The following is a 144,179-nucleotide window of genomic DNA, read 5'->3' on the forward strand; positions in this document are numbered from 1 at the left end:
ATTAACTTTCGAAAGTAGATTTTTTTTACAACTACAAGCTCTAACTCCAAGCTTAATTTCCCAGCAATTCTTATGAGTCCAATAGAATATGTGCACAGGATATAGTTCTACAACAGGCATTTAAAGATTTAAAATTTAAAGCAGAAATCTTATGCATTTTATAATACATTTTTTTTTTTTAATTATACATTTTCAGGTGCATAAATCTGGTGTAAAATTCCTGGGATTCACATAAATGCTTGTTTATAGCTCAACAAGAAAAATATTGAATATAAACTACAATGTGAATTCAAGATTAAATGCTATTATGATAGCTGTACATTGTACAAAAGCTGTACATTTTATTCAAACTAGTTTTTGATTTTGAATTACAAAACTTTATCATTTTTATCGTTGAAAATTTTTGTTTTTATTATATCTAATATACGTCTAACGGAGCTGAAACTTTAGTCAGTAGGAGAGTTCTAACAGTTCCATTATGTCAAAAAAATAATTAAAATTTAACAACTTGAATTTCAGAAAATTTGGCTTTGTAATCAAAATTATGGTATAAATTAATTAATCCAAGCAGTGTTTACCAGTAATGAGGACAGCCCTTGAGCACGAGCAGAAGGAACCAGTGTAAGGAACTAAGATGAGTGTCTCTCCCTGGCAGCTGGGGCGACTCATCACACTCATGGACCACTTCCCAGGCTTCGACATGGCAGGAATCTTCATTGTTGACAAGTCCAAACTTGTTGGAGTAAGTCTCAAGGTCTTGGCGCACGTCTGACCAAAGTCTGCCTCACCAGCATTCCACATGAACTGGTCTTATTAAGCATTTCTGTTTGAATTTAATAAAAAAATATATATATTTTATTGACATAGCCAGATAATAGTAAGAGTGTTGAAGGAACTCATAAACCAACTGATAGAACAGTAAAGCAAGCGTTTGCAGGAGAATTGCATCATTGAAGGATGAGAGAATTGACAGGAACGTGGACATTGTCAGGAAGTGAGGTAACGTCTTGATCTTGTTCGAGGCTAATGGGTGGTAGAGTCGTGTAGTGGGAGGTGCGTGGTAAGACCAGTCGTGTAGTGGGATGTGCTTAATAATACCAGTAGTGAGTGGGAGGTGATTGGTAGGACCATTAGGGAGTGGGAGAGTAGTGAAATATGTGACTAGAACCATGCGCGCACCTGAGCAGGTGAGGCAGTTAGGCCCGCGTGCTCAGGTGGTGCGCAGGTGTCTAGTCACAAAGAGATCTGGGGGTTCCCCGGGGCGGGTGCGCGTGCTGTCTGGCCGCGCGGCACTAGTCACCTGGTAGAATCGTGTTGGACTGGGATAGCGGCATGTGGGACGTTGTGGGTCATGTAGGATAAAGTGTAAGTATAGGAACAGGTGTGGTGAATAGGTGAGCAATAGTAGTAGATGAATATGTATGAGTGTGTGCTGTAGAGTTAATCGTGTGTAGATATATAGTTAAATAACAGTATGTAGGATATGTTGAGGGGGGGGGGCCCTACCCCAGACATGGTAGGACAAACACACACCGAAACTACGACGTTGGTACAACGTTCGAACAGGCTTTAACACCTCCTAACCAGTTATAACAACCAATATAGCAAGTTGTTACAACGTTCTAATACGTCATAAACACGTTAAGCCAAGATGTAACAACTTTATTACAAGTTGTAACAAGCGGAAAATAGAGACAGTTTCGGTTTGTGTTTCCAGGGAGCTTTTAAGATGGGTGATTAGGGGTAAGGCACATAAAGGAGGTTAAGGGGAGAGGGTATGGGTGGGGAGTGGGCGGTAGCTTTGACTGATAGCACAGGTCTCTGTTTTATGTAGAGAAGTGTATATATATTTTACTAATTCTTTGCCTGTGGTGGGGGTCTCCAATATCTTCATGTCAGAGTCGAGAGGTGTACACGGTAGGAGGTCATAGTAACAAATGAGAGTGTGAATTTACCCGTAGTGTTTTTGTAAACAGAGTGGGTTGGGCATCCCTCTCCCTCCCTTCCCTTACCTTGCTTAAGACATAGGGCCACATACTGCCACATAGAACTGAGGAGTGTCACCACATGGCACAAGGATGTGTGCAGTAGTGAGTGTTTTGAACCGCTCTCCTATTGAAGGGTGAGACTCAACTGCTGGGATTGACAGCAAAACAGCATACCATACTGCTACGGACCCGAATCCAGCGTCAGAGCACGGAGCCATGAAATCAGCGCCATCTGTGAATCGCCAGCCGAAAACCCCACAACATGGACAACGCCATTTAACAAGGACGGATATACCGGCCACAGGGGCTGGTTTCGCGTCTTAATCAGCTCGTAACGTAGCCGCTGCTGACCTCTGGTGAGGTGGCGCTTAGACAGCAACGCCATCTATGGAGTGGATAGGTGGACGTTTGTGTCTAAGCCTGTAAATGAGGTGCCCTAGAGCGTCCCTAGTACTAATGACGTGTCTGATTACAGAGTCGACCTGGGACTGCTGTATTGGATGACGGATCAGTCTACCCAAGGCAGCCAAGGTCTCTCCACAAGTTTGCTGAAGAAGCTGTCAGTCACCCCCGGACGAACACTGCTGAGAGTCTTAGCCTGCCTGTGACGTGGCAGTATCAGGAATCGCCTTATCCGGGGCTGGCTGGTGGAAGAGACTAGCCACTGGGGTGTTGAGAGAGGAGAGTGATCAGCGGAATCACACGAGGCTCCTGCCTAGGGCTCGCAACCCTAGTATTGGTTGTGGAGTGGCCTACACAGCGGAGCTGATCGGAACCTGCCAGCTACAGGCTGGATTGTGGTTGAAGGCCTCCACGACGGAGCACCCAGTGGGACTGTGATTTGGCTGGCCTGTGGCCAGGGTAGATTCGCCGAGAGAATCCAAGAGGATTCATCGTGGGCCGAAGAAGAGAACCAGGGCTACTCATCGTGAGCAACGTGGAGCATCCTGTGTCTTCAGAGGAAGACAATTCTGCACATTAGAGTGTATTTATAACCCCGTGTGACTGATTGTTATTTATTTATGGTGGTGGTGAAATAATATATATAAATTAGAGCATTTGTATCCCTCCCCCTTTAATTTAACTTGCGTTACGGAACACATCCCTTGAAAGCCTCTACTAACTTGGGGCCGGATTCCCAAATTCTACTAACACCAGAAAAGAACCCGGTTACGCCCCAGCAGGGCCGTAACACATATTCACTCCTGTCACAGCTCACACCGCCACATAGCAGCAGCGGCACGTAGGCCATGAGGCAGCCCACATACCGCGATGTAGGAGAACTGTACCGGTGTGTGGGGTCTTTGACGGCCCGTGCATGAGTGGACTGTGTTCGCGTTAAGGTGGTGTCATATGTCGCACCCTCCCCTCACTCCCCTCCCATGCAGGTGACAGTTATCAATTCCCCACTTCACATTCCCCAGTCCTCCATAAATGAGGCAAAAAAATAGTAAACACATTATATATATATATAATATATATATATATATATATATATATCGTTTATATATATATATATATATATATATATATCGATATATATATATATATATATATATATATATATCGATATATATATATATATATATATATATATATATATATATATATATATATATCATAAGTTTGACACATAACTGGACTAAATGATTCGATACCACACCATACCCAGCAGGTCCTCCATCCCCACCCCCCTACACCTAGCACTCAAGTCTGTTTACATCTTTCCCTCCGAGGTTGAGGGGGGCTTACATGTGTCTCTATATTCCCAACAAATAGTGACTATAGCCCGAGGTATAGATCTTTTAATTTTGCATGGACTCTGAGTAATGAGCCTCATCGCAGTCTTCAATTTTCTTCTTTCTAATCAAATTACTGCCCCGCATTTCAATAGCATTTAGCATAACCCAGTAAACTCTGTCAAAATCAGAAAGTAAGTGTTTACTGAATGAGGGAAACATTTTTTACATCTTAAAAGGTGTCTACCAGTCTTCAATTTTTTTATATCAAATCAAATCAGTGCCAGCATCGCTCAGTAAACTCAGTCAAAGTCAGTAAGTAAGCGTTTACTGAATGAGGGAAACATTTTTTTACATCTTAAAAGGTGTCTACCAGTCTTCAATTTTTTTCTTTCTATCAAATCAAATTAGTGGTAGTAAGATGGTCTTCAATATTTTTCGTTTGTTTTTAAAAAGTAGAGTTTACACTTTCAAGCTAACTAGGTAGACTAGTTTTAAGGTTCTACATACGTACATTCCAAGTCGAGGCAGATCACTTCAGCAAATGCGTCATTCATTATTTTAAAGTTTTTTTTTTTTTTTTTTTGCCTGGATGCCTAGGTTAAAGACCTCATTCTCTCTCTTTCCCCATAGGCAACCTTTATTCCCCACATACAAATTTATCTGTATGCATGTCTACTCAATCTCCGTCGCCTCTACATCCAACACTAACACCAAATATTACTGTGCAGTCCTTGTAACACACAAAGGCATTAGTGCTGCCTGTCTGCCTCTCTCTGTCAACCCCCGGCGGTGTTTAACTCCCAGCTGTGGTCGACGCAGGCCTGCTCTCATCTCAGCTAACCTACCCTCACATCTAACGACACATGCCCTCTCGTCCATCACACGTCATTTCCTTAACCCTGTAGTCTGTCTACATTTCTCCTGGCTTCTACCATCACTCAGTAACTCAGTAAAGGCAATCGGTCAATCAGTCAAACAGCAACAGTGGACTGAAGACTCTAATATGCTATATGGATAGACCGCTTCTCTCGCGTGCTGAGCCATTAGTGAAATACCCGGCTTCAATTTGCTAGGACATAGGATCTACAGTTCCATCAGGTTGACCCTATGCCATTAGCACTGAGTGACACTGACCCGCCTTAGCAAGGTGATTGCGCGCAACATAAGCCCAGCGAAAACATAGACTTTTAATATCATAGCAACATAATGACACAGAATGTACAGCACTCTTAATATTTTTATTCAAGCACTGATAATATAGCATAATGTAAGATTTTTTTCACATTTCATATTCATTTCAATTTAAAACAAAAGGTGAAACACAAGAACATGAACTAATAGGGTTGAGATTGGAGGAAAAGCTTTGCAGAAGATTAAAGAGCTGAGGAGACACGTTGGCTACCTACAATTCTAATATTTCTTGCAGACCTGCAGACCTGACCAGAAAAGCAGTCAGTCAGTCAGCCAAACATTTTTATAGTTTAAAGTTTTTACATCTTAAAAAAGGAGACTACCAGTCTTCAATTTTTCTTCTATCAAATCAAATAGACATGAAGACCACTACCACATGACAGCGGGGGAGTGAGCATTCGAGCGGTGCACCTCTTGGTGTCTGTCTGTCGCGTGACTGGGTTAATGACCACAATATCCCACACCATACCTGCTCTGGCATACCTCTCCCTCCTACACTTAGTAATGTAACGTGGAAATCAACTTTCTGTCTGATGACCAAATAACATTATTGAAAATGTGAAGCATGTTTAGCCCTAGCTCTATTACATCCAAACACCAAACAAATATTATTGCACGCCTGTTTAGTTCTTGTAACACATTATATAGTTACGTAACGTAACGTGGAAATCAACTTTCTGTCTGATGACCAAATAACATTTTTGAAAATGTGAAGCATATTTATGGGGCGTCAGCGTTGTCTGTCCGTCATTCTGTCTCGTTAGGGTCAAGCCTTCTTTAGAGCTCGGTCGTGTCTCCTTATCGTTGAGTTTGTCACTCAGCACCACCCTTCTCTCATCCCCCCATTAGTGCTCGCTCCAGCAGGTGTCTAATCTTTCTGTTTGTTCTTTCAAAATTGTTTGTTGACAAACAGTAATGACATTGATAATACGAGGTCTTGAATTAGATACCCCCCTCCCCATCCGGCCCGTGGCGTTCGTGAGGGGCTTGGTGGACGGCTGCCGGAGTGTGATGCTCCGTTGGGCAGTTCCTCTGTCCTTTTCTGGCCTTGCACTCCTGCTGCTGTCTCTCCAATTGTGCCGGATCGCTTTTTCTTTCCTTATGTTTCGTTTTTCTCCCCCTCTTCTCCTATCTGCTTGTCGTTTCCTGCCGACCTTTTTGCTTGTTTTGGATTATTTCTTTGGACTACTTCTATTTTGACGCCCGGGTGCTTGAGGAGGCATACTCTTGCACCCGTAGAACTGTAGTACCCAACGTCTCGAGCGAGGGGAACCTTTTATTGTCAATCCCCCTTTCGTCGCTGAACCCGATCTCGACGGACTGACGGTTCTTAAGGTGGGTATGTGGGGCGTATACTCACGACGCACCCTAGGGGGCCCCGGCATGATCGGCGATAGCTTCCTGTTGGGTGTCTTGCCTCTAATTGTGGCTCCATGGTGGGTATGGGAGCACATTCGTGGATGAATTTGTCACTTTTCGTCTCTATGTCGTTGAATGTTTCCGTTGTACCCTCTCAGGCTCGTGGGGTGGGCGACCAAGCCCCCGAGTCGGCCTGTATTGGAAGACCAGGCTCTGTAGCTCCCGCTGCGTTGGGCCCCGACCTTGCTCCTCCTTTGACCGTCCTGACTTCTTCCCCCAGCTCCCCTCCCTCCTCTGTGGTTGGGTCGAGCCTCCAGCCCCCAGTGGTGACCACTTCGTCCCCTGGTGTGGCTAAGTCTTTCGTTGTGACTACTGTGCCTTTTGACCCCTCTCTCTCTAGGGGTTCGCGCCCCAACCGCACTCGCTCGATTCCTTCCCGTGCTGAAGCGCATCAGGCCTTGTTTGGTCCTGCTTCATGGGCCAAATACTTTGATCTCCTCCCTCTTGATTCTGAGCCTCCTGACGATTTCTCCCTCCATCGGCATCTTGTAGATTCCGTGGATGCGTCTGTTACTTTCAACCCCACTCGTCTCGGTACACGTGTCGTTGCTGCTCCTTCTCAGGATGCGGCTTCCCGCTTGGCTGCCTTATCTTGCCTTGGCGAGATCCCTGTTCGGGTCTCCAAGAACGTTCAGATGAATGCCAGTGTTGGCACTATTCTCCTCCCACCCCATGTTGCAACCGGTGTTCGGAATCTGCAGGATTGCCACGATGATATTCGGCATATCCTTGATGCCTAAGGCCATTCTGTCCTCCAGGTTGACTCGTTTACTCGTCCCCCTCGTGGTCGTCGCCGACAACCCCTTCGCGTTGTGAAGACCACCTTTGATGGTCGGACCCTTCCATCCTCTGTCATTCTTGCTGGTGCTAGGTGCTCTGTCCAGGAGTATATTCCTTCTCCTCGACTTTTTAACAAGTGCTGGAGGTTTGGGCACGGTGCCCTCCGCTGCTCTGGGACTGTCTCTCTCTGTCCTTTGTGTGGGAGTGAAGGTCACTCTAAGTCGGAGTGCACTTCTCCCCAAGCTCGCTGCCTCAACTGCGGTGAGGCCCATCCTACCTTCTCCCGTGCCTGTGTCCATTACAAGCTTGAGGCAGCCGTCCTCAACTTGAAGCACCGGGAGCGTTTATCTTTTCCTGAGGCGAGACGCCAGGTTCGCCGGCTCCCGCCTTATACTAACATCTCTTATGCTCGCGTGTTGCGCTCTTCCTCTCCTCGTCCTTCCCCCCTTCCTCAGACTCTCAACTGTTTCCGGGCCTTGGACCCTGATACGCCCACTGCCCCCTCCTCTGTTCCTTTGAGTTCTCTCCCGAGGGGTCCCCCTCCTGGTCCCCTGTCTGGGGTTCCCCTTCTTTCAACCCGGTCTGTCATGTCTCCTGTGTCTTCTTCCTCGTCCCCCTCCGATCCTCCTTCCCATCCTCTTCCTCCATCTATCGGATCTCCCCACCGCCTGTCGGTGCGGGCGGATGTCCATCGCTCTCCTAACGGCCGTCGTGTGTGCTCTCGTTCGGCTTCTCCTGTTGAGACACTGGAATCCGTTGCCCGGTACGTAGTTGCTGGGACACCGGTCTCTTTAAGTCAGAAGCGTAAGCCTGGCTCCTCTCCTTCCTCTTCCCCGGCGGGTAAGAAGGCTTCGCTTTCTTCCTCAGCTCCTACTTCTGGTTCTGTTGCTCCTTCCCCTCCCGTTTCAGTGATTGCGCCCCCTGTTTCTGCTATGGAGGTTTCTTTGGCCCCTGCTTCCCTTTCGGTTGCTGCCCTTGCTGGGGTGTGCTCCCCTCTTTCTACTCCCCCTCTTCCTGCTGCTGTCCTTGACTGCTCCTCTCCGTTGTCTCCTCCTCTTCCTCCTCCTCCTCCTCCTCCGGACCCCGCCCGCCCACCTCTGATCTGTTCTCCCGTTTCCTTCCCTCCGTCTTTGCTCAGTTTACCCATGCCCCCTAACCCTGACTTTGCTGACCCTGATCCCGACCCTGATATTCTTTAACGTGCTCTGTTGCTCTTTCGCCTTTGTTTCTTCCTTGTTCTCTGTTTTTGTCTCTTCTCGTTGTTGTCCATTCTTCAATGGAACGTTCGAGGTTATTACGCCAATTTCCTCGAACTCAAACTTCTGATTTCGCGGTTTTCGCCCCTTTGTGTCTGTCTCCAGGAGCCAATGCTTGGTGCTCGTCGTGGTCGTTTTCGTGGCTATTCCTTTCTCTCCCCCCCCCAGCCATTGCTGGGGCTTCTAATTCTTCTGCTCTCTTGATTCGTGCTGATGTTCCCTTTGTTCCTTTACTTTTTCCTTCGCCTCTCCATTGTTCTGCTGCTCGTATCTTTGTGGGAAAATGGTACACAGTTTGTTCCATTTATCTCCCCCCGAGTGTCCCGCTCTCTCTTCCTGATTTGAAACACCTCCTAGACTCCTTGCCGGAGCCTGTGCTCCTGCTGGGTGACTTCAATTGTCGTCATTCTCTTTGGGGTGACGTTCTGACGAATACCCGGGGTAGCCTCCTTGAGCCGTTCCTCCTCTCTTCTTCCCTGTCTCTTCTGAATTCTGGTGAGCCCACTCATTTGGACTCTCGGACTCGCACCCCTTTCTTGTCTTGATCTTTCTCTCTGCTCTTCTTCTCTTTACTTAGATTTCACGTGGCAGGTTCTTGATGACCTCCATGGAAGTGATCATTTCCCCATCCTTGTTTCCTTTTTCTCTTTTCGCCCTTCCCTCTCTTTCCCTAGGTGGCAGTTTGCTAAGGCAGACTGGACCCTATTTGCCCTCAGTGCTGCTCTCTCTGACCTCTCCCTTCTGCCTCTCTCTGCGCTCTCCTCCTTTTTCATGACACTGTCTCAACGCTGCCCTCCGCTCTATTCCTCGCTCTTCCTCTCGGGGTACACGGAAGTGCGTTCCCTGTGGAATGCGGACTGTGCTCGGGCTGTCCGCTGTAAGCGTGCAGCCTGGAAGAGGCACCGCCGTAGGCAGACGACCGATTCTTTTCTTTTCTTTCGGAAAGCGAGTGCGGTGGCCCGTAGGGCCATCCGTACGGCTAAACGTGAATGTTGGGCATCTTATGTCTCAACAATTACGTCCGAAACCCCTCTGGCCCAGATCTGGAAGCGTATCCGCAAGATAGCGGGTAAGTTTCGTTCCCGATGTTTCACCGGTCCTTCACCTCCCATGATACTCTTGTGGCGGACCCATTGCAGGTCACTTCCGAACTGGGTTCCCACTTTTCTTCTGTTAGCTCTGGTCTTCATCTTCCCCAATCTTTCCTTCTTCGTAAACCTGTCCTTGAGTCTCGTCCTTTAGATTTCTGCACTCATCTTCAGCTTCACTATAATGATCCCTTCTCTCTCTCTGAACTTCGTTCTTTCCTGGCCCTCTGCGGTTCTACGGCGGCGGGCTCCGATGGTATTCATTATGAGATGCTTTGCCATCTCCCTCCGAGCACGTCTCAGTATTTACTGAGTCTGTATAATCGGATCTGGGAGTCGTCGTCAGTCCTTGAGGACTGGCTCGATGCCGTTGTCCTCCCTGTTCGCAAACCGGGGTCTCTGGGTACTTCCCCTAAGGACTTTCGACCTATTGCTCTCACAAGTTGTGTCTGCAAACTCTTTGAACGTATGGTTAACGTTCGTCTGATGTGGTTCCTGGAACACCATCACCTCCTCTCCCCTTCTCAATTTGGTGAACTTGGAGGGTCTATATTCGTACTGCTTTTGTTGTGAAGACCTCCGTTGTTGCCGTCCTTTTTGACCTAGAAAAGGCTTACGACACCACTTGGCGTTATCATATCCTATCTCAACTTCATTCTTTTGGCCTTCGTGGTCATCTCCCTCTCTTTCTCCGCAGCTTCCTCTCTCGTCGTTCCTTTCGGGTGCGCCTTGGTACCGCTCTCTCTCCCTCTTTTCAGCAATACGAAGGTGTGCCCCAGGGTAGTGTTCTGAGCACTACTCTTTTTCTGGTTGCCCTCAATGGTCTTCTTTCCTCTCTTCCTTCTGGTGTCTTCTCCGCTCTCTATGTCGATGATCTTACCCTTTGTTGTCAGGGTGATGATTCGCCTCTCCTTCAACGCCGGCTTCAACTTTGCAATTGATGCCGTGTCGTCTTGGGCTGCAGATCATGGCTTCAAGTTCTCTACTTCTAAGACTTGTGCCATGACTTTTACGCGGAAACGGGTTGTTCTTCGTCCCTCTTTGTCACTTTATGGTCATCCCCTTGAATACAAAGATTCCGCCGAAGCTTTTGGGGTTATTCCTTGACACTCGGTTGTCTTGGTCTCCCCATATCTCTTACCTCCGTGTTGAGTGCTCTAAGGCCCTTACCCTCCTTCGGGTCTTGTCCCATACTTCTTGGGGGGGCAGATAGGCGCACTCTCCTTGCTTTACATTCCTCTCTCGTCCTGTCTAAGCTCGATTATGGTTGTCCTGCTTACTCGTCTGTTTCTCCTTCTACTCTTCGCCGTCTTGCTGCTTTGCACCATACTGGGTTGCGCCTCAGTTCTGGTGCCTTTCGTTCGACTCCCATCCTTAGCTTGTATGTTGACACTGGCTTCCTGTCTCTCCAGGACCGCCGTGATCGCTACTGTCTTCGCAATCTTGCGCGGTCCTTGCAACATCCTTCCTCTCGCCTCTGTCGTGCTTTAACTTTTACCCCTCCTGCGGTTCCTGTTCCTCTTCACCACCTCCCTCTTTCTGTCCGGTTATCTCGCCTACAGGATTCTCTTTCCGTTCGTATTTCTGATGTTTCTCCTCGTGTTGTTCCTTCTTTGCTCCCGTGGACGGTCCCTCTTCCGCGGTTTTGTACATCCTTGACCCGTATCACTAAAGCTTTTACCCCTCCTACGGTTCTAAAACGCCTTTTCCTCGAGCACTTTTCTTCTCACTCCCGCTCCGTTTCTGTCTTCACCGATGGGTCTAAGTTTGCGGACGGTGTTGGCTACTCTGTTGTTTTTCCTGAACGCACTTATATGTATCGCTTGCCTCCGGAGACTAGCATATTTACAGCGGAACTTTATGCTATTCTCTATGCTCTTCGTCTCCTGCTTTCTCGTTGTCAGTCTTCCTTTGTAGTTGTTGTTGACTCTCGTAGTGCCCTCATGCTCTCGGGTCCTTTAATCCGGTTCATCCAGTAGTTGTCGAGATCCAGCATTGGCTGTTTCTTGTTCACAGTAAATTTAAGTCGGTTGAGTTTTGTTGGGTTCCCAGCCATATTGGTGTCTCTTTAAATGAGCGTGCGGATGCTGCCGCCAAGGAAGCTGTCCGCTCTTGTCCCATCTCTCGTAAAGGCATTCCGTATTCCGACTTTTACCCGGTTATCCATTCCTCAGTCCTTACCCGTTGGCAGGCTTCTTGGTTGTCTGTTACTGGTAACAAGCTACGTACTCTTAAATGTTGTGGTTCCTCGTGGCCGTCCTCCTCCCACCGTAACCGGCGGTGGGAAACAGCTCTGGCGAGGTTGTGTATTGGCCATACTCGCTTAACCCATGGTCACTTGATGGAGTGCCGCCCTGCTCCTTATTGTCCTAGTTGCATTGTCCCTCTTACGGTCGTGCATGTCCTTCTTGAATGTCCTGACTTCCAGGACGAGCGTGTGTCTTGCTTTCCGACCGCCCCTCGCGGTCACCTGTCCCTTGATAGAATTCTTGGTGACTCGGATACTTTTGATATCGTTCGCCTTATGCGTTTTTGTTCTCGTATTGGCATCCTTGGTGATATTTAGCGCCCTCTGATTATTTTGCGTATTTGATGGTGCTACATAGCCTTCCCGGTTTGGTGCCTTCTTTTGATAATTACTTACTTACTTGAATTAGATACTGACAGGGGAAAACAACAAAAAGCCATGATATTGAAAAGAAACTGAACTGAAGTTGTAAAGAATTTGAAAGTTGATTAATATATGTAGTAACGATTGAGTATATTTTGAGTAGACACGCATAGAGATAAATTTGTATGTGGGGAATAAGGTTGCCTATGGGGAGAGAGAGAGAATGAGGTCTTTAACCTAGGCATCCAGGCAAAAAAAACAACTTTAAAATAATGAATTACGCATTTGCTGAAGTGATCTGCCTCGACTTGGAATGTACGTATGTAGAACCTTAAAACTAGTCTACCTAGTTAGCTTGAAAATGTAAACTCTACTTTTTAAAAACAAACAAACGTATATTGAAGACCATCTTACGACCAGAGAGCCGGTCGGCCGAGCGGAAAGCACATGGACTTGTGATCCTGTGGTCCTGGGTTCGATCCCAGGCGCCGGCAAGAAACAATGGGCAGAGTTTCTTTCACGCTGTGCCCCTGTTACCTAGCAGTAAAATAGGTACATGGGTGTTAGTCAGCTGTCACAGGCTGCTTTCTGGGGTGGAGGCCTGGTCGAGGACCGGGCCGCGGGGACACTATAAGCTCCGAAATCATCTCAAGATAACCACTGATTTGATTTCATAGAAAGAAAAAAAAATTGAAGACTGGTAGACACCTTTTAAGATGTAAAAAAATGTTTCCCTCATTCAGTAAAAGCTTACGTACTGACTTTGACTGAGTTTACTGAGTGATGCTAAATGCTATTTAAATGCCGGGCCAGTAATTTGATTAGATAGAAGAAAATTGAAGACTGTTATGCGATGAAACTATTACTAAGAGTCCAAGCGAAATTAAAAGATCTATACCTCGGGCTATAGTCATTATTTGTTGAGAATATAGAGACACACGTGTAAGCCCCCCTCAACCTCGGAGGGAAAGATGTAAACAGACTTGAGTGCTAGGTGTAGGGGGGTATGGGGGGGGGGGGGACCTGCTGGGTATGGTGAGTGGTATCGAATCATTTAGTCCAGTTATGTGTCAAACTCCCAAGAGGTGAACCGCCGGCCCCCAAAGGCTTCCTCCTTGGCCAAATTATATTTAACAGAGTTTACGCTTTTAAACTACTTATTGACTGCTGAAAGACATACAAGATCACAGGCTGCCACGTGCTCCATATGAATACAGCGATATATATTTTATGTGTTTACTAATTTTTTTACTCATTTATGGAGGACTGGGGAATGTAAAGTGGGGAATTGATAACTTTCACCTGCATGGGAGGGGAGTGAGGGGAGGGTGCGACATATGACACCACCTTAACGCGAATACAGTCCACTCATGCACGGGCCGTCAAAGACCCCACACACCGGTACAGTTCTCCTACATCGCGGTATGTGGGCTGCCTCATAGCCTATGTGCCACTGCTGCTATGTGACAGGAGTATGGTACGCTGTATTGCTGTCATTCCCAGCAATTGCGTGTCACCCTTCAGGAGGAGAGCGGTTCAAAACATTCGCTCCTGCACACATCCATATGCCATGTGGTGACACTCTTCAGACCTATGTAGCAGTATGTGGCCCTACTCCTAATCCAAGGTAAGGGAGGGGAGGGAGAGAGGTGCCCCACCCACTCTGTTTACAAAAACACTACGGGTAAATTCACACCCTCATTTGTTACTGTGACCTACTTTTTACACCTCTTGACTCCGACATGAAGATATTGGAGACCCCCAACCACAGGCAAACAATTGGTGATATATATATATATATATATATATATATATATATATATATATATATATATATATATATATATATATATATATATATATATATATATATGTCGTACCTAGTAGCCAGAACGCACTTCTCAGCCTACTATGCAAGGCCTGACTTGCCTAATAAGCCAAGTTTTCATGAATTAATGCTTTTTCGACTACCTAACCTACCTAACCTAACCTAACTTTTCTGGCTACCTAACCTAACCTATAAAGATAGGTTAGGTTAGGTTAGGTTAGGTTAGGTAGGGTTGGTTAGGTTCGGTCATATATCTACGTTAATTTTAACTCAAATAAAAAAAAAATTTACCTCATACATAATGAAATGGGTAGCTTTATCATTTCATAAGAAAAAAATTAGAGAAAATATATTAATTCAGGAAAACTTGGCTTAATAGGCAAATCGGGCCTTGCATAGTAGGCTGAGAAGTGCGTTCTGGCTACTAGGTACGACATTATATATATATATATATATATATATATATATATATATATATATATATATATATATATATATATATATATATATACACTTCTCTACATAAAAGAGAGACCTATGCTACCAGTCAAAGCTACCGCCCGCTCCCCACCCTTCCCCTTTCCCCTTAACCTCCTTTATGTGCCCTACCCCTAACCACCCATCTTAAAAGCCCGGTCTCCTACCCTATCAGGGGTAGGAGGCCCCCCATCTACACCTCCTCAGCATATCCTACATACTGTTATTTAACCATATATCTACACACGATTAACTCTACAGCACACACTCATACATATTCATCTACTACTATTGCTCACCAGTTCACCACACCTGTTCCTATACTTACACTTTACCCTACATGACCCACAACGTCCCACATGCCGCTATCCCAGTCCAACACGATTCTACCAGGTGACTAGTGCCGCGCGGCCAGACAGCACGCGCACCCACCCCGGGGAACCCCCAGATCTCTTTGTGACTAGACACCTGCGCACCACCTGAGCACGCGGGCCTAACTGCCTCACCTGCTCAGGTGCGCGCATGGTTCTAGTCACATATTTCACTACTTGGGAGGTGCTTGGTAAGGCCATTAGTGAGTGGGAGGTGCTTGGTAAGACCAGTAGTGAGTGGGAGGTGCTTTGTAAGACCATCAGGGAGTGGGAGGTGCTTGATTCAAATTCAAAGAATTCAAATTCAAATGTTTATTCAGGTAAAGTACATACATACAAGGTGTGATACAAACATTGATGGATTTATTGATAGAGTTAGTACATACAATGCCTAAAACCACTATGACGCAAAGCGTTTCGGACAGGAAAAAACTAAAGGCTAAAACGGAATATTAATTGAGATTAAAGTATAAACTGTGTTGAGAACATATAAAAATATAAAAGGGGGAACATGGCAGAAAAATAGCAAAAATTACAATTTGGTCGACAAACAGCATTGTTTAGAAATAGCAGACATGGATTGACATTTTAGAGGTAAGGTAGGTTACAGGGAGTTAATTAAGTAGGGCTTAGTTTTTATCTTGAACTGGTTGGGAGAGGTACAGTCTTTAACGTGACTAGGAAGGTCATTCCACATTCTGGGTCCCTTGATTTGTAGAGCATTTCTAGTTTGATTAAGTTGTACTCTTGGAATATCAAAAGGTATTTGTTTCTGGTGTGGTGCTCATCGGTTCTGTTACAACCTTCAAGGAAGCTTTTAAGGTCAGGATGGAAATTAGAGTTCAGAAATTAGAGATAGAAATTAGTGTATATATATATATATATATATATATATATATATATATATATATATATATATATATATATATATATATATATATATATGTATATATATATATATGTATATATATATATATGTATATATATATATATATATATATATATATATATATATATATATATATATATATATATGTATATGTATATATATATATATATATACATATATATATATATCTATATATATATATATATATATATATATATATATATATATATATATATATATATATGTATATATATATGTATATATATATAACTGAAAACTCACACCCCAGAAGTGACTCGAACCCATACTCCCAGATGCCACGCAACTGGTATGTACAAGACGCCTTAATCCACTTGACCATCACGACCGGACATAATGAGGTGATAGCCGAGGCTATTTGAACCACCCCACCGCCGGCACTCGGATAGTAATCTTGGGCATAGCATTTTACCAAATCACCTCATTCTTTGGGGCACACGTGAGGAACACAAATGCGAACAAGCCTGAATGGTCCCCAGGACAATATGCAACTGAAAACTCACACCCCAGAAGTGACTCGAACCCATACTCCCAGATGCCACGCAACTGGTATGTACAAGACGCCTTAATCCACTTGACCATCACGACCGGACATAATGAGGTGATAGCCGAGGCTATTTGAACCACCCCACCGCCGGCACTCGGATAGTAATCTTGGGCATAGCATTTTACCAAATCACCTCATTCTTTGGGGCACACGTGAGGAACACAAATGCGAACAAGCCTGAATGGTCCCCAGGACAATATGCAACTGAAAACTCACACCCCAGAAGTGACTCGAACCCATACTCCCAGATGCCACGCAACTGGTATGTACAAGACGCCTTAATCCACTTGACCATCACGACCGGACATAATGAGGTGATAGCCGAGGCTATTTGAACCACCCCACCGCCGGCACTCGGATAGTAATCTTGGGCATAGCATTTTACCAAATCACCTCATTCTTTGGGGCACACGTGAGGAACACAAATGCGAACAAGCCTGAATGGTCCCCAGGACAATATGCAACTGAAAACTCACACCCCAGAAGTGACTCGAACCCATACTCCCAGATGCCACGCAACTGGTATGTACAAGACGCCTTAATCCACTTGACCATCACGACCGGACATAATGAGGTGATAGCCGAGGCTATTTGAACCACCCCACCGCCGGCACTCGGATAGTAATCTTGGGCATAGCATTTTACCAAATCACCTCATTCTTTGGGGCACACGTGAGGAACACAAATGCGAACAAGCCTGAATGGTCCCCAGGACAATATGCAACTGAAAACTCACACCCCAGAAGTGACTCGAACCCATACTCCCAGATGCCACGCAACTGGTATGTACAAGACGCCTTAATCCACTTGACCATCACGACCAGACATAATGAGGTGATAGCCGAGGCTATTTGAACCACCCCACCGCCGGCACTCGGATAGTAATCTTGGGCATAGCATTTTACCAAATCACCTCATTCTTTGGGGCACACGTGAGGAACACAAATGCGAACAAGCCTGAATGGTCCCCAGGACAATATGCAACTGAAAACTCACACCCCAGAAGTGACTCGAACCCATACTCCCAGATGCCACGCAACTGGTATGTACAAGACGCCTTAATCCACTTGACCATCACGACCGGACATAATGAGGTGATAGCCGAGGCTATTTGAACCACCCCACCGCCGGCACTCGGATAGTAATCTTGGGCATAGCATTTTACCAAATCACCTCATTCTTTGGGGCACACGTGAGGAACACAAATGCGAACAAGCCTGAATGGTCCCCAGGACAATATGCAACTGAAAACTCACACCCCAGAAGTGACTCGAACCCATACTCCCAGATGCCACGCAACTGGTATGTACAAGACGCCTTAATCCACTTGACCATCACGACCGGACATAATGAGGTGATAGCCGAGGCTATTTGAACCACCCCACCGCCGGCACTCGGATAGTAATCTTGGGCATAGCATTTTACCAAATCACCTCATTCTTTGGGGCACACGTGAGGAACACAAATGCGAACAAGCCTGAATGGTCCCCAGGACAATATGCAACTGAAAACTCACACCCCAGAAGTGACTCGAACCCATACTCCCAGATGCCACGCAACTGGTATGTACAAGACGCCTTAATCCACTTGACCATCACGACCGGACATAATGAGGTGATAGCCGAGGCTATTTGAACCACCCCACCGCCGGCACTCGGATAGTAATCTTGGGCATAGCATTTTACCAAATCACCTCATTCTTTGGGGCACACGTGAGGAACACAAATGCGAACAAGCCTGAATGGTCCCCAGGACAATATGCAACTGAAAACTCACACCCCAGAAGTGACTCGAACCCATACTCCCAGATGCCACGCAACTGGTATGTACAAGACGCCTTAATCCACTTGACCATCACGACCGGACATAATGAGGTGATAGCCGAGGCTATTTGAACCACCCCACCGCCGGCACTCGGATAGTAATCTTGGGCATAGCATTTTACCAAATCACCTCATTCTTTGGGGCACACGTGAGGAACACAAATGCGAACAAGCCTGAATGGTCCCCAGGACAATATGCAACTGAAAACTCACACCCCAGAAGTGACTCGAACCCATACTCCCAGATGCCACGCAACTGGTATGTACAAGACGCCTTAATCCACTTGACCATCACGACCGGACATAATGAGGTGATAGCCGAGGCTATTTGAACCACCCCACCGCCGGCACTCGGATAGTAATCTTGGGCATAGCATTTTACCAAATCACCTCATTCTTTGGGGCACACGTGAGGAACACAAATGCGAACAAGCCTGAATGGTCCCCAGGACAATATGCAACTGAAAACTCACACCCCAGAAGTGACTCGAACCCATACTCCCAGATGCCACGCAACTGGTATGTACAAGACGCCTTAATCCACTTGACCATCACGACCGGACATAATGAGGTGATAGCCGAGGCTATTTGAACCACCCCACCGCCGGCACTCAGATAGTAATCTTGGGCATAGCATTTTACCAAATCACCTCATTCTTTGGGGCACACGTGAGGAACACAAATGCGAACAAGCCTGAATGGTCCCCAGGACAATATGCAACTGAAAACTCACACCCCAGAAGTGACTCGAACCCATACTCCCAGATGCCACGCAACTGGTATGTACAAGACGCCTTAATCCACTTGACCATCACGACCGGACATAATGAGGTGATAGCCGAGGCTATTTGAACCACCCCACCGCCGGCACTCGGATAGTAATCTTGGGCATAGCATTTTACCAAATCACCTCATTCTTTGGGGCACACGTGAGGAACACAAATGCGAACAAGCCTGAATGGTCCCCAGGACAATATGCAACTGAAAACTCACACCCCAGAAGTGACTCGAACCCATACTCCCAGATGCCACGCAACTGGTATGTACAAGACGCCTTAATCCACTTGACCATCACGACCGGACATAATGAGGTGATAGCCGAGGCTATTTGAACCACCCCACCGTCGGCACTCGGATAGTAATCTTGGGCATAGCATTTTACCAAATCACCTCATTCTTTGGGGCACACGTGAGGAACACAAATGCGAACAAGCCTGAATGGTCCCCAGGACAATATGCAACTGAAAACTCACACCCCAGAAGTGACTCGAACCCATACTCCCAGATGCCACGCAACTGGTATGTACAAGACGCCTTAATCCACTTGACCATCACGACCGGACATAATGAGGTGATAGCCGAGGCTATTTGAACCACCCCACCGCCGGCACTCGGATAGTAATCTTGGGCATAGCATTTTACCAAATCACCTCATTCTTTGGGGCACACGTGAGGAACACAAATGCGAACAAGCCTGAATGGTCCCCAGGACAATATGCAACTGAAAACTCACACCCCAGAAGTGACTCGAACCCATACTCCCAGATGCCACGCAACTGGTATGTACAAGACGCCTTAATCCACTTGACCATCACGACCGGACATAATGAGGTGATAGCCGAGGCTATTTGAACCACCCCACCGCCGGCACTCGGATAGTAATCTTGGGCATAGCATTTTACCAAATCACCTCATTCTTTGGGGCACACGTGAGGAACACAAATGCGAACAAGCCTGAATGGTCCCCAGGACAATATGCAACTGAAAACTCACACCCCAGAAGTGACTCGAACCCATACTCCCAGATGCCACGCAACTGGTATGTACAAGATGCCTTAATCCACTTGACCATCACGACCGGACATAATGAGGTGATAGCCGAGGCTATTTGAACCACCCCACCGCCGGCACTCGGATAGTAATCTTGGGCATAGCATTTTACCAAATCACCTCATTCTTTGGGGCACACGTGAGGAACACAAATGCGAACAAGCCTGAATGGTCCCCAGGACAATATGCAACTGAAAACTCACACCCCAGAAGTGACTCGAACCCATACTCCCAGATGCCACGCAACTGGTATGTACAAGACGCCTTAATCCACTTGACCATCACGACCGGACATAATGAGGTGATAGCCGAGGCTATTTGAACCACCCCACCGCCGGCACTCGGATAGTAATCTTGGGCATAGCATTTTACCAAATCACCTCATTCTTTGGGGCACATGTGAGGAACACAAATGCGAACAAGCCTGAATGGTCCCCAGGACAATATGCAACTGAAAACTCACACCCCAGAAGTGACTCGAACCCATACTCAGTTGCATATTGTCCTGCATATATTGTCAGTTGCATATTGTCCTGGGGACCATTCAGGCTTGTTCGCGTATATATATATGTATATATATATGTATATATATATGTATATATATATATGTATATATTGTGACGGTAACGCGTTGGTGTTCGGCTGTTCAAAGCTAGGGGTATGGCCTCGTCACATAGAATTAAAAAAAATAGAAAATCTGGAACTTCGTCTGTGGTAAGGTAAGGAGAAGACACGCAAAATACAAGTAAATTTTAACAATGGAATTTTAATTACGTTAGATAAACAAAACATGAATAAAATGGACATACAAATTCGTATAATAAAATCAATCAATCAAAATAATAAGAATAATTAAATGAAAAAATGAAAAGTTACGTTAAGACAAATGAGCAATAACAAGCTGTGCAATATACAAGAAAATGAGAGGTGCAGGAATATTGGCTTTAAGCTATCACCTCTCTTAGTACACGTAAGCCAAAGCTCCGTCTACTAGGAAGACGTGTTAACCGTATGAAAGCACTGAATATTCTGAGGACTGAGGTCGTGGCGGCCCCAGACATCAAGTAGTATAGTGGGTGGAGTGCAGTTGCAGCCAGACCGGCGGCCAATCAGCGAGGAGCCGGCAACAAGACAGGTAGTTTGGCGGTTTGAGGTGAGGCAGGTGTTCCTGGCTGCATACGTTTTGCTCTCTGGCAAACCTTGCTGGTGTTGTTGTCGTTGTTGGACATTTCTTCCATAGTAGTTTTATATAGATGTATCGACGTATTTTTGGAGGGAAGAGCAGGCTCAATCTCTTGAAGGAGATTATCGTCACAATATATATATGTATATATATATATATATATATATATATATATATATATATATATATGTATATATATATATATATATATATATATATATATATATATGCGAACAAGCCTGAATGGTCCCCAGGACAATATGCAACTGAAAACTCACACCCCAGAAGTGACTCGAACCCATACTCCCAGGAGCAACGCAACTGGTATGTACAAGACGCCTTAATCCACTTGACCATCACGACCGGACATAATGAGGTGATAGCCGAGGCTATTTGAACCACCCCACCGCCGGCACTCGGATAGTAATCTTGGGCATAGCATTTTACCAAATCACCTCATTCTTTGGGGCACACGTGAGGAACACAAATGCGAACAAGCCTGAATGGTCCCCAGGACAATATGCAACTGAAAACTCACACCCCAGAAGTGACTCGAACTCATACTCCCAGGAGCAACGCAACTGGTATGTACAAGACGCCTTAATCCACTTGACCATCACGACTGGACATAATGAGGTGATAGCCGAGGCTATTTGAACCACCCCATCGCCGGCACTCGGATAGTAATCTTGGGCATAGCATTTTACCAAATCACCTCATTCTTTGGGGCACATGTGAGGAACACAAATGCGAACAAGCCTGAATGGTCCCCAGGACAATATGCAACTGAAAACTCACACCCCAGAAGTGACTCGAACCCATACTCCCAGGAGCAACGCAACTGGTATGTACAAGACGCCTTAATCCACTTGACCATCACGACCGGACATAATGAGGTGATAGCCGAGGCTATTTGAACCACCGCACCGCCGGCACTCGGATAGTAATCTTGAGCATAGCATTTTACCAAATCACCTCATTCTTTGGGGCACACGTGAGGAACACAAATGCGAACAAGCCTGAATGGTCCCCAGGACAATATGCAGGACAATATGCAACTGAGTATGGGTTCGAGTCACTTCTGGGGTATGAGTTTTCAGTTGCATATTGTCCTGGGGACCATTCAGGCTTGTTCGCATTTGTCTTCCTCACATGTGCCCCAAAGAATGAGGTGATTTGGTAAAATGCTATGCCCAAGATTACTATCCGAGTGCCGGCGGTGGGGTGGTTCAAATAGCCTCGGCTATCACCTCATTATGTCCAGTCGTGATGGTCAAGTGGATTAAGGCGTCTTGTACATACCAGTTGCGTTGCTCCTGGGAGTATGAGTTCGAGTCACTTCTGGGGTGTGAGTTTTCAGTTGCATATTGTCCTGGGGACCATTCAGGCTTGTTCGCATTTGTGTTCCTCACGTGTGCCCCAAAGAATGAGGTGATTTGGTAAAATGCTATGCCCAAGATTACTATCCGAGTGCCGGCGGTGGGGTGGTTCAAATAGCTTCGGCTATCACCTCATTATGTCCGGTCGTGATGGTCAAGTGGATTAAGGCGTCTTGTACATACCAGTTGCGTTGCTCCTGGGAGTATGGGTTCGAGTCACTTCTGGGGTGTGAGTTTTCAGTTATATATATATATATATATATATATATATATATATATGTATATATATATATATATATATATATATATATATATATATATATATATATATATATATATATGTGTGTGTGTGTGTGTAAGTGTAATTTCACATGTAAGTGTAATTTCATGGAGATGTGTAAGTTCTATTCAGTTGTGTATGTGTAAACTAAAGTCTTTGAAAATGTAATAAGTTTTACGAAACGCGCTCAAGTGTCGCGTCAGACTAGAAATAAAAAAGGTTACATCCTTCGTGGGGGCAAGTGTACATGTATACAACGCTTGACTGCTGTAGAGAGTTCTCCGTCGGCTTCGGGCTGTTTTTGATAAGGAGTTCGGAAGTCTTCTTGGTTTTGTAGAATATTATCAGGTTTATGTTTTGATTAGGAGTAGTGCTTTTTACTCCTTTACGGATTATTTCTGAAAGAAATAATCTGGTATATTTGTTATTTCTGAAAGGTTATTTCGTCAGGTTATTTCTGAAAGAAATAATCCGTAAAGGAGTAAAAAGCACTACTCCTAACCAAAACATAGCTGATAATATTCTACAAAACCAAGAAGACTTCCGAACTCCTTATCAAAAACAGCCCGAAGCCGACGGAGAACCCTCTACAGCAGTCAAGCGTTGTATACATGTACACTTGCCCCCACGAAGGATGTAACCTTCAATATAAGTACATAGGTATGACGTCGACCAAGCTGACGAGGTGTTTGACATGCCATCTTCAATCTGGTGCCCCTAGGAATCACATGAGACAAGCCCATGACATTAATCTAACAAGAGAAATGTTGAACAAGAATACCTGCATAATAGACAAAACCCAAGATGCAAGAAGATTACAAATTCTTGAGGCAATTCACATAAGAATAGAGCGACCTACCATGAACACCCAAATCACGGAACTATTTACTCTACCCACCATGAGAGTAAGGACAAGACAAGAACATATCGATGCCAACACAGAAGACAATGTCCAACATAATAGGCCACTTACACTGGATTAATCTTTGTGTTTAGATAGGAGCTGCCTCGTATGGGCCAATAAGCCTTCTGCAGCCTCTATGTTTCACCTCACATTTATCCCTTATGTATCCCCCATGTTTTCACCTTTATTGTATTATCACCTGACCCAGTGCGGGTATAAAATCAACTAATATATATATGTATATATATATATATATATATATATATGTATATATGTATATATATGTATATATTAGTATATTTTGGTAGCAGTCTTTCCTGTAGACATATATTATTAAATATGACCGAAAAAGTAAGATTAATAATTCTAACACGAATTTTCTCAATCTTTCGTACATTTCGTTTCACTGTTGGAGGTAAATCAAAAATCAGTTCTCCAAAATTCATTTTTATTTCTAGTCTGACGCGACATGAGCGCGTTTCGTAAAACTTATTACATTTTCAAAGACTTTAATGTCTTAAAAGACTCGGATGCGGAAATGCATCCGAGGTTTTAAAGTCTTTGAAAATGTAATAAGTTTTACGAAACGCGCTCGTGTCACGTCAGACTAGAAATAAAAATGAATTTTGGAGAATTGATTTTTGATTTACCTCCAACAGTGAAACGAAATGTACGAAAGATTGAGAAAATTCGTCATATATATGTATATATGTATGTATATTATATATATATATATATATATATATATATATATATATATATATATATATATATATATATATATATATATATATATATGCGAACAAGCCAGAATGGTCCCCTGGACAATATGCAACTGAAAACTCACACCCCAGAAGTGACTCGAACCCATACTCCCAGAAGCAACGCAACTGGTATGTACAAGACGCCTTAATCCACTTGACCATCACGACCGGACATAATGAGGTGATAGCCGAGGCTATTTGAACCACCCCACCGCCGGCACTCGGATAGTTATCTTGGGCATAGCATTTTACCAAATCACCTCATTCTTAGGGGCACACGTGAGGAACACAAATGCGAACAAGCCAGAATGGTCCCCTGGACAATATGCAACTGAAAACTCACACCCCAGAAGTGACTCGAACCCATACTCCCAGAAGCAACGCAACTGGTATGTACAAGACGCCTTAATCCACTTGACCATCACGACCGGACATAATGAGGTGATAGCCGAGGCTATTTGAACCACCCCACCGCCGGCACTCGGATAGTTATCTTGGGCATAGCATTTTACCAAATCACCTCATTCTTAGGGGCACACGTGAGGAACACAAATGCGAACAAGCCAGAATGGTCCCCTGGACAATATGCAACTGAAAACTCAATGAGGTGATTTGGTAAAATGCTATGCCCAAGATAACTATCCGGGTGCCGGCGGTGGGGTGGTTCAAATAGCCTCGGCTATCACCTCATTATGTCCGGTCGTGATGGTCAAGTGGATTAAGGCGTCTTGTACATACCAGTTGCGTTGCTTCTGGGAGTATGGGTTCGAGTCACTTCTGGGGTGTGAGTTTTCAGTTGCATATTGTCCAGGGGACCATTCTGGCTTGTTCGCATTTGTGTTCCTCACGTGTGCTCCTAAGAATGAGGTGATTTGGTAAAATGCTATGCCCAAGATAACTATCCGAGTGCCGGCGGTGGGGTTGTTCAAATAGCCTCGGCTATCACCTCATTATGTCCGGTCGTGATGGTCAAGTGGATTAAGGCGTCTTGTACATACCAGTTGCGTTGCTTCTGGGAGTATGGGTTCGAGTCACTTCTGGGGTGTGAGTTTTCAGTTATATATATATATATATATATATATATATATATATATATATATATATATATATATATATATATATATATATTATTAAATATATAAAACAAGGATTATCAAGAAACTAACAACGTTATATGGAGGACCTAAGGCAATTCCACGACCAAGAGATGGCTTCCTGAACCTTGCAGGAATTAACCTCACTGAGGACCAAGTCACTCTCCTAAATCTGGGCATAAACTGTCACATTATGTCCAGACCGAGTGAGATGGCCCGGAAAGTGGAGTTGGAAATTCTGTTGGACGACATATTCGACCTCGAGACACAAAAAAGGTCACTACCAAAGATACCTCACAAGCAGAACTTATTGCGGAAGGAGGAAAGAATCGAGGCAATTACAGAAGAACCATACTGTCCCCCGAGCTCAAAGCGGCAGCTAAAAGCCTTCGTGAGAACAAGGAGATAGTTGTCAGGAGAGGTGACAAGTCGCCAATATAAGTCATTCTTAAAAAAGACGAATATCTGGCGAAAATGAACCTCATACTCTCTGACCAAACTAAATTCCAAAGGGTAACGAAGGACACTACAGCCGAATTGAAAGCAAAGGTCAACAACCTAATCGAAACTGTGAACGCCAAGAAATCCGGACTCCACCTGCCAAAGATCATTGGAGAATATAAACCTGGATATGCGTATGGAAATGTCAAGACACACAAGCCTGGAAACCCACTTCGGCCAATCATTAGCCAGATACCCACACCCACGTACATACTAGCGAAGCGACTCAACGGCCTGCTGACTCCTTATGTCCCTTGCGCCTTCAGCCTGAAGTCGCCAAAGGAATTTGTTGACTTACTGCGGGGCACACGGGCCACAGAAATAAGAGCCTCGTTGGACTCATTGGACGTTGAATCGCTGTTCACCAACGTACCAGTGGACGAGACAATCGGGATGATAGCCGACAGAGTGTATCGTGATCCAGCCTGTACTCCTCTTGACATACCAGAAAATATCCTAAGGAAACTACTCCAAGCTTGTACTAAAGAGACACCCTTCTTGAGCCCGGATGGGCACATGTATAAGCAAGTAGATGGGGTCGCCATGGGTTCTCCCCTAGGTGTCCTGTTTGCAAACTTCTACATGGGTACCATCGAGGAAAAAGTCTTAGTCGACATGAACTTGAAATCGGCCATATACTGCAGGTATGTTGACGACATTTTTACACAGGTACCTGATGTCAGACATCTGCAGGAGCTGAAGAAGGCATTTGAGCAGAGTTCCGTGCTGCGTTTCACTTACGAGATGGAAAAGGATGGGAAGCTGCCCTTTCTAGATGTAACAGTCATGGAAAAGAGCGGAGGTTTCCACACTGCAGTCTACACTAAGGAAACGAACATAGGAATGTGCCTAAATGCCAAAAGCGACTGCCCAGATAGGTACAAGAGGAGTGTTGTTAACGCATATGTCGACCGTGCTCTCAGCCACAGCTCAGAATGGAAGCAAGTCGACGAAGAACTCTGTAGGGTAAGGCAGGTCCTAGTCAACAACGGGTTCTCCAATGGTTTCGTCGAAGACATCATAAGAAGGAAAGTGAAACGCCATGCAACCTCTGAAGAGACAACCAACACAACACCTATACCCCCTATTAGACTATTTTACAGGAACTTCTTTTCCACAGCTCATAAAACGGAGGAAAGGGTCCTGAAAGATATTGTTAATAGAAACGTTATCCCTACAGACAAAAATCAGAAGATACAACTGACGATTTACTATAAAACCAGGAAAACGGCCAGCCTACTCATGAGAAACTCTCCAGACACAAAACAGAACGCTTTAAAAGAGACCAACGTCGTCTATGCCTTCAAATGCCCTCTTGGGGACTGTAAGCTCCAAAAAAACCAGTATATAGGCAAGACAACAACATCTCTTTCTAGGCGTTTAACGTTGCATAAGCAACAGGGCTCCATTAAGGAACATATAATCTCTTCCCACAACCAAACCATCGCCAGAGAAATCCTAGTAAACAACACAGAAATCATCGATAGATACAGCGATAGCAGGCGGCTTGACGTTTGCGAGGCACTACACATCAAGAAGTCAACACCAGCAATCAACAGCCAATTAATGCACTACCCACCTCAAGACTCCGCTCCAATATAGAAGCATCAAGAAATATGGACCAATAGGCTTCCTACAATCACTTCTATTCAATACCCATTGTTTCGTGTTCTGTCTTGTGTTGATGAAATTAATACCTTATTAAATACCACCTCACTCCATTCACCTCACTCAAATGTAGATATAAACAAATCGGAGATGTAAGTTCTATTCAGTTGTGTATGTTTAAACTAAAGTCTTTGAAAATGTAATAAGTTTTACGAAACGCGCTCAAGTGTCGCGCCAGACTAGAAATAAAAATAAATTTTGGAGAATTGATTTTTGAATTACCACCAACAGTGAAAAGAAATTGTACGAAAGATTGAGAAAATTCGTGTTAGAATTATTAATCTTACTTTTTCGGTCATATTTAATAATATATATATCCTGTTATATAAAACAGGGTTTTATATAACAGGATATATTATAATATATATAATTCCTGTTATATAAAACAGGAATTTCCTTAAGTACTTTCGTATGTTAATACATCTTCAGAAGGAGTGATTTTACAGGTCAAGTACTGGACATAAATAGGCAGGAGAGAATGGTGGAGTGAGGTGAGATACAATATGTGGACACTGCAGACGGCCTATTGGCCCATCAGATGCAGCAACCACACACAGGCCCACACATGGATAATTATAGCATAAAATAGTAAATATTTACAATGAATTAGTGTGACATTAGTGTCTCACTAATTGAATTAGTGTCTCACTAATTGAGACACTAATCTCATTGAGTTAGGTTCTTGCTGTAGCATGAGTTTACAAACGGGTAGAGGGAAGGAAAAAGGCGATGAACTGCACTGAGTGCTGCATCCCTTCTAACCAGATTGAAAGCATTTTTGAAGTCCAGCTTTATCAGGGCTTTTTCATCTGTAATGTTGGCAATGTAGGCTCTAGCTGCATGAGCCGCTGCCTCACACCCTTGGGGAATGCCAAACCCAAACTGTTTTGGCTTCAGCATGTCGGCTGCTGCCTGACTAACTGCTCTAGCAGCAGCCTAAGCGACGAGACGAATTGCCCACAGCTATCAGTCTGATTCGTCCATCTTTTTTCCTCAGGGCACAGAGGGTAGCGCCAAAAAAGAGAGGCCGTATGGTCTCTGGTATGTTGCCAGCTAGACATTTGTTGGCGAATCTAGTTAGTTCTACCAGGAGGCCTTGTGCAATGTCTCCCAGTGCAGGGTTGAGCAATTGTTTGATGTGGTTTGGTCCTAGTCCTGTGAACCCACCTGTTGATCATGGTGGGAAGGATAAAGCTGCTTTATGCACCATGGATTCGAGCACACACAGGGGTTCTGCTCTGGTGACACCGACTAGGGTCACTGTCGTCACGAGAAGCTCTGGGTGGGTGCTTTTCCCTCAGGGCTTGTGCTGTATTGGCATCCCTGGTGGCAACTGTGTCTTCACTGGCGATGACTCTGATCGCCCCTATTGTGTTGCCTTCTTCTATTTTCTTGCTGACTGTTACTCTGATTTTGGATGCCTCGGTTCTGCTGTTGATACCTTTCCTGCCGTGGGTGTTTTTGGCATGGGTGGGGCGGGGAGGTGACTCTTGGGTTGGGTGACGGTACACACTAGCGGGTATGGGGAGGAGGGGGGGGGGTCAGAGGACACTAAGACGTTTGTATAATTTCGTGATATATCACTGCACAATATAATCTGGTTCACTGTGGACTCGATGCACTTAAAACGCGATACCTGTTTCCCGGGAGCCGAGGTGATTGATTGATTGATAAAGATTAAGCCACCCAAGAGGTGGCACGGGCATGAATAGCCCGTAAGTGGTACAATTTTTTCTTTTTTTTCCCAGTGTTCTGAGGTTGCATTTAACCATCAAGCTGTTATCGTGGGGGAGGATACTGCTTCACAGTCTTTATGAGGGTGTCCAGCTGCTGGACACCTTTGTTGACCAGGAGAGTGGCTGTGTTGATGGCTTCAGGGTGGCCACTGCATGATTCAGGAATTCTTAAAGCTCTTCTAAGGTCATTGGTTGCTTCACATTCCAGAAGATAGTGAAGTAATGGCTTTTCTGTGACAGTTTGGCAGAAGATGCACTCTCTCTGTCGGGGTTCACCAATCTCCCAGTTGCATCTGTAACCTAGACGTAGTCTATATAGCCTAACTGCTATTTCCCTGTGGATTCCTTTTGGGATATTTAACCTTTCTAATTTGGTTGCCTGAAGATACCATGTTGCAGATGGCGAACCTTCAGCTATTCTCTGGTGCAGGTAGGCTTTGTTGAGATGTGAGAGTTTTTTGGTGATGATGTTTTTTATGTTCTCTAGGCTGGGTTGAATTGTTTTATGTATCACTGGATGACGAGTTGCCAATTTAGCAATTTCATCAGCTTTTTCATTTAATGGGATTCCAATATGGGATGGGATCCAGTTTAAAGTTATGTTGAGGCCTTTGCCTTTAGCGACTGCTCCTTGATACAAAATGGTGGTAATTATTATCACATTATCTTTCCACTGTTTTTGTCCTAGTATTTGAAGTGCAGCTTTTGAGTCTGTGTGTATGATTGCATTTTGAGTGTTTTGTGCAATCACACATGCGAATGCCTGTTGTATGGCGAACAGCTCAGTTTGGGTTGATGATACTAGTCCTCCCAGTCTCCAATATGCCTGTACGCTGGTCGTGCAAAGAGCAGCGCCAGCACTCTCATTTTCTGTGTCCACCGATCCGTCTGTGAAGATGTGGGTGGCTCCTGCTACTGCTATGCTATACATTTGCTCTTCTATTATGCGCCTTAGAATTGTCGTATCATAGGCAGCCTTTTTCATTGGGAGACTTTCTATTACTATTTTGAAAGTAGGGTCTTCCCACGGCGCGGAAGGAGTGTAATTTGGGTGTGGATGATCACCCTCTCTATCAAGAATCATGTTTTTTAAATGTAGTCTGCTTAGGACTTTTCCTGCTCTTGCAACCCAAGAGTTTCCATTGTTTTGGCCTAGTCCAACCACCAAAGCCTGCCGTACTGGGATTGGATCAGAAGAAATAATTATCTTACTGATAATTGTAGCTGTCCTTTGTGATATTCTTTCTTGTAGAGAGGGCAAACCCGTCTCCAGTCTAAGAGTTTCAAGCCTGGTCCACATGGGGGCTCCCAGTGCAGCTCTCATAGCATTGTTTTGGGCAACTTCAAGCTTTTTCCACTGTTGGTGTGATAGATTTGTGAGTGCAGGTGCGGCATAATCGATCACTGATCTGACTGCCTGTACATAGTATGTGCGAAGGACTTGCAGATTGGCTCCTCCAGAAAGGGAGGTTAGCGACCTGAGGATTGCCGTCCGGGCCGCAGTTCGCTCTCTCAAGTATGTGACCTCAGCATTAAAATTCATGTGTGTCCAGGATGATTCCTAGATACTGATAGGTGTCGACCCATTCTATTGGTTGACCCTGTACTGTGAGTTGGATGTTGGGCAGACGGATATATGACCGCATATTCTGTATTTATTATTTTCTGGTTTAGGGCTTCTATCCCTCTATTTTCTTAGCATCAGGGCTTAGTTGAAATAGGAGTTCTCCAAAACTCATTTTCGTACTTTTAAGGTGAAGAAAAGAAGTGATTTACTATAGAGTGTATTACACTTATTTATACAATTTGCACAACGTTCATTTGCACAACATGGTTCATTCTCAAGTGAACAGATCTTAAGATTGATGATTGATGAAGATTAAGCCACCCAAGAGGTGGCACGGGCATGAATAGCCCGTAAGTGGTGGCCCTTTCGAGCCATTACCAGTATCAAAAGATGATACTGGAGATCTGTGGAGGCGCAACTGCCCCTGCGTGACGGGAGATGTCTCCCGGACCAAGTGGTGACCAAATGGTGAACAGATCTTACAATGCTGGTTGATTTTATACCCGCACTGGGTCAGGTGATAATAAAGGTGAAAACATGGGGGGATACATAAGGGATAAATGTGAGGTGAAGCATAGAGGTAACTGCAGAAGGCTTATTGGCCCATACGAGGCAGCTCCTATCTAAACACAAAGATTAATCCAGTGTAATTGGCCTGTTATGTTGGACATAACAGGCCAATTACGTCATCAATTTTGGCAACATAACGATGCCAAAATGTGTTGGCATCGTTATGTTCTGGTCTTGTCCTTACTCTCATGGTTGGTAGAGTAAATAGTTCCGTGATTTGGGTGTTCATGGTAGGTTGTTCTATTCTTATGTGAATTGCTTCAAGAATTTGTAATCTTCTTGCATCTTGGGTTTTGTCTATTATGCAGGTATTCATGTTCAACATTTCTCTTGTTAGAGTAATGTCATGGGCTTGTCTCATGTGATTCCTAGGGGCACCGGATTGAAGATGGCATGTCAAACGCCTCGCCAGCTTGGTCGACGTCATACCTATGTACTTAGATTGAAGGTTACATCCTTCGTGGGGCAAGTGTACATGTATACAACGCTTGACTGCTGTAGAGGGTTCTCCGTCGGCTTCGGGTTGTTTTTGATAAGGAGTTCGGAAGTCTTCTTGGTTTTGTAGAATATTATCAGGTTTATGTTTTGGTTAGGAGTAGTGCTTTTTACTCCTTTACGGATTATTTCTTTCATTATTCTTTCCTCTTTTATATGTTCACTGTGCATGGTTGATTTGTAATATAATTTTATTGGAGGTGTTGTGGTTTCTGTTCTAGGTTCTGGATTATACCAAAGGTCCAGGTGTCTTCTTGCCTCAAATGAGGTGATAGCCTCGGCTATCACCTCATTTTGTCCAGTCGTGATGGTCAAGTGGATTAAGGCGTCTTGTACATACCAGTTGCGTTGCTTCTGGGAGTATGGGTTCGAGTCACTTCTGGGGTGTGAGTTTTCAGTTGCATATGTCCTGGGGACCATTCAGGCTTGTTCGCATTTGTGTTCCTCACGTGTGCCCCAAAGAATGAGGTGATTTGGTAAAATGCTATGCCCAAGATAACTATCCGAGTGCCGGCGGTGGGGTGGTTCATATAGCCTCGGCTATCACCTCATTTTGTCCGGTCGTGATGGTCAAGTGGATTAAGGCGTCTTGTACATACCAGTTGCGTTGCTTCTGGGAGTATGGGTTCGAGTCACTTCTGGGGTGTGAGTTTTCAGTTGCATATGTCCTGGGGACCATTCAGGCTTGTTCGCATTTGTGTTCCTCACGTGTGCCCCAAAGAATGAGGTGATTTGGTAAAATGCTATGCCCAAGATAACTATCCGAGTGCCGGCGGTGGGGTGGTTCATATAGCCTCGGCTATCACCTCATTTTGTCCGGTCGTGATGGTCAAGTGGATTAAGGCGTCTTGTACATACCAGTTGCGTTGCTTCTGGGAGTATGGGTTCGAGTCACTTCTGGGGTGTGAGTTTTCAGTTGCATATGTCCTGGGGACCATTCAGGCTTGTTCGCATTTGTGTTCCTCACGTGTGCCCCAAAGAATGAGGTGATTTGGTAAAATGCTATGCCCAAGATAACTATCCGAGTGCCGGCGGTGGGGTGGTTCATATAGCCTCGGCTATCACCTCATTTTGTCCGGTCGTGATGGTCAAGTGGATTAAGGCGTCTTGTACATACCAGTTGCGTTGCTTCTGGGAGTATGGGTTCGAGTCACTTCTGGGGTGTGAGTTTTCAGTTGCATATGTCCTGGGGACCATTCAGGCTTGTTCGCATATATATATATATATATATATATATATATATATATATATATATATATATATATATAAATATATATATATATATATATATATATATATATATATATATAAATATATAATATATATAAATAAATATATATATATATATAAATATATAAATATATATATATATATAAATATATAAATATATGTATACATATATATATATATATATATATATATATATATATATATATATATATATATATATATATATATATATATATATATATATATATATATATATATATAAGCCTATACTTGCATAAACCACAAGTGAAGATTAATAATCTTTGGACAACACCCACCAGTGGGACTCGAACCCAGAAAGCACAACTACCTTCCAGTAGCTGGCATAAATAGTATGCTTTAACCCACTACGCCATCAGACCTTACAAAAGAAGTAGATAGTTCGAGATATATATCTCAAACATCTCCACCTCCCGAAGGCACCAGATGAGTGAGGGGTCAGTCTGCATTTTTCGTCAAGCCACTGTCAATGTGAGAGAACTCGTGTCCAGCTTATAAGCCTATACTTGCATAAACCACAAGTGAAGATTAATAATCTTTGGACAACACCCACCAGTGGGACTCGAACCCAGAAAGCATAACTACCTTCCAGTAGCTGGCATAACTAGTATGCTTTAACCCACTACGCCATCAGACCTTACAAAAGAAGTAGATAGTTCGAGATATATATCTCAAACATCTCCACCTCCCGAAGGCACCAGATGAGTGAGGGGTCAGTCTGCATTTTTCGTCAAGCCACTGTCAATGTGAGAGAACTCGTGTCCAGCTTATAAGCCTATACTTGCATAAACCACAAGTGAAGATTAATAATCTTTGGACAACACCCACCAGTGGGACTCGAACCCAGAAAGCACAACTACCTTCCAGTAGCTGGCATAACTAGTATGCTTTAACCCACTACGCCATCAGACCTTATATATATATATATATATATATATATATATATATATATATATATATATATATATATATATATATATATATATATATATATATATATATGCAATTGACGATCACAAAACACTGATCATTTTATGCGGAAAATCCACAGAGAAATATGAAATGAGGTGAACGTTTCGGCTTTGTTAAAGCCTTTGTCAACACCAGACTGACCAATTTGGTCAGTCTGGTGTTGACAAAGGCTTTAACAAAGCCGAAACGTTCACCTCATTTCATATTTCTCTGTGGATTTTCCGCATATATATATATATATATATATATATATATATATATATATATATATATATATATATATATATATATAAGAACAAAGGCAACTGCAGAAGGCCTATTGGCCCATACGAGGCAGCTCCTATTTGTAACCACCCAATCCCACTCATATACATGTCCAACCCGCGCTCGAAACAATCGAGGGACCCCACCCCCAGCACGTTACGCGGTAATTGGTTCCACAAATCAACAACCCTGTTACTGAACCAGTATTTACCCAAGTCTTTCCTAAATCTAAACTTATCCAATTTATACCCATTGTTTCGTGTTCTGTCTTGTGTTGATACTTTTAATACCCTATTAATATCCCCTTTGTTATGTCCATTCACCCACTTCTAACCTCAATCATGTCACCCCTAACTCTTCGCCTTTCCAGTGAATGCAACTTAAGCTTTGTTAATCTTTCTTCATATGAAAGATTTCTAATTTGGGGAATTAACTTAGTCATCCTACGCTGGACACGTTCAAGTGAATTTATATCCATTCTATAATATGGCGACCAAAACTGAACTGCATAATCTAAATGGGGCCTAACTAGAGCAAGATATAGCTTGAGAACCACACCAGGTGTCTTGTTACTAATGCTGCGATTAATAAATCCAAGTGTCCGATTTGCCTTATTACGAACATTTATGCATTGATCCTTTTGTTTTAAATTCTTACTAATCATAACTCCCAGATCCCTTTCGCAATCCGACTTCGCAATCTCAACACCATCCAGCTCGTATCTTGTAACTCTATCATCATTACCTAACCTCAGAACTTTACATTTATCAGCATTAAACTACATCTGCCAATCCTTTGACCATTTCAAAACCCTATTTAGATCAACTTGAAGTGATAGTGAGTCCTCCTCCGAATTCATTTCCCTACCGATTTTCGTATCATCGGCAAATTTGCAAATGTTGCTACTCAAACCTGAATCCAAATCATTTATATATATTATAAACAACAAAGGTCCCAGGACAGAGCCTTGAGGCACCCCCACTTACAACATTTTCCCACTCTGACTTGATTCCATTTATACTAACTCTTTGTTTCCTTTGGTATAGCTATGCCCTAATCCAGCTTAATATAACACCCCCAATACCATGAGACTCTATCTTTTTAATGTCTTTCATGTGGCACTGTATCAAAAGCTTTGCTAAAGTCAAGGTACACAACATCACAATCCTTACCACTATCAACTGCCTCAACTATGCTAGAATAAAAAGATAACAAATTTGTTAAACATGAACGGCCATTTACAAAACCATGCTGCGACTCAATTATTAATTTATGTTTTTCAAGATGAAGACGAATTTTATTTGCTATTATAGATTCGAGTAACTTTCCCACAATAGACGTTAGGCTAATTGGTCGATAGTTAGACGCAAGTGATCTATCTCCTTTCTTAAAAACTGGTATCACATTAGCAACTTTCCAAAACTCTGGCACTCTGCCTGACTCTATTGATTTATTAAATATGGTAGACAGTGGGTCACAAAGCTCCTCTTTGCATTCTTTAAGCACCCTGGCAAACACTTCATCCGGCCTTGGGGATTTGTTTGGTTTGAGTTTTACTATTTGTTTAAGAACATCCTCCCTGGTAACTTGTAAACTCGTCAACCTGTCCTCGTCCCCACCCACATAGACTTGTTCGGCTGAAGGCATATTGTTAAGTTCCTCTTTAGTAAATACAGATACAAAATATTTATTAAAAATACTACTCATCTCTTCATCACTATCTGTTATTTGACCTGTCTCAGTTTTTAATGGACCTATCCTTTCCCTAGTCTTACTACGATATAACTGAAAAAACCCTTTAGGATTTGTCTTTGCTTGCCCTGCTATGCGAACTTCATAGTTTCTTTTTGCTTTCCTTATCTCTTTTTTAACATTTCTAACCAGTTGTACGAATTCCTGTTCTAAAGTGACCTCCCCATTTTTAATCCTTTTGTACCAAGCTCTCTTTTTACCTATAAGGTTCTTCAAATTCTTTGTTATCCATTTTGGGTCATTAGATTTTGCCAGATTTTCAGTGCCAGATTTTCGAAAAGCTGATTTTAATAGCCTAAGAATTTTTTGGGGTCAAATAGATTGGAAAGTCTTGGGTATAGGGTGTGGGCCGGTCTTAGAGCGAGACATGAACCCAGCGACAGGTGACGTAAAAGGGGATTTCGATGTGGATTTAATATATAACTTATTTAAGAATATTCTAAACAAAGCACAGGAACGTAGTATACCATACAAATTGAATAGATCGAATACTAATGACCCAAAGTGGATAACAAATAATTTAAAGAACCTTATAGGTAAAAAGAGAAATTGGTACAAAAGGATTAAAAATGGGGAAGTCAGGTTAGAACAGGAATTCATACAACTGGTTAGAAATGTTAAAAAAGAGATTAGGAAAGCAAAAAGAAACTATGAAGTTCGCATAGCAGAGCAAGCAACGTCAAATCCTAAAGGGTTTTTTCAGTTATATCGAACTAAGACTAGGGAAAGGATAGGTCCATTAAAATCTGAGACAGGTCAAATAACGGATAATGACAAGGAGATGAGTAGTATTTTTAACAAATATTTTATATCTGTATTTACTAAAGAAGAACTTAACAATATGTCTTCAGCCGAACAAGTCTATGTGGGTGGGGATGAGGAGAGGTTGACTAGTTTAGCAGTTACCAGGGAGGATGTAATTAAACAATTAGAAAAACTAAAACCAAACAAATCCCCAGAGCCGGATGAAGTGTTTGTCAGGGTGCTTAAAGAATGCAAAGAGGAGCTTTCCGAGCCACTGTCTACCATATTTAATAAATCAATAGAGTCAGGCAGAGTGCCAGAGTCATGGAAGGTAGCTAATGTGGTACCAATTTTTAAGAAAGGAGATAGATCACTTGCGTCAAACTATCGGCCAATTAGCCTAACGTCTATTGTGGGAAAGTGACTTGAATCAATAATTGCAAATACAATTCGTCTCCATCTTGAAAAACATAAATTAATAAATGACTCGCAATATGGTTTTACAAATGGCCGTTCATGTTTAACAAATTTGCTAACTTTTTATTCCAGCATAGTTGAGGCAGTTGATAGTGGTAAGGATTGTGATGTTGTGTACCTTGACTTTAGCAAAGCTTTTGATACAGTGCCACATGAAAGACTAATTAAAAAAATAGAAGCTCATGGTATTGGGGGTGCTATATTAACTTGGATTAGGGCATGGCTATTCCAAAGGAAACAGAGAGTTAGTATAAATGGGGTTAAGTCAGAGTGGGATAATGTTGTTAGTGGAGTACCTCAGGGCTCTGTCCTGGGACCTCTGTTGTTTATAATATATATAAATGATTTAGATTCAGGTTTGAGTAGCAACATTTGCAAATTTGCCGATGATACGAAAATCGGCATAAGAACATAAGAACAAAGGTAACTGCAGAAGGCCTATTGGCCCATACGAGGCAGCTCCTATTCTATAACCACCCAATCCCACTCATATACTTGTCCAACCCGTGCTTGAAACAATCGAGGGACCCCACCTCCACAATGTTACGCGGCAATTGGTTCCACAAATCAACAACCCTGTTGGGTTGTTGATTTGGCCCCTCAGAAAGTAAAGGAAGTACCTAAGCAAACATTAGTTGTGGGAGATTCCCAGATAAGGTATTTGGATAGAACGTTTTGTGCTAGAGATAGGGGGAACAGGTTAAGGGTTTGCTATCCCGGAGCTGGCATTGGTGATATTATAAACAACATGAATGATATTATGGCTGGTAATGGGAACAATCCCATTATTTGCATTAGCGTGGGAGGAAATGATGTTGGTCGAGTCAGGAGTGAGGAACTGATTCAGAGGTATAAAACAGCCATAGAGTTGGTTAGGAGCAAGGGAGGAGTCCCGATCATATGTGGCATTCTTCCAAGAAAGGGAGTGGGAAATGAATGGATATCGAGGGCACTTGGTGTCAATTGCCGGCTGGAAAGATATTGCAAATCAAATGCAATATCTTTCATAGACAACTGGGAACACTTCTATGGAAGAAATGAAATGTATGCTCGTGATGGGGTGCATCTATCGAGAGCTGGGGTTGTTGCTGTTGCAAACTCGCTAGAAGAAGTGGTTAGAGGTGTTTGTTTGGGTTTAAACTGTTAGTAGATAGAGGTATGGGAATTGATTTGGAGGAAGGAGGTAATAAAAGTATGTGTTTGTGGGAGAAAGGAATTGGCAAAACGATCAGGGAAAGAGAAGGTCCGCAAAATAACAATTCACTTAGGGTATATTACACTAACAGTAGAAGTCTAAGAAATAAAATTAACGAATTAAATGCTCTTGTCTGCACAGAAAAAATAGATATTATTGCACTTACCGAAACGTGGATGAATGTAGAAAATAGAGAACTATTAGCTGAATATCAAATATATGGATTTAAACTATTTCACACAGATAGATATATTAGACGAGGAGGTGGAGTAGCCATATATGTTAGGGACAATTTGAAATGTAGTCTCAAAGAGGGAATCAAAACAGAGCCACACACAGAAACTATTTGGATTGAATTAAACGAAAAAGCTAATAATATTATAATAGGAGTAATATATAGGCCACCAAATTTAGACAGAATGGAAGCAAAGCATCTATGGGATGAAATATCTAGAGCATCTAGATCTAACAGTATTTATGTCATGGGTGACTTTAATTTTAGCGGAATAAACTGGTTGAACAAAACAGGGAATAGTGAAGCAGAAGATTTTCTAGAATTAATTGACGATTGCTTTCTTACGCAACACATTAAGGAACCAACACGGGAAAATAATATTTTAGATTTAGTGTTAACTAACAGGGAAACGCAAATTAATGACATCGAAATAGGGAGTGAGCTAGGGAGCAGTGATCACAAAGAAATCAGATTTAGCATAGAATGGAATAGACCAGTAGGAGAAAATTCTGTTAAAGTGCCAGATTTTCGAAAAGCTGATTTTAATTGCCTAAGAAATTTTTTGGGTCAAATTGATTGGAATGGCTTGGGTATGGGGTGTGGGCCGGTCTTGGAGCGAGACATGAACCCAGCGATAGGTGACTTAAATGGGGATTTCGATGTGGATTCAATATATAACTTATTTAAGAATATTCTAAACAAAGCACAGGAACGTAGTATACCATACAAATTGAATAGATCGTATACTAATGACCCAAAGTGGATAACAAAGAATTTGAAGAACCTTATAGGTAAAAAGAGAGCTTGGTACAAAAGGATTAAAAATGGGGAGGTCACTTTAGAACAGGAATTCGTACAACTGGTTAGAAATGTTAAAAAAGAGATAAGGAAAGCAAAAAGAAACTATGAAGTTCGCATAGCAGGGCAAGCAAAGACAAATCCTAAAGGGTTTTTTCAGTTATATCGTACTAAGACTAGGGAAAGGATAGGTCCATTAAAAACTGAGACAGGTCAAATAACAGATAGTGATGAAGAGATGAGTAGTATTTTTAATAAATATTTTGTATCTGTATTTACTAAAGAGGAACTTAACAATATGCCTTCAGCCGAACAAGTCTATGTGGGTGGGGACGAGGACAGGTTGACGAGTTTAGCAGTTACCAGGGAGGATGTTCTTAAACAAATAGTAAAACTCAAACCAAACAAATCCCCAGGGCCGGATGAAGTGTTTGCTAGGGTGCTTAAAGAATGCAAAGAGGAGCTTTGTGACCCACTGTCAACCATATTTAATAAATCAATAGAGTCAGGCAGAGTGCCAGAGTTTTGGAAAGTTGCTAATGTGATACCAGTTTTTAAGAAAGGAGATAGATCACTTGCGTCTAACTATCGACCAATTAGCCTAACGTCTATTGTGGGAAAGTTACTCGAATCTATAATAGCAAATAAAATTCGTCTTCATCTTGAAAAACATAAATTAATAATTGAGTCGCAACATGGTTTTATAAATGGCCGTTCATGTTTAACAAATTTGTTATCTTTTTATTCTAGCATTGTTGAGGCAGTTGATAGTGGTAAGGATTGCGATGTTGTATACCTTGACTTTAGCAAAGCTTTTGATACAGTGCCACATGAAAGACTGATTAAAAAAATAGAGTCTCATGGTATTGGGGGTGCTATATTAAGCTGGATTAGGGCATGGCTATACCAAAGGAAACAGAGAGTTAGTATAAATGGAATCAAGTCAGAGTGGGAAAATGTTGTAAGTGGAGTGCCTCAAGGCTCTGTCCTGGGACCTCTGTTGTTTATAATATATATAAATGATTTAGATTCAGGTTTGAGTAGCAACATTTGCAAATTTGCCGATGATACGAAAATCGGTAGGGAAATTAATTCGGAGGAGGACTCACTATCACTTCAAGTTGATCTAGATAGGGTTTTGAAATGGTCTAAGGATTGGCAGATGCAGTTTAATGCTGATAAATGTAAAGTTCTGAGGTTAGGTAATGATGATAGAGTTACAAGATACGAGCTAGATGGTGTTGTGATTGCGAAGTCGGATTGCGAAAGGGATCTGGGAGTTATGATTAGTAAGAATTTAAAACAAAAGGATCAATGCATAAATGTTCGTAATAAGGCAAATCGGACACTTGGATTTATTAATCGCAGCGTTAGTAACAAGACACCTGGTGTGGTTCTCAAGCTATATCTTGCTCTAGTTAGGCCCCATTTAGATTATGCAGTTCAGTTTTGGTCGCCATATTATAGAATGGATATAAATTCACTTGAACGTGTCCAGCGTAGGATGACTAAGTTAATTCCCCAAATTAGAAATCTTTCATATGAAGAAAGATTAACAAAGCTTAAGTTGCATTCACTGGAAAAGCGAAGAGTTAGGGGTGACATGATAGAGGTTTACAAGTGGATGAATGGACATAACCGGGGGGATATTAATAGGGTATTAAAAGTATCAACACAGGACAGAACACGAAACAATGGATATAAATTGGATAAGTTTAGATTTAGGAAAGACTTGGGTAAATACTGGTTCAGTAACAGGGTTGTTAACATAAGAACATAAGAACAAAGGCAACTGCAGAAGGCCTGTTGGCCCATACGAGGCAGCTCCTATTCTATAACCACCCAATCCCACTCATATACTTGTCTAACCCGTGCTTGAAACAATCGAGGGACCCCACCTCCACAATGTTACGCGGCAATTGGTTCCACAAATCAACAACCCTGTTACTGAACCAGTATTTACCCAAGTCTTTCCTAAATCTAAACTTATCCAATTTATATCCATTGTTTCGTGTTCTGTCCTGTGTTGATACTTTTAATACCCTATTAATATCCCCCCGGTTATGTCCATTCATCCACTTGTAAACCTCTATCATGTCACCCCTAACTCTTCGCCTTTCCAGTGAATGCAACTTAAGAACATAAGAACATAAGAACAAAGGTAACTGCAGAAGGCCTATTGGCCCATACGAGGCAGCTCCTATTCTATAACCACCCAATCCCACTCATATACTTGTCCAACCCGTGCTTGAAACAATCGAGGGACCCCACCTCCACAATGTTACGCGGCAATTGGTTCCACAAATCAACAACCCTGTTACTGAACCAGTATTTACCCAAGTCTTTCCTAAATCTAAACTTATCCAATTTATACCCATTGTTTCGTGTTCTGTCCTGTGTTGATACTTTTAATACCCTATTAATATCCCCCCGGTTATGTCCATTCATCCACTTGTAAACCTCTATCATGTCACCCCTAACTCTTCGCCTTTCCAGTGAATGCAACTTAAGCTTTGTTAATCTTTCTTCATATGAAAGATTTCTAATTTGGGGAATTAACTTAGTCATCCTACGCTGGACACGTTCAAGTGAATTTATATCCATTCTATAATATGGCGACCAAAACTGAACTGCATAATCTAAATGGGGCCTAACTAGAGCAAGATATAGCTTGAGAACCACACCAGGTGTCTTGTTACTAACGCTGCGATTAATAAATCCAAGTGTCCGATTTGCCTTATTACGAACATTTATGCATTGATCCTTTTGTTTTAAATTCTTACTAATCATAACTCCCAGATCCCTTTCGCAATCCGACTTCGCAATCACAACACCATCTAGCTCGTATCTTGTAACTCTATCATCATTACCTAACCTCAGAACTTTACATTTATCAGCATTAAACTGCATCTGCCAATCCTTTGACCATTTCAAAACCCTATCTAGATCAACTTGAAGTGATAGTGAGTCCTCCTCCGAATTAATTTCCCAAAAATTAATTAAAAAAAAATTAAAATTGAAACAAAAATTAAAACAAAAAAATAAAACAAATTAAAACAATTCCCAAAAATTAATTAAAAAAAAATTAAAATTGAAACAAAAATTAAAAATTGTTGATTTGTGGAACCAATTGCCGCGTAACATTGTGGAGGTGGGGTCCCTCGATTGTTTCAAGCACAGGTTGGACAAGTATATGAGTGGGATTGGGTGGTTATAGAATAGGAGCTGCCTCGTATGGGCCAATAGGCCTTCTGCAGTTACCTTTGTTCTTATGTTCTTATGTTATGTTCTTATGTTACTGAACCAGTATTTACCCAAGTCTTTCCTAAATCTAAACTTATCCAATTTATATCCATTGTTTCGTGTTCTGTCCTGTGTTGATACTTTTAATACCCTATTAATATCCCCCCGGTTATGTCCATTCATCCACTTGTAAACCTCTATCATGTCACCCCTAACTCTTCGCCTTTCCAGTGAATGCAACTTAAGCTTTGTTAATCTTTCTTCATATGAAAGATTTCTAATTTGGGGAATTAACTTAGTCATCCTACGCTGGACACGTTCAAGTGAATTTATATCCATTCTATAATATGGCGACCAAAACTGAACTGCATAATCTAAATGGGGCCTAACTAGAGCAAGATATAGCTTGAGAACCACATCAGGTGTCTTGTTACTAACGCTGCGATTAATAAATCCAAGTGTCCGATTTGCCTTATTACGAACATTTATGATCGTATACTAATGACCCAAAGTGGATAACAAAGAATTTGAAGAACCTTATAGGTAAAAAGAGAGCTTGGTACAAAAGGATTAAAAATGGGGAGGTCACTTTAGAACAGGAATTCGTACAACTGGTTAGAAATGTTAAAAAAGAGATAAGGAAAGCAAAAAGAAACTATGAAGTTCGCATAGCAGGGCAAGCAAAGACAAATCCTAAAGGGTTTTTTCAGTTATATCGTACCAAGACTAGGGAAAGGATAGGTCCATTAAAAACTGAGACAGGTCAAATAACAGATAGTGATGAAGAGATGAGTAGTATTTTTAATAAATATTTTGTATCTGTATTTACTAAAGAGGAACTTAACAATATGCCTTCAGCCGAACAAGTCTATGTGGGTGGGGACGAGGACAGGTTGACGAGTTTAGCAGTTACCAGGGAGGATGTTCTTAAACAAATAGTAAAACTCAAACCAAACAAATCCCCAGGGCCGGATGAAGTGTTTGCTAGGGTGCTTAAAGAATGCAAAGAGGAGCTTTGTGACCCACTGTCAACCATATTTAATAAATCAATAGAGTCAGGCAGAGTGCCAGAGTTTTGGAAAGTTGCTAATGTGATACCAGTTTTTAAGAAAGGAGATAGATCACTTGCGTCTAACTATCGACCAATTAGCCTAACGTCTATTGTGGGAAAGTTACTCGAATCTATAATAGCAAATAAAATTCGTCTTCATCTTGAAAAACATAAATTAATAATTGAGTCGCAACATGGTTTTATAAATGGCCGTTCATGTTTAACAAATTTGTTATCTTTTTATTCTAGCATTGTTGAGGCAGTTGATAGTGGTAAGGATTGCGATGTTGTATACCTTGACTTTAGCAAAGCTTTTGATACAGTGCCACATGAAAGACTGATTAAAAAAATAGAGTCTCATGGTATTGGGGGTGCTATATTAAGCTGGATTAGGGCATGGCTATACCAAAGGAAACAGAGAGTTAGTATAAATGGAATCAAGTCAGAGTGGGAAAATGTTGTAAGTGGAGTGCCTCAAGGCTCTGTCCTGGGACCTCTGTTGTTTATAATATATATAAATGATTTAGATTCAGGTTTGAGTAGCAACATTTGCAAATTTGCCGATGATACGAAAATCGGTAGGGAAATTAATTCGGAGGAGGACTCACTATCACTTCAAGTTGATCTAGATAGGGTTTTGAAATGGTCAAAGGATTGGCAGATGCAGTTTAATGCTGATAAATGTAAAGTTCTGAGGTTAGGTAATGATGATAGAGTTACAAGATACGAGCTAGATGGTGTTGTGATTGCGAAGTCGGATTGCGAAAGGGATCTGGGAGTTATGATTAGTAAGAATTTAAAACAAAAGGATCAATGCATAAATGTTCGTAATAAGGCAAATCGGACACTTGGATTTATTAATCGCAGCGTTAGTAACAAGACACCTGGTGTGGTTCTCAAGCTATATCTTGCTCTAGTTAGGCCCCATTTAGATTATGCAGTTCAGTTTTGGTCGCCATATTATAGAATGGATATAAATTCACTTGAACGTGTCCAGCGTAGGATGACTAAGTTAATTCCCCAAATTAGAAATCTTTCATATGAAGAAAGATTAACAAAGCTTAAGTTGCATTCACTGGAAAGGCGAAGAGTTAGGGGTGACATGATAGAGGTTTACAAGTGGATGAATGGACATAACCGGGGGGATATTAATAGGGTATTAAAAGTATCAACACAGGACAGAACACGAAACAATGGATATAAATTGGATAAGTTTAGATTTAGGAAAGACTTGGGTAAATACTGGTTCAGTAACAGGGTTGTTGATTTGTGGAACCAATTGCCGCGTAACATTGTGGAGGTGGGGTCCCTCGATTGTTTCAAGCACGGGTTGGACAAGTATATGAGTGGGATTGGGTGGTTATAGAATAGGAGCTGCCTCGTATGGGCCAATAGGCCTTCTGCAGTTACCTTTGTTCTTATGTTCTTATGTTCTATGCATTGATCCTTTTGTTTTAAATTCTTACTAATCATAACTCCCAGATCCCTTTCGCAATCCGACTTCGCAATCACAACACCATCTAGCTCGTATCTTGTAACTCTATCATCATTACCTAACCTCAGAACTTTACATTTATCAGCATTAAACTGCATCTGCCAATCCTTTGACCATTTCAAAACCCTATCTAGATCAACTTGAAGTGATAGTGAGTCCTCCTCCGAATTAATTTCCCTACCGATTTTCGTATCATCGGCAAATTTGCAAATGTTGCTACTCAAACCTGAATCTAAATCATTTATATATATTATAAACAACAGAGGTCCCAGGACAGAGCCTTGAGGCACTCCACTTACAACATTTTCCCACTCTGACTTGATTCCATTTATACTAACTCTCTGTTTCCTTTGGTATAGCCATGCCCTAATCCAGCTTAATATAGCACCCCCAATACCATGAGACTCTATTTTTTTAATCAGTCTTTCATGTGGCACTGTATCAAAAGCTTTGCTAAAGTCAAGGTACACAACATCGCAATCCTTACCACTATCAACTGCCTCAACAATGCTAGAATAAAAAGATAACAAATTTGTTAAACATGAACGGCCATTTATAAAACCATGTTGCGATTCAATTATTAATTTATGTTTTTCAAGATGAAGACGAATTTTATTTGCTATTATAGATTCGAGTAACTTTCCCACAATAGACGTTAGGCTAATTGGTCGATAGTTAGACGCAAGTGATCTATCTCCTTTCTTAAAAACTGGTATCACATTAGCAACTTTCCAAAACTCTGGCACTCTGCCTGACTCTATTGATTTATTAAATATGGTTGACAGTGGGTCACAAAGCTCCTCTTTGCATTCTTTAAGCACCCTAGCAAACACTTCATCCGGCCCTGGGGATTTGTTTGGTTTGAGTTTTACTATTTGTTTAAGAACATCCTCCCTGGTAACTGCTAAACTCGTCAACCTGTCCTCGTCCCCACCCACATAGACTTGTTCGGCTGAAGGCATATTGTTAAGTTCCTCTTTAGTAAATACAGATACAAAATATTTATTAAAAATACTACTCATCTCTTCATCACTATCTGTTATTTGACCTGTCTCAGTTTTTAATGGGCCTATCCTTTCCCTAGTCTTAGTACGATATAACTGAAAAAACCCTTTAGGATTTGTCTTTGCTTGCCCTGCTATGCGAACTTCATAGTTTCTTTTTGCTTTCCTTATCTCTTTTTTAACATTTCTAACCAGTTGTACGAATTCCTGTTCTAAAGTGACCTCCCCATTTTTAATCCTTTTGTACCAAGCTCTCTTTTTACCTATAAGGTTCTTCAAATTCTTTGTTATCCACTTTGGGTCATTAGTATACGATCTATTCAATTTGTATGGTATACTACGTTCCTGTGCTTTGTTTAGAATATTCTTAAATAAGTTATATATTGAATCCACATCGAAATCCCCATTTAAGTCACCTATCGCTGGGTTCATGTCTCGCTCCAAGACCGGCCCACACCCCATACCCAAGCCTTTCCAATCAATTTGACCCAAAAAATTTCTTAGGCTATTAAAATCAGCTTTTCGAAAATCTGGCACTTTAACAGAATTTTCTCCTACTGGTCTATTCCATTCTATGCTAAATCTGATTTCTTTGTGATCACTGCTCCCTAGCTCACTCCCTATTTCGATGTCATTAATTTGCGTTTCCCTGTTAGTTAACACTAAATCTAAAATATTATTTTCCCGTGTTGGTTCCTTAATGTGTTGCGTAAGAAAGCAATCGTCAATTAATTCTAGAAAATCTTCTGCTTCACTATTCCCTGTTTTGTTCAACCAGTTTATTCCGCTAAAATTAAAGTCACCCATGACATAAATACTGTTAGATCTAGATGCTCTAGATATTTCATCCCATAGATGCTTTGCTTCCATTCTGTCTAAATTTGGTGGCCTATATATTACTCCTATTATAATATTATTAGCTTTTTCGTTTAATTCAATCCAAATAGTTTCTGTGTGTGGCTCTGTTTTGATTCCCTCTTTGAGACTACATTTCAAATTATCCCTAACATATATGGCTACTCCACCTCCTCGTCTAATATATCTATCTGTGTGAAATAGTTTAAATCCATATATTTGATATTCAGCTAATAGTTCTCTATTTTCTACATTCATCCACGTTTCGGTAAGTGCAATAATATCTATTTTTTCTGTGCAGACAAGAGCATTTAATTCGTTAATTTTATTTCTTAGACTTCTACTGTTAGTGTAATATACCCTAAGTGAATTGTTATTTTGCGGACCTTCTCTTTCCCTGATCGTTTTGCCAATTCCTTTCTCCCACAAACACATACTTTTATTACCTCCTTCCTCCAAATCAATTCCCATACCTCTATCTACTAACAGTTTAAACCCAAACAAACACCTCTAACCACTTCTTCTAGCGAGTTCGCAACAGCAACAACCCCAGCTCTCGATAGATGCACCCCATCACGAGCATACATTTCATTTCTTCCATAGAAGTGTTCCCAGTTGTCTATGAAAGATATTGCATTTGATTTGCAATATCTTTCCAGCCGGCAATTGACACCAAGTGCCCTCGATATCCATTCATTTCCCACTCCCTTTCTACATAAGAACATAAGAACATAAGAACAAAGGTAACTGCAGAAGGCCTATTGGCCCATACGAGGCAGCTCCTATTCTATAACCACCCAATCCCACTCATATACTTGTCCAACCCGTGCTTGAAACAATCGAGGGACCCCACCTCCACAATGTTACGCGGCAATTGGTTCCACAAATCAACAACCCTGTTACTGAACCAGTATTTACCCAAGTCTTTCCTAAATCTAAACTTATCCAATTTATATCCATTGTTTCGTGTTCTGTCCTGTGTTGATACTTTTAATACCCTATTAATATCCCCCCGGTTATGTCCATTCATCCACTTGTAAACCTCTATCATGTCACCCCTAACTCTTCGCCTTTCCAGTGAATGCAACTTAAGCTTTGTTAATCTTTCTTCATATGAAAGATTTCTAATTTGGGGAATTAACTTAGTCATCCTACGCTGGACACGTTCAAGTGAATTTATATCCATTCTATAATATGGCGACCAAAACTGAACTGCATAATCTAAATGGGGCCTAACTAGAGCAAGATATAGCTTGAGAACCACACCAGGTGTCTTGTTACTAACGCTGCGATTAATAAATCCAAGTGTCCGATTTGCCTTATTACGAACATTTATGCATTGATCCTTTTGTTTTAAATTCTTACTAATCATAACTCCCAGATCCCTTTCGCAATCCGACTTCGCAATCACAACACCATCTAGCTCGTATCTTGTAACTCTATCATCATTACCTAACCTCAGAACTTTACATTTATCAGCATTAAACTGCATCTGCCAATCCTTAGACCATTTCAAAACCCTATCTAGATCAACTTGAAGTGATAGTGAGTCCTCCTCCGAATTAATTTCCCTACCGATTTTCGTATCATAGGCAAATTTGCAAATGTTGCTACTCAAACCTGAATCTAAATCATTTATATATATTATAAACAACAGAGGTCCCAGGACAGAGCCTTGAGGCACTCCACTTACAACATTTTCCCACTCTGACTTGATTCCATTTATACTAACTCTCTGTTTCCTTTGGTATAGCCATGCCCTAATCCAGCTTAATATAGCACCCCCAATACCATGAGACTCTATTTTTTTAATCAGTCTTTCATGTGGCACTGTATCAAAAGCTTTGCTAAAGTCAAGGTATACAACATCGCAATCCTTACCACTATCAACTGCCTCAACAATGCTAGAATAAAAAGATAACAAATTTGTTAAACATGAACGGCCATTTATAAAACCATGTTGCGACTCAATTATTAATTTATGTTTTTCAAGATGAAGACGAATTTTATTTGCTATTATAGATTCGAGTAACTTTCCCACAATAGACGTTAGGCTAATTGGTCGATAGTTAGACGCAAGTGATCTATCTCCTTTCTTAAAAACTGGTATCACATTAGCAACTTTCCAAAACTCTGGCACTCTGCCTGACTCTATTGATTTATTAAATATGGTTGACAGTGGGTCACAAAGCTCCTCTTTGCATTCTTTAAGCACCCTAGCAAACACTTCATCCGGCCCTGGGGATTTGTTTGGTTTGAGTTTTACTATTTGTTTAAGAACATCCTCCCTGGTAACTGCTAAACTCGTCAACCTGTCCTCGTCCCCACCCACATAGACTTGTTCGGCTGAAGGCATATTGTTAAGTTCCTCTTTAGTAAATACAGATACAAAATATTTATTAAAAATACTACTCATCTCTTCATCACTATCTGTTATTTGACCTGTCTCAGTTTTTAATGGACCTATCCTTTCCCTAGTCTTAGTACGATATAACTGAAAAAACCCTTTAGGATTTGTCTTTGCTTGCCCTGCTATGCGAACTTCATAGTTTCTTTTTGCTTTCCTTATCTCTTTTTTAACATTTCTAACCAGTTGTACGAATTCCTGTTCTAAAGTGACCTCCCCATTTTTAATCCTTTTGTACCAAGCTCTCTTTTTACCTATAAGGTTCTTCAAATTCTTTGTTATCCACTTTGGGTCATTAGTATACGATCTATTCAATTTGTATGGTATACTACGTTCCTGTGCTTTGTTTAGAATATTCTTAAATAAGTTATATATTGAATCCACATCGAAATCCCCATTTAAGTCACCTATCGCTGGGTTCATGTCTCGCTCCAAGACCGGCCCACACCCCATACCCAAGCCATTCCAATCAATTTGACCCAAAAAATTTCTTAGGCAATTAAAATCAGCTTTTCGAAAATCTGGCACTTTAACAGAATTTTCTCCTACTGGTCTATTCCATTCTATGCTAAATCTGATTTCTTTGTGATCACTGCTCCCTAGCTCACTCCCTATTTCGATGTCATTAATTTGCGTTTCCCTGTTAGTTAACACTAAATCTAAAATATTATTTTCCCGTGTTGGTTCCTTAATGTGTTGCGTAAGAAAGCAATCGTCAATTAATTCTAGAAAATCTTCTGCTTCACTATTCCCTGTTTTGTTCAACCAGTTTATTCCGCTAAAATTAAAGTCACCCATGACATAAATACTGTTAGATCTAGATGCTCTAGATATTTCATCCCATAGATGCTTTGCTTCCATTCTGTCTAAATTTGGTGGCCTATATATTACTCCTATTATAATATTATTAGCTTTTTCGTTTAATTCAATCCAAATAGTTTCTGTGTGTGGCTCTGTTTTGATTCCCTCTTTGAGACTACATTTCAAATTATCCCTAACATATATGGCTACTCCACCTCCTCGTCTAATATATCTATCTGTGTGAAATAGTTTAAATCCATATATTTGATATTCAGCTAATAGTTCTCTATTTTCTACATTCATCCACGTTTCGGTAAGTGCAATAATATCTATTTTTTCTGTGCAGACAAGAGCATTTAATTCGTTAATTTTATTTCTTAGACTTCTACTGTTAGTGTAATATACCCTAAGTGAATTGTTATTTTGCGGACCTTCTCTTTCCCTGATCGTTTTGCCAATTCCTTTCTCCCACAAACACATACTTTTATTACCTCCTTCCTCCAAATCAATTCCCATACCTCTATCTACTAACAGTTTAAACCCAAACAAACACCTCTAACCACTTCTTCTAGCGAGTTCGCAACAGCAACAACCCCAGCTCTCGATAGATGCACCCCATCACGAGCATACATTTCATTTCTTCCATAGAAGTGTTCCCAGTTGTCTATGAAAGATATTGCATTTGATTTGCAATATCTTTCCAGCCGGCAATTGACACCAAGTGCCCTCGATATCCATTCATTTCCCACTCCCTTTCTTGGAAGAATGCCACATATGATCGGGATTCCTCCCTTGCTCCTAACTAACTCTATGGCTGTTTTATACCTCTGAATCAGTTCCTCACTCCTGACTCGACCAACATCATTTCCTCCCACGCTAATGCAAATAATGGGATTGTTCCCATTACCAGCCATAATATCATTCATGTTGTTTATAATATCACCAATGCCAGCTCCGGGATAGCAAACCCTTAACCTGTTCCCCCTATCTCTAGCACAAAACGTTCTATCCAAATACCTTATCTGGGAATCTCCCACAACTAATGTTTGCTTAGGTACTTCCTTTACTTTCTGAGGGGCCTGCGCTTCCTTTCTCTTCGTTGCTTTCCCTTTTGCGCGATCCACAGTCTCTCCACAGCACTCGTCCTCCAAAACGTCAAATGAATTTGAAGTTGCTATGGCGTTTGAAGGCGGCTTTATCAAAGTCTTCTTAAGGCCCCTGTCTTTCGCAACTCTCCAAGACGAGGTCCCTTTACTGCTGGTCTCCTCCTTCGTTACTTCTCGTTGTTTTTTAAGCTGACGCACCTCCTCCCGCAGAGAGTCCAACTCTGTCCTCAGGGCTCCCACTAGAGTCACCAGGTCCTTCACTACAACTTCCATATTGCTATGATAATATAACAATATTTCTTGGAAGAATGCCACATATGATCGGGATTCCTCCCTTGCTCCTAACTAACTCTATGGCTGTTTTATACCTCTGAATCAGTTCCTCACTCCTGACTCGACCAACATCATTTCCTCCCACGCTAATGCAAATAATGGGATTGTTCCCATTACCAGCCATAATATCATTCATGTTGTTTATAATATCACCAATGCCAGCTCCGGGATAGCAAACCCTTAACCTGTTCCCCCTATCTCTAGCACAAAACGTTCTATCCAAATACCTTATCTGGGAATCTCCCACAACTAATGTTTGCTTAGGTACTTCCTTTACTTTCTGAGGGGCCTGCGCTTCCTTTCTCTTCGTTGCTTTCCCTTTTGCGCGATCCACAGTCTCTCCACAGCACTCGTCCTCCAAAACGTCAAATGAATTTGAAGTTGCTATGGCGTTTGAAGGCGGCTTTATCAAAGTCTTCTTAAGGCCCCTGTCTTTCGCAACTCTCCAAGACGAGGTCCCTTTACTGCTGGTCTCCTCCTTCGTTACTTCTCGTTGTTTTTTAAGCTGACGCACCTCCTCCCGCAGAGAGTCCAACTCTGTCCTCAGGGCTCCCACTAGAGTCACCAGGTCCTTCACTACAACTTCCATATTGCTATGATAATATAACAACGAAAATTAATTCGGTAGGGAAATTAATTCGGCAGGGAAATTAATTCGGCGGAGGACTCACTATCACTTCAAGTTGATCTAGATAGGGTTTTGAAATGGTCAAATGATTGGCATATGCAGTTTAATGCTGATAAATGTAAAGTTCTGAGGCTAGGTAATGATGATAGAGTTACAAGATACGAGCTAGATGGTGTTGAGATTGCGAAGTCGGATTGCAAAAGGGATCTGGGAGTTATGATTAGTAAGAATTTAAAACAAAAGGATCAATGCATGAATATTCGTAATAAAACGAATAGGACACTGGGATTTATTAATCGAAGCGTTAGTAACAAGACACCTGGTGTGGTTCTTAAGCTATATCTTGCTCTGGTTAGGCCCCATTTAGATTATGCAGTTCAGTTTTGGTCGCCGTATTATAGAATGGATATAAATTCACTTGAACGTGTCCAACGTAGGATGACTAAGTTAATTCCCCAAATTAGAAATCTTTCATATGAAGAAAGATTAACAAAGCTTAAGTTGCATTCACTGGAAAGGCGAAGATTTAGGGGTGACATGATAGAGGTTTACAAGTGGATGAATGGACATAACAGGGGGGATATTAATAGGGTATTAAAAATATCAACACAAGACAGAACACGAAACAATGGGTATAAATTGGATAAGTTTAGATTTAGGAAAGACTTGGGTAAATTCTGGTTTAGTAACAGGGTTGTTGATTTGTGGAACCAATTGCCGCGTAACGTGGTGGAGGTGGTGTCCCTCGATTGTTTCAAGCTCTTTGGACAAGTTTTGGATTGTTTCAAGGTTGGACAAGTATATGAGTGGGATTGGGTGGTTATAGAATAGGAGCTGCCTCGTATGGGCCAATAGGCCTTCTGAACATAAGAACATAAGAACAAAGGTAACTGCAGAAGGCCTATTGGCCCATACGAGGCAGCTCCTATTCTATAACCACCCAATCCCACTCATATACTTGTCCAACCCGTGCTTGAAACAATCGAGGGACCCCACCTCCACAATGTTACGCAGCAATTGGTTCCACAAATCAACAACCCTGTTACTGAACCAGTATTTACCCAAGTCTTTCCTAAATCTAAACTTATCCAATTTATATCCATTGTTTCGTGTTCTGTCCTGTGTTGATACTTTTAATACCCTATTAATATCCCCCGGTTATGTCCATTCATCCACTTGTAAACCTCTATCATGTCACCCCTAACTCTTCGCCTTTCCAGTGAATGCAACTTAAGCTTTGTTAATCTTTCTTCATATGAAAGATTTCTAATTTGGGGAATTAACTTAGTCATCCTACGCTGGACACGTTCAAGTGAATTTATATCCATTCTATAATATGGCGACCAAAACTGAACTGCATAATCTAAATGGGGCCTAACTAGAGCAAGATATAGCTTGAGAACCACACCAGGTGTCTTGTTACTAACGCTGCGATTAATAAATCCAAGTGTCCGATTTGCCTTATTACGAACATTTATGCATTGATCCTTTTGTTTTAAATTCTTACTAATCATAACTCCCAGATCCCTTTCGCAATCCGACTTCGCAATCACAACACCATCTAGCTCGTATCTTGTAACTCTATCATCATTACCTAACCTCAGAACTTTACATTTATCAGCATTAAACTGCATCTGCCAATCCTTTGACCATTTCAAAACCCTATCTAGATCAACTTGAAGTGATAGTGAGTCCTCCTCCGAATTAATTTCCCTACCGATTTTCGTATCATCGGCAAATTTGCAAATGTTGCTACTCAAACCTGAATCTAAATCATTTATATATATTATAAACAACAGAGGTCCCAGGACAGAGCCTTGAGGCACTCCACTTACAACATTTTCCCACTCTGACTTGATTCCATTTATACTAACTCTCTGTTTCCTTTGGTATAGCCATGCCCTAATCCAGCTTAATACAGCACCCCCAATACCATGAGACTCTATTTTTTTAATCAGTCTTTCATGTGGCACTGAATCAAAAGCTTTGCTAAAGTCAAGGTATACAACATCGCAATCCTTACCACTATCAACTGCCTCAACAATGCTAGAATAAAAAGATAACAAATTTGTTAAACATGAACGGCCATTTATAAAACCATGTTGCGACTCAATTATTAATTTATGTTTTTCAAGATGAAGACGAATTTTATTTGCTATTATAGATTCGAGTAACTTTCCCACAATAGACGTTAGGCTAATTGGTCGATAGTTAGACGCAAGTGATCTATCTCCTTTCTTAAAAACTGGTATCACATTAGCAACTTTCCAAAACTCTGGCACTCTGCCTGACTCTATTGATTTATTAAATATGGTTGACAGTGGGTCACAAAGCTCCTCTTTGCATTCTTTAAGCACCCTAGCAAACACTTCATCCGGCCCTGGGGATTTGTTTGGTTTGAGTTTTACTATTTGTTTAAGAACATCCTCCCTGGTAACTGCTAAACTCGTCAACCTGTCCTCGTCCCCACCCACATAGACTTGTTCGGCTGAAGGCATATTGTTAAGTTCCTCTTTAGTAAATACAGATACAAAATATTTATTAAAAATACTACTCATCTCTTCATCACTATCTGTTATTTGACCTGTCTCAGTTTTTAATGGACCTATCCTTTCCCTAGTCTTAGTACGATATAACTGAAAAAACCCTTTAGGATTTGTCTTTGCTTGCCCTGCTATGCGAACTTCATAGTTTCTTTTTGCTTTCCTTATCTCTTTTTTAACATTTCTAACCAGTTGTACGAATTCCTGTTCTAAAGTGACCTCCCCATTTTTAATCCTTTTGTACCAAGCTCTCTTTTTACCTATAAGGTTCTTCAAATTCTTTGTTATCCACTTTGGGTCATTAGTATACGATCTATTCAATTTGTATGGTATACTACGTTCCTGTGCTTTGTTTAGAATATTCTTAAATGAGTTATATATTGAATCCACATCGAAATCCCCATTTAAGTCACCTATCGCTGGGTTCATGTCTCGCTCCAAGACCGGCCCATACCCCATACCCAAGACTTTCCAATCAATTTGACCCAAAAAATTTCTTAGGCTATTAAAATCAGCTTTTCGAAAATCTGGCACTTTAACAGAATTTTCTCCTACAGGTCTATTCCAATCTATGCTAAATCTGATTTCTTTGTGATCACTGTTCCCTAGCTCACTCCCTATTTCGATGTCATTAATTTGTGTTTCCCTGTTAGTTAACACTATATCTAAAATATTATTTTCCCGTGTTGGTTCCTTAATGTGTTGCGTAAAAAAGCAATCGTCAATTCTAGAAAATCTTCTGCTTCACTATTCCCTGTTTTGTTCAACCAGTTTATTCCACTAAAATTAAAGTCACCCATGACATAAATACTGTTAGATCTAGATGCTCTAGATATTTCATCCCATAGATGCTTTGCTTCCATTCTGTCTAAATTTGGTGGCCTATATATAACTCCTATTATAATATTATTAGCTTTTTCGTTTAATTCTATTCAAATAGTTTCTGTGTGTGGCTCAGTTTTGATTCCCTCTTTGAGACTACATTTCAAATTGTCCCTAACATATATGGCTACTCCACCTCCTCGTCTAATATATCTATCTGTGTGAAATAGTTTAAATCCATTTATTTGATATTCAGCTAATAGTTCTCTATTTTCTACATTCATCCACGTTTCGGTAAGTGCAATAATATCTATTTTTTCTGTGCAGATAAGAGCATTTAATTCGTTAATTTTATTTCTTAGACTTCGACTGTTAGTGTAATATACCCTAAGTGAATTGTTATTTTGAGGCTCTTCTCTTTCCCTGATCATTTTGCCAATTCCTTTCTCCCACAAACACATACTTTTATTACCTCCTTCCTCCAAATCAATTCCCATACCTCTATCTACTAACAGTTTATACCCAAACAAACTCCTCTAACCACTTCTTCCAATGAGTTCGCAACAGCAACAACCCCAGCTCTCGATAGATGCACCCCATCACGAGCATACATTTCATTTCTTCCATAGAAGTGTTCCCAGTTGTCTATGAAAGATATTGCATTTGATTTGCAATATCTTTCCAGCCGGCAATTGCCGGCTTTATATATATATATATATATATATATATATATATATATATATATATATATATATATATATATATATATATATATATATATATATATAGCATGAGGGGGCTATATATATATATATATATATATATATATATATATATATATATATATATATGCGAACAAGCCTGAATGGTCCCCAGGACAATATGCAACTGAAAACTCACACCCCAGAAGTGACTCGAACCCATACTCCCAGAAGCAACGCAACTGGTATGTACAAGACGCCTTAATCCACTTGACCATCACGACCGGACAAAATGAGGTGATAGCCTAAGCTATTTGAACCACCCCACCGCCGGCACTCGGATAGTAATCTTGGGCATAGCATTTTACCAAATCACCTCATTCTTTGGGGCACACGTGAGGAACACAAATGCGAACAAGCCTGAATGGTCCCCAGGACAATATGCAACTGAAAACTCACACCCCAGAAGTGACTCGAACCCATACTCCCAGAAGCAACGCAACTGGTATGTACAAGACGCCTTAATCCACTTGACCATCACGACCGGACATAATGAGGTGATAGCCTAAGCTATTTGAACCACCCCACCGCCGGCACTCGGATAGTAATCTTGGGCATAGCATTTTACCAAATCACCTCATTCTTTGGGGCACACGTGAGGAACACAAATGCGAACAAGCCTGAATGGTCCCCAGGACAATATGCAACTGAAAACTCACACCCCAGAAGTGACTCGAACCCATACTCCCAGAAGCAACGCAACAGGTATGTACAAAACGCCTTAATCCACTTGACCATCACGACCGGACATAATGAGGTGATAGCCTAAGCTATTTGAACCACCCCACCGCCGGCACTCGGATAGTAATCTTGGGCATAGCATTTTACCAAATCACCTCATTCTTTGGGGCACACGTGAGGAACACAAATGCGAACAAGCCTGAATGGTCCCCAGGACAATATGCAACTGAAAACTCACACCCCAGAAGTGACTCGAACCCATACTCCCAGAAGCAACGCAACTGGTATGTACAAGACGCCTTAATCCACTTGACCATCACGACCGGACATAATGAGGTGATAGCCTAAGCTATTTGAACCACCCCACCGCCGGCACTCGGATAGTAATCTTGGGCATAGCATTTTACCAAATCACCTCATTCTTTGGGGCACACGTGAGGAACACAAATGCGAACAAGCCTGAATGGTCCCCAGGACAATATGCAACTGAAAACTCACACCCCAGAAGTGACTCGAACCCATACTCCCAAGCAACGCAACTGGTATTGAAAAATGACGAAAAATGCAGACTGACCCCTCACTCATCTGGTGCCTTCGGGAGGTGGAGATGTTTGAGATATATATCTCGAACTATCTACTTCTTTTGTAAGGTCTGATGGCGTAGTGGGTTAAAGCATACTAGTTATGCCAGCTACTGGAAGGTAGTTGTGCTTTCTGGGTTCGAGTCCCACTGGTGGGTGTTGTTCCAAAGATTATTAATCTTCACTTGTGGTTTATGCAAGTATAGGCTTATAAGCTGGACACGAGTTCTCTCACATTGACAGTGGCTTGACGAAAAATGCAGACTGACCCCTCACTCATCTGGTGCCTTCGGGAGGTGGAGATGTTTGAGATATATATCTCGAACTATCTACTTCTTTTGTAAGGTCTGATGGCGTAGTGGGTTAAAGCATACTAGTTATGCCAGCTACTGGAAGGTAGTTGTGCTTTCTGGGTTCGAGTCCCACTGGTGGGTGTTGTTCCAAAGATTATTAATCTTCACTTGTGGTTTATGCAAGTATAGGCTTATAAGCTGGACACGAGTTCTCTCACATTGACAGTGGCTTGACGAAAAATGCAGACTGACCCCTCACTCATCTGGTGCCTTCGGGAGGTGGAGATGTTTGAGATATATATCTCGAACTATCTACTTCTTTTGTAAGGTCTGATGGCGTAGTGGGTTAAAGCATACTAGTTATGCCAGCTACTGGAAGGTAGTTGTGCTTTCTGGGTTCGAGTCCCACTGGTGGGTGTTGTTCCAAAGATTATATATATATATATATATATATATATATATATATATATATATATATATATATATATATATATATATATATATATATATATATATATATTTGGTACTGTTACCAAACCAGTATTTACCCAAGTCTTTCCTAAATCTAAACTTATCCAATTTATACCCAAAGTTTCGTGTTCTGTCTTGTGTTGATATATATATATATATATATATATATATATATATATATATATATATATATATATATATATATATATATATATATATAAGAGCAAAACAAAGGACTCTGAAGGACCCCTAAATGATGAGACTAACCAAGTTTTAATGGATGATAAAAGGGAAGCAAACAATCTGAATAAAGACATGAATAAATGAAGATTGGATGACATTCCATCACCCACACAAATGATTGAAGGAGGTGAAGAGAATGAATTAAGGGATATACCCATTACATGTATTTACCAGGTTGTGCATGAGGGGGGCTGAGCTCTGCTCTTTCGGCCTGCCTCTCAATTGTCAATCAATCAACTTTTTTTCTTATTTGTTTCACACTCCCAGGAAGCAGCCGTTAACAGCTATCTAACTCCCAGGTACCTATTTACTGCTAGGTAACAGGGGCATCACGGTGAAAGAAATTCTGGCCTTTTGTTTTCCGCAATCGCCGGGGATCGAACGAGGACTCTAGGATTATGAGTCTTAAGCGCTGTCTTATCTGCTACAGATCCTCCTGTGGCCTGTGACACACTCAGGAAGAGCATGGATAAACTAAAAGACTCAAAAGCCCAAGGTGTGAATGGAATCCAATCCAAAACCACAAAGAAACTGGCAGATGCACTATTTTTGCCACTGAAACTCCTTTTCAGAAAATCCCTGGACCAAGGGATAGTTCCCGTACATTAGAAATATGCAAATGTTACTCCTGTTTTCAAAAAAAGGCAGAAGAGCTCATCAGAAAACTACCGCCCGATCAGCTTGACATCGCACATCTACAAGCTCATGTAGAGAATCCTAAGGGACGGAATCATACAACATCTCATAGTAAACAATCTTGTAAAATCAACACAACATGGATTTGTTAAAAACAGATCCTACCTTACAAACCTGCTCTCATTTCTGGAAACGGTAACTGGCTATTTAGACAAAGGACTTCCGGTTGATGTAGCTTACTTGGACTTTGCTAAGGCTTTGAAAAGGTACCACATGAGAAACTGGCAAGGAACTACAGCCACATGGAATAAATGGGAGAATGCCGAAGTGGATAAAACAATGGTTAAAACAAAGGGTCGGGCTAAAAGGGAATGAATCTGACAGGAGGTAAGTGATGTACCACAAGGGTCCATTTTGGGGCCAACTTTTTTTTGCCTTTTAGAACATAAGAACATAAGAACAAAGATAACTGCAGAAGGCCTATTGGCCCATACGAGGTAGCTCCTATTTATAACCACCCAATCCCACTCATATACATGTCCAACCCATGCTTGAAACAATTGAGGGACCCCACCTCCACCACGTGACTCGGTAATTGGTTCCCTAAATCAACAACCCTGTTACCAAACCAGTATTTACCCAAGTCTTTCCTAAATTTAAACTTATCCAATTTATACCCATTGTTTCGTGTATTGTCTTATGTTCATACTTTTAATACCCTATTAATATCCCCTTTGTTATGTACGTTCATCCACTTGTTAACTTTGTGAACTTGTTCATGTCACCCCTAACTCTTCGCCTTTCCAGTGAATGCAATTTAGGCTTTGTAAATCTTTCTTCATATGAATGATTTCTAATTTTGGGAATTTACTTTGTCATCCTATGCTGGACACGTTCAAGTGAAACCTATATCCATTCTACAGTACGGCGACCAAAACTGAACTGCATAATCTAAATGGGGCCTAACAAGAGCAAGATATAGCTAAAAAACAACACCAGGTGTCTTGTTACTAACGCTTCGATTGTGGAGAAATTCCAGGCAGCTAATCTCTCTTTTTCAAATTTATTTAATAAAATAAAGTTATGTCTTATTTATTTTCCTTAGTAAGTAAGAATTAATTAAGTGGACTGTATATACTGGTAAACTGCCTGAAATCTTCTTACACACTATTGGGAGGGACAATTGGTAGCCTAAACCACTTTGTTATGGCTCCTTCTTAAACTACCAATTGTTTACCTTTAAAACTATTATTTCAGTTATTTCATTATATAGTGTACCACATATGGTGGTCTAATCTACTTAATTATAAGTAATTATGACTACTACTACTGCTATACTAAAATGTCTTAGCTATGCCAGTAGAATGGGCCTGGTAAGGCATGTAGGTGAAGCCTCAAGATGGGTGTGGCCCTGCCTCTTTGTGCCACGTAATGGCGGCTGGTGGGAAGGACAAGGCTTGGCAAACTAGTTAATTATGTGTATGAACCAACTGTCTGCACAGATTCTTGAAGCTCCTCTCACAATTTACCTGTATGGGATGCAAGGAATTAATCAAAGTTCCCTAAACATATCAATTACAGGTATAACATGAACTGTGAGGGTTGTAATGGGGTACACATACGTTGTATTTGGGGATGTCCTACGATTTAACCATCTACTTATTTATATTAAACAGTGCACTCGAATAATATACAATACTTGGTAGACGGATACAGTCGTTGTTGTGATGTTGTTAAGCTGTGTTGCTGGTGTTGACACGTAAATGGGGTGTCTAGCTGTTACACCAGTTAAGACAGCGTGGTAGGCTCGTCCCCTGTTTTGTTGTTATTGTGTGTATGGAGCGGGCCTCCCTCTACTCGGCCAACGCCCATATGCTCTGGTTCCTCATTCAAAGTAATTTTACATTAACAAGGGAACCTAGCTACAATACTGTGTAAATAATTATATTCATTCTTATTGATTACTTTTTTGTTAACTTTAGATACTAAACTAATCTATTAACAATGTTTCATAATGTAAATATACGATGACTTCGATGACGTCACGGAGTCGATGACGTCACGGAGTCGATGACGTCACGGAGTCTCCCATTTTCCATCCTGAAGGGAGTATAGACTAGGGGAGACTGTGTTATTTGTGTGTGTGTGGTTGTGTGGGTCGGTTTCCCGACATAATTCCCAGGGGGCAGAACACGGGTCGAAGTCCCGGTAAGGACTGCGATCACTTTATTCTTCTCCCTCAGAATTATAGTGCTGCTTTAATTTGAGTTTACATTGTTGTGCAGCAGTCCGTTGGGGACGTATGTCCCGTACTGGCGTATCGGGTGCTGGAAGTCGTTGTACGTCTTCTTTCCTGGCCAGTTCTAAAGGTACTAATTTCTCTAAAGTTTTGAGAGTAGTGTTGCCTTTGCATTTTACTTTCACTATTCTCAAGATGCCCTGGCTGTCTGGATGAACAGAGACTATTTCTCCTATAGGCCACTCCGAGCGTGGTCCGTCACTATCCACCAGAACTATGTCACCAGGGTTCAAGTTAATTCTGTTATAGGGATTGTTTGCCCCGTAATGATACTCCCTCAGAGCTGTTAGGTATTCACGAGTCCATACGTCATTCCACCGACTTATCACCCTTGAAAGATGTTTGAAACGTTGAACCAAATCACTCTCTTTGACATATGAAGGATCCTCTGCTTCCTCATCCGTAAGGGACACAAGTGTTTTGAGAGGTCTCCCATACATCAAATGAGCTGGACTTAATGGTTCACGCTGCAAAACATCATCAGAGAGGTAGGTAAGTGGTCGGTTGTTAACTCGTGCTTCTATTTCTATGATTACTGTTTGAAGCTCCTGAAGGTCAATCTTTTGGCGGTGTAGGGTTTTCCGTAAAGACCGTTTCACCGTACCAACCATCCGTTCATAGAAGCCTCCATGCCATGGTGCTCTGGGAGGTATGAATTTCCAATAGCACTGCCGTTGAATTAGGGCTGTGCGTACCTTTGGGTGTGTCCAGATTTTCCTCAGGCATGCTTCCCCTGCCACCAAGTTGGACCCATTGTCTGAAATCATTAACTTGGGACAAGTTCTACGTGAAGCAAACCTGCGGAAAGCCTGTAAGATTGCTTCGGCACTCATATCGGGAGTCACTTCTAGATGGACTGCCCTTGTTGTGGCACAAGTAAAAAGACAGATATAGGCCTTTACTGGTTTCTTGTCTTTAGTGCCTGTCAGTGTTAGTGCTCCTGTGAAATCTACTCCTGTTGTCTCAAAAGGATGAATATGTACGACTCGTTCCTTCGGAAGTGGAGGAGGGCCAGGATATGGACACACTCTGGCATCATATCTCCGGCATACAACACAGGATTTGATTATGGATTTTACTGTCTGTCTACCTTGGGGTAGCCAGTACTATTGTCTTAATTCTGTGAGAGTATCTAATACCCCACCATGCAGAGTGCAGTATTTGTGTATATGTAACACAATTAGTTTGCTTACTATGTGGTGACGAGGGAGCAATATTGGATTTTTTGCTTCCAGATCTATGTCAGCATGTTGTAAGCGTCCTCCGCATCTTATCAAGTTATAATTGTCAGTGTCTAACCAGAGACCCAGATCATGTTGTAGCTTCTTAGGAACATTGTCAATTTCTGTCCCGAATGTGTCGGTCTGAGCTCTTTTAACCCAGTACCTTAAGGCACTAGGGAATTTATGCTTGATTCCTATTTTCTTTAGAAAATCAAACACTACTTGGGTGACACCTACAAGTTTGTTCAGTTCAGAGTACCGAGCAGGATCAATTACCAATGTCTGAGGTAGTTCCGGGTTCTCAGTGGGAACAGTGACATTGGTCACAATGACTTGTGGCTTTTGTTCAGGCCACTGGTCGCTGATTAGCCACTGAGGCCCATTGAACCACATCTCTGCCTTTGTTAATTGCCGTAAAGTCAGGCCTCGGGAGAGATAGTCAGCTGGATTCTCTTTAGTAGGTACATATCTTAGTTTATACCCTGCTGACAACTCTCGTATTTCCTTAACGCGGTTACTCACGTAAGGATTCTTACTGTTATTGTTTTTAACCCACTGTAGCACTGCCTCATTATCTGACCATACTACTGTTTCTTTAAAGTGGATGTGGCTTAAGGCCTTGATCAGATAATGAGCCAATCTTACACCTAGCAGTAAGGCTGTTAATTCCAGTTGTGGCAGTGATCTTTTCTTTAAAGGTGCCACTCTGGCCTTTGATGTGAGCAAACTGGCTTGCCCATTTGAGACCAGGTAAGCTACTGTACCATAAGCCTTTGCTGAGGCATCACAAAATACATGCAGCTTAATTGGTTCCTTTTCATTTACTACTGTGTTCCTAGGGAACTTGACAGACTCTAGGATACTTAAATCTTTCACTAACCCTTGCCACTTTTCCTGTAGGGCAGGTGTTAGAAGATCATCCCAGCCTATCTTTTGTTGCCAACATTCCTGTATTATCATCTTCCCATTAATTAGTATTAGACTTAATAAGCCTAATGGGTCGAAGGGTTTGCTGACTTGTGATAGCAATTTTCTCATTGTTAAGTTAGTGGTATCTGTCTCCACTGACTTGATTGTCAACTGATCGGTTGTCGTGTTCCATTGGACACCTAGTACCTTTGTCATCTCGGGTACTTGGTAGTTGGGAAATTCAGTTGTGATCAGTTGTTTTAATTTGTCATTGTTAGAGACCCAAGACTGGAGAGGCATATTGGCTCCCATTAATTCTCGATTGGCCTCATGGTATATGTCCAACAGCTTACTTTCACTGTTGGCTGTTCCTTGAAAGTTATCCACATACAGGTTTTCGCTAATTTCTGTCTTGTTCGGGCTATTGGACTTCTTCAAGTGCGTATCCAAGGTAGCTTGAAGCAGAAATGGTGAGCTTGTGGCTCCGAACAAAACAGACGCAAACCGATAAGTGATTATTTCACTGTTTGGATCATTAGGATCCTTAATCCATAGGAACTTTGTGTAGTTCCGTTCTTCTTCTTGAAGACCTACCCTAAGGAATGCCTTGCTAATGTCGGCCGTATATGCATAAGTCCCTATACGAAACTTTAACAGCACGTCATAAAGCCTTTGTGTTAGGCTTGGGCCTGTTTGAAGGCAATCATTTAACGAAACACTATTCTGCCCCATCTTAGCACTGCAATTAAATACTATCCGTAGTGGGGTAGTCGCAGAATCCTTCTGAACATGGTGGTGTGGCAGATAATGTCCTTCCTTTGGGTTATCATTTGTTACAACTTCGATAAATTTGTCATCGAGCTGCTTCTGTATTATTTCATGGTACAACTTCAAGTTCTCAGGATGTCTTTGTAAACGTAACACCTGTGATCTTAATTGATTTTGTGCCATGAAGTAGTTGATGGGTAGCTGAGGGTGATTCAGCTTCCATTGTAACCTGACCCAGTACTGATTATCTTTGTAGATAACTGAGTCTAGGTATTGTTTATAAGTCCAGTCATCATCTGGACTAGGTTGCTCAGGGACAATACCGAGAGTTGCCAGGTCCCATAACTTATATACTGGGGGATCAAGCTCATCCTCGGAAATGTCTCTGAGTTGCAGTGGAGACTGTTCTCCTAGTCATGCAACCATTACTGTGTTGGCATGTTGGTGATCCACAGGTGCGGGTTGTTTTAGCCGTAATACTGGGCCTGTTAGTAAATAGCCACCTGCAGATGGTAACACGTTCATACCGTGGTAATCTTCCTTTCCTATGATAAACTTATGGTAGACATCTGATCCCATAAGGATTCCAATATTGGAAAGGTTGTCCGATGTAATGTTATCAGCCAAAGGAATTCCCTTTTCTTCCAGGAATTTGGCTGTTGTTCCTAGACCTTCTATATACAGGTCTGTTGGGAATCTATCTACTACTAGTGCTGGTACCTTTCGTACATAACCTCCTAATCGTACTGTGGGTCGTACTACCCCGTAAGTTCGGGCTCCCGAGTTAGTCAGGAATCCTTTTATGTTTATCCGTGTCTCCTCTACAGGTGTAAGTTTCAGTTTATCTACCAACTCCTTGGATATAAAGGTCAGTTGGGACCCTTGATCAAATAATCCACGTACGGTGGCTTTATTCTTTCCATTTCTAATGATCAATTGTGCAGTAGGTAGAGCTGATTTATGGTTAGACCTGGTTGTGAAGACACTTATGTCAGGTAACACAGTACAAAGCTTTACTGATGCTGTAGCTCCTTCCTCCTCCTGTGGTTTGGGAGACTTTATACTTGTGTCCCCACAAAGTGCAGTATGGTGTTGACCCTTATGGCACTTAGTGCAGATGCGCATTACTGTTGTGCAATTGTCGGGATGATGTTCCCTTATACACTTGCTACATCTATGTAACTCCTTGAGTCGTTTTATGCGTGTTGCACGATCAGGGTAGCGTCTGCAATTGTACATGGAATGTGATTGCTCACAAAACACACATGGTCTCCAGACATTAACAGTATCTTGAGGAGTCACCGTTTTGGGTGACGCGTTAACTGTAGGTTTGGAGGGACCAACTGCATATGTTCCTACACTGCCCTGATTCCACTTTGTGGAGGGGGAAGATGTCTTAGCTTTGTTTGGAGTACTGTTTGTACTCTGTTGTTTACTATTAGTAGCAGACGTAGGTTTAGATGTCGTTTTTTCTTCTGGATTAACTCTTTCTCGTTCTATGATGGTTTGTAAACCCTTTGTAATCTCATTTACAGTCAAGGATGACTTACCTACTAATACAAACAACTTATCCAGTATGTCCCTGGGTAATTTCCGTGTCATATGGACTTGTATTATCCAGTCTGACTCATCCAGGTTCACTATATTTTTAAGTGCCTTGAGCATGGACTCAAGCTCCAATCTGAAGGTTTGGAGTGAGACTGCAGTATTATTTGGAGGTTTAATGTCTAACAGTCTCTGTGTTAGAATTCTGATAGTCCTTTCAGGTTTAGCGTAATTATCTTTCAGGAGTTGCACTGCATTGTCATAATCATCATCTGTGTGATTTAGATTACAGACTACCTGATACGCTTCATCCTTCAAGACACTCTGTAAGTATGTAAACTTTGTTGTTTTTGGCACATTAGCATTAGAATCCACAGAATCGACAAATTTGCCCCAGAAACCGTCCCAACTCTCGTCTTCTCTTCCAGAAAAAGTTGGTAAACTAAGTGATGGCAATTTGACTTCTGGTGCTGTCTGTTTCTGGGAAGTTGTGGTTACAATATTTATATTGGCTTTATGGGCATGTATGATATCATCAAAGTATTGCAACTGTGTAAACATTGTATCTTCATAATCGGAATGTTCTTGTATAACATCTTGTAATGTTTCTCCACCAACACTGGTATTCTGTAGTAAAACTTGATATTCTTTCATTTGTTGCAACACACGGTCATATTTGTTCCGTGTAAGCTTAAGATAATTTTCCAATGCTACATAGTTAACTGGAGTTTGTTTACTCATGTTTTCACATGTGCTAATCTGACGTGATAAATGATCCCTCAATCCTGTGAGGGTTATTTGGACATTTGTGACAGTAGACATCTTGGAAGTACTTGTTAGTCGTATAGACTATATTTAAATATACACTGTAAAATCATACACACTATAATTTGAGTGGTAGACCTGTATCAATGCTGGTATCCGCAAGTTAGCCCATCATTATCACTCTTGGTTGGTACAGAGACACAGGTTAACACTCAAAGGTGAAATGATTATAGTTAAATTGTACTAATGTTATATTGATATCATATTGACAACACAACTCGGGTTGTCTTAAATACTGCATAAAAAATATGGACTTGCTAGGTTGTAATATGTGTTCAACTCTAGACAAGTGTAAAATTCTTACCCTTACACCAGGTTAGCACAATAAATTAGACTAGGTTGCTGTACAACACCAGCCTAAAATGTTCTTCCCTTGTGCAAGAATTAGTAGTAAATGATGTGGCATGCAGTAAATGTTACAGTAATGGCAATAATAATGCAATAATTACAAAAAAACATTTATAAGTAACTTATAAGTAAAGTAGCCGCTTATCAACCTCTTGTAATGAAATGAAAAAAAAAACACAATTGTTCCTTTGGTACTGTCAGAACAATAATAGTGCTTGTTGTAAGTTCTGTTTGCTATGAGATTGAAAAGTTAGGCTAGAAAATGCAAAAAATATAGCAGTGTCTTCCTCCTATAATGTGTAGGTAATATTGCACTATATGTACGTATATCTAGTTCAAAGAACTAAATAATCCGGTTCCGTAGGACCAAATAATGTGGGGAAATTCCAGGCAGCTAATCTCTCTTTTTCAAATTTATTTAATAAAATAAAGTTATGTCTTATTTATTTTCCTTAGTAAGTAAGAATTAATTAAGTGGACTGTATATACTGGTAAACTGCCTGAAATCTTCTTACACACTATTGGGAGGGACAATTGGTAGCCTAAACCACTTTGTTATGGCTCCTTCTTAAACTACCAATTGTTTACCTTTAAAACTATTATTTCAGTTATTTCATTATATAGTGTACCACATATGGTGGTCTAATCTACTTAATTATAAGTAATTATGACTACTACTACTGCTATACTAAAATGTCTTAGCTATGCCAGTAGAATGGGCCTGGTAAGGCGTGTAGGTGAAGCCTCAAGATGGGTGTGGCCCTGCCTCTTTGTGCCACGTAATGGCGGCTGGTGGGAAGGACAAGGCTTGGCAAACTAGTTAATTATGTGTATGAACCAACTGTCTGCACAGATTCTTGAAGCTCCTCTCACAATTTACCGGTATGGGATGCAAGGAATTAATCAAAGTTCCCTAAACATATCAATTACAGGTATAACATGAACTGTGAGGGTTGTAATGGGGTACACATGCGTTGTATTTGGGGATGTCCTACGATTTAACCATCTACTTATTTATATTAAACAGTGCACTCGAATAATATACAATACTTGGTAGACGGATACAGTCGTTGTTGTGATGTTGTTAAGCTGTGTTGCTGGTGTTGACACGTAAATGGGGTGTCTAGCTGTTACACCAGTTAAGACAGCGTGGTAGGCTCGTCCCCTGTTTTGTTGTTATTGTGTGTATGGAGCGGGCCTCCCTCTACTCGGCCAACGCCCATATGCTCTGGTTCCTCACTCAAAGTAATTTTACATTAACAAGGGAACCTAGCTACAATACTGTGTAAATAATTATATTCATTCTTATTGATTACTTTTTTGTTAACTTTAGATACTAAACTAATCTATTAACAATGCTTCATAATGTAAATATACGATGACTTCGATGACGTCGATGACGTCACGGAGTCTCCCATTTTCCATCCTGAAGGGAGTATAGACTAGGGGAGACTGTGTTATTTGTGTGCGTGTGGTTGTGTGGGTCGGTTTCCCGACATCGATTAATAAATCCGAGTGTCCTATTTGCCTTATTACGAACATTTATGCATTGATCCTTTGGTTTTAAATTCTTACTAATCATAATCCCAAATCCCTTTCGCAACCCAACTTCGCAATCTCAACACCATCTAGCTCGTATCTTATAACTCTATCATCATTACCTAGCCTCAAAACTTTACATTTAGCAGCATTAAACTGCATCTACCAATCTTTTGACCATTTCAAAACCCTGTTTAGACCAACTTGAAATGACAGTGAGTCTTCTTCCTTGTTAATTTCCCTACCGATTTTTGTATCATCGACAAATTTGCAAATATTGCTACTCAACCCGAATCTAAATCATTTATATATATTACAAACAACAGAGGTCCCCAGGACAGAGCCTTGAGGCACTCCACTTACAACATTTTCTTACTCTGACTTAATCCCATTTATACTAACTCTGTTTTTTTTGGTATCGTCTTGCCCTAATTCAACTTAATATAGCACCCCCAATACCATGAGCCTCTATCTTTCTAATCATTATTTCATGTGGTACTGTATCAAAAGCTTTGCTAAAGTCAAGGTACACAACATCACAATCCTTACCACTATCAACTACCTCAACTATGCCTGAATAAAAATATAGCAAATTTGTTAAACATGAATGGCCATTTGTTCTTGGACCCTGCCTTTCTAACCAATGAATTTTTTCTCTATTATGTTTACTACAAATGTCTCTTACACAAGCACACACACACACACACACACACACACACACACACACACACACACACACACACACACACACACACACACATACACTGCATCTATCTGGACCTAAAAAAGGTTTTTGACAGAGTTCCACATTAGAGGTTGTTCTGGAAACTGGAAAATATTGGAGGGGTGACAGGTACGCTTCTAACATGGATGAAAAATTTTCTGACTGATTGAAAAATGAGGGCAGTGATCAGAGGCAATGTATCGGACTGGAGAAATGTCACAAGTGGAGTACTACAGGGTTCAGTTCTTGCACCAGTGATGTTTATTGTCTACATAAATGATCTACCAGTTGGTATACAGAACTATATGCACATGTTTGCTGATGATGCCAAGATAATAGGAAGGATAAGAAACTTAGATGATTGTCATGCCCTTCAAGATGACCTGGACAAAATAAGTATATGGAGCACCACTTGGCAAATGGAATTTAATGTTAATAAATGCCATGTTATGGAATGTGGAATAGGAGAACATAGACCCCACACAACCTATATATTATGTGAGAAATCTTTAAAGAATTCTGATAAAGAAAGAGATCTAGGGGTGGTTCTAGAAAGAAGACCTGAGGACCACATAAAGAATATTGTGCTAGGAGCCTATGCCACGTTTTCTAACTTCAGAATTGCTTTTAAATACATGGATGGCGATATACTAAAGAAATTGTTCACGACTTTTGTTAGGCCAAAGCTAGAATATGCAGCGGTTGTGTGGTGCCCATATCTTAAGAAGCACATCAACAAACTGGAAAAGGTGCAAAGACATGCTACTAAGTGGCTCCCAGAACTGAAAGGCAAGAGCTACTAGGAGAGGTTAGAGGCATTAAATATGCCAAAACTGGAAGACAGAAGAAAAAGAGGTGATATGATCACTACATACAAAATAGTAACAAGAATTGATAAAATCAATAGGGAAGATTTCCTGAGACCTAGAACTTTAAGAACAAGAGGTCATAGATATAAACTAGCTAAACACAGATGCCGAAGAAATATAAGAAAATACAAACAGAGTGGTAGATGGTTGGAAGAAGTTAAGTGAGAAGGTGGTGGAGACCAAGACCGTCAGTAGTTTCAAAGCGTTATATGACAAAGAGTGCTGGGAAGACGGGACACCACGAGCGTAGCTCTCATCCTGTAACTACACCTAGGTAATTACACACATACACAGGAAGCAGCCCGTAACAACTGTTTAACTCCCAGGTACCTATTTACTGTTAGGTTAACAGAGCCATCAGGGTGAAAGAAACTCTGCCCATTTGTTTCTGCCTTGACCGGGAATCGAACACGGGCTTAGGACTACGGCCCCAAGCGCTGACAACTCAGCCGTGAGGCCCGTTTTGTGTGTGTGTGTGTGTGTGTGTGTACTAAGCTATTTGTACTCACCTATTTGTGCTTGCGGGGGTTGAGCTTTGGCTTTTTGGTCCCGCCTCTCAACTGTCAATCAACTGGTGTACAGATTCCTGAGCCTACTGGGCTCTATCATATCTACATTTAAAACTGTGTATGGAGTCAACCTCCACCACATCACTGCCTAATGCATTCCATCCGTTAACTACTCTGACACTGAAAAAGTTCCTTCTAACGTCTCTGTGGCTCATGTGGGTACTCAGTTTCCACCTGTGTCCCCTTGTTCGCGTCCCACCAGTGTTGAATAGTTTATCCTTGTTTACCCGGTCGATTCCTCTGAGGATTTTGTAGGTTGTGATCATGTCTCCCCTTACTCTTCAGTCTTCCAGTGTCGTAAGGTGCATTTCCCGCAGCCTTTCCTCGTAACTCATGCCTCTTAGTTCTGGGACTAGTCTAGTGGCATACCTTTGGACTTTTTCCAGCTTCGTCTTGTGCTTGACAAGGTACGGGCTCCATGCTGGGGCCGCATACTCCAGGATTGGTCTTACATATGTGGTGTACAAGATTCTGAATGATTCCTTACACAGGTTCCTGAACGCTATTCTGATGTTAGCCAGCCTCGCATATGCCGCAGACGTTATTCTTTTTATGTGGGCTTCAGGAGACAGGTTTGGTGTGATATCAACTCCTAAATCTTTCTCTCTGTTCGTTTCATTAAGTACTTCATCTCCTATTCTGTATCCTGTGTTTAGCCTCCTATTTCCACCACCTAGTTTCATTACTTTGCATTTACTCGGGTTGAACTTCAACAGCCATTTGTTGGACCATTCACTCAGTCTGTCTAGGTCATCTTGTAGCCTCCTACTATCGTCCTCAGTTTCAATCCTCCTCATAATTTTTGCATCATCGGCAAACATTGAGAGAAACGATTCTATACCCTCTGGAAGATCATTTACATATATCAGAAACAGTATAGGTCCAAGGACTGACCCCTGCGGTATTCCACTCGTAACGTCTCGCCAATCTGAGACCTCACCCCTCACACTGACTCGTTGTCTCCTGTTACTTAGGTACTCCTTTATCCAACGGAGTACCTTCCCTTTCACTCCAGCCTGCATCTCCAGTTTTTTCACTAGCCTCTTGTGTGGCACTGTGTCAAAGGCTTTCTGACAATCCAGAAATATGCAGTCTGCCCACCCTTCTCTTTCTTGCCTTATTTTTGTTGCCTGGTCGTAGAATTCAAGTAACCCTGTGAGGCAGGACCTGCCATCCCTGAATCCATGTTGATGCTGTGTTACAAAGTTCTTTCGCTCCAGGTGCTCCACTAGCTTTCTTCGCACAATCTTCTCCATCATCTTGCATGGTATGCAGGTTAGGGACACTGGTCTGTAATTCAGTGCCTCCTGTCTATCCCCTTGTATATCGGGACTACGTTAGCTGCTTTCCAAATTTTTGGCAGTTCCCCTGTTGCCAGTGATTTGTTATACACCATGGAGAGCGGGAGGCACAGTTCTTCTGCTCCTTCCTTTAGTATCCAAGGGGAGATTCCATCTGGGCCTATAGCCTTTGTCACATCCAATTCTAGTAAACACTTCCTTACTTCCCCGCTGGTAATCTCAAACTCTTCCAGTGGTTCCTGGTTAGCTATTCCCTCTCTTATCTCTGGGATTTCTCCTTGCTCTAAGGTGAAGACCTCTTGGAATTTCTTATTCAGTTCCTCACACACTTCCTTGTCGTTTGTAGTGAATCCTTCTGCCCCTAACCTTAATTTCATAACCTGTTCCTTCACTGGTGTTTTTCTCCTAATGTGGCTATGCAGCAATTTAGGCCGAGTCTTTGCCTTGCTTGCGATGTCATTTTCGTATTGTCTTTCTGCCTCTCTTCTCATCCTAACATATTCATTCCTGTCATTCTGGTATCTTTCTCTGCTCTCCAGTGTCCTGTTATTCCTATAGTTTCTCCATGCCCTTTTACTTTGCTGCTTAGCTCGCCTACATCTCTGATTAAACCATGGGTTTCTCATCTTCATTTCACTGTTTTCCTTTTGGACTGGGACAAACTTGTTTGCTGCATCCTTGCATTTTTGCGTGATGTATTCCATCATATCTTGGGCCGTTTATTCCCTGAGCTCTGTTTCCCATGCTATATCTGCTAGGCATTTTCTTATCTCCTCATAGTTTCCCTTTCGGTATGCTAACCTTTTGGTTTCGGTATCCCTCCTCGAGTTCAATAACCCTTCTTCCATCAGGTACTCAAACACCAATACACTGTGGTCGTTCATTCCTACTGGGTCCTCAAAACTGATTTCTCTTATGTCAGAGTCGTTCAGGGTGAAAACCAGGTCGAGTCTCGCTGGTTCGTTATTTCCTCTCATCCTTTTGGGTTCACTGACATGCTGGGTTAAGAAGTTCCTAGTCGCCACCTCCAGTAGTTTGGCCCTCCACGTATCCTCGCCTCCATGCGGTTCCTTGTTCTCCCAATCAATCCTGCCGTGATTGAAGTCCCCCATGATGAGCAGGTGGGATCTATTTCTACAGGCAGAAGAGGCTGCCCTCTCAATTATAGCGTTAACTGCCATGTTGTTGCTTTCGTACTCTTGACTGGGTCTTCTGTCATTTGGTGGAGGATTATATATTACTGCTACTACTATCCTTGGTCCTCCCATTGTCATGGTGCCTGCTATGTAGTCTCTGAAACCCTCACAGTCCGGGATAGCCATCTCCTTAAAACTCCATTCCTTTCTCATGAGTAGGGCCACTCCTCCTCCTCCCCTACCTTCCCTCTCTTTCCTTATTATTGTGTACTCCTGGGGAAACACGGCATTCGTTATGATTCCAGAGAGTTTTGTTTCAGTGAGTCCAATTACATCTGGGTTCACTTCTTGTGCTCTTTCCCTTAGTTCACTTGCCTTGCTTGTGATCCCATCTATGTTCGAGTACATTGCCCTGAAACTAACTCTCTTCTGCTTCTCCTCTGGTGAGGACCTTTGGGGTCTGGGGTGGGCGGGAGCTGGGAGGAACTGGTTTGGGGAGACTGGTGGAGGAGGAAGGGCTTGGGGGGGTAGGGGGGAGGGGGAGGGTAGGGGGAGTGGGTGAGGGGGGGAGGGGGAGAGTAGGGGGAGTGGGTGAGGGGGGGAGGGGGAGGGTAGGGGGAGTGGGTGAGAGGGGGAGTGGGTGAGGGGGGGAGGGTAGGGGGAGTGGGTGAGGGGGGAAGGGTTGGGGGGGTGGGTGAGGGGGGAGGGTTGGGTGGTGGGTGAGGGGGGGGAGGGTTGGGGGGATGGGTGAGAGGGGGTTGGGGGGGTGGGGGGATGGGGGAGAAAGGGGGGTTTTAGGGGGAAATAAAGTGGGGAGGGCTTGGGGGGCGTGGGGGGAAAGGGAAGGCTGAGGTTGTTGAGGAAGAGGGGAGGGTTTTGAGGAGTGGTGGAGAGGGGAAGGCTTAGGTGGGGTGGGGGAGAGTGGGGAGGTTAGGGGGGTGGGAGAGAATGGAGGGCTGTGTGTGTGTGTGTGTGTGTGTGTGTGTGTGTGTGTGTGTGTGTGTGTGTGTGTGTGTGTGTGTGTGTGTGTGTGTGTGTATGCTCACCTAGTTGTACTCACATAGTTGTACTCACATAGTTGTGCTTGCGGGGATTGAGCTTTGGCTCTTTAGTCCCGGCTCTCAACCGTCAATCAAATGGTGATTCCTGAGCCTACTGGGTTCTGTCATATCTTCATTTAAAACTGTATATGGAGTCAGCCTCCACCACATCACTGCCTACTGCATTCCACCTGTTAGCTACTCTGACATTGAATAAGTTCTTTCTAACGTTCCTGTGGCTCATTTGGGTACTCAGTTTCCACCTGTGTCCCCTTGTTCGCGTACCACCAGTGTTGAATAGTTTATCCTTGTCAACCCTGTCAATTCCCCTGAGGATTTTGTAGGTAGTGATCATGTCACCTCCTACTCTTCTGTCTTCCAGTGTCGTAAGGTGCATTTCCCGCAGCCTTTCCACGTAACTCATGCCTCTTAGTTCTGGGACTAGTCTAGTGGCATACCTCTGAACTTTTTCCAGTTTCGTCTTGTGCTTGGCAAGGTACGGGCTCCATGCTGGGACCACATACTCCAGGATTGGTCTTACATATGTGGTATACAAGATTCTGAATGATTCCTTACACAGGTACCTGAAGGCTGTTCTGATGTTAGCCAGCCTTGCATATGCCGCAGACATAATTATTTTTATGTGGGCTTCTGGAGACAGGTTTGGTGTGATATCAACTCCTAGATCTTTCTCTCTATCCGTTTCATTAAGTACTTCATCTCCTATTCTGTATCCCGTGTTTGGCCTCCTATTTCCACCGCCAAGTTTCATTACTTTGCATTTACTCAGGTTGAACTTTAGCAGCCATTTGTTGAACTATTCATTCAGTCTGTCTAGGTCATCTTGTAGCCTCCTACTATCATCCTCTGTTTCAATCCTCCTTATAATTTCTACGTCATCAGCAAATATTGAGAGAAACGAATCTATACCCTCTGGGAGATCATTTACATATACCAGAAACAGTATAGGTCCAAGGACTGACCCCTGCGGGACTCCACTTGTGACGTCTCGCCAATCTGAGACCTCACTCCTCACAGTGACTCGTTGTCTTCTGTTGCTTAGGTACTCCCGTATCCAATGGAGTACCTTCCCTTTCACTCCAACTTGCATCTCCAGCTTTTTCACTAGCCTCTTGTGTGGTACTGTATCAAATTTCTGGCAATCCAAAAATATGCACTCTGCCCACCCCTCTATTTCTTGCCTGATTTTTGTTGCCTGGTCATAGAATTCAATTATCCCTGTGAGGCAGGACTTGCCATCCCTGAACCGATGTTGATGCTGTGTTACAAAATTCTTTCGCTCTATATGTTCCAGTAGCTTTCTTCGCACAATCATCTCCATTAGCTTGCATGGTATGCAGGTTAGGGACACTGGCCTGTAGTTCAGTGCCTCCTGTCTATCCCCTTTCTTGTATATCGGGACTACATTAGCTGCTTTCCAAATTTCTGCCAGTTCCCCTGTTGCCAGTGATTTGTTATACACTATGGAGAGTGGCAAGCATAGTGCTTCTCCTCCTTCCTTTAGTATCCAAGGGAAGATTCCATCTGGACCTATAGCCTTTGTCACATCCAACTCTAGTGAAAACTTCCTTACACTGGTAATCACAAACTCTTCTAGTGGTTCCTAGTTAACTATTCCATCTCTTATCTCTGGAATTTCTCCTTGCTCTAAGGTGAAGACTCTCCTAGATTTTTTTATTTAGTTCCTCACACACTGCCTTGTCGTTTCTAGTGAATCCTTCTGCCCCCTATCCTTAATTTCATTACCTGTTCCTTTACTGCTTTTTTCAGAGGCCAGAATACGCCTGGGATATAGACGTATCTGGCAGCTTTCTCAAAACCCAAATATCGAGTACACAATGTGTCAATTTTGTGAAAGAGAAAACATGCACTCTCTTGAACATTATATTGTAGAATGTTCCATATTGACTGACTTTCGCCCTCCTGGGCTAAGGTATGCTGAACTCTGTAATTACTATATGAGTACTGGAACACTTGATTATATATTGGACTTGTATCCAAGACTGACCATGTAATATATCAATCATACAATGTATATATATGATGTAACTATATAACCTGAGCTTGTAAAAGCACCTTCATCACCTTCAGTGATTAAGTGCTTAATTGCACACTAGTTTCTTTATCAGCTACCTCACCCTGTCAGAGTAAATGAGACAAATGTATGTGAATGCATGTGTGTGTGTATATATGTATGTATATGTGTGTGTATGTATGTATATGTATGGGTATAAAGTATATATGGAAGCTAATCAGAATTACATTTCACCTTTGTGAATGTACATTAATGACACTATGTAAAAGACACATCTAACACTTTATGTAGGGCATACGTAAATCTGTGTATCTATGTATTTACGTATGTAGGTTAGCTTAGCATTTTAAAAGCACCGAATCACCTTCTGTGGTTGAGTGTTCAATAAACTCTTGAACTATATGTTTAGCACTTCTCTAACCCTGTCCATGGAGGACAAAATAAAATGTATATATGCTGGTTAGCATTGTAAATGTGTGGCCACGTCTGTGGTAGAAAATAATAATAAAAAAAAACTGTTTTTTTCTCCTGATGTGGCTGTGCAGCAATTTAGGTTGAGTCTTTGCCTTGCTTGCGATATCATTTCGTATTGTCTTTCTGCCTCTCTTCTCATCCTGACATATTCATTCCTGGCACTCTGGTATCTTTCTCTGCTCTCAAGTGTCCTGTTATTCTTATAGTTTCTCCACGCCCTTTTACTTAGCTGCTTAGCTAGCCTACATCTCTGGTTAAACTATGGGTTTCTCATCTTCATTTCATAGTTTTCTTTTTTGGACTGGAACAACTTGCTTGCTGTTTTCTTGTACTTCTGCGTGATGTTATATCTGTTAGGTAAAATTCTCAACCCATCTGTTAGGAATTTTCTTATCTCCTCATAGTTTCCCTTTCGGAATGCCAGCCTTTTGATTTCAGTACCCCTCCTCGAGTTCAATAATCCTTTTTCAACCAGATACTCAAACACCAGTGCACTGTGGTCGCTCATTTCTACTGGGGCCTCAAAACCGATTTCCCTTATGTCGGAGTCGTTCAGAGTGAAAACTGGGTAGTCTCTCGCTGGTTCATCGTTTCCTCTCATCCTAGTGGGTTCTCTGACATGTTGGCTTAGAAAGTTTCTTGTCGCCACCTCCACTAGTTTGGCTCTCCATGTATCCTAACCTCCATGCGATTCTTTGTTCTCCCAGTCTATCCTTCCGTGATTGAAGTCCCCCATTATGAGCAAATGGGATCTATTTCTACAGGCAGCAGAGGCTGCCTTCTCAATTATAGCGTTAACTGCCGTGTTGTTGTTGTCATACTCTTGCCTGGGTCTTCTGTCATTTGGTGGAGGGTTATATATCACTGCTACTACTACTTTTGTTCCTTCCATTGTCAAGGTGCCTGTTACGTAGTCTCTGAATCTCTCGCAGCCCAGGATGACCATCTCCTTGAAATTCTATTCTTTCTCATTAGTAGGGCCACTCCCTACTAATGAGTAGGGACATACTGTGTGTGTGTGTGTGTGTGAGTGCTTACCTAAGTGTAATTACCTAAATTTAGTTACAGGATGAGAGCTACGCTCGTGGTTTCTCGTCTTCCCAGCACTCTTTGTTGTATAACGCTTTGAAACTACTGAAAGTTTTGTCCACTACCACGTTCTCACTTAGCTTGTCCCAACCGTCAACTACTCTGTTTGGGAAAGAACACTTTCTAATATTTTTTGGCACCTATTTTTCTTTAGCTTGAATCTGTGATCTCTTGAAAGCTACTAGCGTGACATGTTATGTTCTCTATTATGTCTACTTCATGTATATATCTCTAACACACTCCTCAAGAAGCAGCCAGTAGCAGTTGTCTAACTCCCAGGTACCTGTTTGCTGAAGGCAAAGTTACTAATATAACAATCTAAATGCTCCCACGACTTGTGACAGCTGTTCCCCCTCCCCAGGTGGTGAGCGTCGTGGTCACCTACCTGGTCATTCTCATTCAGTTCCACTCCAACGACGCTCCAGGAGCCAGGACGGAGGTCAACGGTACCACTGCTCTGTGTCACTGTTGATGACGGTGCTCTCTGACAGCCTGTTACAGAGTAGCGGACAGACAGTGATGTCACCTCATGCTCTGACATTCTCACACCAATTGTTCCTTTTGTGTCTTCATATGTGTGTCAGACATGACTAACTCATGTATATATGTGTGTCAGACCTGACTAACTCATGTATATATGTGCGTCAGACCTGACTAATTCATGTTTATATGTGTGTCAGACCTGACCAAACTCAAGTTTATTCAGATCACAGCATCACAGTAATCTCACTGTGATTATTGTTTGTAATTTTAATTTTTATTGTAATTGCTCCTTGATCTAGTATTCTGGTTCCTAGTTAATTAATTGTATAAATTTTAATTTCATTCATCACCAATCTTTAAATATTATACAATTTTCATTCCGTCTACTCCATTTTCATTTTGCCAGCCAATATTCCATATCCTAGTCCAGTTGTATATTAACTGTTCTGATCTGTATTTTGTACTTACACTTTAGTACAAAAACACTTACACTACGCACTAATACTACTTCACTTAAATTATTAATAAGCCCAGGAGATATAAATTTCCTCATTAATATTAGATATCAGTTTAGTTTCATCTTTCATATTACTTTATTTGTATAATTTTAAATTTTTACTGTAAAAATTCCTAAATTTAGTTTTTTACTGCAATGTAATTACTTTCTTTATTGTATCTAACTGCTGTATGCTAGTAACTTACAAATTTGAAGCTCATTATTTATTCTTGAAATTACAGCTAAATTACCAACCAATTCCACTATTCAGGTCGTTGTTTTATGTATATTTAACTAACCATTTTTACTTGTATCATTAAAAATAGAAGTTATATACTCCCTAATATTAGTTATCAGTACTCTGTCTTGGTTTTATACTACCAAATTATTACTTTTTATTCAACAGCATTTGTTTTAATATTGTAGACAATTATCAAATTTTCCCCCTTTTGTCACACAAATATTCTCAAGAAGTCTTCTCTACTCTCACTGCATGCACACTGTCACTGACCCCGGTAATTGAATCTGCTATCACATGTTTACAATAACCAGCACATTGATCATCACTACTGTAGTTACTACACAGCAATCCTTGCAAAAACAAACATAAGAGTGCTGGCAAAATTAACCCTTGCACAATATTTTATTTGAAACTAAATCAAAAGATCAAATTCCAGTTGAGATAGACAATGTTAACATCAGGAATAAAAATGAAGGAAAGTTCCTTGGCTTATACATAGACAAGAGGCTAAACTTCAACACCCACATACAACACATAACCAAAAAAGTATAAAAAACAGTCAATATACTCTCTAAAGTCAGATATTATGCTCGCCTCTCATTTTACTACGCATTAATCTATTCCTATCTTACATACGGTATCGGTACCCGGGATACAACCACTGCAAATTAGCTCAAGCCATTATTTTATAAATACTCTAAAATTTATAAGTACTCTGAAATAATAATTCGACTTTAATAATATTCACTCAGAAAAAAATCTGCTATCAGAACTATAACAAACTCTGTTTTCAGACAACACACAGCCTCTGTGTTTAAATTCCTTAACATGCTAAACATAAACTCACTCCACACATTCTCTTGTGCTATTTACATGTACAAAACCTACATTCCTATATACTAATCTTAATCTGAAACTTTTCCTTTGTAGGTGTAATAGAACCCATGAGCACCACACCAGAAATAAATATCTCTTTGATATCCCCAGAGTCAAACTAAATATGTGCAAACACTCCATACAAATAAAAGGACCCAGACTATGGAACTCACCTCTTATTGAATTAAAAAATTGTTCAACCTATGCCTTATTCAAAAATAAAACCTAAAAGTACCAAACTTCATCCGCATAGTTTCCTATATTATGTTTCAAACTCAAACTGTTATTTGTGCTACCCACTCACCCAATTTTAGTATTTAAGATAAGCAAATTCTTCAGTGTTAACACTCCCATAAATTATTATGTAGTTATTATAGTAAACTCAAGTTGTGCTACAATGTATACCTATTAATAATCTCACCTTTATTTGTTAGCTTTATGACCTGCCCGAAACGCTATTCGTGTTAGTGACTTTGCAAGAATGTAACAATACCAATGTTATGACCCCTCACAACCTAATGTATCTTCTTGAATATAAATAAATAAATAAATAAATAAAATAAATGTGTCACACTTGATTGTGTCCCTTATGTGTGAGTGTCAGGTGTATTGAAAGTTTCTAATGTGTGATGCCTGTCACCTACTTGTCTGAGGTCAGACTTGAATCTCTCCTTGTGTGTCAGAATACACTCTCCCACTGTGTGTCAGATTAGACTATCCCTCCTTATGTGTTAGATTAGACTATCCACATGTATGTTAGATTAGACCATACACCTGGTGTAGCAGATTAGGCCATACATCTGGTGTAGCAGATTAGACTGTCACATTGTGTGTCAGATTAGACTATCTAATATTGTGTCAAGTTAGACAATGTCCTTGTGTGTGTTAGATTATACTATCCCCTTGAGTGTCAGCTTACACTATACCCCCTTGTGTGTTAGATTAGATTATCCCCTTGTGATTCAGATTAGACTATCCCCCTTGTAAGAGTCAAGCTAGACTAATCCTCTTGTGAGTCAGATTAGACAATCCCCTTGTGTTTTAGATAAGACTATCCTTTTGTGTGTCAGGCTAGACTATCTCCTTGTGTTGCAGATTAGACTATCCCCTTGTGTGTCAGATTAGATTATACCCTTGTGTTAGATGAGAGCATCTCCTTGTGGGTCACATTAAACTATCCCCCTTGTATGTCAACCTTAACTATCCCCTTGTGTGTCACATTAGACTATCCCTCTTGTGTGTAAGCTAAGACTATTCCCTTGCGTGTCAGCTTCGAATATTTCCCTTGTATATTACATTAGAATAACATACAGACTAAAACACGCATGTGTGTGTTAGATCAGACTATCACATTGTGTCTGATTAGACTTTCCCCTATTGTGTCATGTTAGACATTGTCCTTGTGTGTCAGATTTGCCTATCCCCTTTGTGCAGCAGATTAGACTATCCCTTTGTGTGTCAGATTAGACTATCCCCTTATGTGTCAGACTGACCAAAACCTTGTGTGTCAGACTGACCAAAACCTTGTGTGTCAGACTGACCAAAACCTTGTATGTCACACTGACCAAAACCTTGTGTGTCAGACTGACCAAAACCTTGTGTGTCAGACTGACCAAAACCTTGTATGTCACACTGACCAAAACCTTGTGTGTCAGACTGACCAAAACCTTGTGTGTCAGACTGACCAAAACCATGTGTGTCAGACTGACCAAAGCCATGTGTGTCAGACTGACCAAAATCTTGTATGTTACTGCATCACTACACAGATGCTGTCTGTGATACCACTGCACCATACAGGTGCTGTCTGTGATACCACTGCACCATACAGGTGCTGTCTGTGATACCGCTGCACCATACATGTGCTGTCTGTGTTACCGCTGCACCACACAGGTGCCGTCTGTGTTACCGCTGCACTACACTGGCCTTTCCATATTTTCTCCTGTTTCTCCATGTTCTGCAAATGCTAGCAGTATGTTCTCTTCAAGTTCAATTCATGTTTTCACCTGTTTCTCCAAGTTCTTTGCACCCTCTTTCATGTTCTCTACGTTTTCCCCCCCATGTTTTCTGTGTTCTTTTTTCATATTCTCCATGTACTCAGATTGTTCTTCGTAAGTTCGTTGTTCATCTTTTGTATACTCTACATATTCTTTTTCACGTTTTCATGCTCTCTGCAAGTTCATATTCCCCACATGTTCGCTGTGTTCATCACATTCTCTTATATGTCCTTTAAAATCAAATGTTCAATTGTTTCTGTCATTCAGTAATTAGTTCTTTGTCGAATATCATCACCCGCATTACTATTCCCACAGCAAATTTAGTTATAATACATTTAGCTATTTACAAATTATTTATTACAAAGCATTTATTAAGTCATTTACTGAGGTTTATTTTCAAGAACTATGTCAATGTATATCTGCTTAACAACTTGTCATTTCTTACCAGCACTGTTCTTAAACAAATGTGCACTTTATAGAGTAACAAATTTACCAAGACAATCTTTTCTTTTAACGTTTCTTAACTTAAATAATTCTTCATTCAACTTTAAAAATAGTCATGTTCGTCATCATTACATCATTTCTTAACTAAAATAATCCCTCTCTCAACTAAAAATAATCATGTTGATCATCTTTCAACACTTTCTTGACCCGATTATGCTTCTTTTTTATCCTTGATAAAATAACTTTTGATGTGTCTGAGAATATCTTTTGACTGTATGAAGAGTATTTTGATGCCTTTGAGCGTGTCATTGGAGAATAAAGGTGACATGAGAGTATCATTTGATGCACAGAGATGACATGAGGGTATCATTTGATGCGCAAAGATGACATGAGAGTATCATTTGATGCGCAGAGATGACATGAGAGTATCATTTGATGCACAAAGATGACATGAGAGTATCATTTGATGCACAAAGTTGACATGAGAGTATCATTTGATGCGCAAAGATGACATGAGAGTATCATTTGATGCACAAAGATGACATGAGGGTATCATTTGATGCACAAAGATGACATGAGGATATCATTTGATGCACAAAGATGACATGAGGGTATCATTTGACGCGCAAAGATGACATGAGGATATCATTTGATGCGCAAAGATATCTCGTAGAGTAACTATAGTTTAGAAAGGATTTAAAGAAATTACCTTTGACTACTTTCGTACTCCATGAAGTATAATGTAAGTTAAGAAACTGTTGAATGAAGTTACACTTGACTATTTTCAGTTGAGATTAGTGTTATTTTAGTTAAGAAATGATGAAACGATTCCCGTTGACTATTTTTGGATAAAAAGAAGCATAATGGTAGTTAAGAAAGATAGTAGGAATAGATAGTAGGATTGTAGAAAGATAAGGAACACTGAACTGTTTTTGGTCTCCAAAATTTTTCATTTTAAACTGGTCTCTGAAAAATTGGGTGCTTAAACGGATAACACAGCAGTAAATGGACAAAAAAAATTGCACTAAAGGGTCTATTTAAAAAAAAATGAGTGCTAAGGGGTCTATTATCTGGAAACAAAACCAAAATTGGGCACTAAGTTGTCTATCCCATTACTACCGTGCAGTGATGTCCTTGCACTACACAGGTGCTGTCAGTGTTACCGCTGCACTACATACACGGGAACTGTCCGTGTTACCACGACACAACACAGGTGCTATCAGTGTCACAACTGCACTGCACCGTGCTGTCAGTGTTACCCTTACACTAAGCAGGCGCTATCACTGATATCACTGCACTAAGCAGGTGCTGTCAGTGTTACTGCAGCACTATACAGGTGCTCTCAGTATTACAACTGCACTGTACAGGTGCAATCAGGGTTACTGCTTACTTACATAACTGCTGTCAGTGTTACTGCTGCAATATGCAGGTGATGTCAGTGTTTCTGCAACACTACGCAGGTGCTGTCAGTGTTACCGCAACAATACACAGGTGCTGTCGGTGTTACCGCAACACTACATAGGTCCTGTCAGTGTTACTGCAACACTACACAGGTCCTGTCAGTGTTACTGCAGTACGATACAGGTGTTGTTAGTGTTACTGCAGCACTATACAGGTGCTGTTGTTGTAATCCACAAGTTAGTAGGAATTATTAGCTAGAGGATCATTACTACAACACTTAACGAATGATGATTGGAAGTACATATTAAGTAGACAGACTATGGATCACATATCTAAGAACGGTCAATGGATTAAGACCGAAGCTGTTTAGCCAAATTAATAATTCCTGGAAAGAGGAATTATTCTTCGTCAGGCTTCTAGGATCAAGGTTACCACTTTAGGGATAAGGTTAATCGGATTATACCTTCCTTGAGAGGCGGGGTGAAATGTTTGAGGCCATGGTTGGCTAAAGTCAGTCTGATTGTGGGAGTTGAACTGAGAAGTCCTCTGGATCTCCGTTTGTGGCAGCAGCGAAGTGTAGCAGACAGCTATGCGAGAACCTGATGTGATTTTAGTGACCAAGTTAAGTCTGCAGTATGTGAGTATTGAGTGAAAGACTAACCGGGTGTGGAGCGTTGTAGTAATCATTCCGTATTAGGGACTTAGGCGGAAGTTACGAGTGTGAGTGGTGATCGCGGAGGTCAAGTGGTCTATGGGTATTGGAAGTGTATTGACCTAATAGAGTATGTTAATATGTTATTATTTGTCAGAGTCTATTCTTTGTAATTAAATCACAAAAGCCGACGGCCTTTAAAGACCTTCCATCTGTCCCCTCATAGTGTTCCTGGTTTGGTTGGTGAGGGAATGTTAGGGAATTGGTAGACGACATATTTGGTGGCAGCGCAAACAGGTTTTGGAACACTTTGTGAGATGAAAGAAGTGTGGTTCTGGTTTAGTTGGTGAGGGAATGTTCGGGAAATGGTAGACGTCGGGTTGTGGTGAGAATGGTGGTTACTAGACGGAGGAAAGATGGGTCAGGTGAGACCAGGTCACAGGAGTTAGGTAATAAAAGGGACTAGGCCATTGTGGGGCACATGTGGGGTTTATTTCTTTCTTTCCATATTCCCGCAACGAGAGACGGCTAAGAGGCAAGTCTGGACCACTGAAGCATCGGGATCCAAAACAAGTGCAGTGTTCGTAGTGCGGATTATACAGTGTTCGTAGTGCGGATTATACAGTATTCGTAGTGCGGATTATACAGTGTTCGTAGTGCGGATTATACAGCGTGGCGAGGTAAACTAGCGAGGGTGAATGTGGGCCAGCGTGAGCCATGTGCAGGCCAAGCGATGGGTGGGCCAAGCGAGCCGCACCTTGGAGCTTGTTTTATATCGTTGGTAAGGCGGAAATAGTGAGAAACCGTTGCTAAGGTGAAATTAAGCATGAAAACTACGTAATTTAAAGTTAATTAAATTTCATGTAACGTGTAAATCGAATATTTTAAGGATAATGAAATATTACCTAAAGTACTGTGCGAGTTCCGGCGTTGTCAGGTGTAGATACAGAAAATAGGCGCAGTGAATTATGGACACCTTGGCATAGCGAGCGACGCATAATTTGACGTCTGGGGTTCGACGTCTAGTGTACCGTGAAAAGGTCCATGGAAATTTTTTGTGGGTACAGGTAGGATTATGGAGAGTGTTACCTTGGGACACGGGGAGCATGTCCCGTTGGTGGGGGTGTGTGGCGCCGGGAGTAGTGCATGATTGTGTATTGGTGTTTGGACGCCAAGTGTAGTGCATGGTTGTGTATTGGCGTTTGTACGCCGGGGTGTGTAGTGTAACGCACATGTAGTGGCTTATTAAACGCCAGCGTAATGCATATTATTTACTGTAGTGAATTGTGCATGTTTTGACTGTTGATATTATGGATGTAGTATAGTGCATGACATTGTTGGGATTGTAGCGCCAAGGTGTAGCATGTGTAGCGTTACTGGTTGTTGTAACACCGGGTGTATTGTAGACATTAGCGTTGAAGTATGTTAACGCAGGTGGTAGTGTGTGGCGGGTGGCCACTACACAAGACATTATACCTGACGAGTGTTGGTCAGGTAATTAAGGGATTACCAGAGAAAAGGGAGTGTGTGGCGTCTGGTTGTTTATTGGTGGTGTTATCGGTGGTGACGTCTCGGGTAGTTTTGATGCGCTCTGGCGCAAGGCATATGCCTGTAGTGGTAATGGTGTTGGGGGACGCCGTGTGTGTTGTGTTGATGGCGTTGAAGACGCTGTGTGTATGTTGAGGGCGTTGGGGACGCCGTGTGTTGTGTTGAGGGCGTTGGGGACGCCGTGTGTTGTGTTGAGGGCGTTGGGGACGCCGTGTGTTGTGTTGAGGGCGTTGGGGACGCCGTGTGTTGTGTTGAGGGCGTTGGGGACGCCGTGTGTTGTGTTGAGGGCGTTGGGGACGCCGTGTGTTGTGTTGAGGGCGTTGGGGACGCCGTGTGTTGTGTTGAGGGCGTTGGGGACGCCGTGTGTTGTGTTGAGGGCGTTGGGGACGCCGTGTGTTGTGTTGAGGGCGTTGGGGACGCCGTGTGTTGTGTTGAGGGCGTTGGGGACGCCGAGTGTTGTGTTGAGGGCGTTGGGGACGCCGTGTGTTGTGTTGAGGGCGTTGGGGACGCCGTGTGTTGTGTTGAGGGCGTTGGGGACGCCGGGTGTTGTGTTGAGGGAGTTGGGGACGCCGGGTAATGTGTTGAGGGCGTTGGGGACGCCGGGTGTTGTGTTGTGGGCGTTGGGGACGCCGGGTGTTGTGTTGAGGGCGTTGGGGACGCCGGGTGTTGTGTTGAGGGCGTTGGGGACGCCGGGTGTTGTGTTGAGGGCGTTGGGGACGCCGTGTGTTGTGTTGAGGGCGTTGGGGACGCCGTGTGTTGTGTTGAGGGCGTTGGGGACGCCGTGTGTTGTGTTGAGGGCGTTGGGGACGCCGTGTGTTGTGTTGAGGGCGTTGGGGTCGCCGTGTGTTGTGTTGAGGGCGTTGGGGACGCCGTGTGTTGTGTTGGGGACGCCGTGTGTTGTGTTGAGGACGTTGGGGACGCCGTGTGTTGTGTTGAGGACGTTGGGGACGCCGTGTGTTGTGTTGAGGGCGTTGGGGACGCCGTGTGTTGTGTTGAGGGCGTTGGGGACGCCGTGTGTTGTGTTGAGGACGTTGGGGACGCCGTGTGTTGTGTTGAGGACGTTGGGGACGCCATTGGGTGGTGTAGTGTAGTGGCGTTTGGACGCCTGGTATGGAGTGTGGTGTTGTGGAGTATATGGTGGCGCAGGAGCGCCAGGTAGTGGTCGGTAAGGTGAGTATTGGCGTAGCAAGGTCGGTGCGTTAGGACGCAGGAAGTGGTTGTAGGGATGTGTGGCGTTATATTGAGGTCATCAGTGGTTGGGATGACCAGAGGTAATGGTGTGTCGGAGTGGGTAAGTCTTATGGATAAGATGAAATGTGGATAATTGCAGGAGTTGGTGGCTGCAGTAGGCGAGCCAAGTCGATATATCTAGCAAGACTCATAAAAGACTAATAAAAATTCATTATTCTCATTAAAATTTTCATTACTTATGTCGGAGTGGGTAAGTCTTATGGATAAGATTACAATGTAGAATATCAAAATTTCAGGTGTTGATAGTTGCAGTGGGCGAGCCAAGTAGATATACTAATTTCTCATTAATTAAGTTGTTACAGGAATCTCGCTAGAGGCGAGCCAGTGGCAGTATGATGATTTAGTGACATTAGTTGTGAAATGATTTTAATGAGGTATTTATTGGGATAATGTATGTTCATGTATATACTGTATATTACCTCATCGGCACCATTACTGAGTGTTAGGCTTGAGAAGGTCCCCCGGGATCATGTCACAGAGCTTCAGGTAGAGTACAAGGGAAGCCATGAGGCTACACTCAGTAATTCTAGAAAAAAACGGGAGGAAGTGAAGCCAACGTAACGTTATAGGCGAAATTCGCCCCTGACATCAAAGCAGGGATAAGGGCCAGCTGCAATGGCTTTGCAGCTGCGCTCAGGCTATATACTGGGAGAGTAAGGAGCCGAGGGGGGTGTCATGTAATAATGGGATCGAGCCAGGGGGCTCCGAGGGAATATTTTGCAGGTACAGCGGTCGGGAAGGTGTGAATACAGGTGGACACACTCTGGGCAGATGGGCCTAGAGTAATGTTCTACAGTTGTGGTGAGCACAGCAAGGAAGGATGACCAGAGAGCTGTGAGGTATCTACAGCGTTCTGGGATTGGTGCCCTGGAACGAGACGTCAGCACAGACCCAAGGGAACATTACCCTGGGGTAGGAATCTCCGTTGCTCTGGAGGCCAGGATCACGTTAGCTCAGAGCAACGATGGGACATTGACAACATTCACCTGGCTGGACAGCCTGGGTTTTTTCTGGGTCATGGAGGATCTATGACTTAGCAACCATGGGACACGAAGACAAGAGAAGTGATGCTGCCAATTGTGGAGGAGGCCAGTGAAACATTGTGTGATCATTGTAAGCCCTTATGTCAACAGTACAGGGCAAGATGTTAAATTGTTAGTAACTTATTACTAAGGATGAAGAACCTTAGATATATATGTGTGTTGTGTATATATTAATGACTAGTGTCATTTCTGTTTAAGTGCCAGCATTCTGGTCCATGTAATTTTATGGTTATGTTTGTATGTAATTATATGTCAGCAGTTTAGGTATATGTGCATTGTTGGAGATGGGAAAAATTATTACAGACTATTTTACCTGTGCTATGATGTGAATATAATGTATATGTTGGAGAAGTGTCGTCAGCAAACAATATAGGTTTGAGAATATTAGAGACATTAGGCAGATCGTTTATATATATAAGAAATAGAAGAGGTCCTAAGATGCTGCCCTGTGGCACTCCAACGGTAATTGGTAGAGTGGAAGAAGTTGTATCATTGATGGTTACATATTGGTGTCTGTCACTAAGATAGGATCGGATGTAGTCAAGGGCAAGGCCTCGGATTCCATAATGCTGGAGTTTAAGTAAGAGGTAGTTGTGATTAACAGTATCAATGGCTTTTCTTAGGTCAATGAAGAGTCCAATCGGAAACTCGTTTTTGTCAAGGGCTGAGTAGATAACGTCAAGGAGACTAATGATTGCATCGTTGGTGCTCTTTTGGGACCGGAAGCCAAACTGGCAGGGGCTGAGTATGTCGAATTTTACGAGGTAGGAATAGAGCTGTTTGTAAATAATTTTTTCAAATATTTTTGATAGAATGGGTAGATTTGATATTGGTCTATAATTGTTTATGTCCGCCGGATTGCCTCCTTTATGGACTGGCGTTACTCTTGCTTTTTTGAGGATATCAGGGAAGGTGTGACACTCTATAGATTTGTTGAACAGTAGTGCTATGGGTGGGGCAAGGGCATGGGAGGCTCTCTTGTACACAATGGACGGAATTTCACTGGTGTTCCCTGCCTTGGTTTTTAGAGAGTGTATGATGGACACAACATCTGCCGGGCTGATTGGTGAAAGAAGAAGAGAGTTTGGATAGCTGCCTGAGAGATGTGTGTTAATATGTGTCTGAGTCTGTGGGATTTTACTGGCAAGATTAGCACCAACCGATGAAAAGAAACTATTAAATTCATTTGCCATTTCTAAATCAGTTGACGGTATATCCCCATCCTTGTAGAGTTTTATTTGGTTATGTGAGTGTTGTTTAGTTCCTAGGATACTAGAGATAGTACAATCATTACTACATTATATCAGTATATCATTACTACAACACTTAACGAATGATGATAGGAAGTACATGTTAAGTAGACAGACTATGGATCACATATCTAAGAAAGGTCAATGGATTAAGACCGAAGCTGTTTAGCCAAATTAATAATTCCTGGAAAGAGGAATTATTCTTCGTCAGGCTTCTAGGATCAAGGTTACCGCTCTAGGGATAAGGTTAATCGGATTATACCTTCCTTGAGAGGCGTGGTGAAATGGTTGAGGCCATGGTTGGCAAAAGTCAGTCTGATTGTGGGAGTTGAACTGAGAAGTCCTCTGGATCCCCGTTTGCGGCAGCGGCGAAGTGTAGCAGACAGCTATGCGAGAACCTGATGCGATCTTAGTGACCAAGTTAAGTCTGCAGTATGTGAGTATTGAATGAAAGGCTAACCGGGTGTGGAGCATTGTAGTAATCATTCCGTATTAGGGACTTAGGCGGAAGTTACGAGTGTGGGTGGTGATCGCGGAGGTCAAGTGGTCTATGGGTATTGGAAGTGTATTGACCTAATAGAGTATGTTAATAGGTTATTATTTGTCAGAGTCTATTCTTTGTAATTAAATGACAAAACCCGACGGCCTTTAAATACCTTCCATATGTTCATTCATTGTGTTCCAGTACAAACCTAGTGGTACGCCTCAAGGGTCTGGTGTGTGTATTAGTATACGTGGTAGTAACGGTTGCTGAGGCAAGGTGTTATGTGTTGTGTAATCGCTGTGTTCGGAATGAACCGGGGTTCAGCGTCATGACACGGGTATAGGCCGAGTCAGGCCCGGTTATAGGCCCAGACAGGCCCGGGTATAGGCCCAGACAGGCCAGGATCCAGGCCCAGAAAGGCCCGGGTCCAGGCCTTGACAGGCCTCGGTCCAGGCCCAAACAGGCTCGAGTCCAGGCCCAGACAGGCTCGAGTCCAGGCCCAGACAGGCCCAGGTATAGGCCCAGACAGGCCCAGGTACAGGCCCAGGTCCAGGCCCAGACAGGCCCGGGTCCTGGCCCAGACAGGCCCAGGTCCAGGCCCAGACAGGCCCGGGTCCTGGCCCAGACCTGGTTTTCCCTCTTGGAGTTGGAGTTAGTTTTGTTTGTGGATTTGGAATGAGGGAAGAGGCGGGCTGGATGAGGCAGTTTATGTCTTTGGAAATATTTGTAATCATTTTATTTAGAGATGAGTGTGAGCAGAAATGACACACTATAGTAGTAATTTATAGTGAAGATAATAATGTATTTTCCAAATGAGAAAAAATTATGCGAGGCGAAAACTTAAGTTGAGATAAAAGTAGGTTGTCAACAACTCCACAATAAAAGATTTGGTTGTGGAGGAGATTCCCGCCCGAAGGTCGGCCATTATTGGCGCGCAGATTGAACGCCCCTGGCTGGACTTTCTTTCCACACCTCGCCTGGAGCTCATCTTTGAATTCAGATGGCTTTTTTGGGCCAGTGTGTGCTCACTGCAGCTACCCAGGGGCTCACAGCACCGGGGGAGGCCGGAGCCTCACTAATGGACGCCTCCCCGAGTGGGGGCGCCATGTACGTTGACAGCAAATCCCAGAGAGGAAAACGTCTGCTGGAAAATGAGTCGGCTGATGCTGCGCCAAAGCGAGATGCTAAGAGAATGCCTTTGCCTTCAGAAGACCTTTCTCTTGTGGTACCTCATTCCTCGTTTGTGGTTGTCCTAATCCAGTCAGAATCAGCTCAGTGCGAGGTTGCAAATCCTCTTACCTTAGGTGCAGCAATTGAGGCTTCGGTATTGTGGCCACATTGCCTGCCTGAGACCGCGTGTACCCTGGGTAGGGTGTAGCACTTTAGCTACACATCAAAAAGGAGGCTCTATCACACATCCGTGTATCCGACATTATTAAGTTGGGGGACTGGCCTGTCAGGTGCTGACAGGTATTGTCGCAGGAGCAGTCTTGGGCCCGGTATGGGAAGATTGGCCCAATGATCAGTGTGTTGATGTGGATAACATCCAGACCGCTCTGCATGTGTTAGGGGGTGCATCAGCGGTATTATTGGAAGTTACCAGGATTCACGGAGCAACAAACCCGACATCCGTGGTCCGTGTAAAGTTCGATGGGCCCCTCCCTGATGGGTGGCACTACACAGGACCTCATATCAGGTCCAGCCCTACAACTTCCCTGTGTTACGATGTTACGCTTGTTATCTATTGGGCCACAGTCGCCTCGCCTGCCATAATGAAGCACACTGTGCAAACTGCGGCAAAACAGGCCATACAGACAGATATAACGGTGGGTGCAACTTCAGGGGAAGGTCAATCTTCCCATGACCTTGGAGTCATTGGAGATGGGTTTGTGGATTACCTGACCTAGCAGTTTATGCCTTTGGGGAGATCTCCCCCCACCCTTCCCTGGCATATATGCATTAATGATATATAATGCATATGCCAGCCAGTCCAAGCCTAATCTTAAGGTAATTCTCCTATCTTTCAATTTATTCTTTACCTACTCTTCACAGCAAGTCTTTGTCACCCACATTGAACAATATTCTAAGTCTTCACCACCCCAAAACTTGCCTCGCCACCCAACTTTTACCTTACCATACATCTTTGCTACCCATCATTTGGTTTGGATTAAACATTCAAGGTTAAATGTTCGCCTTTGATCACCTAGCAGCAATTGAGGATACAGATGTAAGCTGATTGGAGAGTCGCGTTCTGAGTGTAAACTAGTAGAACGTAAGTCAAGAAACTGCAGATGGCCTATTGTCCTTCACGTGGCACCTCCTATTTATATCCACCCACTCATTCATATACGTCTAACCTACGCTTCAAACAATTAAAGATTCCTATGCCTATTATGATCCAGTGATCCAGTAGTATGATCCACAATAGACTTGAGAATGGTCCAGGACAGACCGAAACGTCGTCGTCCCTTCACCTTCTAGTGTGTGGTCTGGTCAACATACTTCAGCCACGTTATTGTGACTCCTCGTCTGCACATGATCCAGTAATTTGTTCCGCAAATTCACAACCCAGTTACCAAACCAGTATTTACCCAGGTATTTCCTTAAACTTATCTTCATTTAAAGCCTTATCAATAACTCCCTTGTTATGCCCATTCATCCACTTTTACACTTCAATCATGTCACGTTAAGGTTTTTCCAACATCTCTTCATACGGAAACTTTCTAATTTACGGGATTAACTTTGTCATCCTAACTGACGTGTTCTAGTGAATTATGTCCATTCTTTAGCATGGCGATCAAAACTGAACTGCATAATATAAATGGGGCCTAAAAACAATACGTTAATAAACCCAGCCGACTTATTGCTAACTCTTATATAAATAAATCTATGGGAAAGAAAAGCTCTCAGCCTGTTAACAAGAGTGTACAAATCCACAAGGGCCGGGACGAGGATTCGAACCTGCGTCCGAGAGCATCCCAGACACTGCCGTAATTGACTGAGCTACGACATGGTCAAAAGGAGTTGAAACCGAAGTTCTACTGAACTTACTGGATCCTGCAGCCTCTCCGAGGCACAAACCAGTGTTAGTGTAACAAGAATGTGAAGTTGACTAAGTCCATCTAGTTCCACCCGCTCCTCCCCAGAACTAGTTGGTAAATAAGCACTTTACCTTGACTCCTCTGATCCAACACTTGTCCACACGTGTTACACTCCTGAAAAAATATTTTTTACATATATTAAGGGCAAGTATAAGTAATTATCAAAAGAATGCACCAAACCAGGAAGGCTATGTAGCACCAGGGTAAGTATAAACAGTTTATTTCAAATACAATCGAGTAGCAAAATACAATTATGAATTTCAAGAACACTCGAACCAATCACTGGAAAAGGTGTAATTGCAATGGAGATTAATTACAGATTGTATCAACAATATTGAGTAGGCAAGACTGATAAGACTGCAATAGCCTAACGGAGTACATTTTTTGTCTTGGACTCATGAGGCTATGGTTAAGCATCAATGTTCTTTTAAAGTTACATAGAAACACATTACCTTATTACAGTCTTCCACTAAAACAAACCTTTAGCTAACCTTAGATAAACGTACTGTGTATTATTAATTTATTTAGCTGTCTATTGGCCTAAATTATATAAATAACATGTTTAAAATCTCTCAAGTACAGTATATGGTCTCTGAGCACTAAACCAACGTTAGAAGCCTAGTGATTACATTGTTAAAAATGACCATTTACAGGTGAATTCATTTTACATCGCAGAGTAAACAAGATGCAAACAATTAACATCTTCCATCTATTAGATAAACAATTATCTAGTCGTCCCTTCACTTTCTAGTGTGTGGTTTGGTCAACATATTTCAGCCCCCGTTATTGTGACTCCTCGTCTGCAATTATCTTCCCAATTTATCTGCACAATTGCTATCCTGATATGACCACTCCATCGCCCTAGTCGTTAACACTAAACAATCTAGGGTGACTTGTTGCTAAACATTACAAGTCACCTTTAGCTTAGCTACAAAACACGTTGTACATATTATCAAACTACCTTTAATGTCATAATGCAGCAGTTTGCGCGCTCAAAATACAGATAGACAAACTCCTCAGGAACCGTAGGGGAACCTTTGACAAGCTGCCGGCTTCCTGTTGCCGTAGAGGGCACTATGGAGAAATGGTGGCCCTCTGGTAAATTTAAGTCAATATTACCTAGGAGTTATGATGTACCAGCCATTAAACATCTGGGACTCACAGTTAATATGAAAACAATCCTTAAGAATAGTTAAACGAATCATTGACTTAAACGAACAACATTGAATATTGAACTGTACGAGTCTCTGTTGTGGTCCCATCTGGCCTACTGTGTCCTAATATGGAAACTTCACTTCAAAAACACATCAATGATTTTCCGCTTTGGAGAAAGTTCAAGACAGCAACAACAAACATGCCAGAACTTGTTCAACTGTCACTACCACAAATCTTTGAAGGATTTGAAGAGAAGAAACACTATAAATGTTTAAATTGTTGTAGATTTTGATAGATTAGCCTATAAATGTTCCTAGAAATTACCTACTTAATATTATCTGTTAGATTAAGGACCTGCCCGAAGTGCTATGCGTACTAGTGGCTTTACAAGAATGTAAACACATAGGGCTATGTACTCCTTGTCACCTGTCCTCTTAAAAATAGCGTCGCTTTTGGCCGTTTACCCGTATGGCCGAATATGGACGTAATTTGAAAATGAAAAAAAAATGAAAATAAATTTGGGATTTTTTTTTTCAACAACAATAAGTTAAGAGTCCTCTGATAGGTTAGGTGGGCAGGAAATTCTCATAAAGTTTCAAAACGTTATGAAAAATGTTAATGGAAAGAATCCTCTTCTAAGCTGGCCGAGTAAGCCGGGCGACTCAAACAGAAAACGGAACAGTGCGTCACTTTTGTGAGTCGATTTCATTTCAAATTTTGTCCAAATTTGGCCATAGCGCCGCGCATACCAGCCAAAAGTGACGTTAGTTTTAAGAGGACGGGTTGATCAGAAACCCAATATAACTTGTAGTTATATAAATAAATAACAGCCGAGGCCTTTGTAATACTGACCAAGTTGGAGGCTATTAATACAGACCACTTCACTAAAATATCATATTTGACACAGACAGGCTGGACAACAGCTTCAAGCTCAACAAGCCACAATGTAACACAGAAAATAGATGTGTTGTTTCCCCCATAGGGTTATTAACCCATGAACCCGCTTAACCACTCAAGTCGTAAATGCCGAGCCATTCCTTTTGTTCACAATATACACAAGACAAATCCTCAATAAAATAAGGGTGGAGGGAGTAGGAAGGCTGACCTTTGACAAGGTGCCGCCGTCCTGTCCCCGTCGAGGCCACTGTAGATGGTGGCCCTTAAGTCAATTCATCATAGGAGCCCTTCTCCTTCCATCATTCTGAATCATGCTCATTGTACTAACCTGCACCCCCTCAATCCCCCCCCCCCCCCACCATCTTCACACAATCTGTGGCCAAAATTTCTCTTTTCATTCAGATTTTCATCAAAATATGTCGAAGATTTCTCTTTGGGTTGTTTTAAGGGGCCTGACAGCCGAGTGGACAGCGCTTCGTATTCGTAATCCTGAGGTTCCGGGTTCGATCTCTGGTGGAGGCTGAAACAAATGGGCACTTTCTTTCACCCTGATGACCCTGTTTACCTATCAGTAAATAAGTACCTGGGAGTTAGACAGCTGCTATGGGCTGCTTCCTGGGGATGTGTAAGAAAAAGAAGGCCTGGTCGAGGACCGGGCCGCGGGAACGCTAAGCCCCGAAATCATCTCAAGATAACCCTAAGATTGCTGGCTAACTACTGGCATGGCTATTAAGGCCACCACAAGCGCCCTAATGACTTAACTAGCGGGTACACCTATGGCTGCCACCTGACAATCACCTCTATATTTTGTCTAAATACATAAAATATACAAAATAATAATGAATAACAACATGAAGTACACACCTCATACAATCCTTTCTATATTATGATTGAGTAATGATATCTGTAACACATTTATTTTTTTTCACTGGTAATCAAAGTGACCCTTGCCAAGCGGCGGCTGGTCGACAAATGAGCCACACGTTAAGAAGCGGGACTCCCAGACGCGCCACTCACCCTTACTTCACTATAATATCTAAACTGTCAACCTCTAATACAGTTAAGCATCTGACCACCAGAGGCGCTACTGCTTCCCTGTTATTACGCCATCCATATAATGATTGCTCTCATTATTCATTGTTGCAACGTTTAAATACATTCAACACACTGTAGTGACAGTGTCAGATGCAGGCGATGAGTCACAATAACGTGGTTGAAGTATGTTGACCAGACCACACACTAGAAGTTGAAGGGACGACGACGTTTCGGTCCGTCCTGGACCATTCTCAAGTCGATTGTGAAGAGGAGGTAGAGACAGGCAATAAATAGGCAAGAGAGAGCTGAGGAGGAAAGTCGGGTGTAGGGGATAGTAGTAATAATGAGAATTGCAGAAGGTCTATTGGCCCATACGAGGCAGCTCCTATTATAACCACGGAAGGAGATAGTAATAGGAATAAGAAGAGGATAGCAAGGGAGCGTAGGAGAAGACAATGGACAGAAAAAGGTGAGAAGAGAGAAAGAAAAGGAAAGAGAAAGAAAGATAAATCGAAGGGGTAAGCTTATGTTAAGTCACGTTTGTTAGAAAGATTAGAGCATTTGAGTATATACTGTGAAAGGGTAGAGTCCACAGCAACAAAGCCAGGACTCAAGTTCATGTTGGGTACATTGTGTATTAGAGCCGATTCTACAAGACGGCGTCTGTGTAGAGGCAGGAATGATTATTTTGTAGGAAGACCAATCAATGGGATGATTAGAATCCCTCACATGGCAGAAGAGAGTATTGTTAGTGTCTGCAGACTTAACACTTCTCTTGTGTTCTTTAAGTCTGCCATTCAGTGTGCGGCCAGTTTGCGCAAATGAAATTTTTTTGACCATCATTGTTTGCTGTGATCGCCAACATGGTATTTAGAAAAAGTTGATCTGCTGCTGACCTCTTGCTAAATCTCTCCACTAAGTGACATTAGACACTGGATGAATCATAGATCAGCAGTGTTGTTGATCTAAATATAGCAGGTGCATTTGAGTGGGTCTGGATTAGTAGGAAAGCATCACACACTAGCCCCTATCAGTCACCATTCTGCAATATAAAAAAAAATCCCCCATGCTTTCCACATCACTTGTAATACAGGAAATATGGAGTGGATTAACAGGAATGAGAGAGGACCAAGTCAGAGAGAGAGCTGAGGGTCAAGGAAGTCTATGTTCCCTCTCTATTACAGGCCAAAACAAAAATTCATACCTTGGATTAATTTCCAACTGTGGCTGCAAAAGTGAGTATCTGGTCTCTTCGGGTACTGTGTAAATTGAGTGCGTACGAAGTGTCTTGCTGCACCCATCTCTTCCACAGTGATGACACATGGATGCGACTCCAGACGAGAAGTAGCCTTCACTCCCCAACATCGTCCAGTCAACACAGTTTTTAGCCAGTCCATCAATTCATTTGCTTGGGAACGACGAAGACTACTCTCAGCTGACACTGTAAAAAAAATGAACACAATTTATGTTATATGCAATAAAAACCCAGAGTTGAATGTAATGAAACGCCATTTTCTGGGTGAGACCTGGAGGCTCCCCGGAGCTTACTAGGCTGATATGCTAATGTCAGCCTTTGGCATCAGTCATGTGTATGGAGTTCTGTGGGCCTACCGGGGACCACGAGGCAGAACCTGGCCCCCTCTCTGAGGGGGCCAGGCATGGGGAGCAATGACCTATAGAAACCTCGTGTGGTTGGAAGCATTCTATGTCTGCCATCGACCAGGTCAGGCACCCAGAAAGGTAAGCATCCCAAAAGAAACCCCTATTCTGGTGAAATTATTGATACCACAGGCCGAACAAGTGGATAGAACTCCCCCTAAAAGAAACGAGCATGACGTCACACGTCGCCGTGCCGCTTTCTGCACAGCTGGTGGGAGCCTCAGACCCCCTACGCCGGCTATCCACCCTTCAGTTCTGAGGCTGGATGTCAAAACATGCAAAAAACTGCCGACCAGAGGGAGGGAGGGAGGGATGCCGGGGAGCCTCCGGGTCTCGCCCAGAAAATGGCATTTCATTACATTCAACATTGGTTTTCTGGGGGGGAGCCCCTCCTGCTCCTCAGAGCTACTTACCAAACGACAAAAACATGAGGGACTTACCCCAGAGGCAGTTGGCACTCACCCCTCAAAGCAAAGTCGAGACAACTGGCTGCAACCACCGACCCAAAGCAACACAGGCCTCGGATCATTGACCAAGTAGCGCGCTGCCAAGACCCTGTCCGACCGCCAAAATCTCCGCACCCGAATCTCGGCCCAAGACATGTTACCGAAGACGGCAGCAATGAGCAGCAAACTTACGAATGACGTGGCCACGGGGATAGACCGTAGGCTGGCTAGACCGAATAACCCTACAGACGACCTGGGAGACTCGAACCCTGGAAAAGGGAAGGAGGGAGACCAGATCAACCCAAAGCGAGTAACCCGACACAGAAGCCGTGGCGCGCAAATGACGGTGGAGAGCCGCAACCAGACAACACATGATGCACCCACAGCCTGACCAACCAAGCATCAACAACCCAAGGACCCCTCCGGAAAGCAGCTATCTCATTCTTTGCCAGAAAAGAAGAAGTAGGACAAACTGCAAAAGTGCCGGTGCAAATCCTGAGGCATTACGAGCAGGGCAAGTACGGTGTCGACCCATTACAGATGAAGCCACCCCAGGTGGCACATGCAACCCGGCCTCAGACTCCACCTATGGCCTACCTCGACCAACTCATGGGCATAGCCTCTTCCTGGCCAGAGCAGAGCACCCGGACATTCTCTGAGAGCCAATCTGGAAGGAGCTCAAGGAGGCTCAGCAAGCCTACGACAGAACCCAAGTGCCGACAGGCCCGAAGGTAATCCACCACAAACAATGCCAACAGCGAGGGAAATAACATGAAGCTGCAGCTCACTAACTTTTGTGAGAAAGGGCGGAGCCAAAGATAGGCATCAAGGAGCTCAAAGTCGAGACCCTTTAAAACCTAGAACACTTTCCCAATTCCACGCCACTCCAGCATGCAGGGATCGGCAAAGCCGCGCCAAGAAAAGTGAGAAAAACAATGGGGTGTCAGCTAGCCAGAACGACCGAAAAACCTTGGAATGTACCAAATAGGTTAAGAAGGACCTGAACTCAAAACAGGCCAGGGCCAAAGCCAAGGAAAAAACTGGGCCACACAACAGAACCTCATGCTCCTCCAAAGGGAAAGACATGAGGACAGAAACCTCCAGAAAGATGCCTACCCCCAGGGAAACCCAAAGGAACCCCGAAAGCAAAATTGAGAGGGAGTCGAACCCAAGTCTAAAAACGTATAGGTATGAAATATCCCACTCCTGCATGAAAATACCATGCATGAGTATGAAAATGCCCCACCCCAGTAGGAGTATGAGTAGCCTGGGAGAAGCTTCGGCACAGCTTGTTTTGACAAAATAACTGGTCACACAGACCACAATGCACCCCACCAACCAAAACACTCCCAAACCAAGAAAAAACAAAGTCACATATTTACTTATTAAAGACTTTAATATATTTAATTTCTTTAATAACACAGATTAAAGGTTTACCTTAAGGGCGAGGACCACCACAAGTGAGGAAGCCCCCTTGAAAGTAGTGTTGACTGAATGCCCCCAGGGAAAGATAACCTTCACCATGCAAGGCTAGTACTTACAGAGCGCACAGGGAAGGAAACCCTGAGCACATGCAGTTCCAGTACACTAAACTCCTGGCTCACGCACACATCCTTATAGGAACACACCGCCTCAAAAGCAAAAGCACCAAAGAAAACGGGATACCAGAGCCAGAGCAAAGTGACTACCAGGCCCCGACATCAGTATAGAACTAGACTCTGTACGACCTGGCTGACCCAGGCAGGTGGGGGGGGGGGGGGCAGACTAGTGATGGGGGAGGGGGGGTTCACAAAATTTTGTTTTCATTGTGGGGGAGTTAGTTTGGGAAATTTTAGGCTACGGTTTCGTTTTAACCATGCGGTAGTCTGTTTTGATTTCCTTATCTTGCTAGGTGTTACGGCCCTCTCGGGTCGCAACTGGGTTCTTTCTCTGATGTAAGTAGAGTTTGGGTATCCGGCCCCAAGCTAGTAGTGGCTTTCAAGGGGTGAGCTCCGTAACGCAAGTAAATTAAAGGGGAAGGGAGACAAAGGCAAAAACTTAATAATATAATTGTCACCATCACCATAAATAATATATATCTTATCACACGGGGGAGGTATTAACACTATTATATACAATGTGGTCTTCCTCTGAAGACGCGGAGTGTTCCACGGTGCTCGACGATGCTTAGCTCTTGGTCCTCTTGTGGCCTCACGATGAATCCTTCGATACTCTTGAGTCTACCCTGGCCACAGGCCAGCCAAATCACAGTTCCACTGGGGGCACCGTCGTGGAGGCCGTCAACCACAAATCCAGCCTGTAGCTGGCAGGTTCCAATCAGCAACGCTGCGTAGGCCACTCCACGACCGATACTAGGGTTGCGAGACCTAGTCAGGAGCCTCGTGTGATCCCACAGATCACTCTCCTCACCACAACACCCCAGTGGTTAAGCGTCTCCACCAGTCAGCCTGGGTACGACAATCCCTCCACTGCCACGTCACAGGCAGGCTAACACCACAGTGTTCATCCGGGGGGTGACTCACAGCTGCTGCAGCAAACACGTGGAGACTCTTCGACTGCCTTGGGTAGACTGATCCAACTTCTATTACAGCAGTCCCAGGTCGACTCTGTAATCAGACACGTCATCAGTAATAGGGACACTCTAGGGCACCTCACTTACAGGCTTAGACACAAACGTCCACCTATCCACTCCATAGATGGCGTTGCTGTCTAAGCTCCACCTCACCAGAGGTCAGCAGCGGCTGTGTTATGAGCTGATCAGGACGGGAAACTAGCCCTTGTGGCCAGTATACCTCGTCCTTACTAGGTGGCGTCGTCCATTTGGAGGGGGTTTCGGGAGCTGACCCACAGATGGCGCGGCCGTCACTGCTCCGGGCTCGGATGCTGGGCTCGGGTCCGTAACACCTCCCCACCAAAAAGAATTTGGTTTGGGGTTCTATAAAGAAAAACACAAACCAAATTAGTACGTGGATACTACTCCACATGGACTCACGTACATTATAAACTGGAGTGGTGAGGCTGTCTTGTCCACAGAACTGTCCTAAGGAGAAACCCCTGACACAAAGGGAACTTGCAGATTGAAGGCAATGCCCTGCCCGATGTGATCTTCCACACCTCCACTGCGATGTCAAACAGGGGCATAATCTCACGTGCCTCAAGTAAGGATTGATATCGACGCGATCTGGGGCGACTCGACACTTCCCTGTGTCGTGGCACCGATGATGGCTGGTTACAGACGGTATTTCTGGTACCGTTCCGGTAGTCCTTCAGGGAGATGGGAACCTGGAATACAGGGGTCTGATAATTTAGAGTGACAGCGAAGGTTAAATCAGTACTCACAGCATACTCCTCTACTAGGCCCACACCTAGTCCCAACAGGGCTGCTCGTACATCGAGGATGGCATTCGCTCTGCCACCGTCAGGTCGACCAACGTTCCGTATAACGCTGCATCTAGGCTCAGCAATCACGCGGGGGTGTCAACCTGTCGGAAACAGTCACTCATAATATCATATCTCGTACCTCCTGTATCTACCATCACCTTCCAGGTCCCTTCTTCGACTGCAACACTCACAGTGCAAGTCTCCAATCCCTGGGATCTCTTCACGATGTTCATGGGAGCCATCATCTGTCGGGTCGTCCTCTGGTCCTTACTGAGAACACACACAAGAACAAAAAATACTGCTAAGAAACATGGCCAACCGAGGGATAAGCTTCCTGAGCCTGTAATGTCCATAGCCGGCTACATCCATTAGCCTGGTTTGGACCAAAGAGGGCTCTAAAACCTTCGCACATACCTCACATACCTCCGACGTCTGGGGAATCTCTGGCCGGTTCAATGAACGCTGTACCTTGCCATACCGCAAGTACTCACCCGCCTTTGCTCCAAACTCTTTGGTATCCGTGGGTACTTTCACACGAGGCCTCTCTTCTCGCTCAGTCGCTTCTGCCATCATAACCTCATGCTTCTTGTCGGGAAACGATTCAGGAGACTCTGCTAGAACGTTCTCAATCTGTCGGGTAGAGGACAAATTAAACATATTACTTAATTCCGGGTCTGTCTGTACCTGGATATTACCACTGCCCGCTGTTACCTCAGACCTTGCTGTTCCGGCTGGCTCGTCCACTATCTTAGGATGTCTGTAGTCCCAACCTGTCACCAAGTCGTTGGCTAGTACCACATCAATCCCAGCTATAGGGAGGGTATCGACTACTGCCAACGCACATGTGCCGCTGAAGTAAGGCGAGTCGAGATGTACCGGCACTAAGGGAGCGACGTACCGCGTCCTAGGAAACCCAACCAGGACAACCTTTAGTCTCCCATCCACACTCACTCCCTCGGGTAACGAGCTTCTCACGATCAGGGACTGGGCTGCTCCACTATCTCTGAGCACTACTACTGATCTACCAGTATGATCACTCGTTACATATCCGCTTGAAGTGTGAAGGGCGAACAAACTTGGTCCTTCCTGCGTAGTCGTAGACTGGCTTCCTGCTGGAGGTGTTACACAGCTCATTAACATCACCTCCCTACGTGGGCCGTTACCTCTTCTGCCTCGGCACATAGCAGCTACATGCCCTTTCTGCCCACAAGTCCAGCACACCATATTCCTCCTCGGACTCCGGTGTTTCGGACTATTAGGACTAGTCCTTCGAGGGCTACTTGGGGGCGTCTTCTTAGCGCTTTGTGGGACGGAGGTCTCCTCTTCGTCATGACGAGGTTTGTCAAACCGGCGAGGGTAATTCCTCGGGACATACTTAGCAGAAGGCCTATGCGTCAGGATGTATTCCTCAGCCATGGTGGCTGCCACACTCAAGGTCTCTACCTGCTGTTCCTCTTAGTACGTCTTCAGGTCTCCAGACAGACAGTCTTTGAAGTCCTCTAACAGTATGAGCTGCTCGAGGTCTTCTTTGGTTTCCACCTTCCGAGAGGCACGCCATTCCTGGAAAAGTCGCTCCTTGATGGTCGCGAATTCGGTGAAAGTGTGCTCTGAGGTCTTTTTCAGGTTTCTAAACTTCTGCCTGTAAGCCTCAGGTACCAATTGGTACGCCATGAGCACCACCTTCTTCACCTTGTCGTAATCGCCAGAGTCATCAAGGGACAACGTGGAGTAGGCGATTTGGGCCTTCCCAGTCAAGACGGACTGTATCATGATGGCCCAATTCTCCTTTGGCCACTCCAAAGAGGCTGCGACTTTCTCGAAGGCCGCGAAGAACTTCGAAACTTCCTTTTCGTTGAACTTCGGGACCATTTTTATGTTCCTTACCGGATCAAAAATACTTGTTTCCATTCTTTGCCTCCGACCACCGCCTAATCTCAATACTTCTAGCTCATGTTGTCTCTCATTTTATTTTTCTTCTCTCTTTCGCTCTTCTCTTTCTCGTTTCTCTTTTCTTTCTCGCTCTTCTCTTTCTCGTTTCTCTTCTCTTTCTCGTTCTTCTCTCTCTCGTTTCTCTTCTCTTTCTCGCTCTTCTCTTTTTCTCTTTCTAATTCTAAACGCCTCATCGCCAATTCTTTATCTTTCATCTCCATTTCTTTATCTTTTAATTCTCGTTCTATTTCTAACTTCTTCCATTCTATCTCACGATTTATTTCTAAGGCACGCATTTTGACTGTAAGTAAACTTATATTTAGCTCACCTGCATCACTGTCAATGTCACTGCCCTTATCTTCCTTTTCAGTGGAAGCTACTTCCTCACTTGCTTTTGTACCTTGTCCTCACTTTCCTCTTTCTCTTCGGCCTTCAAATGCCGGTGAATCTTGGACAAGATCTCCACACGGGAATCACTGGCACGTATCTTTATCTCCAGGTAGGCACTTACAAGTACAAGTTCCTGTTTCCCCAGATATTTTAATCTGGCAAGACAGTCCTCCCTGTTCAGAAAAGCCTGAATATCGTCCAGATCGTCGATGGTCGCTTTTTCTGCCATTGTCACAGATGGAACACTAGCACTTAACACACCGCTTTCTCGTTAGCACTTAACGCACCGAGCACTGTTCTATGTCAATATTGCACTTTATCGCACCTAGCGCCTCACTTGCCAATATTGCACGTAATCACCAGGCACCGCACTACACAATATTGCACTTAATCACAGCGAGCACCGCACTTGCCAATATTGCACTTAATCACAGCGAGCACTTCGCTATACAATGTTGCACGTAATTACACCGGGCACCGCACTACACAATATTGCACTTAATCACAGCGAGCACCGCACTCTACAATATTGCACTGAATCACTCCGAGCACCGCACAGGACGTATAACGTCCTAATAGTCACACACAGGGGGAATTATTTACAGGGATTACGCCACTTCACCACCCCTGTCAAACATACTTGACAAGGGGTCGGATCCCGCTGGGGATGCCAATTATGTTACTGCCCTCTCGGGTCGCAACTGGGTTCTTTCTCTGATGTAAGTAGAGTTTGGGTATCCGGCCCCAAGCTAGTAGTGGCTTTCAAGGGGTGAGCTCCGTAACGCAAGTAAATTAAAGGGGAAGGGAGACAAAGGCAAAAACTTAATAATATAATTGTCACCATCACCATAAATAATATATATCTTATCACACGGGGGAGGTATTAACACTATTATATACAATGTGGTCTTCCTCTGAAGACGCGGAGTGTTCCACGGTGCTCGACGATGCTTAGCTCTTGGTCCTCTTGTGGCCTCAATGAATCCTTCGATTCTCTTGAGTCTACCCTGGCCACAGGCCAGCCAAATCACAGTTCCACTGGGGGCACTGTCGTGGAGGCCGTCAACCACAAATCCAGCCTGTAGCTGGCAGGTTCCAATCAGCAACGCTGCGTAGGCCACTCCACGACCGATACTAGGGTTGCGAGCCCTGGTCAGGAGCCTCGTGTGATCCCACAGATCACTCTCCTCACCACAACACCCCAGTGGTTAAGCGTCTCCACCAGTCAGCCCCGGGTACGACAATCCCTCCACTGCCATGTCACAGGCAGGCTAACACCACAGTGTTCATCCGGGGGGTGACTCACAGCTGCTGCAGCAAACACGTGGAGACTCTTCGACTGCCTTGGGTAGACTGATCCAACTTCTATTACAGCAGTCCCAGGTTGACTCTGTAATCAGACACGTCATCAGTAATAGGGACACTCTAGGGCACCTCACTTACAGGCTTAGACACAAACGTCCACCTATCCACTCCATAGATGGCGTTGCTGTCTAAGCTCCACCTCACCAGAGGTCAGCAGCGGCTGTGTTATGAGCTGATCAGACGGGAAACTAGCCCTTGTGGCCAGTATACCTCGTCCTCACTAGGTGGCGTTATCCATTTGGAGGGGGTTTCGGAAGCTGACCCACAGATGGCGCTGCCGTCACTGCTCCGGGCTCGGACGCTGGGTTCGGGTCCGTAACACTAGGGGCCTTCCCTTGGATGGTGGAAAAGGTGATAAACTTTACTATTTAAAGTGTTCACAGGCCATTGCTCTCTGCTCCTCTCTGAGGGGGGGGGGGGGCAGGATCTGGCTCATAGTTGTTTTGTTGTACAGTATAAGATTCGCTCCTTGGAACAAAAAGTTAAAAGTAGCACGGGCTATGGTGAGCCCGTAGTGGACTTTTTTCTCATAGGCCACAGAAGGCCAACAGAACTCTGCAACTGATGACACCTAGTAGTATGGCACTTATTCAGTGTGATAGCTTGAGAGAGCTGACAATTTCCCTCACAGAAAATACAATAACAAAAGCAGCATTAAAAATCAAATTAATGATTTGAATGCACTTGTGTGCAAAGATTCAATGGGCATTATGAAATTTTAATTAATCCAGATTGTAGATGAATGTAGACAATTGGAAACTTACGAGAACAGAAAATTATGGGACACCAGTTATTTCACATTAATATACAAATTAAAAGAGGAGGGAATTAGCAGTAATATCAGAATTTTTTTTAAATTTTCACCAAAGAATGAATAAAAACTCATGAACATAATGTTTTTTGTCTTCTTAGCAGCCAGTTAGAAAAGTTATACAAAAGTTGTTAAGTTTCTTACTTCCTTCGTTATCAACTGCTGATTTATCCTGATGCATTTCTTTCTCTACAGATACAATTTTCCTGTTAGTGAATTCCCGTAGCTGCATGAGAACTACTACATCATAGGCCTCGTAGCAGAATAACACTTCCACATTGCGTTCCTGCACAGGAGAAAAAAGAAACACATTAACTGTTATATCCTCAGTATCATAATTCTAAGAACTGTCCAGCATTGCAAACATCACTAAATTGCTGTATTGAGTGGAACACCTTAAACCTAAATGGTTCAGAGATTAAGGTGAGGATCAACAAGTAAGTCTGTTTTAGACCTGGAACAGTTCCACACCGGCTAGTCTTAGATGATATAACTACTATTTGAGTCTTATTATTTCTACAACCTATTTTTTTCAGGGGAAAGACCCTAGTGGCTCCCTGAAGCTACTATACTGATATAGTGCCAAACTACAAGGTGCCATCAGTTGTGGAGTTCGTAATGACAGAACCTGACCCACCTCACAAGTGCAGGGAGCAAAGGCAGTTATGAAAAAAAAATTGTCAACTTATTTCTGTTTGCCACCACCAAAGCAAGGCACCCAGAAAGTCAATGCAACAAAATAGACCACAGCCTCAAAACCACCAAATGAACAACAATGTAAACAAACAATTGAAAATTCATGAAACTTGAGCTAGCTCATTTGCCTCCACCTCCCTCAACATTTGGGGGAAGGAGGGAGGAAGTCAGGTGTCAGCCAACTGCTCCACCCTCAGTTCTAATGCTGATATGTATGTGCCTAGTTCCTCTCTCATTGTTCTGGCTATGGTCTTGGTTTCAGCTCAGTGGTGTTTTGCCCTCGAGGCTTTTTCTGTGTATGGTTGTGCAACGTGAGCCAGGAGTTTAGTGTTCTTGGAGCTGCATGTGCCCAGGGCTACCTTCTATGTGAGCTCATTAAGTGCTGTCCTTGCGTTGTCAGGGTTCACTCCCTAAAGGGGTCTCCATGCTTGTGGTGGCTCTCGCCCTGAAGGTAAGCTTATTGTCTTGGACTGTCAGTCTCTCCTTGGGTCGAGTGTGTTTATATGCTGGTGGGGCGCACTGAGGTAGGCCTTCCAGATTACCATACCTGGTTTGGTCTGCTATTCTCCTTTGTTCCACGGTCGGGTATCTTGAGAGTTAGTGGTACTTAATTGGTAATTCGGTCCCTTTATGGCCTTTATTTTTCATTGTGCCCTCATTCCTCTAAAGGGGGGTTTATTTGTGCCATTCCTGACTTATTAGGTTTACCTAGTGTCTAGGCATGGATGGTCCCCTTTTTGGTTTCTCTCTTGCTCTTTCTGGTGGTATTGGATGTTAATAGGGAAACCTATACAATTATATAGAAGTTACCAGCATAGCGATCCCAGTGCCTGGGCATACCTGCATGGAACATTCACCCTGTAAGCCCTGGAAAACCCCAATGGGTTTGATGGTCCTTGTGATCCACCCACCATCCCTGCTCTCACTTCGAGTAAATTTCTGGGTTGTGCACCATTCATGCTTTGTGGCAATGTTCAGTTTGTCTGCCTCCACTGCTACCTGTTGGGTCTGTGACACCTTTGGCCCTGAGTCATGAAGGGGAAGTTGCTCTACTCTGCCAATTTTGGAGGGGCTTCTGGCAGCAACTGCTAGTGTCTTTAGTTCCTGGATTGCAGCAGTCAAGGTTGTGTCCCCGGTTTGAGGCCCGGGGCTAGCAAAGGATGCTTGTCTAATGGAATAGGCGGTGACTTTGTCCATACCTCCTTTTCCTTCTTTCTCCTTTGGGCAGGGGGTTTGCCCTTCTCTTTTCCCCCTGCCCCTGGCACAGTAGCAGGTTTAGGGTTGAGGTTTTTCTTTGGGATATCCCTTCCTTCAGCTACGAGGGTTGTCCCTTTCAATTCGAGTGTAGATACAGTTGAGCCTTCTCATCTTGCCAAGGTTTCTGGGAACTCCTTTTTAGTTCCATCACACAAAACAATAAAAAACCAGCTTTGAATGTAATGAAACGTCATTTTCTAGGTGAGAGCCCGGAGGCTCCCCAGAGCTATCCAGGCAGATATATATTCAGTATTATTAGACTTTGGCATCAGTGTGAATGAAGTTTTAGGCCTACCAGGGACCACGAGCCAGAACCTGGCCCCCTCAATGAGGCACGAGGAGCAATGGCGTATAAAAATGCACATGTGATTTGGAGCATTCTATGTCTGCCATTGACCAGGCCAGGCACCCAGAAAGGCAAGCGCCTCAAAACAAGCCTCTCTTCTGGTTAAAACCACTACTGAAACTAACGAGTGAACTGAACTCCCAAAATAAAAACGAGCATGATGTCACATGTGCCGTGTCACTTGTCTGTGCAAACCCCTCATGCTAGCGATCCACACCCCAGTTCTCGGCTGATGTGATAAGGCTCAGTCGTGTGGCTCCATCTCCAGATTCTCTCTGTTGTGCTATGCCTTGTGTTCAGTACTGCTCTTACAGTTGCGTGTGAGCATGGAGTAATAATCTAATATTCACAGGTACTCGGGCTGCATGTGCTTAGGGTTCCCTTCCCTGAGTGCCCCAGCCCTTGGGGACTGGGGCTGTCTTCCACAAGGCACCTTGGGAACTACCTCTGTTGGTCTTTTGCTGCTCGGTAATTGACCGCCCTGGGAGTGTTGGGGGGTTTCCTACTCGCTTTTTACCTTGGGGTAACTGGTAGTTTTTGCACTGGTAGGAGCACAGGGTACTGCGCAGCTAGTTTTCACATATTACAGTGGCCGGTTCTGTTCCTTCTGGGTACGTTGTCCTCTTGCGGGGTTTTTCTGTTCATTTTTTTTTGTACATAGTGGGGGGGGGGGGCCTGCTTTTGTACCTAGTAGGGGGGGGGCCTGCTTTTGTACCTAGTGGGGAGGGCCTGCTTTTGTACCTAGTGGGGGGGGGGGGCCTGCTTTTTGTATCTAGTGGGGGGGGCCTGCTTTTGTACCTAGTGGGGGGGGGGGTCTGCTTTTCTACCCCTGCCCCCTGTTATATTAGGATCTTGACCTCCTGGGCTCGGTGGTTCCCCCTGCTTGGCTCCCGTGAGTGGACACATCCCGGGGGTTCATTTTTAAAAATTTGTTTATTAGACTTGGGTGCCAGTTAGCAGTACCCTGGCTGAGCTTACCCTTAACAAAACCTGTCTTAGAACCCTGGGAAGCCCTGTAGGGGTGAAAGGGGTCCAATGGATGCAACCCCTGGGTCCCCACTTACTTTTCAGAGTTTGAAAGTTGTTCTGTCCCCTTGTCTCAGGGCAACGCTCAATGTTTTTGCCTCCGTTATGCTGCCTGTAGAGTAAGTGACACCTTCGACCCCGAGTCCTGTTGTTACGAATCTTACTAGGATTCTAACATTACTCTTGATGCTTATATTACTATTGTCTTGTTCTATAATTATTATAGTATCCAGTTGGATGATATTAGATTCTTGTATGTTATATATTGTAGCATGCTGTTGTGTGCCTGAGTTGCATTATATTGTATGAGGCTTTTGCAAGTATTTTCATGTTGGTTTCTCCGTGTGGGGGGTTGGCCATATTTGGATGTGGCCAGTGTGGGAACTTGATGTCAAGCGAGTGAGTATAGTTCAACCTTGATTAATTCTTATTATTGTTTGCCAGTAAATTTTATTGAGTAATGTAACATTATTATATACTCTTATGATTAATAATGACATGAATATTAGTACTACATTTTGTTAGTAGAATTTCTACAATAGTTTATGTGGATGTTTAGTTGATATTGTGGTTGACGCCTGCCCTGGGATCCGACGCTTGGGCAGAGGCGTGGCAGCTTTGGTCGAGAGGAGACATGTTTTAAGTTAAGTCCTTGGTAATGGTTATTTTAGCTAATACTCGGTTAATTCTCAGGTTAGATGATTGTGTATTTTCCCAAATTAGAATTCATGTGCTGGTGTGATTGCTCATTGCTCAATAAGGATTTTATTTATATTATTGCATGCTAAAGAATATTTCTGACTATTATCTGTATTATTTAATTATGTTTGTCAACCTTAGCGTAGATACATTGTTTCCCTAAGTTATGCGGTGTTTTATTCCCTTTACCTCTAGACACCTGTTGGCAAGGGGTATGCCAATTACTGAAAGCGGCGGTGGGTCACATTTTGACCGAACCCCCCTGCAGTTTTCAAAATATCCCAAACATCCCAAATTCGATACCTGAGCCATATTTTGGACCCAATTTCTGGCTCTCTATATTTATTCGCAGTTTGAAATTCCGAATTTTTATACCAAAAATATGCCAATTACTGAAAACGGCGGTGGGTTACATTTTGCCCAAACCCCCCTGCAGTTTTCAAAATATCCCAAACATCCCAAATTCGATCCCTAGCCATATTTCGGACCCAAATTCTGTCTCTCTGCACCTATTTGCAGTTTGAAAATCCCACTTTTTATACCAATAATATGCCAATTATTGAAAGCGGCTGTGGGTCACATTTTGCCCAAACCCCCCTGCAGTTTTCAAAATATCGCAAACATCCCAAATTCGATACCTGAGCCATATTTTACACCCAAATTCTGGCTCTCTGCACCTATTCGCAGTTTGAAATTCCGAATTTTTATACCAAAAATATGGCAATTACTGAAAGCGGCGGTGGGTCAAATTTTGCCCAAACCTCCATGCAGTTTTCAAAATATCCCAAACATCCCAAATTCGATACCTGAGCTATATTTTGGACCCAAATTCTGGCTCTCTGCATCTATTCACAGTTTGAAATTCCGAATTTTTATACCAAAAATATGCCAATTACTGAAAGCGGCGGTGGGTCACATTTTGCCCAAACACCCCCTGCAGTTTTCAAAATATCCCAAACATCCCAAATTCGATACCTGAGCCATATTTTGGACCCAAATTCTGGTTCTCTGCACCTATTCGCAGTTTGAAATTCCAACTTTTTATACCATAAATATGCCAATTACTGAAAGAGCGGTGGGTCACATTTTGCCCAAACCCCATTGCAATTTTCAAAATATCCCAAACAGCCCAAATTCGGTACCTGAGCCACATTTTAGATCCTAATTCTGGCTCTCTTAACCTATTCGCAGTTTAAAAATCCGACTTTTTATACCAAAAATTAGCCAATTACTGAAAGCGGCGGTGGGTCACATTTTGACCAAACCCCCCTGCAGTTTCAGAAATATCCCAAACATCCCAAATTGGATACCTGAGCCATATTTTGGACCTAAATTCTGGCTCTCTTAACCTATTCGCAGTTTAAAAATCCGACTTTTTATACCAAAAATTAGCCAATTACTGAAAGCGGCGGTGGGTCACATTTTGACCAAACCCCCCTGCAGTTTTCAAAATATCCCAAACATCTCACATTTGAAACCTGAGCCATATTTTGGACCAAAATTCTGGCTCTCTGCACCTATTCGCAGTTTGAAATTCCGACTTTTTATACAAAAAATCTGCCAATTACTGAAATCGGCGGTGGGTTACATTTTGCCAAACCCCCCCTGCAGTTTTCAAAATATCGCAAATATCCCAAATTGGATACCTGAGATATATTTTGGACCTAAATTCTGGCTCTCTGCACCTATTCGCAGTTTGAAATTCCAACTATTTATACCAAAAATATGCCAATTACTGAAAGCAGCTGTGGGTCACATTTTGCCCAAACCCCCCTGCAGTTTTCAAAATATCCAAAACATCCCAAATTCGATACCTGAGCCATATGTTGGACCCAAATTCTGTCTCTCTGCACCTATTCTCAGTTTGAAAATCCGACTTTTTATACCAAAAATATGCCAAATACTTAAAGCGGCTGTGGGTCACATTTTGCCCAAACACCCCTGCAGTTTTCAAAATATCGCTAAATTCCCAAAATCGATACCTGATCCATATTTTGGACCCAAATTCTGGCTCGCTGCACCTGTTCGCAGTTTTAAATTCCGACTTTTTATACGAAAAATATGCCAATTAATGACAGCGGTGGTGGGTTACATTTAGCCCTAACCCCCCCTGCAGTTTTCAAAATATCCCAAACATCCCAAATTCGATACCTGAGCTATATTTTGGACCCAAATTCTGGCTCTCTGCATCTATTCGCAGTTTGAAATTCCGACTTGTTATACCAAAAATATGCCAATTACTGAAAGCGGCGGTGGGTCACATTTTGCCCAAACCCTCTTGCAGTTTTCAAAATATCCCAAACATCCCAAATTCGATACCTGAGCCATATTTTGGACCCAAATTCTGGCTCTCAGCACCTAATCGCAGTTTGAAAATCCGACTTTTTATACCAAAAATATTCCAATTACTGAAAGCGGCGGTGGGTCACATTTTGCCCAAACCTCCCTGCAGTTTTCAAAATATACCAAACATCCCAAACTCGATAACTGAGCCATATTTTGGGCCCAAATTTGGGCTCTCTGCACCTATTCGCTGTTTGAAATTCCGACTTTTTATACCAAAAATATGCCAATTACTGAAAGCGGCTGTGGGTCACATTTTGCCCAAACCCCCCTGCAGTTTTAAAAATATCCCAAATATCCCAAATTGGATACCTGAGCCATATTTTGGACCTAAATTCTGGCTCTCTGCACCTATTCGCAGTTTGAAAAAATCCAACTTTTTATACCAAAAATTAGCCGATTACGGAAAGCGGCGGTGGGTAACATTTTGCTCAAACCCCCCTGCTGTTTTCAAAATATCCCAAACATCCTAAATTCGATACATGAGCCATATTTTGGATTGAAATTCTGGCTCTCTGCACCTATTCGCAGTATGAAATTCCGACTTTTTATACCAAAAATATGCCAATTAATTAAAGTGGCGGTGGGTCACATTTTGCCCAAACCCCCCCCCTGCAGTTTTCACAATATCCCAAACATCCAAAATTCGATAACTGAGCCATATTTTGGACCTAAATTGTGGCTCTTTGCATTTATTCGCAATTTGAAATTCCAACTTTTTATACCGAAAATATGCCAATTACTGAAAGCGGCGGTGTGTCACATTTTGCCCAAACCCCCTGCAGTTCTTAAAATATCCCAAACATCCCAATTTCGATTCCTGAGCCATATTTTGGAACTAAATTCTGGCTCTCTGCACCTATTCGCAGTTTGAAGTTCCGACTTTTTATACCAAAAATATGCCAATTACTGAAATTAGCGGCTGTGGGTCACATTTAGCCCAAACCCCCCTGTAGTTTTCAAAATATCCCAAACATCCCAAATTCGATACCTGAGCCATATTTTGGACCCAAATTCTGGCTCTCTGCACCTATTCGCAGATTGAAATTACGAATTTTTTTACCAAAAATATATATGCCAGTTACTGAAACCGGCGGTGGGTCACATTTTGCCCAAACCACCCTGCAGTTTTCAAAATATCCCAAACATCCCAAATTCGATACCTGAGCCATATTTTGGACCCAAATTCTGGCTCTCTGCACCTATTCGCATTTTGAAATTCCGACTTTTTATACCAAAAATATGCCAATTACTGAAAACGGTAGATGGTCACATTTTGCCCAAACCCCCCTGCAGTTTTCAAAAAATCCTAAACATCCCAAATTCGATACCTGAGCCATATTTTGGTCCCAAATTCTGGCTCTCAGCACCTAATTGCAGTTTGAAAATCCGACTTTTTATACCAAAAATTACCCAATTACTGAAAGAGGCGGTGGGTCACAATTTGCCCAAACCCCCCTGCAGTTTTCAAAACATGCCAAACATCCTAAATTCGATACCTGAGCCATATTTTGGAACCAAATTCTTTCTCTCAGCACCTATTCGCAGTTTGAAATTCCGACTATTTATACCAAAAATATGCAAAATACTGAAAGCGACTGTGGGTCACAATTTCCCCAAACCCCCCTGCAGTTTTCAAAATATCCCAAACATCTCAAATTCGATACCTGAGCCATATTTTGGACCCAAATTCTGGCTCTCTGCACTTATTCACATTTTGAAATTACGACTTTTTATACCAAAAATATGCCAATTACTGAAAGCGGCGGTGGGTCACATTTTGCCCAAACCCCCCCTGCAGTTTTCAAAATATCCCAAACAACCCAAATTCGATACCTGAGCCATATTTTGTACCCAAATTCTGGCTCTCTGCACCTATTCACAGTTTGAAATTCCTACTTTTTATACCAAAAATCTGCCAATTACTGAAAGCGGCGGTGGGTCACATTTTGCCCAAACCCCCCTGCAGTTTTCAAAAGATTCCAAACATCCCAAATTCGATACCTGAGCCATATTTTGGATTGAAATTCTGGCTCTCTGCACCTATTCGCAGTTTGAAATTCCGACTTTTTATACCAAAAATATGCCAATTAATTAAAGTGGCGGTTGGTCACATTTTGCCCAAACCCCCCTGCAGTTTTCAAAATATCCCAAACATCCCAAATTCGATACCTTAGCCATATTTTGGACCCAAATTCTGGCTCTCTGCACCTATTCGCAGTTTGAAATTCCTACTTTTTATACCAAAAATTAGCCAATTACTGAAAGCGGTGGTGGGTCACATTTTGCCCAAACCCCTCCTGCAGTATTCAAAATATCCCAAACATCCCAAATTCGATACCTGAGCCATATTTTGGACCCAAATTCTGGCTCTCTGCACATATTCGCAGTTTGAAATTCCGACTTTTTATACAAAAAATATGCCAATTACTGAAAGCGGCGGTGGGTCACATTTTGCCCAAATCCCCCTGCAGTTTTCAAAATATCCCAAACATCCCATGTTCGATACCTGAGCCATATTTTGGACCCAAATTCTGGCTCGCTTCATCTATTCGCAGTTTGAAATTCCGACTTTTTATAACGACAATTTGCCAATTACTGTAAGCGGCGGTGGGTCACATTTTGCCCAAACCCCCCTGCAGTTTTCAAAATATCCCAAACATCCTAAATTCGATACCTGAGCCATATTTTGGACCCAAATTCGGGCTCTCTGCACCTATTCGCAGTTTGAAATTCCGACTTTTTATACCAAAAATATGTCAATTACTGAAAGCGGCTGTGGGTCACATTTTGCCCAACCCCCCCCTGCAGTTTTAAAAATATCCCAAATATCCCAAATTGGATACCTGAGCCATATTTTGGACCTAAATGCTGGCTCTCTTCACCTATTTGCAGTTTGAAAATCCAACTTTTTATACCAAAAATTAGCCAATTGCTGAAAACGGCAGTGGGTCACATTTTGCCCAAACCCCCCTGCAATTTTCAAAATATCCCAAACATCCCAAATTCGATACCTTAGCCATATTTTGGACCCAAATTCTGGCTCTCTGCACCTATTCGCAGTTTGAAATTCCTACTTTTTATACCAAAAATTAGCCAATTACTGAAAGCGGCAGTGGGTCACATTTCGTACAAACCCCCCCTGCAGTATTCAAAACATCCCAAATTCGATACCTGAGCCATATTTTGGACCCAAATTATGGCTCTCTGCACATATTCGCAGTTTGAAATTCCGACTTTTTATACCAAAAATATGCCAATTACTGAAAGCGGCGGAGGGTCACATTTTGCCCAAATCCCCCTGCAGTTTTCAAAATATCCCAAACATCCCATGTTCGATACCTGAGCCATATTTTGGACCCAAATTCGGGCTCTCTGCACCTATTCGCAGTTTGAAATTCCGACTTTTTATACCAAAATTATGTCAATTACTGAAAGCGGCGGTGGGTCACATTTTGCCCAAACCCCCCTGCAGTTTTCAAAAGATCCCAAACACCCCAAATTCGATACCTGAGCCATATTTGGGACCCAAATTCTGGCTCTCTGCACCTATTCGTAGTTTGAAATTCCGACTTTTTATACCAAAATTATGTCAATTACTGAAAGTGGCGGTGGGTCACATTTTGCCCAAACCCCCCTGCAATTTTCAAAATATCCCAAACATCCCAAATTCGATACCTTAGCCATATTTTGGACCCAAATTCTGGCTCTCTGCACCTATTCGCAGTTTGAAATTCCTACTTTTTATACCAAAAATTAGCCAATTACTGAAAGCGGCAGTGGGTCACATTTCGTACAAACCCCCCCTGCAGTATTCAAAACATCCCAAATTCGATACCTGAGCCATATTTTGGACCCAAATTCTGGCTCTCTGCACCTATTCGCAGTTTGAAAATCCAACTTTTTATACCAAAAATTAGCCAATTACTGAAAACGGCAGTGGGTCACATTTTGCCCAAACCCCCCTGCAGTTTTCAAAATATCCCAAATATCCCAAATTGGATACCTGAGCCATATTTTGAACCTAAATGCTGGCTCTCTGCACCTATTTGCAGTTTGAAAATCCAACTTTTTATACCAAAAATTAGCCAATTACTGAAAACGGCAGTGGGTCACATTTTTCCCAAACCCCCCTGCAGTTTTCAAAATATCCCAAACATCTCAAATTCGATACCTGAGCCATATTTTGGACCCAAATTCTGGCTCTCGTCACCTACTCACAGTTTGAAATTCCTACTTTTTATACCAAAAATCTGCCAATTACTGAAAGCGGCGGTAGGTCACATTTTGCCCAAACCCCCCTGCAGTTTTCAAAAGATCCCAAACATCCCAAATTCGATACCTGAGCCATATTTTGGATTGAAATTCTGGCTCTCTGCACCTATTCGCAGTTTGAAATTCCGACTTTTTATACCAAAAATCTGCCAATTACTGAAAGCGGCGGTGGGTCACATTTTGCCCAAACCCCCCTGCAGTTTTCAAAAGATCCCAAACATCCCAATTTCGATACCTGAGCCATATTTTGGACTGAAATTCTGGCTCTCTGCACCTATTCGCAGTTTGAAGTTCCGACTTTTTATACCAAAAATTAGCCAATTACTGAAATGGGCGGTGGGTCACCTTTTGCTAAACCCCCCCTGCAGTTTTCAAAATATAATAAACATCCCAAATTCGATACCTGAGCAATATTTTGGACCCAAATTCTGGCTCTCAGCACTTAATCGCAGTTTGAAAATCCGACTTTTTATACCAAAAATTAGCCAATTGCTGAAAGCGGCGGTGGGTCACATTTTGCCCAAACCCCCCTGCAGTTTTCAAAATATCCCAAATATCCTAAATTCGATACCTGAGCCATATTTTGGACCCGAATTCGGGCTCTCTGCACCTATTCGCAGTTTGAAATTCCGACTTTTTATACCAAAAATATTCCAATTACTGAAAGCGGCATTGGGTCACATTTTGCCCAAACCCCCCTGTTGTGACGCTGAACCCCGATTCATTCTGAACACAGTGATTACACAACACATAACACCTTGCCTCAGCAACCGTTACTACCACCTATACTCCTACACACACCAGACCCTTGAGGCGTACCACTAGGTTTGTACTGGAACACAATGAATGAACATATGAAAGGTATTTAAAGGACCGTCGGGTTTTGTCATTTAATTACAAAGCATAGACTCTGACAAATAATAACATATTAACATACTCTATTAGGTCAATACACTTCCAATACCCATAGACCACTTGACCTCCGCGAATACCACCCACACTCGTAACTTCCGCCTAAGTCTCTAATACGGAATGATTACTACAACGCTCTACACCCGGTTAGTCTTTCATTCAATACTCACATACTGCAGACTTAACTTCGTCACTAAGATCACATCAGGTTCTCGCATAGCTGTCTGCTACACTTCGCTGCTGCCGCAAACGGGGATCCAGAGGACTTGCCAGTTCAACTCCCACAATCAGACTGACTTTAGCCAACCATGGCCTCAAACATTTCACCACGCCTCTCAAGGAAGGTATTATCCGATTAACCTTATCCCTAGAGCGGCAACCTTGATCCTAGAAGCCTGACGAAGAATAATTCCTCTTTCCAGGAATTATTAATTTGGCTAAACAGCTTCGGTCTTAATCCATTGACCTTTCTTAGATATGTGATCCATAGTCTGTCTACTTAACATGTACTTCCAATCATCATTCATTAAGTGTTGTAGTAATGATCCTCTAGCTAATAATTCCTACTAACTTGTGGATTACAACACCAACTTGTGGATTACAACACCACTCCCCTCCTTAAACACGCATATGTCCCCATATGCATTATTGCAATGGTTCCATTAGTGCAAGGACCTGGAGGATGCACCCACCATATATGTACAACTAAAAAATCATCCAATAAGTTCATCATACACACGATGAAATAAATTAAAATTTTCCCCGACATGACTCACAACACTTCTCCAACATATACATTATATTCACATCATAGCACAGGTAAAATAGTCTGTAATAATTTTTCCCATCTCCAACAATGCACATATACCTAAACTGCTGACATATAATTACATTCAAACATAAACATAAAATTACATTGACCAGAATGCTGGCACTTAAACAGAAATGACACTAGTCATTAATATATACACAACACATATATATCTAAGGTTCTTCATCCTTAGTAATAAGTTAATTATAATTGAACATCTTGCCCTGTACTGTTGACATAAGGCTTACAATGATCACACAATGTTTCACTGGCCTCCTCCACAATTGGCAGCATCACCTCTCTTGTCTTCGTGTCCCATGGTTGCTAGGTCATAGATCCTCCATGACCCAGACAAAACCCAGGCTGTCCAGCCTGGTGAATGTTGTCAATGTCCCATCGTTGCTCTGAGCTAACGTGATCCTGGCCTCCAGAGCAACGGAGATTCCTACCCCAGGGTCATGTTCCCTTGGGTCTGTGCTGCCGTCTCGTTCCAGGGCACCAACCCCAGAACGCTGTAGATACCTCACAGCTCTCTGGTCATCCTTCCTTGCTGTGCTCACCACAACTGTAGAACATTACTCTAGGCCTATCTGCCCAGAGTGTGTCCACCTGTATTCACATCTTCCCGACCGCTGTACCTGCAAAATATTCCCTCGGAGCCCCCTGGCTCGATCCCATTATTACATAACCCCCTCGGCTCCTTACTCTCTCCCCGTATATAGCCTGAGCGCAACTGCAAAACCATTGCAGCTGGCCCTTATCCCTGCTTTGATATCAGGGGGCGAATTTCGCCTATAACGTCACGTTGGCTTCACTTCCTCCCCCTTTTTTTCTCTAGAATTACTGAGTGTAGCCTCATAGCTTTCCTTCTACTCTACCTGAAGCTCTGTGACATGATCCCAGGGAACCTTCTCAAGCCTAACACTCAGTAATGGTGCCGATGAGGTAATATACAGTATATACATACACATACATTATCACAATAAATACCTCATTAAAATCATTCCACAACTAATGTCACCAAAGCATCATACTGCCACTGGCTAGCCTCTAGCGAGATTCCTGTAACAACTTAATTAATGAGAAATTAGTATATCTACTTGGCTCGTCCACTGCAATTATCAACACCTGATATTTTGAAATTCTACATTGTAATCTTATCCATAAGACTTATCCACTCCGACTTAATTAATGAAAAAATGAAATTTTTATTAGTCTTTTATGAGTCTTGCTAGATGTATCGACTTGGCTCACCTACTGCAGCCACCAACTCGGCAATTATCTACATTTCATCTTATCCATAAGACTTACCCACTCCGACACACCATCACCTCTGGTCATCCCAACCACTGATGACCTCATTATAACGCCACGTCTCTCAACAGTCAGGCTCTGCGTCCTGACGCACCTGACCTCATTACACCGATACTCACCGTACCCACCATCACCTGGCCTCCTGTGCCGCTATGTACTCCACAACACCACACTCCATACCAGGCGTCCAAACGCCACTACACTACACCACCCAATGGCGTCCCCAACGTCCTCAACACAACACACGGCGTCCCCAACACCCTCAACACAACACACGGCGTCCTCAACGCCCTCAACACAACACCCGGCGTCCCCAACGCCCTCAACACAACACACGGCGTCCCCAACGCCCTCAACACAACACACGGCGTCCCCAACGCCCTCAACACAACACACGGCGTCCCCAACGCCCTCAACACAACACCCAACGCCCTCAACACAACACACGGCGTCCCCAACGCCCTCAACACAACACACGGCGTCCCCAACGCCCTCAACACAACACACGGCGTCCTCAAGGCCCTCAACATACACACAGCGTCTTCAACGCCATCAATACAACACACACGGCGTCCCCCAACACCATTACCACAACAGGCATATGCCTTGCGCCAGAGCGCATCAAAACACCACGAGACGTCACCACCAATAACACCACCAATAAGTAACCAGACGCCACACACACTCCCTTTTCTCTCGTAATGGGTTAATTACCTGACCAACACTCGTCAGGCATAATTTCTTGTGTAGTGGCCACCCGCCACACTCTACCACCTGCGTTACCATACTTCAACGCTAATGTTTACAATACACCCGGTGTTACAACAACCAGTTATGCTACACATGCTACTCCTTGGCGCTACAATGCCAACAATGTCATGCACTATACTACATCCATAATATCCACAGTCAAAACATGCACATTTCACTACAGTAAATACTATGCATTACGCTGGCGTTTAATAAGCCACTACACGTGCATTACACTACACACCCCGGCGTACAAAAGCCAATACACAACCATGCACTACACTTGGCGTCCAAACACCAATACACAACCATGCACTACTCCCGGCGCCACACACCCCCACCAACGGGACACGCTCCCCGTGTCCCCCGGTAACACTCTCCATAATGCTACCTGCACCCACTAAAAATCTCCATGGCCCTCTCCAGGGTACACCAGACGGCGAACCCCAGATGTCAAATTATGCGTCGCTCGCTATGCCAAGGCGTCCATAATTCACTGCTCCTATTTTCTGTAACTACACCTGACAACGCCGGAACTCGCTCAGTACTTTTGGCAATATTTCATTATCCTTAAAATATTCGATTTACACGTTACATGAAATTTAATTAACTTTAAATTACGTAGTTTTCACGCTTAATTTCACCTTAGCAACGGTTTCTCACTATTTCCGCCTTACCAACGATATAAAACAAGCTCCAAGGTGCGGCTCGCTTGGCCCACCCATCGCTTGGCCCGCACATGGCCCACTTTCACCCGCGCTAGTTTACCTCGCCACGCTGTATAATCCGCACTACGAACACTGTATAATCCGCACAACGAACACTGTATAATCCGCACTACGAACACTGCACTTGTTTTAGATCCCGATGCTTCAGTGGTCCAGACTTGCCTCTTAGCCGTCTCTCGTTGCGGGAATCTGGAAAAAAGAAATAAACCCCACATGTGCCCAACAATGGCCTAGTTCCTTTAATTACCTAACTCCTGTGACCTGGTCTCACCTGACCCTTCTTTCCTCCATCTAGTAACCACCATTCTCACCACAACCGGACGTCTACCATTTCCCGAACATTCCCTCACCAACTAAACCAGAACCACACTTCCTTCATCTCGCACAGTGTTCCAAAACCTGTTTGCGCTGCCACCAAATATGTCGTCTACCAATTCCCTAACATTCCCTCACCAACCAAACTGGAACACTATGAGGGGACAGATGGAAGGTCTTTAAAGGCCGTCGGCTTTTGTGATTTAATTACAAAGCATAGACTCTGACAAATAATAACATATTAACATACTCTATTAGGTCAATACACTTCCAATACCTATAGACCACTTGACCTCCGCGATCACCACCCACACTCATAACTTCCGCCTAAGTCCCTAATACAGAATGATTACTACAACGCTCCACACCCGGTTAGTCTTTCATTCAATACTCACATACTGCAGACTTAACTTCGTCACTAAGATCACATCAGGTTCTCGCATAGCTGTCTGCTACACTTCGCTGCTGCCGCAAACGGGGATCCAGAGGACTTGCCAGTTCAACTCCCACCATCAGACTGACTTTAGCCAACCATGGCCTCAAACATTTCAACACGCCTCTCAAGGAAGGTATAATCCGATTAACCTTATCCCTAGAGCGGTAACCTTGATCCTAGAAGCCTGACGAAGAATAATTCCTCTTTCCAGGAATTATTATTTTGGCTAAACAGCTTCGGTCTTAATCCATTGACCTTTCTTAGATATGTGATCCATAGTCTGTCTACTTAACATGTACTACCAATCATCATTCATTAAGTGTTTCAGTAATGATCCTCTAGCTAATAATTCCTACTAACTTGTGGATTACAACACCCCCCCCCCCACCTGTAGTTTTCAAAATATCCCAAACATCCCAAATTCGATACCTTAGCCATATTTTGGACCCAAATTCTGGCCCTCTGCACCTATTCGCAGTTTGAAATTAAGACTTTTTATACCAAAAATATGCCAATTACTGAAAGTGCCGGTGGGTCACATTTTGCCGAAACCCCCCTGCAGTTTTAAAAATATCCCAAATATCCCAAATTGGATACCTGAGCCATATTTTGGACCTAAATTCTGGCTCTCTGCACCTATTCGCAGTTTGAAAATCCAACTTTTTATACCAAAAATTAGGCAATTACTGAAAGCGGCGGTGGGTCACATTTTGCCCAAACCCCCCTGCAGTTTTCAAAATATCCCAAACATCCCAAATTCAATACCTGAGCCATATGTTGGACACAAATTCTAGCTTTATGCACCTATTCGCAGTTTGATATTCCGACTATTTATACCAAAAATATGCAAATTACTGAACACGGCTGTGGGTCACATTTTGCCCAAACTCCCCTGCAGTTTTCAAAATATCCCAAACAACCCAAATTCGATACCTGAGCCATATTTTGGACCCAAATTCTGGCTCTCTGCACCTATTCACAGTTTGAAATTACGACTTTTTATACCAAAAGTATGCCAATTACTGAGAGCGGCGGTTGGTCACATTTTGCCCATACCCCCCTGCAGTTTTCAAAATATCCCAAACATCCTAAATTCGATACCTGAGCCATATTTTGGACCCAAATTCGGGCTCTCTGCACCTATTCGTTGTTTAAAATTCCGACTTTTTATACCAAAAATATGCCAATTACTGAAAGCGGCTGTGGGTCACATTTTGCCCAAACCCCCCTGCAGTTTTAAAAATATCCCAAATATCCCAAATTGGATACCTGAACCATATTTTGGACCTAAATTCTGGCTCTCTGCACCTATTCGCAGTTTGAAAATCCAACTTTTTATACCAAAAGTTAGCCAATTACTGAAAGCGGCGGTGGGTCACATTTTGCCCAAACCCCCCTGCAGTTTTCAAAATATCCCAAACATCCCAAATTCAATACCTGAGTCATATGTTGGACACAAATTCTGGCTTTCTGCACCTATTCGCAGTTTGAAATTCCTAATATTTATACAAAAAATTTGCCAATTACTGAAAGCGGCGGTGGGTCACATTTTGCCCAAACCCCCCTGCAGTTTTCAAAATATCCCAAACATCCCAAATTCAATACCTGAGTAATATGTTGGACACAAATTCTGGCTTTCTGCACCTATTCGCAGTTTGAAATTCCGACTTTTTATACCAAAAATATGCCAATTACTGAAAGCGGCGGTTGGTCACATTTTGCCCAACCCCCCCCCCCCCCCTACAGTTTTCAAAATATCCCAAACATCCCAAATTCGATACCTTAGCCATATTTTGGACCCAAATTCTGGTTCTCTGCACCTATTCGCAGTTTGAAATTCCGACTTTTTATTAAAAAAATATGCCAATTACTGAAAGCGGCGGTGGGTCACATTTTGCCCAAACCCCCCTGCAGTTTTCAAAATATCCCAAACATCCCAAATTCGATACCTGAGCCATATTTTGGACCCAAATTCAGGCTATCTGCACCTATTCGCAGTTTGAAATTCCGACTTTTTATACCAAAAATATGACAATTACTGAAAGCGGCGGTGGGTCACATTTTGCCCAAACCCCCTGCAGTTTTCAAAATATCCCAAACATCCCAAATTCAATAGCTGAGGCATATTTTGGATCCAAATTCTGGCTCTCTGCACCTATTCGCAGTTTGAAGTTCCGACTTTTAATACCAAAAATTAGCCAATTGCTGAAAGCGGCTGTGGGTCACATTTTGCCCAAACCCCCCTGCAGTTTTAATAATATCCCAAATATCCCAAATTGGATAGTTGAGCCATATTTTGGACCTAAATGCTGGCTCTCTGCACCTATTTGCAGTTTTAAAATCCAACTTTTTATACCACAAATTAGCCAATTACTGAAAGCGGCGGTGGGTCACATGCTGCCCAAACCCTCCTGCAGTTTTCAAAATATCCCAAACATCCTAAATTCAATACCTGAGCCATATTTTGGACCCAAATTCTGGCTTTCTGCACCTATTCGCAGTTTGAAATTCCGACTATTTATACCAAAAATATGCAAATTACTGAAAGCGGCTGTGGGTCACATTTTGCCCAAACCCCCCTGCAGTTTTCAAAATGTCCCAAACATCTCAAATTCGATACCTGAGCCATATTTTGGACCCAAATTCTGGCTCTCTGCACTTATTCGCAGTTTGAAATTACTACTTTTTATACCAAAAATATGCCAATTACTGAAAGCGGCGGTGGGTCACATTTTGCCCAAAGCCCCCTGCAGTTTTCAAAATATCCCAAACAACCCAAATTCGATACCTGAGCCATATTTTGGACCCAAATTCTGGCTCTCTGCACCTATTCACAATTTGAAATTACGACTTTTTATACCAAAAATCTGCCAATTACTGAAAGTGGCGGTGGGTCACATTTTGCACAAACCCCCCTGCAGTTTTCAAAAGATCCCAAACATCCCAAATTCGATACCTGAGCCATATTTTGGACCCAAATTCTGGCTCTCTGCACTTATTCGCAGTTTGAAATTCCGAATTTTTATACCAAAAATCTGCCAATTACTGAAAGCGGCGGTGTGTCACATTTTGCCCAAACCCCCCTGCAGTTTTTTAAATGTCCTAAACATCCCAATTTCGATACCTGAGCCATATTTTGGATCCAAGTTCTGGCTCTCTGCACCTATTCGCAGTTTGAAGTTCCGACTTTTTATACCAAAAATTAGCCAATTACTGAAAGCGGCGGAGGGTCACCTTTTGCTAAAACCCCCCTGCAGTTTTCAAAATATCCTAAACATCCCAAATTCGATACCTGAGCCATATTTTGGACCCAAATTCTGGCTCTCAGCACCTAATCACAGTTTGAAAATCCGACTTTTTATACCAAAAATTAGCCAATTACTGAAAGCGCAGTAATTCAGTCACATTTTGCCCAAACCCCCCTGTCGTGATGCTGAACCCCGATTCATTCTGAACACAGCGATTACACAACACATAACACCTTGCCTCAGCAACCGTTACTACCACCTATACTCCTACACACACCAGACCCTTGAGGCGTACCACTAGGTTTGTACTGGAACACAATGAATGAACATATGGAAGGTTTTTAAAGGCCGTCGGGTTTTGTCATTTAATTACAAAGCATAGACTCTGACAAATAATAACATATTAACATACTCTATTAGGTCAATACACTTATAATACCCATAGACCACTTGACCTCCGCGATCACCACCCACACTCGTAACTTCTGCCTAAGTCCCTAATACGGAATGATTACTACAACGCTCCACACCCGGTTAGTCTTTCATTCAATACTCACATACTGCAGACTTAACTTCGTCACTAAGATCACATCAGGTTCTCGCATAGCTGTCTGCTACACTTCGCTGCTGCCGCAAACGGGGATCCAGAGGACTTGCCAGTTTAACTCCCACCATCAGACTGACTTTAGCCAACCATGGCCTCAAACATTTCAACACGCCTCTCAAGGAAGGTATAATCCGATTAACCTTATCCCTAGAGCGGTAACCTTGATCCTAGAAGCCTGACGAAGAATAATTCCTCTTTCCAGGAATTATTATTCTGGCTAAACAGCTTCGGTCTTAATCCATTGACCTTTCTTAGATATGTGATCCATAGTCTGTCTACTTAACATGTACTACCAATCATCATTCGTTAAGTGTTTCAGTAATGATCCTCTAGCTAGTAATTCCTACTAACTTGTGGATTACAACACCCCCCCCCCCACCTGCAGTTTTGAAAATATCCCAAACATCCCAAATTCGATACCTTAGCCATATTTTGGAACCAAATTCTGGCCCTCTGCACCTATTCGCAGTTTGAAATTCCGACTTTTTATACCAAAAATATGCCAATTACTGGAAGCGGTGGTGGGCAAAATTTTGCCCAAACCCCTCTGCAGTTTTCCCAATATCCCAAACATCCCAAATTCAATACCTGAGTAATATGTTGGACACAAATTCTGGCTTTCTGCACCTATTCGCAGTTTGAAATTCCGACCTTTTATACCAAAAATATGCCAATTACTGAAAGCGGCGGTTGGTCACATTTTGCATTTTGCCCAAACCCCCCCCCCCCTACAGTTTTCAAAATATCCCAAACATCCCAAATTCGATACCTTAGCCATATTTTGGACCCAAATTCTGGCTCTCTGCACCTATTCGCAGTTTGAAATTCCGACTTTTTATTAAAAAAATATGCCAATTACTGAAAGCGGCGGTGGGTCACATTTTGCCCAAACCACCCTGCAGTTTTCAAAATATCCCAAATATCCCAAGTTCGATACCTGAGCCATATTTTGGACCAAATTCTGGCTTTCTGCACCTATTCGCAGATTGAAATTCCGACTTTTTATACCGAAAATATGCCAATTACTGATACCAGTGGTGTGTCACATTCTGCCCAAACCCCCCTGCAGTTTTCAAAATATCCCAAACATCCCAAATTCAATACCTGAGTAATATGTTGGACACAAATTCTGGCTTTCTGCACCTATTCGCAGTTTGAAATTCCGACTTTCTATACCAAAAATATGCCAATTACTGAGAGCGGCGGTTGGTCACATTTTGCCCAAACCCACCCCCCCTACAGTTTTCAAAATATCCCAAACATCCCAAATTCGATACCTTAGCCATATTTTGGACCCAAATTCTGGCTCTCTGCACCTATTCGCAGTTTGAAATTCCGACTTTTTATTAAAAAAAATATGCCAATTACTGAAAGCGGCGGTGGGTCACATTTTGCCCAAACACCCCTGCAGTTTTCAAAATAACCTTAAACATCCGAAATTCGATACCTGAGCCATATTTTGGACCCAAATTCTGGCTCTCAGCACCTAATCACAGTTTGAAAATCCGACTTTTTATACCAAAAATTAGCCAATTACTGAAAGTGCCGGTGGGTCACATTTTGCCCAAACCCCCCTGCAGTTTTCAAAATATCCCAAACATCCCAAATTCAATACCTGAGTCATATGTTGGACACAAATTCTGGCTTTCTGCACCTATTCGCAGTTTGAAATTCCTAATATTTATACCAAAAATTAGCCAATTACTGAAAGCGGCGGTGGGTCACATGCTGCCCAAACCCCCCTGCAGTTTTCAAAATATCCCAAACATCCCAAATTCAATACCTGAGTAATATGTTGGACACAAATTCTGGCTTTCTGCACCTATTCGCAGTTTGAAATTCCGACTTTTTATACCAAAAATATGCCAATTACTGAAAGCGGCGGTTGGTCACATTTTGCCCAAACCCACCCCCCCTACAGTTTTCAAAATATCCCAAACATCCCAAATTCGATACCTTAGCCATATTTTGGACCCAAATTCTGGCTCTCTGCACCTATTCGCAGTTTGAAATTCCGACTTTTTATTAAAAAAAAATATGCCAATTACTGAAAGCAGCGGTGGGTCACATTTTGCCCAAACCCCCCTGCAGTTTTCAAAATATCCCAAACATCCCAAATTCGATACCTGAGCCATATTTTGGACCCAAATTCAGGCTATCTGCACCTATTCGCAGTTTCAAATTCCGACTTTTTATACCAAAAATATGACAATTACTGAAAGCGGCGGTGGGTCACATTTTGCCCAAACCCCCTGCAGTTTTCAAAATATCCCAAACATCCCAAATTCAATACCTGAGGCATATTTTGGATCCAAATTCTGGCTCTCTGCACCTATTCGCAGTTTGAAGTTCCGACTTTTAATACCAAAAATTAGCCAATTACTGAAAGCGGCTGTGGGTCACATTTTGCCCAAACCCCCCTGCATTTTTAATAATATCCCAAATATCCCAAATTGGATAGTTGAGCCATATTTTGGACCTAAATGCTGGCTCTCTGCACCTATTTGCAGTTTTAAAATCCAACTTTTTATACCACAAATTAGCCAATTACTGAAAGCGGCGATGGGTCACATGCTGCCCAAACCCCACTGCAGTTTTCAAAATATCCCAAACATCCTAAATTCAATACCTGAGCCATATTTTGGACCCAAATTCTGGCTTTCTGCACCTATTCGCAGTTTGAAATTCCGACTATTTATACCAAAAATATGCAAATTACTGAAAGCGGCTGTGGGTCACATTTTGCCCAAACCCCCCTGCAGTTTTCAAAATGTCCCAAACATCTCAAATTCGATACCTGAGCCATATTTTGGACCCAAATTCTGGCTCTCTGCACTTATTCGCAGTTTGAAATTACGACTTTTTATACCAAAAATATGCCAATTACTGAAAGCGGCGGTGGGTCACATTTTGCCCAAAGCCCCCTGCAGTTTTCAAAATATCCCAAACAACCCAAATTCGATACCTGAGCCATATTTTGGACCCATATTCTGGCTCTCTGCACCTATTCACAATTTGAAATTACGACTTTTTATACCAAAAATCTGCCAATTACTGAAAGTGGTGGTGGGTCACATTTTGCACAAACCCCCCTGCAGTTTTCAAAAGATCCCAAACATCCCAAATTCGATACCTGAGCCATATTTTGGACCCAAATTCTGGCTCTCTGCACTTACTCGCAGTTTGAAATTCCGAATTTTTATACCAAAAATCTGCCAATTACTGAAAGCGGCGGTGTGTCACATTTTGCCCAAACCCCCCTGCAGTTTTTTAAATGTCCCAAACATCCCAATTTCGATACCTGAGCCATATGTTGGACACAAATTCTAGCTTTCTGCACCTATTCGCAGTTTGTAATTCCGACTATTTATACCAAAAATATGCAAATTACTGAAAACGGCTGTGGGTCACATTTTGCCCAAACTCCCCTGCAGTTTTCAAAATATCCCAAACAACCCAATTCGATACCTGAGCCATATTTTGGACCCAGATTCTGGCTCTCTGCACCTATTCGCAGTTTGAAGTTCCGACTTTTTATATAAAAAATATGCCAATTACTGATACCAGCGGTGTGTCACATTTTGCCCAAACTCCCCTGCAGTTTTTTAAATATCCCAAATATCCCAATTTCGATACCTGAGCCATATTTTGGATCCAAATTCTGGCTCTCTGCATCTATTCGCAGTTTGAAATTCCTACTTTTTATACCAAAAATATGCCAATTACTGAAAGCGGCGGTTGGTCACATTTTGCCCAAACCCCCCTGCAGTTTTCAAAATATCCCAAACATCCTAAATTCGATACCTGAGCCATATTTTGGACCCAAATTCGGGCTCTCTGCACCCATTCGTTGTTTGAAATTCCGACTTTTTATACCAAAAATATGCCAATTACTGAAAGCGGCTGTGGGTCACATTTTGTCCAACCCCCCCTGCAGTTTTAAAAATATCCCAAATATCCCAAATTGGATACCTGAGCCATATTTTGGACCTAAATTCTGGCTCTCTGCACCTATTCGCAGTTTGAAAATCCAACTTTTTATACCAAAAATTAGCCAATTACTGAAAGCGGCGGTGGGTCACATTTTGCCCAAACCCCCCTGCAGTTTTCAAAATATCCCAAACATCCCAAATTCAATACCTGAGTCATATGTTGGACACAAATTCTGGATTTCTGCACCTATTCGCAGTTTGAAATTCCTAACATTTATACCAAAAATTAGCCAATTACTGAAAGCGGCGGTGGGTCACATTATGCCCAAACCCCCCTGCAGTTTTAAAATATCCCAAACATCCCAAATTCAATACCTGAGTCATATGTTGGACACAAATTCTGGCTTTCTGCACCTATTCGCAGTTTTAAATTCCGACTTTTTATACCAAAAATATGCCAATTACTGAAAGCGGCGGTGGGTCACATTTTGCCCAAACCCCCCTGCAGTTCTCAAAATATCCCAAACATCCCAAATTCAATACCTGAGGCATATTTTGGATCCAAATTCTGGCTCTCTGCACCTATTCGCAGTTTGAAGTTCCGACTTTTTATACCAAAAATTAGCCAATTACTGAAAGCGGCTGTGGGTCACATTTTGCCCAAACCCCCCTGCAGTTTTAATAATTTCCCAAATATCCCAAATTGGATAGTTGAGCCATATTTTGGACCTAAATGCTGGCTCTCTGCACCTATTTGCAGTTTGAAAATCCAACGTTTTTATACCACAAATTAGCCAATTACTGAAAGCGGCGGTGGGTCACATTTTGCCCAAACCCCCCTGCAGTTTTCAAAATATCCCAAACATCCTAAATTCAATACCTGAGCCATATTTTGGACCCAAATTCTGGCTTTCTGCACCTATTCGCAGTTTGAAATTCCGACTATTTATACCAAAAATATGCAAATTACTGAAAGCGGCTGTGGATCACATTTTGCCCAAACCCCCCAGCGGTTTTCAAAATGTCCCAAACATCTCAAATTCGATACCTGAGCCATATTTTGGACCCAAATTCTGGCTCTCTGCACTTATTCGCACATTGAAATTACGACTTTTTATACCAAAAATCTGCCAATAACTGAAAGTGGCGGTGGGTCACATTTTGCACAAACCCCTCTGCAGTTTTCAAAAGATCCCAAACATCCCAAATTCGATACCTGAGCCATATTTTGGATTGAAATTCTGTCTCTCTGCACGTATTCGCAGTTTGAAATTCCGACTTTTTATACCAAAAATCTGCCAATTACTGAAAGAGGCGGTGTGTCACAATTTGCCCAAACCCCCCTGCAGTTTTTTTAATATCCCAAACATCCCAAATTCGATACCTGAGCCATATTTTGGATTGAAATTCTGTCTCTCTGCACCTATTCGCAGTTTGAAATTCCGACTTTTTATACCAAAAATCTGCCAATTACTGAAAGCGGCGGTGTGTCACATTTTGCCCAAACCCCCCTGCAGTTTTTTTAATATCCCAAACATCCCAATTTCGATACCTGAGCCATATTTTGGATCCAAGTTCTGGCTCTCTGCACCTATTTGCAGTTTGAAGTTCCGACTTTTTATACCAAAAATTAGCCAATTACTGAAAGCGGCGGTGGGTCACCTTTTGCTAAAACCCCCCTGCAGTTTTCAAAATATCCTAAACATCCCAAATTCGATTCCTGAGCCATATTTTGGACCCAAATTCTGGCTCTCAGCACCTAATCCCAGTTTGAAAATCCGACTTTTTATACCAAAAATTAGCCAATTACTGAAAGCGGCGGTGGGTCACATTTTGCCCAAACCCCCCTGCAGTTTTCAAAATATCCCAAACATCCTAAATTCGATACCTGAGCCATATTTTGGACCCAAATTCTGGCTCTCAGCACCTAATCGCAGTTTGAAAATCCGACTTTTTATACCAAAAATTAGCCAATTACTGAAAGCGGCGGTGGGTCACATTTTGCCCAAACCCCCCTGCAGTTTTCAAAATATCCCAAACATCCCAAATTCGATACCTTAGCCATATTTTGGACCCAAATTCGGGCTCTCTGCACCTATTCGCAGTTTGAAATTCCGACTTTTTATTAAAAAAATATGCCAATTACTGAAAGCGGCGGTGGGTCACATTTTGCCCAAACCCCCCTGCAGTTTTCAAAATATCCCAAACATCCCAAATTCGATACCTGAGCCATATTTTGGACCCAAATTCAGGCTATCTGCACCTATTCGCAGTTTGAAATTCCGACTTTTTATACCAAAAATATGACAATTACTGAAAGCGGCGGTGGGTCACATTTTGCCCAAACCCCCTGCAGTTTTCAAAATATCCCAAACATCCCAAATTCAATACCTGAGGCATATTTTGGATCCAAATTCTGGCTCTCTGCACCTATTCGCAGTTTGAAGTTCCGACCTTTAATACCAAAAATTAGCCAATTGCTGAAAGCGGCTGTGGGTCACATTTTGCCCAAACCCCCCTGCAGTTTTAATAATATCCCAAATATCCCAAATTGGATTGTTGAGCCATATTTTGGACCTAAATGCTGGCTCTCTGCACCTATTTGCAGTTTTAAAATCCAACTTTTTATACCACAAATTAGCCAATTACTGAAAGCGGCGGTGGGTCACATGCTGCCCAAACCCCCCTGCAGTTTTCAAAATATCCCAAACATCCTAAATTCAATACCTGAGCCATATTTTGGACCCAAATTCTGGCTTTCTGCACCTATTCGCAGTTTGAAATTCCGACTATTTATACCAAAAATATGCAAATTACTGAAAGCGGCTGTGGGTCACATTTTGCCCAAACCCCCCTGCAGTTTTCAAAATGTCCCAAACATCTCAAATTCGATACCTGAGCCATATTTTGGACCCAAATTCTGGCTCTCTGCACTTATTCGCAGTTTGAAATTACGACTTTTTATACCAAAAATATGCCAATTACTGAAAGCGGCGGTGGGTCACATTTTGCCCAAAGCCCCCTGCAGTTTTCAAAATATCCCAAACAACCCATATTCGATACCTGAGCCATATTTTGGACCCAAATTCTGGCTCTCTGCACCTATTCACAATTTGAAATTACGACTTTTTATACCAAAAATCTGCCAATTACTGAAAGTGGCGGTGGGTCACATTTTGCACAAACCCCCCTGCAGTTTTCAAAAGATCCCAAACATCCCAAATTCGATACCTGAGCCATATTTTGGATTAAAATTCTGGCTTTCTGCACCTATTCGCAGTTTGAAATTCTGACTATTTATACCAAAAATATGTAAATTACTGAAAGCGGCTGTGGGTCACATTTTGCCCAAACCCCCCTGCAGTTTTCAAAATGTCCCAAACATCTCAAATTCGATACCTGAGCCATATTTTGGACCCAAATTCTGGCTCTCTGCACTTATTCGCAGTTTGAAATTCCGACTTTTTATACCAAAAATCTGCCAATTACTGAAAGCGGCGGTGTGTCACATTTTGCCCAAACCCCCCTGCAGTTTTTTAAATGTCCCAAACATCCCAATTTCGATACCTGAGCCATATTTTGGATCCAAGTTCTGGCTCTCTGCACCTATTCGCAGTTTGAAGTTCCGACTTTTTATACCAAAAATTAGCCAATTACTGAAAGCGGCGGTGGGTCACCTTTTGCTAAAACCCCCCTGCAGTTTTCAAAATATCCTAAACATCCCAAATTCGATACCTGAGCCATATTTTGGACCCAAATTCTGGCTCTCAGCACCTAATCGCAGTTTGAAAATCCGACTTTGTATACCAAAAATTAGCCATATACTGAAAGCGGCAGTGGGTCACATTTTGCCCAAACCCCCCTGCAGTTTTCAAAATATCCCAAACATCCTAAATTCGATACCTGAGCCATATTTTGGACCCAAATTCGGGCTCTCTGCACTTATTCGAAGTTTGAAATTCCGACTTTTTATACCAAAAATATTCCAATTACTGAAAGCGGCGTTGGGTCACATTTTGCCCAAACCCCCCTGTCGTGATGCTGAACCCCGATTCATTCTGAACACAGCGATTACACAACACATAACACCTTGCCTCAGCAACCGTTACTACCACCTATACTCCTACACACACCAGACCCTTGAGGCGTACCACTAGGTTTGTACTGGAACACAATGAATGAACATATGGAAGGTTTTTAAAGGCCGTCGGGTTTTGTCATTTAATTACAAAGCATAGACTCTGACAAATAATAACATATTAACATACTCTATTAGGTCAATACACTTCCAATACCCATAGACCACTTGACCTCCGCGATCACCACCCACACTCGTAACTTCCGCCTAAGTCCCTAATACGGAATGATTACTACAACGCTCCACACCCGGTTAGTCTTTCATTCAATACTCACATACTGCAGACTTAACTTCGTCACTAAGATCACATCAGGTTCTCGCATAGCTGTCTGCTACACTTTGCTGCTGCCGCAAACGGGGATCCAGAGGACTTGCCAGTTCAACTCCCACCATCAGAGTGACTTTAGCCAACCATGGCCTCAAACATTTCAACACGCCTCTCAAGGAAGGTATAATCCGATTAACCTTATCCCTAGAGCGGTAACCTTGATCCTAGAAGCCTGACGAAGAATAATTCCTCTTTCCAGGAATTATTATTCTGGCTAAACAGCTTCGGTCTTAATCCATTGACCTTTCTTAGATATGTGATCCATAGTCTGTCTACTTAACATGTACTACCAATCATCATTCGTTAAGTGTTTCAGTAATGATCCTCTAGCTAGTAATTCCTACTAACTTGTGGATTACAACACCCCCCCCCCCACCTGCAGTTTTGAAAATATCCCAAACATCCCAAATTCGATACCTTAGCCATATTTTGGAACCAAATTCTGGCCCTCTGCACCTATTCGCAGTTTGAAATTCCGACTTTTTATACCAAAAATATGCCAATTACTGAAAGCGGTGGTGGGTATAATTTTGCCCAAACCCCTCAGCAGTTTTCCAAATATCCAATTACCAAATATCCAATTAATATCCGACTTTTTATACCAAAAATATGCCAATTACTGAAAGCGGCGGTTGGTCACATTTTGCATTTTGCCCAACCCCCCCCCCCTACAGTTTTCAAAATATCCCAAACATCCCAAATTCGATACCTTAGCCATATTTTGGACCCAAATTCTGGCTCTCTGCACCTATTCGCAGTTTGAAATTCCGACTTTTTATTAAAAAAATATGCCAATTACTGAAAGCGGCGGTGGGTCACATTTTGCCCAAACCACCCTGCAGTTTTCAAAATATCCCAAATATCCCAAGTTCGATACCTGAGCCATATTTTGGACCAAATTCTGGCTCTCTGCACCTATTCGCAGATTGAAATTCCGACTTTTTATACCGAAAATATGCCAATTACTGATACCAGTGGTGTGTCACATTTTGCCCTAACCACCCTGCAGTTTTCACAATGTCCCAAACATCCAAAATTCGATACCTGAGCCATATTTTGGATCCAAATTCTGGCTCTCTGCACCTATTCTCATTTTGAAATTCCGACTTTTTATACCAAAAATATGCCAATTACTGAAAGCGGCAGTGGGTCACATTTTGCCCAAACCCTCATGCAGTTTTCAAAATAACCTTAAACATCCGAAATTCGATACCTGAGCCATATTTTGGACCCAAATTCTGGCTCTCAGCACCTAATCGCAGTTTGAAAATCCGACTTTTTATACCAAAAATTAGCCAATTACTGAAAGTGCCGGTGGGTCACATTTTGCCCAAACCCCCCTGCAGTTTTCAAAATATCCCAAACATCCCAAATTCAATACCTGAGTCATATGTTGGACACAAATTCTGGCTTTCTGCACCTATTCGCAGTTTGAAATTCCTAATATTTATACCAAAAATTAGCCAATTACTGAAAGCGGCGGTGGGTCACATGCTGCCCAAACCTCCTTGCAGTTTTCAAAATATCCCAAACATCCCAAATTCAATACCTGAGTAATATGTTGGACACAAATTCTGGCTTTCTGCACCTATTCGCAGTTTGAAATTCCGACTTTTTATACCAAAAATATGCCAATAACTGAAAGCGGCGGTTGGTCACATTTTGCTCAAACCCCCCCCCCCCCCCTACAGTTTTCAAAATATCCCAAACATCCCAAATTCGATACCTTAGCCATATTTTGGACCCAAATTCTGGCTCTCTGCACCTATTCGCAGTTTGAAATTCCGACTTTTTATTAAAAAAAATATGCCAATTACTGAAAGCGGCGGTGGGTCACATTTTGCCCAAACCCCCCTGCAGTTTTCAAAATATCCCAAACATCCCAAATTCGATACCTGAGCCATATTTTGGACCCAAATTCAGGCTATCTGCACCTATTCGCAGTTTCAAATTCCGACTTTTTATACCAAAAATATGACATTTACTGAAAGCGGCGGTGGGTCACATTTTGCCCAAACCCCCTGCAGTTTTCAAAATATCCCAAACATCCCAAATTCAATACCAGAGGCATATTTTGGATCCAAATTCTGGCTCTCTGCACCTATTCGCAGTTTGAAGTTCCGACTTTTAATACCAAAAATTAGCCAATTACTGAAAGCGGCTGTGGGTCACATTTTGCCCAAACCCCCCTGCAGTTTTAATAATATCCCAAATATCCCAAATTGGATAGTTGAGCCATATTTTGGACCTAAATGCTGGCTCTCTGCACCTATTTGCAGTTTTAAAATCCAACTTTTTATACCACAAATTAGCCAACTACTGAAAGCGGCGGTGGGTCACATGCTGCCCAAACCCCCCTGCAGTTTTCAAAATATCCCAAACATCCTAAATTCAATACCTGAGCCATATTTTGGACCCAAATTCTGGCTTTCTGCACCTATTCGCAGTTTGAAATTCCGACTATTTATACCAAAAATTTGCAAATTACTGAAAGCGGCTGTGGGTCACATTTTGCCCAAACCCCCCTGCAGTTTTCAAAATGTCCCAAACATCTCAAATTCGATACCTGAGCCATATTTTGGACCCAAATTCTGGCTCTCTGCACTTATTCGCAGTTTGAAATTACGACTTTTTATACCAAAAATATGCCAATTACTGAAAGCGGCGGTGGGTCACATTTTGCCCAAAGCCCCCTGCAGTTTTCAAAATATCCCAAACAACCCAAATTCGATACCTGAGCTATATTTTGGACCCAAATTCTGGCTCTCTGCACCTATTCACATTTTGAAATTACGACTTTTTATACCAAAAATCTGCCAATTACTGAAAGTGGCGGTGGGTCACATTTTGCACAAACCCCTCTGCAGTTTTCAAAAGATCCCAAACATCCCAAATTCGATACCTGAGCCATATTTTGGATTGAAATTCTGGCTTTCTGCACCTATTCGCAGTTTGAAATTCCGACTATTTATACCAAAAATATGCAAATTACTGAAAGCGGCTGTGGGTCACATTTTGCCCAAACCCCCCTGCAGTTTTCAAAATGTCTCAAACATCTCAAATTCGATACCTGAGCCATATTTTGGACCCAAATTCTGGCTCTCTGCACTTATTCGCAGTTTGAAATTCCGACTTTTTATACCAAAAATCTGCCAATTACTGAAAGCGGCGGTGTGTCACATTTTGCCCAAACCCCCCTGCAGTTTTTTAAATGTCCCAAACATCCCAATTTCGATATCTGAGCCATATTTTGGATCCAAGTTCTGGCTCTCTGCACCTATTCGCAGTTTGAAGTTCCGACTTTTTATACCAAAAATTAGCCAATTACTGAAAGCGGCGGTGGGTCACCTTTTGCTAAAACCCCCCTGCAGTTTTCAAAATATCCTAAACATCCCAAATTCGATACCTGAGCCATATTTTGGACCCAAATTCTGGCTCTCAGCACCTAATCGCAGTTTGAAAATCCGACTTTTTATACCAAAAATTAGCCAATTACTGAAAGCGGCGGTGGGTCACATTTTGCCCAAACCCCCCTGCAGTTTTCAAAATATCCCAAACATCCTAAATTCGATACCTGAGCCATATTTTGGACCCAAATTCGGGCTCTCTGCACTTATTCGAAGTTTGAAATTCCGACTTTTTATACCAAAAATATTCCAATTACTGAAAGCGGCGTTGGGTCACATTTTGCCCAAACCCCCCTGTCGTGATGCTGAACCCCGATTCATTCTGAACACAGCGATTACACAACACATAACACCTTGCCTCAGCAACCGTTACTACCACCTATACTCCTACACACACCAGACCCTTGAGGTGTACCACTAGGTTTGTACTGGAACACAATGAATGAACATATGGAAGGTTTTTAAAGGCCGTCGGGTTTTGTCATTTAATTACAAAGCATAGACTCTGACAAATAATAACATATTAACATACTCTATTAGGTCAATACACTTCCAATACCCATAGACCACTTGACCTCCGCGATCACCACCCACACTCGTAACTTCCGCCTAAGTCCCTAATACGGAATGATTACTACAACGCTCCACACCCGGTTAGTCTTTCATTCAATACTCACATACTGCAGACTTAACTTCGTCACTAAGATCACATCAGGTTCTCGCATAGCTGTCTGCTACACTTCGCTGCTGCCGCAAACGGGGATCCAGAGGACTTGCCAGTTCAACTCCCACCATCAGACTGACTTTAGCCAACCATGGCCTCAAACATTTCAACACGCCTCTCAAGGAAGGTATAATCCGATTAACCTTATCCCTAGAGCGGTAACCTTGATCCTAGAAGCCTGACGAAGAATAATTCCTCTTTCCAGGAATTATTATTCTGGCTAAACAGCTTCGGTCTTAATCCATTGACCTTTCTTAGATATGTGATCCATAGTCTGTCTACTTAACATTTACTACCAATCATCATTCGTTAAGTGTTTCAGTAATGATCCTCTAGCTAGTAATTCCTACTAACTTGTGGATTACAACACCCCCCCCCCCACCTGCAGTTTTGAAAATATCCCAAACATCCCAAATTCGATACCTTAGCCATATTTTGGAACCAAATTCTGGCCCTCTGCACCTATTCGCAGTTTGAAATTCCGACTTTTTATACCAAAAATATGCCAATTACTGAAAGCGGTGGTGGGTAAAATTTTGCCCAAACCCCTCTGCAGTTTTCCAAATATCCCAAACATCCCAAATTCAATACCTGAGTAATATGTTGGACACAAATTCTGGCTTTCTGCACCTATTCGCAGTTTGAAATTCCGACTTTTTATACCAAAAATATGCCAATTACTGAAAGCGGCGGTTGGTCACATTTTGCCCCCCCCCCTACAGTTTTCAAAATATCCCAAACATCCCAAATTCGATACCTGAGCCATATTTTGGACCCAAATTCAGGCTCTCAGCACCTATTCGCAGTTTGAAATTCCGACTTTTTATACCAAAAATATGACAATTACTGAAAGCGGCGGTGGGTCACATTTTGCCCAAACCCCCTGCAGTTTTCAAAATATCCCAAACATCCCAAATTCAATACCTGAGGCATATTTTGGATCCAAATTCTGGCTCTCTGCACCTATTCGCAGTTTGAAGTTCCGACTTTTAATACCAAAAATTAGCCAATTGCTGAAAGCGGCTGTGGGTCACATTTTGCCCAAACCCCCCTGCAGTTTTAATAATATCCCAAATATCCCAAATTGGATTGTTGAGCCATATTTTGGACCTAAATGCTGGCTCTCTGCACCTATTTGCAGTTTTAAAATCCAACTTTTTATACCACAAATTAGCCAATTACTGAAAGCGGCGGTGGGTCACATGCTGCCCAAACCCCCCTGCAGTTTTCAAAATATCCCAAACATCCTAAATTCAATACCTGAGCCATATTTTGGACCCAAATTCTGGCTTTCTGCACCTATTCGCAGCTTGAAATTCCGACTATTTATACCAAAAATATGCAAATTACTGAAAGCGGCTGTGGGTCACATTTTGCCCAAACCCCCCTGCAGTTTTCAAAATGTCCCAAACATCTCAAATTCGATACCTGAGCCATATTTTGGACCCAAATTCTGGCTCTCTGCACTTATTCGCAGTTTGAAATTCCGACTTTTTATACCAAAAATCTGCCAATTACTGAAAGCGGCGGTGTGTCACATTTTGCCCAAACCCCCCTGCAGTTTTTTAAATGTCCCAAACATCCCAATTTCGATACCTGAGCCATATTTTGGATCCAAGTTCTGGCTCTCTGCACCTATTCGCAGTTTGAAGTTCCGACTTTTTATACCAAAAATTAGCCAATTACTGAAAGCGGCGGTGGGTCACCTTTTGCTAAAACCCCCCTGCAGTTTTCAAAATATCCTAAACATCCCAAATTCGATACCTGAGCCATATTTTGGACCCAAATTCTGGCTCTCTGCACCTATTCTCATTTTGGAATTCCGAATTTTTATACCAAAAATATGCCAATTACTGAAAGCGGCAGTGGGTCACATTTTGCCCAAACCCCCCTGCAGTTTTCAAAATGTTCCAAACATCTCAAATTCGATACCTGAGCCATATTTTGGACCCAAATTCTGGCTCTCTGCACTTATTCGCAGTTTGAAATTCCGACTTTTTATACCAAAAATCTGCCAATTACTGAAAGCGGCGGTGTGTCACATTTTGCCCAAACCCCCCTGCAGTTTTTTAAATGTCCCAAACATCCCAATTTCGATACCTGAGCCATATTTTGGATCCAAGTTCTGGCTCTCTGCACCTATTCGCAGTTTGAAGTTCCGACTTTTTATACCAAAAATTAGCCAATTACTGAAAGCGGCGGTGGGTCACCTTTTGCTAAAACCCCCCTGCAGTTTTCAAAATATCCTAAACATCCCAAATTCGATACCTGAGCCATATTTTGGACCCAAATTCTGGCTCTCAGCACCTAATCGCAGTTTGAAAATCCGACTTTTTATACCAAAAATTAGCCAATTACTGAAAGCGGCGGTGGGTCACATTTTGCCCAAACCCCCCTGCAGTTTTCAAAATATCCCAAACATCCTAAATTCGATACCTGAGCCATATTTTGGACCCAAATTCGGGCTCTCTGCACTTATTCGAAGTTTGAAATTCCGACTTTTTATACCAAAAATATTCCAATTACTGAAAGCGGCGTTGGGTCACATTTTGCCCAAACACCCCTGTCGTGATGCTGAACCCCGATTCATTCTGAACACAGCGATTACACAACACATAACACCTTGCCTCAGCAACCGTTACTACCACCTATACTCCTACACACACCAGACCCTTGAGGCGTACCACTAGGTTTGTACTGGAACACAATGAATGAACATATGGAAGGTTTTTAAAGGCCGTCGGGTTTTGTCATTTAATTACAAAGCATAGACTCTGACAAATAATAACATATTAACATACTCTATTAGGTCAATACACTTCCAATACCCATAGACCACTTGACCTCCGCGATCACCACCCACACTCGTAACTTCCGCCTAAGTCCCTAATACGGAATGATTACTACAACGCTCCACACCCGGTTAGTCTTTCATTCAATACTCACATACTGCAGACTTAACTTCGTCACTAAGATCACATCAGGTTCTCGCATAGCTGTCTGCTACACTTTGCTGCTGCCGCAAACGGGGATCCAGAGGACTTGCCAGTTCAACTCCCACCATCAGAGTGACTTTAGCCAACCATGGCCTCAAACATTTCAACACGCCTCTCAAGGAAGGTATAATCCGATTATCCTTATCCCTAGAGCGGTAACCTTGATCCTAGAAGCCTGACGAAGAATAATCCCTCTTTCCAGGAATTATTATTCTGGCTAAACAGCTTCGGTCTTAATCCATTGACCTTTCTTAGATATGTGATCCATAGTCTGTCTACTTAACATGTACTACCAAACATCATTCGTTAAGTGTTTCAGTAATGATCCTCTAGCTAGTAATTCCTACTAACTTGTGGATTACAACACCCCCCCCCCCCACCTGCAGTTTTGAAAATATCCCAAACATCCCAAATTCGATACCTTAGCCATATTTTGGAACCAAATTCTGGCCCTCTGCACCTATTCGCAGTTTGAAATTCCGACTTTTTATACCAAAAATATGCCAATTACTGAAAGCGGTGGTGGGTAAAATTTTGCCCAAACCCCTCTGCAGTTTTCCAAATATCCCAAACATCCCAAATTCAATACCTGAGTAATATGTTGGACACAAATTCTAGCTTTCTGCACCTATTCGCAGTTTGAAATTCCGACTTTTTATACCAAAAATATGCCAATTACTGAAAGCGGCGGTTGGTCACATTTTGCATTTTGCCCAACCCCCCCCCCCCTACAGTTTTCAAAATATCCCAAACATCCCAAATTCGATACCTTAGCCATATTTTGGACCCAAATTCTGGCTCTCTGCACCTATTCGCAGTTTGAAATTCCGACTTTTTATTAAAAAAATATGCCAATTACTGAAAGCGGCGGTGGGTCACATTTTGCCCAAACCACCCTGCAGTTTTCAAAATATCCCAAATATCCCAAGTTCGATACCTGAGCCATATTTTGGACCAAATTCTGGCTCTCTGCACCTATTCGCAGATTGAAATTCCGACTTTTTATACCGAAAATATGCCATTTACTGATACCAGTGGTGTGTCACATTTTGCCCTAACCACCCTGCAGTTTTCACAATGTCCCAAACATCCAAAATTCGATACCTGAGCCATATTTTGGAAGCAAATTCTGGCTCTCTGCACCTATTCTCATTTTGAAATTCCGACTTTTTATACCAAAAATATGCCAATTACTGAAAGCGGCAGTGGGTCACATTTTGCCCAAACCCTCATGCAGTTTTCAAAATAACCTTAAACATCCGAAATTCGATACCTGAGCCATATTTTGGACCCAAATTCTGGCTCTCAGCACCTAATCGCAGTTTGAAAATCCGACTTTTTATACCAAAAATTAGCCAATTACTGAAAGTGCCGGTGGGTCACATTTTGCCCAAACCCCCCTGCAGTTTTCAAAATATCCCAAACATCCCAAATTCAATACCTGAGTCATATGTTGGACACAAATTCTGGCTTTCTGTACCTATTCGCAGTTTGAAATTCCTAATATTTATACCAAAAATTAGCCAATTACTGAAAGCGGCGGTGGGTCACATGCTGCCCAAACCCCCCTGCAGTTTTCAAAATATCCCAAACATCCCAAATTCAATACCTGAGTAATATGTTGGACACAAATTCTGGCTTTCTGCACCTATTCGCAGTTTGAAATTCCGACTTTTTATACCAAAAATATGCCAATTACTGAAAGCGGCGGTTGGTCACATTTTGCCCAAACCCCCCCCCCCCCCCTACAGTTTTCAAAATATCCCAAACATCCCAAATTCGATACCTTAGCCATATTTTGGACCCAAATTCTGGCTCTCTGCACCTATTCGCAGTTTGAAATTCCGACTTTTTATTAAAAAAAATATGCCAATTACTGAAAGCGGCGGTGGGTCACATTTTGCCCAAACCCCCCTGCAGTTTTCAAAATATCCCAAACATCCCAAATTCGATACCTGAGCCATATTTTGGACCCAAATTCAGGCTATCTGCACCTATTCGCAGTTTCAAATTCCGACTTTTTATACCAAAAATATGACAATTACTGAAAGCGGCGGTGGGTCACATTTTGCCCAAACCCCCTGCAGTTTTCAAAATATCCCAAACATCCCAAATTCAATACCTGAGGCATATTTTGGATCCAAATTCTGGCTCTCTGCACCTAT

General features: G+C 42.5%; 1 long non-coding RNA gene across 1 annotated transcript; it reads right to left on the reverse strand.

Annotated features, from left to right (window-relative positions):
* Positions 1-524: 524 nt before the first annotated feature.
* On the reverse strand, positions 525-96,672 carry LOC138351237 (uncharacterized). The gene is made up of 4 exons (XR_011222382.1): positions 96,575-96,672; positions 93,730-93,772; positions 78,780-78,886; positions 525-823 (listed from the first exon to the last, which is right to left on the reverse strand). It is a non-coding gene; the product is annotated as an uncharacterized lncRNA (long non-coding RNA).
* Between the last annotated feature and the right edge of the window lie 47,507 nt (positions 96,673-144,179).

Source organism: Procambarus clarkii, chromosome 49 (genome assembly GCF_040958095.1).
Source record: "Procambarus clarkii isolate CNS0578487 chromosome 49, FALCON_Pclarkii_2.0, whole genome shotgun sequence".
In the NCBI taxonomy this organism is placed as follows: Eukaryota; Metazoa; Arthropoda; class Malacostraca; order Decapoda; family Cambaridae; genus Procambarus; species Procambarus clarkii.